Genomic DNA, 144,179 nt, shown 5'->3' with positions numbered 1-144,179 from the left:
GTTCCTGGACACTGTGAATGCACACTTACATGGTAAAGTTTTTTCAGATATGATTAAGTTGAAGATTTGGAGATGAGGGGATCATCTTGGATTATCTAGTGGGCCCTAACTGCCATCACAAGTGTTCTTAAAGAGAGAGGTAGAGGAAGATCAGACATACACAGAGGAGAAGGTCAGGGGAAGATAGAGGCAAAGATTGGAGGGATGCAGCCATATGTCGAGGGAAGCCAAGAACTGCCAGAAGCCACTAGAAGCTAGAAAAGCCAAGCAATGGTTCTTCCCCCAAAGCCAACACCTGGACTTCACTTAGACTTCTTGCATCTAGAACTTCAAGAGAATAAATTTCTGTTGTTTTAAGCCACCATGGCTGTGAGAATTTGTTATAGCAGCCCCAGGAGACTAATACAAGCACATTTTCATTTGTTTATTGGCCATTTGTCTATCTTCTTTATGAAGTACTTACTTATTGCCCATTTTCTATTGGATTGTCTGCCATTTTGCTGATTGATTTTTAGGGGTTAATGTATATATTCTGGACATAAGTTGCCCAGTTCAAGTTCTCTGGGAATCAGAGACTAGTGTAGAGTTAGAAGTATAAATATTGTGGAATACATCTATGAAAGAAAAGGAAAGAAAGAAGGATTGGATAGGGACAATTATCAGACAGCAATACAGACCCACTGGTATCTGACAGCTCAGCAGGAAGTTCTGGAGCAAAGACTCCCCATCAGAGAGCCCTGAATCAGATGGAAATAGCTAAGTTCTTATACTGATGCCTTATTTAGTCATCAGCTAGAGAAGAATGTTCTTTACTCTGCAAAGAACATGCTTAGTTATCACTGCCTTTCTCGATCATTGGCCAAGGATTGCCCCCAAGAAGAGCATGACCTTGCCCTAAAAGCTGATGCAGACCTGAAAGAGCTAGGAGCAGGAGGTTATGAGTTCATCATGCTCCTCACAGCTCAGTAGAGGATGCTTTCTTGAAGAGAGACCTGAATAATGTATTCACATTGTCACATGAATCCTATATTGTAAATATCTTCTCCCGATCTAAGTAGATAAGTTCTTTTTTTTTTTTTTTCTTGAGACAGAGTCTCAAGCTATTGCCCTAGGTAGAGTGCTGTGGTGTCAGAGCCCACAGCAACTTCAAACTCCTGGGCTTGAGCAATTCTCTTGCCTCAGCCTCCAGTGGCATCACAGCTCACAGCAACTTCAAACTCCTGAGCTTGAGCCTCTTGCCTCATCCTCCCAAGTAGCTGGGACTACAGGCACCTGCCACAACACCCGGCTATTTTTTTTCTTCCAGCTGTCATTGTTGTTTTATCTGGCCTGGTCCGGGTTCAAACCCACCAGCCTTTGTGTACGTGACCGGCGTCCTACCCACTGAGCTACAGGTGCCACCAGTAAGTTCGTTTTATATCATGGTAAGAAACATTTCCCTACCCCAACTTTTCCTCTAAGATTTTTTTTTAAATCTTTCACATTTAGACCTGTAGTCTATCTGATATTGATTTTTTTATGAATAATGTGAAGTGGGGGAGGGGGTGTCAATATTTATTTCATCCATTTAATACTCAGTTGCCCTTCAAAAAACAATCTTTCCACCCTTGCCCTACAATAATGCAAAAGTCACCTTTGCCAGATGAACTTATATCTGTTGATTTGCATTTCCCTAATGGTTAATTTATAAGCAGTGGTACATATTTCATGTGCCATTTGTACATTTTCTTTAAAGAAATGTCTATTCGAGTTCTTTGCTTTTGACTGGATATAAAAACTCAGGCCAGGGCGGCGCCTGTGGCTCAGTTGGTAAGGCGCTGGCCCCATATACCAAGGGTGACGGGTTCAAACCTGGCCCCAGCCAAACTGCAACCAAAAAATAGCCGGGTGTTGTGGTGGGCGCCTGTAGTCCCAGCTACTCGGGAGGCTGAGGCAGGAGAATCGCTTGGGCCCAGGAGTTGGAGGTTGCTGTGAGCTGTGTGAGGCCACGGCACTCTACCAAGGGTAATAAAGTGAGATTCTGTCTCTACAAAAAAAAAAAACAAAAAACTCAGGCCAGATATCTGTTGCATACAAGAATCTCATCTTACCCTAAAAGATAAATATAGACTCAGGATGAAAGAATGGTCGTCCATATTTCGGGCAAATGGTAATCAGAAAAAAGCAGGTGTGTGCACCATAGGCTTTAAACCAACAAAAGTAAGGAAGGATAAGAATGGTCACTTCATATTTGTTAAGGGTAATACTCAATATGATGAGATTATTAATATTTATGCACCCAACCAGAATGCACTTCAATTTATAAGAGAAACTCTAACAGACATGAGCAACTTGATTTCCTCCAGCTCGATAATAGTCAGAGATTTCAACACTCCTCTGGCAGTGTTAGATAAATCCTCCAATAAGAAGCTGAGCAAAGAAATTTTAGATTTAAATCTAACCATCCAACATTTGGATTTAGCAGACATCTGCAGAACATTTCAGTCCAACAAAACTGAATACACATACTTCTCATCAGCCCATGGAACATACTCCAAAATAGATCACATCTTAGGTCACAAGTCTAACCTCAGTAAATTTAAAAGGAATAGAAATTATTCTTTGCATCTTCTTGGACCACCATGGAATAAAAGTTGAACTCAGTAACAACAGGAATCTGCATACTCTTACAAAAACATGTAAGTTAAATAACCTTACGCTGAATGATAGCTGGGTCAGAGATGAGATTTTGAGGGTATCCTTTGAAGCACAAACTTTTTTTTAATTTTGTTTAAGTCTAATTTGTTTATGTTGTCACTTTGCTTTTAGTGTCATAAAAATTCAAGTTCATGAAGATTTATGTTTATGTTTTCTTCTAAGAGCTTTGCAATATCAGCTCTGATATTTAGGTTTTTGATCTATTATGAGTTAATTTTTGTATGTGGCACAAGATAGAAATTCAACTTTATTCTTTTTCGTTGTTGTTGTTGCAGTTTTTGGCCCGGGGCCAGGTTTGAACCCACCACCTCTGGTATATGGGGCCGGCACCCTACTCCTTGAGCCACAGGCGATGCCCATAAGTTTATTCTTTTGTAAGTGGATATCCACTTGTCCCTCTACCATTTGCTGAAAAATCTATTTTTTCCCTCATTTAATTATTTTGGCACTTCTGTCAATAATCAATTGACTATAAATGTGAAGATTTGTTTTTAGACTCTAAGTTCTGTTCCATTATCCATATGTCTGTCCTTATGCCAGATGACTGTAGCTTTGTAGTAAGTTTTGAAATCTGGAAGTCTCATTCCTCCTTTTTTTCCCCAAGAGTGTTTTGGCTACATTAAATCAGAGATGAACAAAATGTCTTATTACATAACAGATTTCCTTCTTTATAAGACAGTTGTGGTTGACCAAAGAATTTGTTCATTTGAAAAAGGCATGGATTAATTGGGTAAAGTTATTCTCTGTCTCATCTATGTCATACATTTTATCCTCATTGTGTATACACAATAGGAAAGGGTACAAATCCAGCTACGCGTTGGCTCATATATGCAAAGCTATCCACATCCACTTCCCCATTAACTTCTGCTACTTCCCCATCTTTCCCAGTTAGCTCTTCTGATTGGCTCAGTAGATGAGCTGATTCTCCATTCAGTTGCCTTCTTTAAATTTCTTCAGTCCTTTGCAGTGTGTGCCTAGCTCCTCCATTACTGCCTTTTTTTTTTTTTTGGAGATAGAGTCTCACTATGTTGCCCTGGGTAGAGAGCTGTGGCGTCACAGCTCACAGCAACCTCAAACTCTTGGGCTTAAGTGATTCTCTTGCCTCAGCCTCCCAAGTAGCTGGGACTACAGGCACCCACCACAATGCCTGGCTATTTTATTTATTTATTTATTGAGACAGTGCCTCAAGCTGTCGCCCTGGGTAGAATGCTGTGGCATCACAGCTCACAGCAACCTCCAACTCCTGGGCTCAAGCAATTCTCCTGCCTCCGCCTCCCAAGTAGCTGGGACTACTGGCACCCACCACAACGCCCGGCTATTTTTTGGTTGCAGCCATCATTGTTGTTTGGCGGGCCCAGGCTGAATTCAAACCCGCCAGCTCAGTTGTATGTGGCTGGTGCCTTAGCCACTTGACCCACAAGCGGCAACCTCGCCTGGCTATTTTTTTGTTGCAGTTGTTTAGCTGGCCAGAGTCAGCTTTGAACCCACCACTCTTGGTGTATGTGGCTGGTGCTGTGACCACTGTGCTTCCAGCACTGAGCTTCCACTGTTGCCTTTTGGACATTACCCTGACATTAAGTCCCCAGTGCTGCACTTGGGACCAAGGGAAAATGACACAGTCAGTGTCCCCCACTCCTGCCTCAGGGCAAAACAAATACTAGTGCTTGGAATTGTCTTTATGAGTTGGAGAGGTCTATGTTGTATATATGCATTATCAGAATTTCAGGCAAAATATCTGAATAGGAGATGACTTGATAATTGAGTTAGGAGAGGACACTTTGATTGGTACAAACCCAACCCGACCTTGCTCTGCCTTGACACAGTCCTTGGAAGGCTACCAGATAAAATACAGGATGCCTAGGCTCGGTGCCCATAGCACAAGTGGTTACGGCACCGGCCACATGCACCAAGGGTGGCAGGTTTGAACCCGGCCCTGGGCCAGCTAAACAACAATGGCAACTGCAACAAAAAATAGCCAGGCATTGTGGTGGACGCCTGTAGTCTCAGCTACTTGGGAGACTGAGGCAAGAGAATCACTTAAACCCAAAGTTTGAGGTTGCTGTGAGCTGTGATATCACAGCTCTCTACCGAGAGCAACATAGACTCTGACTCAAAAAAAAAAAAAAGGAAAGAAAGAAAAGAAAAAGAAAATACAGGATGCCTAGGTAAATTTTAATTTTGAATAAACAAAGAATAACTTTTTGTTACTATAAGAATTTCTCATTTAGTAAAAGTATAATCTGTATTTTTATTTGCTAAATTTATCAAGCTAGGGCAGACGACATTGGAAGGCCAAGTAGACCTATGACCCCACCCTTGAAGTGGGCGGGGCTAGCAAGAATCAGCCCCTACCTCCCTCTGCCTGGGTACCAGCCCCAACCCGGCCCGACTGCACATGCGCTGTGGGCAGTGCAGTCGTCACACGCTGTGGCTCCATGGTTGAGGGTGCAGGGAGAGCAAGCCCTGCCTCCCAGGCCACTGCTCTAGGTGGGCCCTGCCTCTTCCAAGGTCCTTGTGGTGGCATTTCCCCCAACTGGGTTTGAGGCTCTGCCAGGCAGCCAAAAATAATGACCAGCAAACTCAAACCTGAGCATCGCCCCAAAGGCGGAGCAGCCAGGCCCTAAGGAGGACCTCCCATGGGCTCGGAGAGACCTTGGGGTAGGAAGGAGGGAGAGGAAAGATTCTACCCCCCTACCCCCTACCCCTTGCGGCCCACTGGCCACTCAGGAGAAGCCCTGAGATGGGCTCAGGACAGGGCCAGATGGATTCTCTTTGTTCTGCAAGCCTCCTGTGACCAAGCCCCAGCCAGTCCCTACTCCCAGGGACAGTTTGTCACCCTGCCCACCCCGCACACCTCCTGACAGTGCCTCACCCTATCCACCTCATTCTGCCACACTGGGCCTTGCTGTCTGCTTACATGGCTGCTGATTTTACTTCACTTTTGAAGATAAAGGTGGCTTTGTAACTCTCTTTGTAATGTGTACACCTACCTGCTGCATAGATCTTGGTTTCTAATACCATTTTCCAATAACAGAAACCAGGGCTCCTTGGAGGTGTCGACAAGAGATTAAAAACAAGCTTTTAAAGAATTAAAATTTCGTTTTATTCAGAGTCTTCTTGAGGATTGCAACCCCAGAGGAATCTCTCAGACACTTTCTCTTGATATTAGAGTACATCAAAGTACAGTATTTCAGCCCTCAACTTAACCAGATGCATTTGCTCTGAAGTTACATCAAATGTGCTCAGAAGTTACTTTAGAGCAAAATCTCATCCAAGTTTAGCTGTGAGAGTACATCTGGTTATAGATTACAGATGCATAATCATTAATCCTGTCAGGAATTCATGTCCCTCACTAGGGGGAAAGAACTTTGTTATTGCTGGCAAGCCAGATGCCTCACAGCATGAGGCTGACACCATTCTGAATAATGAGTACCTCCAGTCATTGGGCAACTATTCTTTTGGCCTTAGCTATTGATAAAGAATTTTCAAATTTTGGAGAATTTAGGTAAAGAAAAAAGTAAATGTTTTAATTTTATTCACAGAAGTATATCCTACCCAATTGTTGTAAGATATAAATAGCTCAGAAGAAAATAAACTTTTGTAACTTGGGAAAACAAAATATAAATAGAATCAACAATGTTTCAAACAAAAGTCATAAAAATCACTTTAGTCCTTCATCAGTTCAGCGTTATGTAATTCTTGTTCTGCTCAGTGTTTACCCATCTTCACGGACGCTCTCATTAGAGTTCTGAAAGCTTTTATTTAGTCCATTGATCTTAAAGTTATCAGAAAGCTGTGTTCAGAGGTACTTATTACAGGCTTTCTTACCGAAGCAATTTTGGATCTTAGCTAATCAAAATTGTTCAGAGAAGAATTCAAAATAGTAGTTGTAGATGACAAAAAATTTAGAATAGCCATGATTGAAATCTGATGAAAGCTCTCAATTGACAAGAAAATGTAGTTACTTCTGTAATATGCAGCATTTTGAGTCAAAACCCAGAATCATGACTTATAGTGTCACATCAGGGCCATCAGACGTCTATAAAATTTTTATAGTCTTTAGAATACTCAATAATACCTATACAAATATGACTTTAGGAAATATTTAGCAATCAAAATTGTGACTGATAACATTAGATTTTTATGAATTTATATGATTTTTAGAACATTTATATGAATAATATACCCACAAATGTAAATTTTCAAAGATCTAGTATCATTTATCATTTGACAATCTTTTCCACATGTTTACCAAGTAAGTCTTATTTAATATCTATACAAGATGAGAGGTATATTTTTTGAGACTTTCCAGAGGCCCAAATGGAAAGTCTCAAAGTTAATTTTAAACCAAAAAGACTTAATTTAGGACTTTGATTCTGGAGAAACCTGCTAAAGATGTCAAAAAGGTTTAAAACAAGGCTGGACATGTAATCCTGGCACTCTGGGAGGCCAAGGCGGGTGGACTGCTTAAGCTCAGGAGTTTGAGAACAACCTGAGCAAGAGCAAGAGCAAGAGCCATGTCTCTAAAAATAGCTGGGCGTTGTGGCAGGCGCCTATAATCCCAACTACTTGGGAGGCTGAGACAAGAGAATCGCTTGAGGCCAAGAGTTTGAGATTGCTGTAAGCTCTGATGCCATAGCACTCTACTGGGGCAAGAAAGCAAGACTCTGTCTCAAAAAAAGAAAAATGGTTCAAAACCTTTGATTAAAACAGACTTATAGGCCAGGCATGGTAGTTCACACCTATAATTCCCAGTTGCTGGGAGGCCAAGGTAAAAGGATCACTTGAGCAGTATACCAAAACCCTCTCTCTATGGGGAAAAAAAAAATTAGACAAGTCTGAAGATGTGCTTATAGTCCCAGCTACTAGGGAGGCTGAGGCAGAAGGATCACTGGAGCCCAGGCATTCAAGGTTGCAGTGAGCTATTATGCAGCCACTGCACTCCAGCCTGGGTGACAGAGTGAGACCCTGTCTCAAAAATAGAATTTTTTTTTTTTTTTGAGACAGAGTCTCACTTTGTCGCCCCCAGTAGAGTGCCCTGGCTCATAGCTCATAGCTCATGGCTCAAACTCCCCCAAGTAGCTGGGACTACAGGCGCCTGCCACAACGCCTGGCTATTTTTTTTTTTTTTAGAGACAGGATCTCGCTTTTGCTCAGGCTGATCTCGAACCTGTGAGCTCAGGGCAATCCACCCGCCTTGGCCTCCCAGAGTGCTAGGATTACAAGTGTGAGCCACCACGGCTGGCCTCAAAAATAGAATTGACAGTGTCACATCAGGACCATCAAAACAGAATTACAGGTCATCGTTAAATAACAGTCATCCAGAAGTTATAATAAAGTAGAGCAAAATCTTGTCAAAGTTTGGGTGAGAGAGTACATCTGGTTATAGATTACAAAGGAATAATCTTTAATGCTGTTAGATATTAAATTATGTAAAGGAAAAGGCAAGGACTAAGATCATTGAACTTACCTTTTCTAAAAATGCAGCTATTCAGGTCAGAGACATAGGAACCTGTCTTCTTTCCTGCTTCTTATCATCTTCAAAGCATTCTTCTGGAGGGTTGCACTCAGGCACTGAGTCATGGGTTTGTGAAGTTTTATTGACAAGTACAATGAACAAAGAGGGTTTATTTATGGCAAGGGCCATCTGTGTGGCTGGCCACAGGCAGACATTTGCTACTTTATCTCTCACAAAGGAAAGACTGATTCTAGGACAGGACAGGAAATGCATGTCACAAAGTGCCAGAAAGTAAGGAAGTAAGTAAGGAAATATTACACACGCACAAAAAAGCCAAATTCACATCAATAAACACATGTCAAAGAGGCACAGGAGCCAACTGAAAGTGTTTCCAATGGTCAAAGCTGGAACAATTTGAGCAAGAAAATAATTAAAGTAATATGAGATTGTAACCCAAAATATGCAATAAATATCCATGAGACATATTGATAAAAATAAATGATTAAATTTAAAAATGGGGAAGAAGAGACAGATCTCCTGTGTAGAACTCTAAATAATTTAGATAGCTAGTTCAAGGTGATGGAGCATAACTTCCCGCCCCTTAAGTGTGGGCCCTGTATAGTAACACTAACTTCCTTCCAAAGAGTACAGTATATGAAAGGAAAACAAGAATAACTGTACAGTGGAGAAACTTGACAAACACAGGCGATCAAGGTAAAATCAAGTGATAAGTTTTGTAGTAGTATGTGCCTTTGATATGATGTGATGAGAATGGTACTTTACATCTGTGCTCTTCCAGTGACCCATAGTCCCAATTTAATCATAAGAAAAACATCAGATAAATCCAGAAGGAGGGATAGTCTATAAAATGTCTGACTAGTACTCCTCAAAACTGTTAAGATTATAGAAAATAAGAAAAAGACAAGGTAAGCCTAAAAAATCATGCCAACTAAATGTAATGTAGTATCGTGGATAAAAATCTTACAACAGAAAAAGGCCATTAGCTAACAACTGAAGAAAATCTGAATAAAGCATGTACCTTCATTAATAAAAATGCATTAATATTGGTTCATTAATTATGATGAATGTATCCATGTGAATGTAAGATGTTAACAAGGGGGGAACTGGGCACGGAATGTATGGGAACACTATGCTATCTTTGCAAGTTTTCTGTAAATCTAAAACTATTCTAAAATGAAAAGTTTAGGAAAAAGAGAAAAACTAGTTTTATTGAGTTTTATTATTATGAAAATAAATAATGTAGATTTAAGCAATACAGAAAATATAAGGATAAATGTAAAAGGAAAGAAAGGCATTTTATAAATAAGACACCTCCACTGCAATGTTTGTAGCAGCACGATTCACAATTGTAAAGATGTGGAAACAACCAAGTGCCCATCAATACATGAGGGGATTAATAAAATGTGGTGTATGTATATCATGGAGTACCGCTCAGCCATAAAAAAAAAAAAATGGTGACCAATACTTCTGTATGAACCTGGATGGAACTGGAGACTATTCTTAGAAGTGAAGTATCATAAGAATGAAGAAACAAGCACTGCAGGTACTCACTATTATATTGGAAGCAATCGATTGACATTTATGAGCACATATGGAAATAACACTCATCAGAAATCAGCAGGTGGGGCCGGGGGGTGGGTTGGCTAAATTCATACCTAACAGGCACACTATCTGGGTGACAAGCCCACTCATAACTTTGACTCCAACTGTACAAAAGCAATAATTTATGTAACCAAAATGTTTGTACCCCCATAATATCCTGTAATTAAAAAAAATAAATAAAAAATAAAGACAGATGTAGCATTCACTTGAAATCTCAGTCTTTCTTTAACATTTTGGCAACTTTTCCAGACTGCCTAGTGTCCACAGAGTTGAATGTGAAAAATTTTATATAAATCAGATCCTGTGTGAGTGGCTGTTTTATTGCCTGCTTCCCCCCCACACACACACATAACAATACATCCAGGATATCATATACTATGCCAATATAGAGCTAAATCATTATTTTAATGGTTTATGGTGTTCTATTTTATTATAATCTGCCCAAACAAGCTTGTATGCCTTTTAAGTGTTTTACTTTTCTTTTCTTTCTTCTTCTTCTTCTTCTTTTTTTTTTTTTGAGACAGCGTCTCACTATGTTGCTCTTGATAGAGTGCTATGGCGTCATAGCTCACAACGATGTCCAACTCCTGGGCTCAAATGATCCTCTTCTCTCAGTCTCCTGAGTAGCTGGGACTACAGGTGCCTACAACACCTGGCTAGTTTTTAGAGATGGGGTCTTGCTCTTGCTCAGGCTGATCTCGAACTCCTAATCTCCAGCAATCTACCCATTTTGGCCTCCTTGAGTGCTTGGATTATAGGTGTGAGCCGCCATGCCCACCCCATTTAAGTGTTTTTTTCTCCTCTGAACGACAGTGCATTCACATGCATATACAAATATCCTTGAACCCTTATCCAAATTGCATAGATGCAATTTTTATGAATGGTTTTGATCTGTGCTTGTTTAAATCTACAGATGCAGGACCCACAGCTTTAAGAGGGCCAACTGTACTTATGTAAGTTGCTGGATCTAGATTTGGCTTGTTGCGGGGATGAAGACTTACTCCACTGGTGGATGTTGCCAGGTTGGCCTACAGCAGCATTGCTTCATTTTTCACTCCTATTATCAGTGCATGGCAGAGCCTACTTCCCCACATCCTGCCAATGGCAGGTGATATAATTTTTCTTAATATTTGCCAATCTGATTATTGAATATAGGTGCTGATTCACTGTGGTTGCCCCATTTTTCAGGTACCTAGAATTACTGTACCCACTCACGTTTTAACTTTTTATTGGTCCTTGAGTTCAATAGTTGAGGCCCTCCACTAGAAAAAGATCTGGGAAATCAAGATCCTTATCCAGTATATCAAAATCCCTTCCACTTTCCAGGCCCAAAGTATTCCGGGAAGGTAAAGGGCAGCCAAAAACAAAACAAAGAAACAAAAAACTTGTTGAAATGAATGGCCCTAGGCCAATGTCTGTGTGGAGAATGAGTGGATCCTTGGGGCCTGCCTAGCTGGGGACTGAGTTTGTACAGCAGCTTTGGCCCTTTGTACCACCGGGCCTTTACTTGGGAAGAGCTCCTCATCCTCCCAGGAGAAGGGGCAGCCCTAGTGGCCATAGTCAAGACTGATTGAACCAAATGAGGGAATTAATCCAAGTAGATTCTCGGAGATTCAAAGCAAGAGACACAGAATTCAATCAAGTATCGTGGGCCATGTGAGTAGTAAGATCATAGAGAGTTGAGCTCTTTGGGGAAGCATGGTAACCCAAAACAATGAGCTATGGCAGAGAAGAATATATTAAAAGCCTACAGAAAAAGCAAAGAGAAGCAAAGATAAAGGAACACAGGGAGGGAATCAGAAAGAAAAGCTGCCTGACTTCACCAGGTCCTGTGGGCCCTGGCTGTACTTCCTACAGGTTTGTTCTCTGAGGTTACTTCGTATGCTTACAATAAGTTCTCCTTTTACTAACCCGTCCTTAACCAAGACTGTAAGATAACTGCTGAAGTCCAACTTTATGGCTTATTTTTTACAGTTTCCTAACAACCTTCAGATGACTGACAAATTCCCTTGCTGCCACAATGCAGGGATACACAGCTGTAAATATTTACCCATTATGCATGTACGCTTAGATGGTAGTTATTGATTAGCCATTATGTGCCTGGCACTGTGTTGGGAGTCACAGACACACCAGAAAAGTAGAAGACAAAATTCCCCACCCTAAGGAGCATAAGATGGGACATAAAAGTAACAGATGAAAGAATTATAGAACAGTTAAGCAACACCACGTGGGACTTATTAAATGCAAAAGCCTTGGGAAAGATCAGGATCAATGTGCAGCAAAAGAAGTCAGAAACTTGGGCGGCGCCTGTGGCTCAGTCGGTAAGGCGCCGGCCCCATATGCCGAGGGTGGCGGGTTCAAACCCAGCCCCGGCCAAACTGCAACAAAAAAAATAAAAATAGCCGGGCGTTGTGGTGGGCGCCTGTAGTCCCAGCTACTCGGGAGGCTGAGGCAAGAGAATCGCTTAAGCCCAGGAGTTGGAGGTTGCTGTGAGCTGTGTGAGGCCACGGCACTCTACCTAGGGCCATAAAGTGAGACTCTGTCTCTACAAAAAAAAAAAAAGCAGAAACTTGAACTGAGATTTGAAGGAAGGGTGGGCAAATGTTAAATAAAAAGAAGGAAAAAATGAGGCCCTTCCCAGAGAAGTAGAAGAAACAAATAGTCCCCTAACGTTTTTTCATTTACAATTCAATTCTTTTATTTGCATCATTTCACTCTTTAAACAATGCTGAGGGTGTTACTGTTGCTATTATCTCTAATTAGCCTGGTGTATAGCTGAGGAGATGAAAGCTCAGAGGAGTGGCTGCAACTTGGACAAGGACGCACAGTCCTTACACGGCAGAGTAGGAATCTGAACGGAGGAGGGGGAACAGCAGCTCTGCCCCAAACCTGCCGGCACAGGCCTAGCCATTTCTTAGTCTTTTCCACCCCACTCCTTTACACTCTGGTTTCCAAGTCAGCTGCAGGGCTGCACACAGGGTCTCCGGTCCAGGGGCTTCTCACAGGCTTTCTAGGTTGACCTGTGGGAAGGCCTGGCTGGGCCAGCAGCCCACAGTGGCGTACAGCCTGCCTCGCCCTCCCGTTGCATCCTGCCAGCAGCCTGCCCGACTGTGTCTCTGTGGTCTCTGACACGGTGGGCACCAGCATGTCCCTCCTCACACTGCTAGACCCACAAATCCTGTTATGGGTGAGAGGAACAGGGCTGCTGGAAAGGGAGCTCCACATTGCCGAGAGCTGCCTGCCATCTAAGATAAGCCTGTGGGTGTGGGCCTCAAAACCTGATTCCTACCCTTGCCCAGAGTGATATGAAGATTCTGTGGAAAGACAGGTGCCTCCCTATTTATGGGGGTGGGAGTGGGGTGGGGAGCTGCTGCCCCACTGGCTTCGCAGGTTGGGGGTTGGGGCCTGCAGGAAAGAAAGGCCAGAGGACCCGGTCTATTCCAGGCACCAGAATTTCCAGGCAATAAGCTTCAATTTCATTTTCTGTAAAAAGGAGGACACTGCTTCCTTCTCAAGACAAGTTTTAAGACTTCAATAAGCAAATGGATGGAAGCCACCTTTCCAAATGCTATTTGAAAGAGCTGTGTTTCTCCCGGTAATGAAAATGCTGGCCTTAGTTTTTATTTGATATAGGGTATTTCCTTTAAGGATAACAGCTGGTTGACGAGCAGTCCCCACCCCACCCTGAACTTTGGGTTACTTTGGGACCACGCCTGACTTGCTGGAGGGATGTAGGGCCTCAGTAACAGCTGAAATGAGTTGAGAGTTATCACACACCAGGAGTTCCAGGGGCATGACAGTTACCTGTCTCCATTCTCCTTAGGAGGCAGACACTAGAATTATTCCACTGAGGTAGGGAAGGCTGAGGGACTTTCCTGAGGGCCACGTGGCCACCCTGGGTGGCCTTATCCCAGAGTCTTTGCTCTGGACTCGCCTGTTCTGCTGTTCTTGGAAACCTGCCTGCCCATATACATCCTGCCCCTAATGAGCCAGCCTCACGCCAGGCACTCCCTCTCTGGTTCTAAGCATCCAGATGTGCTCAACTCCTTTCTGCTCTTTGAATGAATCCATTTCTCCCTGGGTCTGTGCACATGCCCTTCCTTCCTCCAGGATGTCTTCTTCCTCAGGCTTCTTCACCCGAATGATTTGACTTCCTGTTTAGGTCTCAGCTTGGATCACAAGCCCTCTGGGAAGCATTTTCCAAGTCTTCCAGGTCTGAGTTGGTGCCCCCACTCAGGGCTGCCACAGCACATGGAGAATCTGTCTCTCTGTGCTCTAACTGCCTTCTCACTCCTCTGTCCACCCAGCTGTTGGTGTGAGGGCCATGTCAGTGTTGCTGCTGCTGTGTCCAGAGAGGTGGGCATGGTGTCTGTCATGTGAATGCCGCACATGCACTTGTTGGAGGATAAACTCACAGATGACTCCTTGGCGCTGCCCCTTTCACGGGTCGTCCACCTTGCCCAGTGTCCACCTGTACCATGTACATTAACCCTCTGGTTACTGGATCCTGGGGAAGCTGAGGAGAGAGGCCAATGCATCAAAAGGTGTGGCCTTCAGGGGGCTGGGGACAGCAGGAGTTTGCCGGCTGGCACAGTTATCTTAGTATTTTAACAACCAGTAACACCACCATGGGTGGGTGTTCTGGGTGCATTGTTTATTCAACAAGTGACTTCCCTGACATGACCAATGACCATGGTTACTGGCAGAATTACCCAGAACTGGAGTGGGCTGAATAATTAGAAAGACAGATTGTCTGCTGGTTACCTAAAATTGCGTCACTGGTGGATACGGGTGGATTATTTGCAATTGAGATGGGGAGATAGACAATCGGCTCCTGTGACAGTTCCCTGGGACCTGGGGTTTGAGAAACACTTCAGGCTGCAGGAGGACAGACGCTGGTATTGACTCAGCTCCTGCCCAAAACAACAGCTGAGGGAGAATGGGGGGCAGAGAGAGGTGTCTGGGTATGCATGGCAGGCACACGTATGGATGTGATGTGTGTGCATGTGTAGTGGGAAGTGTGGTATATGTGTAGGGCGTGTCTGTGTCTGTGCTGTGTGCCATGGATATGTATGTAGGTGCAGTTGTATGTATGTGCCTCTGTGTGCACAGTCGTGCATGTGTGTGTGCCTGTGTTTTATATGGGTGTTGAGGCAAGCATTCTGGATGAGACTGAGGAGATAGTGACTGAGAGAAAACAATGGAGGGGAACCTCCCTTAGCCAAGTCCTTCAAGTGCATTATATGTGATCATTCAAGTGGGCACAGTGAACGGGAGACCTGGCTGGGACCATCAGCCCCTGGTGGAGAGACAAACATAGAAGAGGAAGGTAGAGGCCCAGCAGTGGTCCCCCCCGATTGGGAGGCTTCCTGCCTCTTTGAGGTGGGAAGGAAGCACATTTCCACAGACAGAAAATTTGGCTCAGAAACCCCAAAGGGCTTGCTTTGTAGCTTGTGCCCTGTTTTTGTTTTGCTGTGTTTTCTGTGTAGGAGAAAGACCTTGTGCCAAAGGACTTTCAAAGACCTCTGTGCCAAAAGACCTTGCCCAGGGCGGCGCCTGTGGCTCAGTGAGTAGGGCGCCGGCCCCATATGCCGAGGGTGGCGGGTTCAAACCCAGTCCCGGCCAAACTGCAACCAAAAAATAGCCGGGCGTTGTGGCGGGCGCCTGTAGTCCCAGCTACTCGGGAGGCTGAGGCAGGAGAATCGCCTAAGCCCAGGAGTTGGAGGTTGCTGTGAGCCGTGTGACGCCACGGCACTCTACCAAGGGCAATAAAGTGAAACTCTGTCTCTACAAAAAAAAAAAAAAAAGACCTTGCCCAATTGAGCAGGTGGGGAAAATCTTGTGGCCTGAGACAGTCCTAGGCCACATCAACCAAAACAAAGCCTTCAATACAAGGAAGATTTTTGCCCTTCCTGGCAGAGACAGCAGAATGAGGATTATAAAGGATTTGGGTCAGGGGGCATCAGAATTAACAACCTGTTCTAGGAGCCCTGAGGCCCTTGTTCATTGTCACATCACTATTTGTCTCTGCTTGCTGCATGTCGGCAGAACCCCAGATTGATCTATCGGGCAATGCAGGTTATTGAAAGCGCAATGTCCCTCCCCAGGCTTCCTAACCACCAGTCCAGAGCTCTCTCCACCCTTCCAGCTCATAAAAGACCCCTGGTCTTCTCCAACTCTGTGGCACCTTCCGAATTTCATGATTCACCTGGTGCTGGAGAGGTGCTCTGTCTAACTTAATATGTCACTGTCTCTCCAGACTCAGGGTCCAAAAGCTTAATGAGCCCTGCTCCTCAGCAAAGGAGCACCATGGGACCTCAACATAAAATCCACTCACATGACATTTGGGCCTTACTGAGCAGAACCGAAGATCCATTTATAAAATTATTTTATAAACCTCATTGGATGGGCCTCATGCTCTATTTTCAGAAAATCCTTTCACAGATGATTAAGGGATGACACAGAATGAAAACGTGGCCAGTTGGCTGCTGACCATGTGTGACAAACCACATCTCCACTTTAAAGGTCACCAGTGCCCCATTAATACTTGGGACGCAGATCTCGAAGGTTTGCTCTTGAAACATTTGTGGAAATAGCCTGACTTTTAAAAAAATACATTTTTTATTGGGGTATAATCTGTATACACTGAAATGCTCAGATTTAACTTATTGAGTTTGGTGAGTGTAACATCATTATACTGTGTAACAATCTATATACTGCATAACCATCTATATACCGCATAAACATCTATATGCCATGTAACCATCTATATGCCGCGTAACCATCTATATACCGCATAACCATCTAAATACCGCGTGAATATCTATATACCGCGTAACCATCTATATGCGGTGTAACCATCTATATGCCGCGTAAACATCTATATACCACATAAACATCTATGTACTGCGTAAACATCTATATACCCCCTAACTATCTATATACCGTGTAACCATCTATATACCTTGTGAATATCTATATACTGTGTAACCAAATATATACTGTGTAACCATCTATATACTGTGTAACTATTGTTACAATCAAGACTTATAGAACCCCATCACCTAAAAAGTGCCTTCTTACCCTTTGCCAGTCAATCACAACTGTCCTTATTTCTGTCCCATAGATTGATTTTCTCTCTGGTCGAATGTTGTATCACTGGCCTCATACAGTATATAGTCTTTTGTGTCTGGCTTCCTTCATTTAGCATCATATCTGTGAGATTTATCTATGTTTTTGTGTATATGGGCAGTTCCTTCCTTTTACTGTGGAATCATTTTCCATTCTATGTATATTTCACATTTGTCTATCCATTCTGTTATTGATGGACATTCCATCTGAGTTTTCCCAGTTTCTGGCTGTTAAAAGTAAAGCTTCTATGAATATTTATTTACAAGTCTTCATGTAGGGTGGACATAAGGTTTCATTTGCCTAAGGTAAAGATACCTAGGAGTATAATTCCTGGGACATAAGATAGATGTATGTTTAACTTTATAAGAAACTTGTGGCTTGTTTTTTTAATGTCATTTTCCTGAACGCTTGTTCAGAAATCAGCTTAAATTTCCAAGCTGTGCAAAGACCACATCAAAATAACCTCCATGGGGAGAGGGTGGCCATAGTTCTTATTCAAACTGACTGTGCTGTTTGCTGAATTAACCAGGAGATTTTACAATTGACACAAACTTTGGGTCATACACAAGTAAGTGCTTATTTACGCTACTAATGGAAGTGGATGAGGCAAAGTCGAACTATTGAGATACACTGAAAGTTATTTATACCTAAAGTTTGACCAAACCTTTCATAAATTAGCCTTAAGCTCAATTTGATTACATTTTAGCAGAGTGATTTATTGAGAATGTAAACTATGTAAAGGTCGCCCTCTGAAAGGCTAATCTGAGGTCTGAATTTTCATTGCTGTAGATTCAGTCTTACTTCAGGAAAGATAAACAGAATTCTTTGTAATTTGAAGGTCTAGCTGTCTGGGTCTTCCCTCTCCTGTAGATATATCATCGAGGCAAGTTGTAACAGAAAGTGCATGATGAAACTTTCGTGTTTGGGGGATTTGAACAAGGAAAAGGGATCTGACTCTGCTGGACCTCGAGGGACTCAGGTAAGGAAAATGGCTGCTAGTCCCACAGGGAGGCATCCTGAACGCCCTGGAGGCTCTGTTTTTCTTGGCAAAACCTCAGAGAAAAGGGCACAGGGTGGCTAGTTAGGTAGGAACTAGGAATTGTGATCTAAAACGCTTTAGGGAAGCTACAGCAGGAGCTAGATTATAGGATGTAGGAGACACCTAAAAAGAAACATCTTGGTAATAAGAATGGGGAAGGGATTGGTCTCATTAAAAAGCACAAGAGCAGGAGAGTACATACATTATTGCTTGGCAGTCTCCATACCTGTGGTACAAATAGCCACGGGATCACGTCTATAAATAGCCTTGGGAGAAGTTAGTCTGGGCCCTCCTGCTAAGACTGACTGCTATACCTCTGAGGTGCCCCGTTGCCTCTGACCTGACGGAGACAGGGTGCTGCTCCCCAGCACCCATGGGGAACTATACCCAGAGCGAGAATTAACAGTGGTCTGAGTCCTGACAGTTTCCTGGGCCAGGGCCAGCGACCTAGCATCCTGGCCCCGACACAAGGAGCAGCACCAGGCTCCTGGGGTGGGGGTGGGGGTGTCCCAAGGGGACCAAGACTGCAGAGGGAGGATTTCCTGGCAATGCCGTTGTTCTCTGTGTGAATGAATCATTGTTCATCATTCTTCAGATGCTTCCTGTATTAGAATTTTATACCCCTACCCTTTGCCATGTGGTTTTGTGGTGTTGCCTGTTAGCATGAGTGGAGGATACTCCCAAGCATTGATGTTAGCTTGGCCATGTAACCTGCTTTGGTCAGTGGCATGTGGGATGGAGTGATTCAAGAGACCTTAAGAGACGTGTGTCCCTGCTTAACTCCCTACGCTCTTGCCATTTACATGAAGATAACATGCCCTGGTAGTACTAGCTCAAGGAAACGATGAAGACAGGACCGAGCCACCATGAAGCCTGAATCCAGGCCTAGCAGCTCTGCAGCCTGCTGTAGGCTACCCAGCCAACCTCTGGACCTGAGAATAAGAAAAATAGAGTTCTAGTGGGGGGTTCGTATGCAGAATTTTGATAACATTTACTGATTGACATATCCACCAATACCTCTTCTTCTTCTTTTTTTTTTTTTTTTTGAGACAGAGTCTCACTTTGTCTCCCTCAGTAGATTGCCCTGGTGTCATAGCTCACAGCAACCTCAAACTCTTGGGCTCAAGTGATTCTCCTGCCTCAGCCTCCCAAGTAGATGGGACTACTGCCACACTATTGCCTGCCACAATACCTGGCTATTTTTAGAGATGGGGGTCTTGCTCTTGCTCTTCCTCAGGCTGGTCTCGAACCCGTGAGCTCAGGCAATCCACTTGCCTCAGCCTCCCAGAGTGCTAGGATTACAGGCATGAGCCACCGCATCTGGCCCCCTGTTCTTCTTTTTTTCATCATAATACAAACCCCATTTTTTTAATTGGCTATTTGGAAGGAGGCTAAATTCCTGAACTTCTCTTGCAGCTACATGTGACCATATAAATGCGTTCTGGTCAATGAGATGTTTGTAGAAGTGTTTGTGACAGTGTCTGACGCCTTTCTTTAGCAGCCAATGGCACGCAACCATCATCCCCTTCCTTCATCCCTCTCTTTGGAACAAGGACACCATGGCTGGGGCTCTGGCTGACATTTTGGATCCTGAGGAAGGTCGTGCCTTAGGGAAGATGGAGCTATGAGCTACCCAGACTATTCTATGAGCAAGAAATAAACTGTGCTCTTTAAGCCTCTTTAGCTCTAATATCCCCCTGCAGAGCTTACTCCTGACAGTTCTCAAGCCAGATTAGACTAAATCTGAAAAATAAGCAGATTATTGTGCATCAGTGATCAACTGTTACCCATACTGATCAAAGTGGATTCAGTACCAAACAGTTTACAAGTCACTCTCTTTGAAGGGAGAATGCAGAGTGATTAATAATGGCTTCGGGCTCGTTTGGCAATAATAAAAATGTGTCAATATATGATCATGTGTGATGGTTTCACAACTCTGTGAATATTCTAAAAACACAGGGTTTTATACTTTAAAGGCATGAATTTTATGCTATGTGAATTGTATCTCAATAAAGCTGTTACCAAAACAACAATGCCCTATTTATTGTTTATGCCATGTGAGAGAGGTATTATTATTTCTCCCACTTTACATTAATGGAAATAAGCCTCAGAAAGCTGAAGAGACCCTCCCAGTTCATACATAAATGTCTCATATATGTCAGAGATGACTAGAACTTGTGTCTGCAGATACCAGCACCACGCAGCTTCTACCCACCCCCCTTCAGGCCCACAAAGCAACTGAATTCATGAACTATTAGGCAACCCTGAGTTGGCTTTTCTCTTCTTTTTATCACCTTGTCCTTTTGTACCCTCTTTCCTTTGCTCACCTCCCTCGTATGACAGTGGCCCTGGTTGCTCAGGGTCCCTGCATACTCTATTTGTTAAGCATTCTGACATTTGTTAAGAAATATACAAAGATTATTTGTTAAGAAATATATAAAGATATTCCATAGATATAAACCAACATTTAACACAATTGCAAATAGTTTTTCCCATGTTGCTATGTACCCTAACTCTGACACGTCCCTTTACCCTGTGACTGGAGGTGTGGGGCATCTCCCATTCGGACCCTATCATCTGGGGACTTTTAAGTGACTGCAGCATACATTTATGGGAGATTTCTTTGAATGAGCAATTTTGGTGGATGCTTTTAGGTGCATTCATACTTAAACATCCTCACAATCCATAAGCATTGCTGAGCCTATTTTATGAGTAAGGACACTGAAGCACAGGAAAGGTTAGGTAACCTACCTAAGTTTTTGCACATTGTGAGTAACAGAGGGTTCTGACACAGGTCTCCTTCCTCCAAGCCCAACACCTTTTCCTTATTGTGTACCTGTATTTGTTTGTCAGTATCTCTTGCGAGGTCTGCAGCAAGGGAGGAGATCAAGAAGGGGATGAAAGACAAATAAATGAAAGCCAGCCTTTGCCAGCTTGCCCAAGGAAGGTTTGGGATTCTCAGCCCAAGCACATGCATACGTGGCAATAAGACTCATTCTGGAGTTTTCACTTCCAAAAGCAGCAGAGTGCCAACTGCCCTGCATTGGCATAGTTTGGGTATAAAATGGGCAGAAAGAAGAAGGGCGGAAGAGAAGCAGGAGAGGTTTTGCTTCATTTTCTCAGAGGTAACAAGAGCTGCTAAGGAAGTGGAAGCCAAGTCTCCTGAGTGAGGAATCACTTGGGAGAGTTTTGAGGAGGCTGAGTCTCAAGGAAACCCATAAACTATAGAAGGAAAAGGAATATTGGAAAATCCACAGGCTGGCAAGATGTAGAAACTCTTGCAAAACCAACATCATATAATGTCATTAACAAGATCTTACTTCCTTTTGAAATGGATTATAAGTAGCAGGACACTGGGCTCTCTGCTGGCATGTGGTCAGTGCTTGGCCCCAGACACTATTCTCCTGGCCCCAGGGCCACCAGTGCTATAGGACACTGGATGCCTTTGCATAAGCCCCACCAAAAGGAAATCCAATTATGTTGTTCAGTCTAGACTGAAAAGACCTAAGTGAGCATCCAGTTGGCTATACCTTGTTCCTATATCTGTGCTCCTGCTACCAAAGGTCAAGGGGAGCTTTCCCCTCCTCAGCAACCAGGGTGAGGCCCTCACACAAGGGTAGATTCCCCACCATCAGGAATCAGTGTCAGATGTTGGCAATAATAACAAAAAATATGACTACAATAATTGAGATAATAATGCCTACTTCTTAGGATGCCTAGGAGTGTTGGAAGCCAGCCTCCTGGAGGGCAAGGCTGCCCAGTTTGAGGAAATGTACTCAAGTCAAGGACTGAGTGCAAACTTGGCCTCAGCGGTTTTCCTGTTATGGCTAGTTTCTGAACCAGATTAAATTAGAGCCATGCCCCTTTGGTCACAACAGACTGCTGAAGATGCTATTTTGCCCCTAGGCTGTTTGCATAATCAAGTTATGCAATTATGACAAGATCATGCCTTCAAGCTACTGTATATAAAACTGTGCAATAAAGTTTGCACATAATAAATAAACCAGATTGCTGGTTCCTATTGAAGACAGCCCTCTTGATCCTGCTGTTTTCCATCTCTCCTTTTCTATCTCAAGCAATCTACTCCCAGGATCTCTAATAACCTTTGCCAAGCAGGTTCCCAGCATAGGAGCATTGAATAAGGTCATTCATTTACTCTACCACTGTTTACTGAGTTATCGCCAATACTTTCAGCTCTGTGCTGGGTGCTGGGTAGTGTCTTTAAGTCCTGGCACATAATAAGAACTAAATAAATAACGATCTTAAAAGAAGCTATGGCTTGGCACCCATAGCACAGTGGTTATGACGCCTGCCACATTCACCGAGGGTGATGGGTTCAAACCTGGCCTGGGCAAGCTAAACAACTGCAACAAAAAAATATATGGGCATTGTGGTGGGCACCTGTGGCCCCAGTTACTTGGGAGGCAAGAGAATTGCATGAGCCCAAGAGTTTGAGGTTGCTGTGAGCTGTGACGCCATAGCACTCTACCAAAGGTGACATAGTGAGACTCTGTCTCAAAAAAAAAAAAAAAAAAGAAGCTATGTACGGGAGAGGAGAGGAAGTGAATGATACTTAGGAAATTTCTTAGTTGAGAACTCAATTGAGTTCTGATGTCTGAGCTTCCTGGAAGCCAACAGGAATGGTAACCCTAATGACGATAATCATAAATGCTGATTTATTAGGTACTTTCTATGTGCCAGGCGCAGTGCTAAATATTGGGCTGGGAGTGGAGGCTCTCACCTCTAATCTCAGAATTTGGAAGACTGAGGCAAGAGGATCACTTGAGATCAGGAGCTTGAAATCATCCTGAGCAACACAGGGAAACCTACAAAAACTACAAAAATTAGCCAAGTGTGGTGGCACCCACCTGTAGTCTCAGCTGCTCAGGAGGCTGAGGCGGGGGAATCCCTGATCTGCCTGATCCCACTATTCCTCAGCCTGTGTGACAGAGTGAGACGCTGTCTCTAAAAAAAAAGAAAATTAATGTGTTAACTCACTCCCAATCATCATGATAACTCTATGAAATAGTAATACTATTATTATTTTATAGATTATGAAAGTTCAGCATATACAACTAACTTGTTCAAGATCACCCAGTTAGTAAATGGTGGCACTGGGATTTGAATCTACATCTATCTGACCCCATAGCTCAGACTCTCAACCATTGCTCTAAAATTCTCTCCAGTACCAAACATCTGGGATGGACTACTGAGGACTGCCAGCTTCCACTGTGTGGGCCGGGCCTTTGCAAAACTCTCAGAAGGTCGGTTTTTAAAAGCTGCAAAGGTACAAAGAATTACTCCTTGCCATTTCTTCCAAATTCTTATTTGCCAGGCTGCTTTGTATTTTATACAATTGATTAAAAATTTCCCTTTGGTATTCCTGCCTACGAAGAGTGGCAGAAAAAAATGAGAAGGTGGTGAGGACGGATGTGGTACAAAAGCCTTTACCGGGTCATGGTAGATTTGCCATGGCAGAGAGCCTGGCAGGAGGTGCATCATTAATCTTCAGTTTTCCATTAATTCTTGGAACCAGGGCCTCCTGGCATAAGAGTAAGGAAAATAAGGTTGATTTTATGCTCAAAAAATGTACGGGCTGGAAGGGACCTTAGAATCTTCTAGTCTAGTTGTTTTCAAGCATTTTTAAAGCAGTGAAATTCATTCTTTAAAGGGAATCTTCCCTTTAAAGGGAAGCCCAAATTCTAAAGAGACTAACCAAAATCTACTCTGGCTGAAGTGAGGTTGGGGGCCTGGAGCAGCTTAGAATAACTGAGACCAACCCCTGTGACACAGGTGAGGAAACGGAGTCCTAAAAATGAGTGACTGATCCGTGGTCTCACAGCCACTTTGTGGCAGAGTAGGCACCCAGACCCAGCACTATGCCCCGGGGAAACAGCCTCTGTGCTGGAGCACAGCTCCTTGGCTCCTTCCAACTCAGCAGCTCCTCTTCTCAGGACTCCTCCTCAAGCCTCACGCAGGTGAAATTGGAAGGAGCTGTTTCACTAAAAATCCTAGGAGAATTTGGAGCACAAGCAGTCTAGCCTCTGAGACCCCTCTGAGAAAGTGAAGCCAAGCAGGAACAGATGTCCCTCTCTTATTGCCACGGGCAGCTATGTATCGCTGGCCTTTAGAATGCCAAGGGGTAGGCAGCGCCCATAGCTCAGTGGGTAAGGCACTGGCCACATACACTGAGGATGGCAGATTCGAACCCAGGCCAAGGCAGCTAAAACAACAATGACAACTGCAACAAAAACAACAACAACAAAAATAGCCAGATGTTGTGGCAGGCACCTGTAGTCCCAGCTACTTGGGAGGCTGAGGCGAGAGAATCACTTAAGCCCAAGAGTTTGAGGTTGCTGTGAGCTGTGATGCCATAGCACTCTACTGAGGACGACATAGTGAGACTTTGTCTCAAAAAAAGAAGAATGCCAGGGTTTATTGGTGAAGCCCCAGGGAGATGTGGTAGCCTGATGACAGGTATCCAGCAAAAGCAGCAATGGTATCTTTGTGGTCAAGGTCCCCACAGGAAGCAAACAGCATCTAAGATGGAGGATCTGAGGAGTGTGTCATGAAGGACTGTTTACAAAGATGTGCTCAGGGTTAAGGGAAATCTGCAAGGGGTGGCAAAGCCTCATGGGGCTAGCAAAGCAGGAAGTCTTTATCCTTCCCAGAACTGAGGGGTCAAGAAGGGAGTGGTTAGAATATGGGCCACCTGATAAGAGCTACAGCCTTTGTTAGGGGAACAAGGCCACTTAACTTCAGGGAGGGGACAGGACACAAGTACCCTGACCTCACTCCCCTCCAGCCCTTGCCCCCATGTCTTCCTTTGGCTGAGCCCAGCCAGAAGCCAAGGCAATGGGTGATGCAAAGATACAGGTCAGGACACCAGCACAGCAGAGGAGGGTGGAGAGAAGGTCTTGAGGGGTGCTATGGTTTGAATGTGTTCCCCAAAGTTCAACTGTTGGAAATTTAGTCCCTAGTGAAACAATGTTGAGAGGTGGGACCTTTAAGAAGCAATTGGGGCTGAGCACAGTGACTCACACCTGTAATTTTAGCACTATGGGAGGCCAAGGTGGGTGGATTGTCTGAGCTCAGGAGTTGGAGACCAGCCTGAGGAACAGCGAGACCTTGTCTCTACTAAAAATAGAGAATCTATCCGGGCATTGTGGTGGGTGCTTGTAGTCTCAGCTACTTGGGAAGGCTGAGGCAGGAGGCTCTTTTGAGCACTAGAGTTTGAGGTTGCTATGAGCTATGATGATGCCACAGCACTCTGCCCAGGGCAGCAGAGTGAGACTCTGTCTCAAAAAAGGAAAGGGGGGGAGGGCAGAGACAAGATGGCTGACTGAAGCCAGCTTTCCACAGAGGCTCCCGTCCATAAGGAGAGTTAAAGGATAGAAATTTAGCAAGTAACCTGGTGGATTAGAGCTGCACCAAGAGAGAAGGTCGAGGAACAAACATCAACCCCACTGAGGTGAGCTGCAACCCCAAGGATACAAACAAAAGGTACAAAATCCATCACCAAGCGGATGGGAATTGCCTCCCCTATGAGAATGGCTTGGAGTGCCCCACAAACAAACGAGCAGAGTTCAAAGTTCCTCCCACTACACTCCATGGGAGAGATCCTCTAAAAACTGAATCTACCTCCCCTACTAGGGTTCCATGGCATTCTCCTGCCAGGCATAAAACTGTATAGAACTGTATATATTCTCTACCTGCAATTCTGAGCTCCCAGCACTCCCCTCCACTCTTACTCTGAGGTCTGGAGGCCTGTCCCCCAGGAGTCCAGATTCTTGGGTGATTTCTTGAGGGGTGTGGACAGGACCTAGACTGTAGCTGGTCAGTGCTGATTCTGTGGCATGGGAGTGAGGAGAAGACAGTTGGATGAGAGGGAACCACACCTGAGCGGCGGTGCCCCGAGATGCAGAGCAGCAGCCGTTTTGGGCAACAATAGGGCTCACTCCAGGATATTCCGAAGCCACACCCCCTGTCTCCCTGGACAACCAGAGGAGGCCAGGCATCTTCTCAGGTGGCAACCACCGTGGAACAGATCTGGGATGGAAACACAGGCCCCGTGAGTAAAGAGTTTGCCTGAGGCAGTACCGGCCTGGGTAGAGCATGGGGACTAGAAACACAGGTACAGAGCCAGAAAGTTCCCAGGGTGGGGCTGACCCAGAGGACTGCTTTATTGAGCCCTGGATATACCCAGCTCTCAGGGGATCATCAGCCTATAGACAAAGGAAGGCAGGAGGCTAGAAATAACACCTAATGGAATACAAACCTGCAGGGGCAAAGACAGGGCCTGAGGCACAGGCTCTGGGAACTCAAAACAGCTTCCCATCTGCAGGGGAATTTAGCAGGGACAGAAACAAATTCCTGCAAAGTTGTTCTGTTCTGTTCTGTTCTGTTCTGTTCTGTCAGTAACATCAATCAGGGGTGGGGCTGGAACTGGGTGAACATCCCCCAGCCTCCATCAAGTGCCCAAGGTTGTCAGACCTCACCTCCCCCTGCTGGATAGAGGCAAAGTGCAGTGGCCTGACTGAGCAGAAATAGATTTGTGATTCAGGCAGGTGCAAACCCCTAGAGTATCTGTTCACTAGAGGCAACTGGGTCACAGCCCTGCAGGGCTATCAGTGACTGGGTGTGGCAGAGGTGCAAGATGGGGAAGGAGGCATCAACCTTCCCAGACTAATCTATTTGCTGGGTGGGTCCTCCTGACTCCACAGAGCAGCAGAGCAAGCCATATCTGAGTTGTCACCAGACCCCTGTGATCCAGTTGCCAGAGACCTTTTAAACTCTCCCACCTGAGACAGGTGCTGACTGAGACAATTGATTTGGACCTTTTGAACTGAGCCAATCGCTCGAGGACTATTCAAGTGGTGCCCTGGGTGTGCAGTTGTAGAAAGGTTTGATTTTCCTTTTCCAATTGTTGCCAGTGGGGGGCGGGGTGACTTAATTGCTGGTAATTCTTCACAGCTGAGACTTCAACCCAGAGTAACTGTTTCACTAGGGTCGAACAGAGACCAGAGGAAAACAAGACAGACCACTTAGCCCCACGACACCAAACAGGTCCCCAGTTTCTCAGGCCATAGCACTGTACGGGTCCTCAACAAAGCTCCAGGGGAAAAATCAAACGGTGTAAAACAATCATGGGGCAGAATCAGTGGAAAAACTCTGGTAACATGAATAACCAGAATAGATCAAACCTCTCCCCCAAAGGAAAGATATGGCAGATGTAACTGAAGATCCCACTCATAAACAGCTGGATGAGATGTCAGAAGTCGAATTCAGAGTTTGGATTGCAAACAAGATTAATAGAATGGAGGAAAATTTGGAATTAGAAATTCGAGGAGCAATTCAAAAGTTGTCTCAAGAATTTAACGAATTTAAAGACAAAACCACCAAAGATTTTGACGCACTGAAGCAAGAATTTGCAGCCCTCAAAGATCTGAAAAATACAGTAGAATCCCTCAGTAACAGAGTGGAGAAAGCAGAAGAAAGGATTTCTGACATCAAAGACAAAGCCTTTGGTTTTTGGCCAGGGCTAGGTTTGAACCCGCCACCTCTGGCATATGGGACCAGTGCCCTACTCCTTGAGACAAAGCCTTTGAATGCTCCCAAACTTTCAAAGAGGAAGAGAAATGGAGAGCAAAAACAGGTCATTCTCTCAGAGAGCTCTGGGATAATTTGAAGAAGGCTAATATCCACTTCATTGGAATCCCTGAAAGTGATGAAGTGGTCTTGCAAGGCACAGAGGCTCTTCTCCATGAAATTATAAAGAGAATTTCCCAGACATGCCTAGAGATTCTGAAATTCAGATAACAAACAGTTTCAGAACCCCAGCCAACTCAATCCGAATAAGACATCCCCCAGGCATATCATAATTAACTTCACTAAAGTGAATACGAAGGAGAAAATTCTGAAAGCAGCCAAACATAAGAAATCCATTACCTACAAAGGGAAGAATATAAGAATGACTGCAGATCTCTCTAGTGAAACTTTTCAAGCCAGAAGAGGGTGGTCATCGACTTTTAATCTCCTAAAGCAAAATAACTTTCAACCCTGGATCCTGTATCCAGCTAAACTGAGTTTCATTTATGATGGAGAAATTAAATACTTTAATAACATTCATATGTTGAAGAAATTTGCCATAACGAAACCAGCTCTTCAGGATATTCTCAGACCTACCCTCCATAATGAACAGCCCAATCCTCTACCACAAAAGTAAACTCACTCAGAAACTTTTGATCAAACTCCAACTTCCACGGTGGAGAAAGGATTAAAAATGTCCACTGGACTTTCGAAAAACTCGATACTCCAAATTTTACCAGACTTATCAATATTCTCCATTAATGTGAACGGCCTCTAAAGAGGCACAGGTTAGCTGACTGGATACAAAAACTCAGGCCAGATATTTGCTGCATACAAGAGTCACATCTTACCTTAAAAGATAAATATAGACTCAAAGTGAAAGGATGGTCGTCCATATTTCAGGCAAATTGTAATCAGAAAAAAGCAGGTGTTGCAATTCTAATTGCAGACACAATAGGCTTTAAACCAATAAAAGTAAGAAAGGATAAGAACGGTCACTTCATATTTGTTAAGGGTAATACTCAATATGATGAGATTTCAATTATTAATATTTATGCACCCAACCAGAATGCACCTCAATTTATAAGAGAAACTAACAAATATGAGCAACTTGATTTCCTCCAGCTCGATAATAGTCAGAGATTTCAACACTCCTTTGGCAGTGTTGGATAGATCCTCCAATAAGAATCTGAGCAAAGAAATTTTAGATTTAAATCTAACCATCCAACATTTGGATTTAGCAGACATCAAAACAACATTTCAGCCCAACAAAACTGAATAGACATACTTCTCATCAGCCCATGGAACATACTCCAAAATAGATCACATCTTAGGTCACAAGTCTAACCTCAGTAAATTTAAAGGAATAGAAATTATTCCTTGCATCTTCTCGGACCACCATGGAATAAAAGTTAAACTCAGTAACAACAGGAATCTGCATACTCATACAAAAACATGGAAGTTAAATAACCTTTTGCTCAATGATAGCTGGGTCATAGATGAGATTAAGAAGGAAATTACCAAATTTTTGGAACAAAACGACAATGAACACAAATTATCAGAACCTCTGGGATACTGCAAAGTCAGTCCTAAAAAGGAAATTTATAGCACTGCAAGCCTTCTTCAAGAGAACGGAAAGAGAGAAAGTTAACAACTTAATGGGACATCTCAAGCAACTGGGAAAGGAAGAACATTGCAACCCCAAACCCAGTAGAAGAAAAGAAATAACCAAAATTAGAACAGAATTAAATGAAATTGAAAACAAAAGAATTATACTACAAATCAATAAATCAAAAAGTTGGTTTTTTGTAAAGGTCAATAAAATAGATAAATCTTTGGCTAACCTAACCAGGAAAAAAAGAGTAAAATCTCTAATCTCATCAATCAGAAACGACAAAGACAAAATAACAAGACTCCTCAGAAATTCAAAAAATCCTTAATGAATATTACAAGAAACTTTTTTCTCAGAAATATGAAAATCTGAAGGAAATTGACCAATACTTGGAAGCATGTCACCTTCCAAGACATAGCCAGAATCAAGTGGAAATGTTGAACAGGCCCATATCAAGTCAGAAATAGCATCAACCATACAAAATCTCCCTAAAAAGAAAAGCCCAGGACCAGATGGCTTCACGTCAGAATTCTACCAAACCTTTAAAGAGGAACTAGTACCTGTATTACTCAACCTGTTCCAAAATGTAGAAAAACGAGGAAGACTATCCAACACATTCTATGAAGCAAACATCACCCTGATGCCCAAACCAGGGAAGGACCCAACAAGAAAAGAAAATTATAGACCAATATCAATAATGAGTATAGATGCAAAAATATTCAACAAGATCCTAACAAACAGAACCTAGCAACACATCAAACAAATTATACATCATGACAAAGTTGGTTTTATCCCCGGGTCTCAAGGCTGGTTCAATATATGTAAATCTATAAGTATAATTCAGCACATAAACAAATTAAAAGACAAAGACCATATGATTCTCTCAATTGATGTAGAAAAAGCTTTTGATAATATCCACCATCCCTTCATGATCAGAACACTTAAGAAAATTGGTATAGAAGAGACATTTCTTAAACTGATAGAGGCCATCTACAGCAAACCCATAGCCTATATTGTGTTGAATGGAGTTAAATTGAAATAATACTTCGTTTTATATAGAATCAGAAAAAACCTCGAATAGCCAAGACATTACCCAGAAATAAAAACAAAGCAGGAGGAATCACGCTATCAGACCTCAGACTATACTATAAATCGATAGTGATCAAAACAGCATGGTACTGGCACAAAAACAGAGAGGTAGATGTATGGAACAGAATAGAGAACCAAGAGATGAACCCAGCTACTTATCATTATTTAATCTTTGACAAGCCAATTAAAAACATTCAGTGGGGAAAAGATTCCCTATTTAACAAATGGTGCTAGGTGAACTGGCTGGCAACCTGTAGAAGAGAGAAACTGGACCCACACCTTTCACCATTAACTAAGATAGACTCTCACTGGATTAAAGATTTAAACTTAAGACACTCTCCTCTAGTAAAAAGTGCAGGGAAAACCCTTGAAGAAATCATTCTGGGCGAGTATTTTATGAGGAGGACCCCCCGGGCAAGCAGCTTCAAAAATACATTACTGGGACCTGATCAAACTAAAAAGCTTCTGCACAGCCAAGAACACGGTAAGTAAAGCAAGCAAACAGCCCTCAGAATGGGAGAAGATATTTGCAGGTTATGTCTCTGACAAAGGTTTAATAACTAGAATCTACAGAGAACTCAAACGTATTAGCAAGAAAAGAACAAGTGATCCCATCTCAGGCTGGGCAAGGTACTTGAAGACAAACATCTCTGAAGAAGACAGGTTGCATGGCCTACAGATATATAAAAAAATGCTCATCATCTTTAATCATCAGAGAAATGCAAATCAAAACTACTTTGAGATATCATCTAACTCCAGTAAGATTAGCCCATATCACAAAATCCCAAGACCAGGGATGTTGGCGTGGATATGGAGAAAAGGGAACACTTCTACACCACTGGTGGGAATGCAAATTAATACATTTCTTTGGAAAGATGTTTGGAGAACACTTAGAGATCTAAAAATAGATCTGCCATTCAATTCTATAATTCCTCTACTAGGTATATACCCAGAAGACCAAAAATCACATCATAACAAAGATATTTGTACCAGAGTGTTCATTGCAGCCCAATTCATAATTGCTAAGTCATGGAAAAAGCCCAAGTGCCCATAGATCTACGAATGGATTAATAAATTGTGGTATATGTACACCATGGAATATTATGCAGCCTTAAAGAAAGATGGAGACTTTACCTCTTTCATGTTTGTTTTTTTTTTTTTTTTTGTAGAGACAGAGTCTCACTTTATCGCCCTCGGTAGAGTGCCATGGCATCACACAGCTCACAGCAACCTCCAACTCCTGGGCTTAAGTGATTCTCTTGCCTCAGCCTCCCAAGTAGCTGGGACTACAGGTGCCCGCCACAACACCTGGCTATTTTTTTGTTGCAGTTTGGCCGGGGCTGGGTTTGAACCCGCCACCCTCGGTATTTGGGGCTGGCGCCTTACCGACTGAGCCACAGGTGCCGCCCCCTCTTTCATGTTTACATGGATGGAGCTGGAACATATTCTTCTTAGTAAAATATCTCAGGAATGGAAGAAAATGTATCCAATATACTCAGCCCTACTATGAAACTAATTTATGGCTTTCACATGAAAGCTATAACCCAGTTATAACCTAAGAATAGGGGGAAGGGGGAGAAGGAGGGCTGGGAGGGGGGAGATGGGCAGAGGAAGGGTGATTGGTGGGATTACACCTGCGGTGCATCTTACAAGGGTACATGTGAAACTTAGTAAATGTAGCATATAAATGTCTTAATACAATAACTAAGAAAATGCCAGGAAGGCTATGTTAACCAGTGTGATGAAAATGTGTCAAACTGTCTATAAAACCAGTGTATGGTGCCCCACGATCACATTTATGTACACAGCTATGATTTAATAATAAAATAAAATAAAATAATAATAATAAGAAGAAGCAATTAGATCTTTATGAGTGGATTAACACCATTATCTCAGGATTGAGTTCACTTATCACAGGAGTGGGTTCCTGATAAAAGAACAATTTCGGAGGCCCCTTCTGCTCTTGTGCCCTGTTGCACATGGTCGCCTGCCCCTCTGCTTTCCATAAGGGACAACACAACAAGAAGGATAGCACTTGATGCCACAACCTTGATCTTGGACTTCCCATCTCCAGAACCATGAGAAATAGATTTCTGTTCCTTATGAATTACCCAGTCTGTGGTATTCTGTGTTAACAGCACAAAATGGACTAAGCCCAGGGGTGAGCATCGTGTAACCAGCACAGTGTTGTCCTGGGGGAGCAGCAGCATCCAGTAGGCCTCAGGAAGAGCTGGTTGTTCCTGAGCACATATGAGCCTCTCCAGAAATTCTCACAGGGCACAGGAATTTGTCAGGACTGATGGAGGGAAGAACTTGAGAAATAAAGTCATGAATATGAGCTCATTTCTTCCTACAGAGGACTTCAGGGTACTCACCAGGCAGACATTTGCCTGAGTGGCCCTGTGGCCCGCAGGCTGAATATAGATTATTTGAGGCCTGTTTTGCTCCTCTGTGGTATCAGATAAGCAAAACAAGGATTTGCTTTGCCCTTGAAGAACTCTTCCTCTTCAGCATTCTTGCTACCTTGGCAGCTTCAGAAGAGTGTGGTTTCCTCCATGCCTTTTTTTTTTTTTTTTTTTGAGACAGAGCCTTAAGCTGGTGCCCTGGGTAGAGTGCTGTGGCAACACAGCTCACAACAACCTCCAACTCCTGGACTTAAGCCATTCTCTTGCTTCAATCTCCCAACTAGCTGGGACCACAGGTGCCCACTAGAATACCTGGCCATTTTTTGGTTGTAGTTGTCATTGTTGTTTGGCAGGCCCAGGCTGGATTCAAACCCGCCAGCTTTGGTGTATATGGCTGGCGCCTTAGCCACTTGAGCTATAGGCACCGAGCCCCTCCACGCCTTTTATATCTGCAATACTACAACACAGTTCTGACACTAACTGCTTAGAGTGGAGCAGCCTCCACAGGTTAAGGACACAGTCCCCTACAAGACAGCCCTTCCTTCAGACGCCAGTTGTGAGTTTAGGGCCCCTTGTGTTAGGTGCCTAAACCTTTCTCCCACTTCCCTCCTAGAACAAAAGGCCTACCTGGCCCACCCCAAGAGTTCCATTGGAAAGACCCTAATCTTCCAGCAACCTATGGAATCTCCATCCCCCTAAACCTAGTATAAAAACAACCCTCTAACCACTCACAGTGCAGTTGCCATCTTTACGCAGGTGGGTCTCGGTCCTCTTTTATTTATTTTATTTTATTTTATTTATTTATTTATTTATTTTTGAGACAGAGTCTACCCTTAGTAGAGTGCTATAGTGACACAGCTCACAGCAGCTCAAACTATTGGGCTTAAGTGATTCTCTTGCCTCAGCCTCCTAAGTAGCTGGGACTACAGGCATCTGCCACAATGCCCAGCTATTTTTTGGTTGTAGTTGTCATTGTTGTTTAGCAGGCCTGGGCCGGGCTCGAACCTGCCAGCCTTGGTGTATGTGGCTGGTGCCCTACTCACTGAGCTATGGGCACCGAGCCATCAGTCCCCTTTTATTATTTTTTTTTATGTTTTGCAGTTTTGGCAGGGCCAGGCTTGAACCCCACACTCCCAGTATATGGGACCAGCGCCCTACTCCTTTAGCCACAGGCACCACCCACAGTCCCCTTTTATTAAACTTGGCCTGAACCTCTCTGGGTCTCATCTCTGGGTACACCACTGAACCCCTTTCATCCAGGCCACATGCACTTCTAATAAATTGGCTATAAATTCAAGGGTTCCTACTACCCTCTCATGTTTGATAATTTACTAGAATGACTCACAGAACTCAGGAAAGCATGATACTTAAGATTTTAGTTTCATTATAAAGTGTACAAATCAGAACTGGTCAAATAAAGAGACTCATAGAGGAAGGTCTGGGAGGGTCCTAGACATGGAGCTTTTGTGTTCTCTCCACATAGAACCACAGGATATCACCCTTCCAGCATATCAACATATTCACCAGGTAGGACATTTCCCTGCGTCTGGGTATCTAGCAGGGGTGTCCAACCTGCAGCCCACAGGCTACATATGGGTCATTTGAGGCCTGTTTTGCTTATCTGTAGTGTCAGAAATTGTGAAAATTATGCATGAAACTTTTTGCTTATCAGCTTTTTTTAGCGTTTGTGTGTTTAATGTGTGGTCCAAGACAACTCTTCTTCTTCCAATGTGTGGCAGGAAAAAGAAAAGCTTGAACAGCCTGGCTAGAGTCTTTATTGGGGTCTCTTTCACAGGCATGATTGAGTGAATCATTGGTCACATGATTTAACTCTATTTCTATCTCTCTGCCCCTGTGGGCAGATATCCATGTGCCTCAAAGCTCCAACCTTCTAATCATATGGTTGTTCTTTACAGCCTGGCCAGCCCTCATCCTAAAAATACTTAGGGGCCTACCATGAGTTGTCTTCTTGGTATAAATTCAAGAGTGGTCCCCGGGGCTCACCATGACTAACAAAGACCTACCATTCAGGAAATTCCAAGTATTTAGAAGCTCTGTACAGGGAATAAGAAAAAAGAGCAATTTTTTTTATTATATGACAATGTTCCATAGCATGGATGTCACAATGCTTCAGCTAGACCTGACAAAAGGCTAGTGTTGCAATGCCTGGGGTTTTCCTTGGTCCTAGCCTGTGGTGTTCTTAGTGACTGCCTGACATGCTGTGTGGAGCCATCTGAGGTTACTCCAGGATCAAGTGGAAAGAGTGATATGATTAACTAGTTGTGACAGCCTTGGCACAGAAGGGGATAACAGGACAGTGAGAGCATGTATATTGGGTACTTGCTAACTCTGGGCTAAGGGCTTTTTAAATTATTATTTCAAGTGAATAACCACAGGGTAATAAAAATTGTAATCTTTTGAAATGAGGGGTTGCTCAGAAGAATGTGTAAGGTTCACCCCGTTTCAACTCCAGTCATAATGACATGTGACAGCTATCCTTCTTAACCCCCAACCACCTCAAAATCTAGATTCAGAAAGGTGACTCAGAGAGCCTTGCCTGCCTGGTAAGGGCCTGCCCCCAAATTCTGTTTTCCAAGCTAACGAATCACTTCTACCCCAGATGATTGATTGTCTTAGTAAATGTGGGCCCCTTCAGGTGTTATCATGTTAACCCACCGATGAGGAGGGCCGATGCTCACCTTACTAATTGGTAAAAGGTTAAAATACTTTTTCTATTGGATGGTAAATCATTGTTGCTCCCATCTCCCAGAGGACCCTTTTAGCATTCTTTCTGGCATTCTCAGCTCCTCCCCTGAGGCCATAATGGCCACATAAAGGAATTTGCACTATCCAGTACAAAATGAAAATGCATACCCTCTTGTTCAAAGATGTTTGGGCTGAGCACATATCTGCCAGTCCCAGCTATTCAGGAGGCAGAGGCAAGAGGAGCACTTGAGCCCAGGGGTTTGAGGCAGTAGTGTGCCATGATCAAGCCTGTGACTAGCCACTGTACTCCACTCTGGACAACATAGTGAGACCCCATCTCTAAAACAAAACAATTTAAATGATTAATACCTGTGAAGCCAGCCTTACCAGGAACCCCTCCTGACTTCTTCACAATCTAATTAAAGGGTACATCCTGGCACTGCAAAGGCTTCCAGAGCCCTGTCAAGCTGCATGACCATTGTTCTTCTGATGAATACTAGTTGGCAGAACACTCCTGCTGTTTACCCCCTCAGCCCATGCAGATGAAGGAGGAGCAGGCAGTGTGACAAAGAAATCAACATTTTAAGACACTTCCTATTGGGGGTTGTTATCACAGTATAACCTGGTGCATCCTAATACCCACCAATGTGCTGCAAGGTACTAAATATTTCAATTATCACTCTGCCCACATGGTTGTGTTCTTGCATCCTGAACAGGATAACAACTAAAATATTTTTTTCCATTCTTTTAAACTTTTAAATTTTTTTGTTTTTTTTTTGAGACGGAGGCTTGCTCTCTCACCTTGGCTAGAGTGCAGTGGCATCATCACAACTCACTGCAACCTCAAACTCCCGAGCTCAAGGGATCTTCCTGCCTCAGCCTCCCAGAGTGCTAGGATTACAGGCATGAGCCACTACTCACAGCCATCCAGAGATGTTTTTTGCAAGCAACACAGCTTGATTGTGTTATTGGAAACTCTCAAAATTACACAGAACAGGATTCCCAGACCCTATTTTTAACTGATGTCCTTTGCCAGTATAATGAAACAGATGCTGTCTACCAACATTCAGATAAAATAGTAAAATGTTTTGATACAGCTCCAGAAAATAAAAGGACTTTTCACTGGATTTTGTTTGTTTGCTTGTTTGTTTTGAGACAGAATATCACTCTGCCACCCTGGGTAGAGTGCTGTGGCATCATAGTTCACAGCAACCTCAAACTCCTGGGTTCAAGCAATCCTTTTGCCTCAGCCTCCCAAGTAGCTGGGACTACAGGCACCTGCCACAACAACCACCTAATTATTCTATTTTTAGTAGTAACAGGGTCTTACTGTTGCTCAGGCTGGGCTCGAACTCCTGAGCTCAAGTGATCCTGCCGCCTCTGCTTCCCAGAGTGCTAGGATTACAGGTGTGAGCCTCTGCCCCTGGCCTTCGCTGGATGTTTTTCTTAAATGAATGAGGGCTCCTCTCATTCCTCCTGATCTGATGGAGGAGGAAGGGGTGGAAGGCAGCAGGTTAGACTTCCTTGGTTTGTATAGCTGGCCTCCCTCCTAGAAGGCATTGAGTGAGCAGAGAAAAGAACAGGCTGCGCTGGCCTGAAGGGAACTCCCAGGCCTCTCTTCCCCTCCTTCTCCCCGCTCCTACTTCCTCACCATAGAGGAAGAACACGAAGGTGGGGTCCTCAGTATTGGGGGGAGCAGGGAATTCAGGGTTAGAGAATTAATGTAGTGAGGAGTTCAGGACAGGAGAGGGAGGGAGGGATGACCAGGTAGAGCAAGGGCTTTTTAGGGCAGTGAAACTACTCTTCATGGTGAATACATGTTGTCTTACATTTGCCAAAATCTAAGACATCACCAACAGTGAACCCCAAAGTAAACCACTTTAATTAAACTTAATTAAACTTTAATTAAAATTAATGCATCAATTTGGGACCATTGATTGTAACTAATGTATCATACTAGCATAAGATGTTAATAAGGGGAAACTTGGTGGGGCTGCAGGTATATACGGGAACTCTATTTTCTGCCCAATTTTTCTGTAAACCTAAAATTGCCCTCCAAACAAAGTATATTAACTTAAGCATAATAATAATAGGGCGGTGCCCGTGGCTCAAAGAGTAAGGTGCCAGCCCCATATACCTGAGGTGACAGGTTCAAACCTGACCTCAGCCAAAAACTACAACAAAAAAAAATAAAAATAAAAAAAAATAATAATAATAAACATGTACTTGAGGAAATATTCTTGCTTCTCAGACTGTTGTGGCTGCCTGTTCTCTTTCTCAGCTAGGCCTTCCCTAACCAACTTGATGGAAAGATGAAGATAGGAGACATTGGCTGTGAGCTCAGAAGGCCAAAAGAGACCGTTAGGGCTGTGTGGCTTTGGACCCAAGGCCATCTTGTACAACTGTCTGGATGGTGCACTGCACCAGGGCACCACAGCAAAGAGGACATAGTCTCCTTATAGACATTACACTAGAACTTTGTATATTTATTATGCAAATTCCAAGAAGGGCATTTTCCTAATTTGCTCAAAGGCTATCAATGGCCCTGTCTAGGCCCTAAACCTTCCTAAGTCTGAGAGGCCTGATTGGGCCCAACCTGGTCTACCTGGAGGCAGTTTGAGGATTTAGAGTAACGCCCTGAGCATTTACCATGCTTTCAAACCTCGAGGTGTGGTTGATCATGGCAAGGCCTGTGTATGGTAAGCCTAGAAAGGAACATAAATGGAAAACTATGAAGCCATGTCACCAAGCGTAGAGAAGGAGAGAGGGCCTAGGGCTGGCTCAGCCACAATTTCGGGGCCAGAGCTCACACATGAGTTGAATGGTAGAGCTTCTAGATGGCAGGATGAATGCCCTGAGTAGGAGTAGGAGTGGTCGTGACCCCCATGGCTGAGTAACTACAGCTCTCTGCGCCCCCACCCATATTGCCAAGACTGCTGAGATACAGGAGTAAGGTGCGCCTGCCTGCTCACCCCATCTTTGACTCCATTTGTATGTTGCCTTGAGAATAAGACTGAAAGTATGCACTATACTCACACAGGCCTATCCTCCCACCTGGACGTTGCTCTGGGGGTGGCGTGGGGAGTTCTCTGCAGCAGGACAGAGGGGTAAGCAGCTCTCTCTATGACCCTCCATTGGCCCCCTGACATGGTTGACTTTGATGTCTCTGTGTGAAAGAATTTCATGGGGAGACAAAAGCAAAGACACATTGTAAACAGGAAAGTGAACAAACGTGACTGGACAGACTCAAACAAAAGCCAGGTCTCAAGCTTGACTTGGAGAAAGCCAGACTCAGTGTTTTTATCCCACAGCCTCCCTGAACATTGCAAGTGGGAGCTCCACGAGCACCAGAACCTGTCAGAATTTGATGAGTAGCTAAAACGGAGAGGACTAAGAGCAGAGTTACTTGAGAGGTGGTTCCAATGAATATATGTAAATGACTTTGAACATAGACTAGCAATATGTGCGCTAGTCTATGTGGTGAACGATCTATGAGGGTCTTTCTAGGGCCCTGAGACCCTTCTTGACTCCTTTCAGCTGGGCATTCTCTTCCCTATCCTCCTCTTACCTCAGCAGAAATCTGGAGCTTTACTCTCTAGAGAAGGCTGTTACAAGAAGACGAGTGCCTGGTAGAGAGAAAGAATCACCTGAACACTAAGATACAGAGGAGGAAGGGCTTTTTATTCCAGCCAGCAAACCCTCGGTAGACATGTATCCAGAATGGCTGAGCTCCCCAATCAGTTCTGTCCCTACCCTTTAATAGGACTCACAAGTAGACAGACCAAGGAATTACCATATTGCTCCCCCTTGGAGATTTTATGACACACGCAGGAAAGTGTGGGTGCAAGAAGGCAGGCGCGGGATTTACAGAAGTGGAAGCAAGCGTTTGTTTCAAGGTCCAAGAAAGCTAAGTTTCTACAAATTCTTTATTTTTATTTATTTATTTTTATCAAATCATAAACACATAGATCGTGTATACATTAATGCATGTATGGGGTACAATGTGCTGATTTCATATAGAATTAGGAACGTTTACATCACACTGGTTAATATTAAACCTCATCTCGTTTACTTAATTATTGTGTTAAGATATTTATACTCTATACTTAATAAATCCGACAAGTACCCTTGCATTATGCACCATAGGTGTGATCCCACCATTCACCCTCCCTCAATCTGACCTCCCCCTCCCCTCCCCTGCCTCCCTCCTCCCTCCTTCATCCTGGGCCACAGTTGTGATCTATTCTTCATATGAAAGTGTGAGTGATTGTAAATTGGATTCATAGTAGTACTGAGTACATTGGATATTTTTAAGAGCTGAGTCACCACAAGGAGGACTTTGAAGGAGTGCTCTTGGGCTTCTGTGCGAAGCCTTTTCTTCTTTGAGATGTTACTTTTTCCAGGTATCTTTTCTCAAGGTGACAGGCTGGGTCTCAGCACTGGGAGACCCAGGGTCAGTTGAGTGTGGGGCATGCACAGGAAAACAGAGAGACTGATGGCACTGATTTCCAAATTCAAGGGTTCCCAGGCTTTCTTGCTAGGGGGGGGCTAGAATGTGCTGGCAGCCTGACCCCACCTTCCAGGCAGAAGACTGGGTGACTGATCTCTGAGAAGTCTGAACAGCCCAAAAGGAAAATCTTAGACACTGCTGGCTGGGTCCCTTTGGACCCTGCAGGCAGTTCAGATCTCCAACAATATGGCCAGGCGCCATCCACACATGTTTAATTGATGAGGATGTGTCATCTGAGGTGGCCCATAGGGGACTTTACAGGGACTTAACAAAACTTGAGGTGGAAGGAATCATATAACAAACCTGCAAGGCCTGGCGTAGTGGCTCACGTCTGTAATCCTAGCCCCCTGGGGGGCCAAGGCAGGTGGATCACCTGAGCTCAGGTGTTCTAAGACAAGCCTTAGTGTGAGAGGGTCTCTAAAAATAGCCAGGCATTGTGGTGGGCGCCTATAGTCCTGGCAACTCAGGAGGCTCAGGCAAGAGGATTACTTGAGCCCAAGAGTTTCGGGTTGCTGTGAGCTATGATGCCTCAGCACTCTTACCAAGGGGAACAGAGTGAGACTCTCTCTCTCTCAAATGAAAAAAAAATTGTGCAGTGTCAGGATAGTGTGAAGCCTTTAAGAGAAATAGTGAGTAGGGCAGCCTTGGGTCAGAGACCAGGCAGGGGAGAAGGAAAAGTAGCAGATAAGGTTGAAAAGTGCACTGGGGAAAAAAAAAAGAAAGAAAAGTGCACTGGGACAGGTGAGAGGTGGAGCAAGATGGTGGCTGAGTAACAGCTTCCCTGCAACTGGGCCCAGTGAGTCTGGGGAGATAAGACTCCAGGCATCTCTGGCTGATGGGTCTGCCTATAATCATCCCTTTGAGGATACAGGGAGTCAGCAAGGGACTTCTGGACCCCAAGAGGAGGACAAAAACAGTGGAAAACTGGCAAGTGGTTGTGTGTATTCGATTGACCTAATCCTGCTGGCAGCTGTAAGTACAAGCAGCAGTGAGGCTGCAAACCGGAAAGGCCTTACCTGTGAACTGTTTCGGTGTTTTTGGACTTGGCACTCAGTTAAACTGCCTTAGGAGAGCTTGATCAGGAGTGCAGAGAACTTTGGGCATTGTCTAGGGCCCCAGACTGAGCCGCTGAGCAGGACGGAGCTAATAGTGTTCGGCTGCGGGCTGCAGGGAGCCATTGTGAGAGAACTGCCCTGGCAAGCTCCGCCCTCAGGGTCCCAGAGCAAGGATCGGGCAGGAGCTAGTAACCTAGTGACTGAGCAGCCTAAAGGCAGGGACTGAGCTGCCTTACAGCCTTAACCCTCAGGGGCAGAGTGAGACCAATTTTGGCACACTGGAGCCTTGGGCTGTTGCCCTGGGTAGAGCGCTGTGGCATCACAGCTCATAGCAACCTCAAACTCCTGGGCTTGGCGTCGCCTGGACCTCCATAAGAGCTGTGCCATGACCCCCGACCCATGACCTGCACCAGCTGGGCCACTGCATGCCCTGATCAGGAACTGCAGGAGCCCCGCGACCCTGCATCCTCCCTCCTGTACCCTCCATGCCTCCACACCAGCCCACTCATCTGGCCAGGGACTCTGGTAGCCGCATGCCCTCCGGAGTTCTCCCTACCACTGCGCAGAGCCCTTCTCCTGGCCAGATACTGCTGGAGCCTTGGGCTTTCTGTGCCAAAGTCACTGGGCACCAGGCACTCCCAGAACCGTGTGCACCACCTCCCGCCCTGTTGCTGAATCCAGGTGTGTCACACTCCGGAGCTGCTTCCACAACCAGAACTCCCTGGCTGGGGCAGCCCCAGAAGAACTACACAGGTCACTCCCTACAAAGATCCAGCAACAATAGAGTGATCCCGCTGGGGTCTAATCTTGGAGAGACACCTCCCCAACTCTGAGGATGGCCAGAGGCAACAGTGAAAAACAATCATGAGGCGAAATCAACAGAAAAACTCTGGCAATATGAATAATCAGTGTAGATCAACTCCCCCAAGGATCAATGGGGCAGACACAGCACAAGATCCCATGCACAAACAAATAGCTGAGATGTCAGAAATGGAATTCAGAATCTGGATAGCAAATAAGATAGAACTAGAATTTCAAGCAGTAACCCAAAATATATCTCAAGAATTCAATGAATTCAAAGACCAGATGACCAAAGATTTTAACACATTGAGACAAGAAGTTGCAGCCCTCAAAAGTCTGAGAAACACAGTAGAATCCCTCAGTAACAGAATGGAGCAAGCAGAAGAAAGGATTTCTGACATTGAAGACAAAGCTTTCAAACGCTCCTAAACCCTCAAAGAGGAAGAGAAATGGAGGGCAAAAACAAATCACTCAGAGAGCTCTGGGATAATTCGAACATTTATCTTATAATATTCAATTATAATATTCGATATAATATAATAATATTATAGTTCTAATATATTATAATATTGATTATAATAAATTATAATATAATATTTGATTATGAAAAAGATAATTATAATATAATTGATAAGACGAATATTGATAATTTGGGATATTGATAATTTCGGGATCCCCGAAAGCGACAAAGTGGCTTCACAAGGCACAGAGTCTCTTCTCCATGAGATTATGAAGGAGAACTTTCCAGACATGCCGAGAGATTCTGAAATTCAGATAGCAGACAGTTTCAGAACTCCAGCACGACTCAACCCGAATAAGACATCCCCACAGACATATCATAATCAATTTCACTAAAGTTAATATGAAGGAGAAAATTCTGAAAGCAGCCAGACGAAAGAAAACCATTACCTACAAGGGGAAGAATATTAGAATAACTGCAGATCTCTCTGCTGAAACCTTTCAAGCTAGAAGAGGATGGTCATTGACTTTTAATCTCCTAAAACAAAATAACTTTCAACCCAGGATCCTGTACCCAGCTAAACTGACTTTCATTTATGATGGAGAAATTAAATACTTCAATGACATTCACATGTTGAAGAAATTTGCCATAACTAAACCAGCTCTCCAGGATATTCTCAGACCTATCCTCCATAAAGACCAGTGTAATCTTTGACCACAAAAGTAAACCCACCCAGAAAATTTTGATCAAATTCCAACTTTCACAGTTGTAAAAGGATTAAAAATGTCCACCGGACTCTCGAAAGGCTTATCAATATTCTCAATTAATGTGAATGGTTTAAATTGTCCTAAAAGAGGCACAGGTTGGCTGACTGGATGCAAAAACTCAAGCCAGATATCTGTTGCATATAAGAATTGCATCTTACATTAAAAGACAAATATAGACTCAAGGTGAAGGGATGGTCATCTATACTCCAGGCAAATGGAAAGCAGAAAAAAGCAGGCATTGTAATCCTATTCGCAGACGCAATAGGCTTTAAACCAACTGAAATAAGGAAGGATAAGGATGGACACTTCATATTTGTTAAAGGTAATACTCAATATGATGAGATTTCAATTATTAATATTTATGCACCCAACCAGAACGCACCTTGATATAGAAAAGAAACTCTAACAGACATGAGAACTTGATTTCCTCCAGTTCCATAGTAGTTGGAGATTTTAACACCTCTTTAGCTTCCTCCAAAAAGAAGCTAAGCAAAGAAATTTTAGATTTAAACTTAACCATTCAACATCTAGACTTAACAGACATCTATAGAACATTTCATCCCAAAAAAACTGAATACACATTCTTCTCATCAGCCCACAGAACATACTCCAAATCAACCACATCTAGGCCACAAATCTAACCTCAGCAAATTAAAAAAAATAGAAAGTATTCCTTGCATCTTCTGAGATCATCATGGAATAAAAGTTAAACTCAATAACAACAGGAACCTGCATACCCATACAAAAACATGGAAGCTAAACAACCTTATGCTGAAGGATAGATGGGTTATAGATGAGATTAAGAAGGAAACCACTAAATGTTTGGAAAAAAACAACAATCAAGACACAAATTACCAGAACCTCTGGGATACTGCAAAAGCAGTCCTAACAGGGAATTTTTTTTTTTTTTTGTAGAGACAGAGTCTCACTTTACCACCCTTGGTAGAGTGCCATGATGTCACAGGACTCACAGCAACCTCCAGCTCTTGGGCTTTTGCGATTGTCCTGCCTCAGGACAGGAGCAGCTGGGACTACAGGCGCCCGCCACAACACCCTGCTATTTTTTGGTTGCCAGTTCAGCCGGGGCTGGGTTTGAACCCAGCACCCTACTCACTGAGCCACAGGTGCCGCCCTAAGAGGGAAATTTATAGCACTGCAAGCCTTCCTCAAGAAAACGGAAAGAAAGGGAGTTAATAACTTAATGGGACATCTCAAGCAACTGGAGAAGGAAGAATACTCCAACCCCAAACCCAGCAGAAGAAAATAAATAATCAAAATCAGAGCAGAATTTAATGAAATTGAAAACAAAAGAATTATACAACAGATCAATAAATCCAAAAAGTTGTTTTTTTGAAAAGATCAATAAAATAGATAAACCTTTGGCCAACCTAACCAGGAAAAAAAGAGTAAAATCTCTAATTTCATCAATCAGAAATGGTAATGATGAAATAGCAACAGACCCCTCAGATATTAAAAAAAATCCTTAATGAATACTACAAGAAACTCTACTCTCAGAAATATGAAAATCTGAAAGAAATTGACCAATACCTGGAAGCACGCCACCTACCAAGACTTAGCCAGAATGAAGTGGAAATGTTTAACAGGCCTATGTCAAGTTCTGAAATAGCATCAACTATACAAAATCTCCCTAAAAGGAAAAGCCCAGGACCAGATGGCTTTATGTCAGAATTCTACCAAACCTTTAAAGAAGAACTAGTACCTATTTTACTAAACCTCTTCCAAAATATAGAAAAAGAAGAATACTACCCAACACATTCTACAAAGCAGACATCACCTTGATCCCCAAACCAGGGAAAGACCCAACAAGAAAAGAATATTATAGACTAATATCACTAATGAATATTGATGCTAAAATACTCAATAAGATCCTAACAAACAGAATCCAACAACACATCAAGAAAATTATACACCACGACCAAGTGGGATTTATCCCAGGGTCTCAAGGCTGGTTCAACATACATAAATCTGTAAATGTAATTCAGCACATAAACAAACTAAAAAATAAGGACCATATGATTCTTTCAATTGATGCAGAAAAAGCTTTTGATAATATCCAGCATCCCTTCATGATCAGAACACTTAAGAAAATTGGTATAGAAGGGACATTTCTTTTTTTTTTTTTTGGCCAAGGCTGGGTTTGAACCCACCACCTCCGGCATATGGGACCAGAGTCCTACTCCTTGAGACACAGGCGCCGCCCAGAAGGGACATTTCTTAAACTAATAGAGGCCATCTACAGCAAACCCACAGCCAATATTATATTGAATGGAGTTAAATTGAAATCATTTCCACTTAGATCAGGAACCAGGCAAGGTTGTCCATTGTCTCCCTTGCTCTTTAACATTGTAATGGAAGTTTTAGCCATTGCAATTAGGGAAGAAAAGGCAATCAAGGGTATCCACATAGGGTCAGAAGAGATCAAACTTTCACTCTTTGCAGATGATATGATCATATATTTGGAAAACACTAAGGACTCTACTACAAAACTTTTAGAAGTGATCAAGGAATACAGCAATGTCTCAGGCTACAAAATCAATACCCATAAATCTGTCACCTTTATATATACCAACAACAACCAAGCTGAAGAAACAGTCAAGGACTTTATTCCTTTCACAGTAGTGCCAAAGAAGATGAAATATTTGGGAGTATATCTAACGAAGGATGTGAAAGACCTCTACAAAGAGAACTATGAAACTTTAAGAAAAGAAATACCTGAAAAAAGGGTGGCACCTGTGGCTCAGTGAGTAGGGTGCTGGCCCCATATGCTGAGGGTGGCGGGTTCGGACCCAGCCCCAGCCAAACTGCAACAGAAAAATAGCCGGGCGTTGTGGCGCGCGCCTGTAGTCCCAGTTGCTCGGGAAGCTGAGGCAAGAGAATCGCGTAAGCCCAAGAGTTAGAGGTTGCTGTGAGCCGTGTGACACCACGGCACTCTACCCAAGGGCGGTACAGTGAGACTGTCTCTACAAAAAAAAAAAAAAAAGAAATACCTGAAAATGTTAACAAATGGAAAAACATACCATGCTCATGGCTGGGAAGAATCAACATTGTTTAAATGTCTATATTACCCAAAGCAATATATAATTTTAATGCAATTCCTATTAAAGCTCCACTGTCATATTTTAAAGATCTTGAAAAAATAATACTTTGTTTTATATGGAATCAGAAAAAAACTCAAATAGCCAAAACATTACTCAGCAATAAAAACATAGCAGGAGGAATCACACTACCAGATCTGAGACTGTACTATAAATCAATAGTGATCAAAGAGCATGGTATTGGCACAAAAACAGAGAAGTAGATGTCTGGAACAGAATAGAGAACCAAGAGGTGAATCCAGCTACTTACCATTATTTGATCTTTGACAAGCCAATTAAAAACATACAGTGGGGAAAAGATTCCCTATTTAACAAATGGTACTGTGTAAACTGGCTGGCAACCTGTAGAAGACTGAAACTGGACCCACACCTTTCACCATTAACTAAGATAGACTCTCACTGGATAAAAGATTTAAACTTAAGACATGAAACTATAAAAATACTTGAAGAAAGTTCAGGGAAAACTCTTGAAGGAATGGGCCTGGTTGAATATTTTATTAGGAAGACTTCCCAGGCAATTGAAGCAGTATCAAAAATACACTACTGGGACCTGATCAAACTAAAAAGCTTCTGCACAGCCAAGAACATAGTAAGTAAAGAAAGCACACAGCCCTCAGAATGGGAGAAAATATTTGCAGGTTATACCTCCGATAACGTTCTAATAACCAGAATCCACAGAGAACTCAAACGTATTAGCAAGAAAAGAACACATGATCCCATCTCAGGGTGGGCAAAGGACTTGAAGAGAAAATTCTCTAAAGAAGACAGACACACAATCTACAAACACATGAAAAAAGCTCATCATCCTTAATCATCAGAGAAATGCAAATTGAAACTACTTTGAGATATCACCTACCCCAGTAACAGTAGCCCACATAACAAAATCCCCAAACCAGAGATGTTGGCGTGGATGTGGAGAAAAGGGCACACTTCTACACTGCTGGTGGGAATGCCCACTAATACGTTCCTTCTGGAAGGATGTTTGGAGAATACTTAGAGACCTAAAAATAGACCTGCCATTCGATCCCATAATTCCTTTACTAGGTTTATACCCAGAAGACCAAAAATCACAATATAACAAAGACATCTGTACCCAAATGTTATTGCAGCCCAATTCATAATTGCTAAGTCATGGAAGATGCCCAAGTGTCCATCGACCCACAAATGGACTGGCAAATTGTGGGTGCATGTATACCATGGAATATTATGCAGCCTTAAAGAAAGATGGAGACTTTACCTCTTTCATGTTTACATGGATGGAGCTGGAACATATTCTTCTTAGCAAAGTATCTCAGGAATGGAAGAAAAAGTGTCCAATGTACTCAGCCCTATTATGAAGCTAAATTATAGCTTTTACATGAAGGCTGTAACCCAACTATGGCACAAGACTATGAGGAAGGGCCAAGGAAGGGGAAGGGAGGGGGGAGGTTTTGATGGAGGGAGGTGAATGGGTGGGGCCACACCTACAGTGCATCCTAGAATGGGTACAGGCGAAACTTACTAAAGGCAGAATACAAATGCCTACATACAATAACTAAGAAAATACCATGAAGGCTACGTTGAACAGTTTGATGAGAATATTTCAGATTGTATATGAAACCAGCACATTGTACCCCTTGATTGCACTAATGTACACAGCTATGATTTTTACAATAAAAAAAAAAAGAAAAGTGCACTGGGACAAACAGGCCTGGTAAAGGTACCCTGGCAAGTAAGTACAAGGGGGCTAAGACCCAGGTGCAATGCCCCCTTCCAAGGAGGTGCACCCTGCCATGAAGTTGCATCAATCAATGGAAATGGTATTTCTGGCCCTGTATCCGCGCTGCCTGCTACCCTACAGACCGGATGGAGGAAGGCCTCTAGGTCTTAGTAGATAGAAGTTAATTCAGAAGATAATGGGGAGTCTACTGAGAGCTCAGGAACAGAGGAGTGATATGTGGAATTGAGTTGAGTTGAATTCAATTGAGTTGATATGTGGAATTAATTGACACATTAATTTTTGAACCAGACACTGTAAGAGGTGATGCTGGCTTACACCCACGTTAACTGGGAAACTCGGATATACTGGTGTCTGTATTTATAGGATGAGGAGGAGATGGGAGACTAGAAAACAGGAATTTCTCAAAAAGGAATTGAGCCCTTTGGATGGAAATCAAGAACCTTGATGGAATGCAGGAGTAAGGATTGAGCAAGCGAGGAGGACAGCTGCCAACCTCCCCAGACGGAGACAAACTCCCTAAACACCCCAGACTTCAAATGTCACTAAACTTTTTGGCAGATTTCTTTCCCTTAGCCACTCTCACCCTGGTGTGCAAGCAAAGGATTATTTTCCTTTCCCGCTGCTATCATGTTTCAGCTGAAAACAACCCCGCTGAAGCACCAGCTGTGTACCAAAGGGCTGACAAAGGAAATAATTTGTGAAACTGGGTTTCCAGGCAAGTGTTTTGTTCTTGGAAATTCTCTTCCTCTCAGGCTTCTGCACAAGGACCTCCCTGACCTAGCAACAAGGTCCATCCCTTTGGGAAGAGAGATAGTAACACCAGCAAGAGCCCAGCTCCACCTGCTTGGAAGTTATCTTCCTTAGCCTGCCTGTGAACATGGATCTATTCCCTATTCTTATTATGAATAAAAGCATTGAAAATTTTGATTACAAACACAAATAACTGGAAAGGGAAGCAAAAAGTTCATTACAAATCACTTCCACTCTAGTTTATTAGCAGGTCCCAAAGGAAGGAAGAGAATCCAGGATAAATAATAACTAATATTAATCCCGCTTCAAAGTCAATGGAAGACTTTCACACTCATCATCTTGATCCTTATAGCAACCTTGAGAGTCTTATAAGATGATTGTCTCCCTCCCACAGCTGAGGGAATCGGGACCCAAAGAAGTTCGGTGACTTGCCCAAGAACACACTTTATCTGTGGGCACACCTGGGACTTGACCCAAGGTTCCTGACTTTCTGTCTGATGCCCTTTACTAGGTGTAGATAGTGGCAGAGCAGCTGCGAAAGGCTGAGGTGTGGGTACTATCCTGTAGTTGTGTGGGAAAGGGTGTCCGGAGGACTCAAGGAAACAAGAGCCCACATCCCCACCTGCTAGGGTGAAGCCACAGTAAGGTGCCCCCAGATCTTACTCATTGTCAAGGCCTTTTCCCTCAGCTTTGGGTGAGATGGAATGAAGAGAAGAAAAAGCAGGCGGTAAGTCTAAGGCCACCTATCCACCTCAAAATCTACTCTCTATCCTAGTTCCTGGTTCCTCTGGAGGGGCTGACCTGGAACTCACCATGAGCTCGAGATTTCTCTATCAGAGGCAAGATTGCAGCATACAGGCTTGTCTCCTCCTGAGCAGCCCTGTCAGTCCTACATGTGACCACTCTAGCTTGAAGTCCAGCTCAGAGTTCAGAACTACCTGTGGGTGAGCCCATAGCAAATGTGGAAACATAGAATCTGCTCCTGGGGTAGGAGCTATACTCTCTCCACAAAGGACTCTGCCTCCCCAGCACATCCCCCCGACAGATGTTCATAGGAACTACATCTGAAAGAGACAAAGAAATGGCCACAACTCCAGATACAAACACCTAGCCCCCAGATAAGCTGTCTTTTGAGGCCAAAGCCACCCTTGTGCAAGGTCCCTGGGTGGGGGGACCCATGCATAGAGGATAAGACCGGGGAAAGGACAATCTATAACTTGTGGGAGTTTGGGCCCCAACCTCCTTTATCAGCAAGGCCTCCTTTATCTTCAGGAGGAAGGCTAAAGTGCTCTTTGAAACTGAGCCCCCTTGGGAATTCAAGGAGACCTTTGAGCTTTCTGCCTGGCGCATCCCTGACAGTACACACCCAGTCAACAGTTTGCACCCCATTACTGGAGATTTCCAAGCCCAACGTTACCCATCTAAGGACCTCAGTTGGAGGACTCTCAGCCCAGAATGTGGCTGCACAACCACTCCTCACCCCCGTTCTTCAGGTCCTGCTGCAGAAGAACAGGAGACTGGGGCAAGTGCTACCCTCAACTTAGATACGTCTCCAGCACATAATTTTAAAATAAATAATTGTTAAAAGTCACCAGGATGAAAAACAAAAACAAATCACCAGAATAAGCATTCCTCTGTGACTCATTACAGCAGTTCTCAACCTGTGGGTTGCGACTCCTTTGTAACAATGAAAACACATCCTGTATATCAGATATTTACATTACAATTGATAACAGTAGCAAAGTTACAGTTATGAAGTAGCAATGAAAATAATTTTATGGTTGAGGATCACCACAACCATGAGGAACTGTATTAAAGGGTTGTGGCATTAGGAAGGCTGAGAACCACTGCATTAGAACATCGTATATGCTTTAATGTTCTTAATTGGGCTAACGAATGCAATTTGTTCAATATAATGCTCTGAAGTGCCTACCTGAAGACTTGGCACTGGTGAGATGAAGAGGGTGCCAGAGTGATCACAGAAGCAGCCACAGCGTGGCTGAGAAAACACATACTCAACTAGTTACTATTCAAGAGAGTGCTAAGTTAGAGTTATGGGAGAACAGAAGGGGCCATGATAGAAGGGAAAAAGTAGGCAGCAGACTGGAAGAAGAGATGTTTGGACCTTTGCCAGGAAGGACACCTGATCAAAGGAGAGATGTCAAATGCAAATAGGTTGTAGAAAAGTTGAGGCTCTGGGCTTGGCGCCTGCAGCTCAATGGTCACATTGCCAGCCACATACACCAGGGCTGGCGGGTTCGAACCCAGACCGGGCCTGCCAAACAACAATGACGAGTGCAAAAACAACAACAACAAAAAAAAAAATAGCTGGGCACTGTGGCGGGCACCTGTAGTCCCAGCTACTTGGGAGGCTGAGGTGAGAGAATCGCTTAAGCCCAAGAGTTTGAGGTTGCTGTGAGCTGTGATGCCACAGCACTCTACCGAGGGCAACATAGTGAGACTCTGTCTCAAAAAAAGAAAGAAAGAAAAGAAAAGAAAAGTTGAGGCCGTGTAGGGCTGAGGCATACCACATGGGACTCCTTGGGGGGTGAGGAGAGAGGTAGCTGGTCATGATTCCAGTTACATGTGGGGCTCAGAAAAATGTGGGTTGGCGTGGGGAAGGGTAGAGAGATTAGTAAGAGGACTTTTCAACATGGAACACTTGGGCACTGTTACCGGAACAGACTGGTTTCTCCCTTGAAGAGCAGCATCTACAGTGAGAAATGCATTGGACCAGGGAAACCACTCATAGAGGGGTTGGGGTGGGGAGATGGGGGGAGGAATCTTGGATAAAGTGAGTTCTCGCCTGCGTCTCAGCCAGCACTTGTATAGGTGCAAGGAATGTATGCCTACCATTGGTGTGTTTGATGAGGCATTCCCCCAGCAGGAAACAAATTGCTCCCTGAGCGTGTCCGGGGGAAGCTGAGGTAGGCTTAATGAAGACACTATTCCTAAACAGTGCCAACAAGAGATGGAGAAATGCTAGGGGCTTGCAACAGGTGAAAGAATCACTTCTGGACCTAAAAAGGCAAGAGGGTAAAACCATTAGCTGCAAGAGAGGGGCTGCCTGACCAGTCCCACAGCTTTTGCTAGAGAATGCAGCCACTGCCAATCTGGTTAGGGTGATAAATGTCCCAATCTCTTACTACCCTCCAGTGTCTCTCGGCTGGACACACCCAAAAGCCAGAGGACAAGGGGGCTGGTTGAGTCAGTCTGTAGAGGTCAGTGTCCCAGACAGAGCAGGGCAGGAAATGGACCAGAGGAGGCAACAGATTATATCTCACACAGGTTGGCAAATTTATTTGAATAGTTATATATTGTTATAACATAAACTATGTTTACTTTTATTTTAATGTGTAATAAAAAGACTACAGCTAGCATGTTAAAGCTATGAGTTCATAGCTGTTATTGCTTAAGATAATGTGAAAGCAAATACTTCAATGATAAAAAGTTAGACAATTTAAAGAAAAATACTACATAAGCAACAGTAAGGGTGGTATGAGGACATGGCAAAAGTCACAAAGATGACATGTAGTAAAGCTGAAGTCTGGGAGATTCTGGGCTAGACAATATATAAGATTTTTTCCACCTCTGTGGAAAAAATGCACCTCCTCCGTGCATTTTTAAGAGTCTGCATGTAGCTGTGCTGAGTACAGGGAGATACCAGTAGCCATTACAATGTACTCCAGATCATCTTACTTTAGCACAGTGTTATGATTACAAGTAATATGATGAGATGACCACAGGGCTCCTAGTCATCCCGCTATTCTGAGAATGTTTTCCTTCTTTTTAAAGCTTAAAAAAAAGTACCCCAGGCCATCAAAAGGACTTGAGCAAGAACATTCACGACAGCATGATTTGTTATTGCTTCTAACTCGAAACAACTCAAATATCCATCAAGAGGATAAAAAAAAATTGTTATCTATGCATCCCATGTAGCAATGAAAATGAACACATTTAGATTACATGTGGCAACATAGATGGACCTCACAAACCCAAGGCTGAATGAAAGGAACCAGACACAAAGAATCCATACTGCAGAGTATCTTTTATACGAAGTTGAAAAACAGGCTAATCTTTTTTTTTTTTTTTTTGTAGAGACAGAGTCTCACTGTACCGCCCTCAGGTAGAGTGCCGTGGCGTCACACGGCTCACAGCAACCTCTAACTCTTGGGCTTCCGTGATTCTCTTGCCTCAGCCTCCCGAGCAGCTGGGACTACAGGTGCCCGCCACAACGCCTGGCTATTTTTTTGTTGCAGTTTAGCCGGGGCTGGGCTTGAACCCGCCACCCTCGGCATATGGGGCCGGCGCCCTACTCACTGAACCACAGGCACCGCCGAAAAGCAGGCTAATCTTATCTTTGGGGCAGAAATCAGAGGAGTGACTACCATAGCAGAAAAGTGGTAACCAGTGCACCATGAAGCTGGCTCCAGGAAGGCAGGCAACGTTCTGATTCTTGATCTGGGTAATTACATGGTGTGTTCACTTAGAGATACTTCATTTATGATTAGAGCTGTACATTTATGAATTTTGAACTTTTTGATATGTCTCTTATATTTCCATAAAAACTATATTGTTTTAAGTGTATGCAAAAAGAAAAGCTGAGATTCTTTCTTTCTTTTTTTTTTTTTTCTTTGTTGACCCTAGTAAAATGGCCACAAAAGGTGAAGTAGCCCTCTGGAACAAGCAGAGACGACATGTCTCTGATGATCGAAGGGTTGGTCTTCCCATTTCCAGCAGCTTTCTTCTCCCATCTCCTTCAGTCTCCATTCTCGGTGAAGTTCCTGCCAGCCACAAATATTTCACAGGTGCCCAAGTGATTGGCATTAGCAGTGCTCTTATTTTCTAAATCTGGTTCTACCTGGTTGGCCAGATAACTGGTTTTAGCCTCTATATCTTATATACTAAGAAAGTAGGTCAGGGGCCTGCTTCTTAGTCCATGGTTGGTGTCCTTGTTACTATTTATCTTTATGTCTGGCAATGGCTATCTGTTGGTCCAGGGCCCACAGAGATGCCATCACCACAGCCCAGGTCTTGACCACAGGACCACCAACTTCACCAACTTCCTGCACAGCTGTGACATTTAGTGATGAGTACCTAGGTATCCACAGACATTCCTATGATGCATTTCAGGGGACCTGGGCACAAGCCCTGGCCTCTCTAGGGGCCCCACACCTCCAATACTGACTACAGTATAGGAGATCCCTAGGAGAGGCATGGAGGGAAGAAATAACATCTCTAATTCTTTGAAAATAGGATTGAGAGGAAGAGGAGAAAAATGGCTTGTTTCTATCAGGTTGTTTTCACTACCCACTAAAAGCCAGGCAATATGCTCTGCTCCATGGAATGCTCCGAGAAAGGGAAGTGCCTATCTGTAAGGACCTGACAGTCCAGTTGGGGATATGAGAGCATCCCTGAGTTTAAAAACAAAGACAAAAACAAAAACAGGCCAGACAAGTTAGTGTTTGAAGAGGCAGCAGAGATCTCGGCCTGCCCTGTCCAATTGATCTTGTACACCCCACCATATTAGTGTTTCCACATGGTCACCTTTATCAGTCCAGAAGTTATAGACCTTCAGGCCCTCCACGTGGACATTTTGTTTCACCCATACAGTGCTTGTCTGCCCTGTGATTTAAAATATTGTTTTGAGGTTCGGCTCCTGTCGCTCAAGTGGCTACGGGCTAGCCACATACACCAGAGCTGGTGGGTTCGAATCCAGCCCGGGACTGCCAAACAACAATGACAACTACAACCAAAAAATAGCTGGGCGCTGTGGCAGGCACCTGTGGTCCCAGCTACTTGGGAGACTGAGGCAAAAGAAACTCCTAAGTCCAGGAGTTGGAGGTTGCTGGGGCGAGAGCTTGAGGCTCTGTCTCAAAAATAAATAAATAAATAAAATAAAATATTGTTTTGAATTTGTTGTTAACATTTAAAAACAACTTTGTGCAATGGTGGTATCATAGTCAATGAGGTTTATCCAAGGCACAAGTATTACTAAAAAAAAATTTTTTTTAACTGAGAGAATTCACATTTAAAAATTCCAGATTTCTTGGCTTTCTTTAAAAATCTAAAAATCTAGCCACACAGATTGCTCAACTGCCATATGACAGTAATTGGCAGCTGAGCCTTTTCCATGGAGCTCTCCAGCTGTCATAGTCCACCATCTATTGTCGCCACGTTCTATTGTATCCAGACCCCTTTATTTGCCCTTGATCTTTAGAGATTGTTTCCTTGTTTATACAATTTTAAACTTACAGTTATTTTTTCCTTCCAGAACTTTACAAATACTACTTCTGCCAACCTTCAGCATAATTGCTATTTCTCTATAAATAATTTGTCTTTTCTCTCAGGAAGCTTTTAAGATCTCCTTTTGTCTCTGGTGATCTGCAGTTTTACTACAATGTGTCCAGTATTTCTGTTAATTTTCCTAGTTATGATTTGTTGGGGCCCTTAAATCTAAAGATTATATTTTTTGTCAGTTTTGGAAACTTTTCATTATATCTTCAGTTATTGCTTCTATACCATGTTCTCTATGTTTTTCTTTCTAGAAATCCTGCATGTGCGAGAGTAGACTTCTGACTTACTTATTCTAATCCTCTACAGCTCTTTTTTTTTTTTTGAGATGGAGTCTCAGTATGTCTCCCTGGGTGGAGTGCTGTGGTGTCACAGCTCACAGCAACGTCAAACTCTTGGGCTTAAACGATGCTCTTGCCTCAGCCTCCCAGGTAGCTGGGACTACAAGCACCTGCCACAATGCCCAGCTTTTTTTTTTTTTTGCAGTCGTCATTGTTGTTTAGCAGGCCCAGGCTGGGTTTGAACCCACCAGCCTTGGTGTATGTGGCTGGCGCTCTACCCACTGAGCTATGGGCACTGCCTCCTCCACAGCTCTTAATGCCATTTGTATTATTTATAACCTTTTTTCTCTTGGTACTGCATTTTGGGTAATTTATCCATCTTTTAATTCGCTATATCTCTACCCTTCTCTTCTGATATTTAACTTTCCTTTTTTTTTAAAGACAAGAAAGACAAACTGTAATAAATAGGGCCACAGTTGTAAACTGTCATTTTCCCCTCCGAAGATGCCAAAATTGCACTCAACTAGAATGTTGGGAAGCAGCAGAGTTTACAAGAAGAGTGAGTGGTGTTATTTAACCTTTCTTTGGAGTTATTATTGTTGGTCATTTCTTGCTTCTGCTATTTCTTAGTCACGCTTTCAATATTTTATTTCTAGAAATGTATTGAACAAACTCTTTTTATCTTTTCAATCTCCTCATTCCATTCTCTGAGTTTTCATTTTATTATTTCTGCTGACTCTCTATTGTGGCTATATATATATGTGTGTGTGTGTGTGTGTGTGTTGTGACATTTTAGATTGCAAACACAAATTCCTTGGAATTTTGGAGAAATTTTCTTTGGCTTGTGTCCAGAAAGCATGCCCCTAGTGGTGATCTATGTTTTACAGATGCCTACGGAAACTACCAACCTGGGATCACCTTAAAATAATGTCTGACTTGAAAGGTTTATAGGGGGGGTGCCTATGGCTCAGTGAGTAGGGCACCAGCCCCATATACTGAGGGTTGTGGGTTCAAACCTTGCCCCAGCCAAACTGCAAAAAAAAAAAAAAAAAAAAAAAAAGGTTTTTAGTCACAAAGGTGGTATCAGACAGAATTCTCTGCTTTCAAAAACCTCACGTGATTAGGGCAGTCCCATCCAGATACTCTCCTTACTTTAAGGTCAACTGCTGTGGGATCTTAATTATATCTGCAAAAGCCCTCACAACAACCCTGAGTGTTTGAGTGACTTACAGAAGGTGTGTATACTCCGAGGGTGAGGAATCTGGGGGAGCCATTGTAGAATTCTGCCTACCACAGTTGGATTTAACAAATAGAGAAGAAGAGGAAGGCCCCCAAACTGAACGAGTGTGGGCTTTTGGTTAGGAAGTCTGAGAGGAAACTTTTATCTTTGTTTTGGTTCCACACCCAGTTAAAATCAAGCATCTTAAGTCGAGTTTACTATCTATAGCAAGTATTTCTTTTCTTTTGGGGAGCAAAGTTGAATTGCCTCATGAAATTCCTACCCTTTGAGGGGTTCTAGGCGAGCATAAGGGTCTTCAGACCGATTTCACATTCTGCTCCAGGGAAGTTTTGTCTCCTATCTCCAGCCTGCTTGGCCGGGATTAGCAGGTGGCACCCGGGCTAATGCTGGCTCCTGCTCACCTCTCAGGATTAACACTTTCTCATCGCTTCTGCCTCAGAGCGGTTTCCTCCCACTCCATCCAGGACAGCCTGACTAAAAAACCTGTTCTTAATAGTTTCTCCAGCATCTCGGGGATTTTGAGTTGGCAGATTTCTCCAGAATCTGGTTGGCCAGGTACAGCAGTCATTATCTATCTTCATCTTCCAATAGACCCCCAGAAACCTTTGCTCATCCTATTTCCCCTTCCCTGCTCACTCTTCCTCATCTTCTCTATTTGTTAAATCCAACTCCGTAGGCAGAATTCTAAAATGGCTCCCCAGATTCCTCGCCCTCAGGGTATGCACACTTTCTGCCAGTCACTCAAACACTAAGTGTTGCTGTGAGGGCTTTTGCAGATATAATTAAGCTCCCACAGCAGTTGACCTTAAAATAAGGAGAATATCTGGGTGGGACTGCCCTAATCATGTGAGGGTTTTTTGTTTTTGCAGTTTTTACAGTTTTTGGCTGGGGGTGGGTTTGAACCCACCACCTCTGGCATATGGGGCCGGCACCCTACTCCTTTGAGCCACAGGCGCTGCCCTCATGTGAGGTTTTTAAAAGAGAATTCTGTCTGATTGGTAGCAGAAGAGAAAGTAACAGAGTTGCACTCTGGCTGCCCTAGAAGAAAGTAAACGTTCCTGCTGTGACCTTCCTATGGGGTCACAGGGCAAGAAACTTTCTATGGGAGTCCCCCCCTGCAATCTGAGGGTGGTCCATGGCCAACAGCTCGCAAAAACATGAGAACCTCAATTCCACAGCAAAGAAATAAATTCTGCCAAAAAGCAGTGAACTTGGATGAGGACCCTAGCCCAGATGAGAACTGCAAGTCCTAGTTACCACTTTGATTTCAGTCATGTGACATCTTGAATGGAGAATCCAGTTAAACTTTATTTTACTTCAACTGTAAGATAATAAAGTTGTGTTGTTTTAATCTAAATGTGTGGTAATTTGTTATATAATAAAGGAAAATTAATACAGTCCAAACAAATCCACCTGCCAATATAGCGGCCTTATTCTTCCAAGCCACATTTGCGTCTCACCCTTGAGCTCTGAGGCAGATTCAGCTGTTGTCTTTCAATGCTCCTATGGCTCTTTGCTGATTAACAGTCCTCTTGTATCCCCTATTACTGTTAGTTTATTTTAAAGTTTCTTTCTCTTCATTCAGACCCTTTAGTCCTTCAAAGAGAGAACCATGTCTTAGGAGGGACCTGGAATTTGATGGCCTGGGTTCCAATGCTGACTTTGCTAATTCTTAGCCATATGACCTTGGGACGTTAATTCATCTCCTGAAATTTCTCTAAGCCTCAGCTTCCTTAGGTAAGATATGGGGGTGAGAAGATTTTACCTCCAAGGGGTGTTGTAAAGGTAAAATGAAGTCATTTTGGTATACACTTGGCAGGATGCCTGGCCCACGACAGTCACTCAGCAAATGTTTGTGGGATGAATATATATGGGTGAAGGATGGACTCAGCAAGGGCCCAGGGACATGTCTACGTCTATCCATATGCTTCCTGCCACTTCCAGAAGAATTCATTCCGTGTGAGGCTGTTTCCTCAATTCGAGCCTCCTCTGCCAACGGACAGCCTTCTCAGGATGTTTTTGTAACTGTCTTTTTCCCTTTGTTTGTTTTACTCCCCACTTCTCCTGTGATTGCTCACAGGAAACATTCCTAGAAAAGCCTCAAGGGACAAGACTTCCTTTGTGCTTCAGGGCAGCAGACAGAGCCTTTGTTCTGTTGGCTGCAGCTGCTCCCCAGCCCCTGGGGGCCTATGGAAGGGACAGTGCCTCAGGAGGACTAGGCTGCAGTCTAAGGGATGGAAGAAAAAGACTAAGAGGATGCTTCAGGAAGTAAGCCTGGGCCTGAGAACCACACAAGTGTTACAGGGTGAAGGACTCCTCACACCTCCTGCCTCACAATCACCCTCAGGCTGGGCTGTCACCCACACCCTCCTTTCTTTCTGGCCACCTACAAAACAGTCACATCAGCAGCATCAAAGACACCAGGCCCTTGGGGAAGGCACAGCTTCTGTCTTGGTGTGGGATGAGAGCCAGGGCAGACAAAAAGAAACAGCCCATCTGGAGAGGCCTCTGAGACCTCAGTAATTTGAACCATTGACTCCCCTCATTTTTACTTATTGCAAAAAATAACATTATAACAACATTAAAGAAAAAATTTTAAAAAGGAAGAAAGATTACTCATGATCCTGCCATCCTAACACAACTGTTTTCTTTTGCCAAGTTCTCTCCCAGTTTTCGGCCACATGATAGAAGTTGGCATACAATCTGTCCTCTTTTTTTTTTTTTTTTTTTTTTTGTAGAGACAGAGTGTCACTTTATGGCCCTCGGGTAGAGTGCCGTGGCATCACACAGCTCACAGCAACCTCCAACTCCTGGGCTTAAGCGATTCTCTTGCCTCAGCCTCCAGAGTAGCTGGGACTACAGGCGCCCGCCACAACGCCCAGCTATTTTTTGGTTGCAGTTCAGCCGGGGCCGGGTTTGAACCTGCCACCCTCGGTATATGGGGCCAGGCGCCGCCCCCAATCTGTCCTCTTTTTTATTTTTTTCACATAATGTTATATCTTAAGACTTTTCTAGCATTGACATATAATCTGCACATTGGCCTCTTTTTCCCTCTTGCAAATATTCCAGCCAATTTAATTGAAGCATAATTCATTCCTTAAGCCTTAGGGATTCTTGTCCCTTGAATCTTTGAAGTTGAGTCTTAGCAACGCTGTAAATGAAGGGAAGTTTATGTTTGGGGCCTGTGTGCATCCCTTACAGATCATCTTTTTTCCCTACTAGCAATTTTAGCCCCTGAGTTCTCTTGCCATATCCCAGTCCCCAACCTGGTCTCTAATGTTATATCCTTATTCAGTGGGCTATTAAAAATAATTACAGGTTCTATTTTTTTCTCAATATAATAGCAATATGTGTTCATGTTGTCCAATTTGAGAACTATAGAAATGCAAAAGATAAAAATCTGTTGTAATCTAGATACTCAGATAGAGCTGTTTTGACCTCGTTTGTGGGTAGTAGGTTCCTTTACTTCCAAGACCCTGCTCTACCATCCAGCTTCATTTCGAAGTTAATTTCAATTGCAATGATGATGGCTGAATGAGTAAACCCTAGAAAGTATATGATCTTAAGGTCTTAGTACCTGTTTTGTAAAAATATGTACAAACAGGTACATGGAAAATCAGCTGGGGCACCTGAGGTTGGCTAGTTTAAACCACAGAGGAACTCATTATCTTATATAACTAGAATGTAGGGAGGCAGGATGGGCTTCAGAGTTGGTCTGATCTAGTGACTCAACAATGTCATAAAGGAAATGATTTCTTTCTAACCTCCTTCCTCTGTTTCCCACAGCATTATTTTTTCCTGAAGTACTACAAGTACTCTTCTTGTAGCCCAAAATGTCTGTCTTATCAGTAGCTTCTGAGGCTCCTTACAGCCTGGCTCCCATCTAGCAGGAAATGAAAGCATCTCTTCCCCCAAATCCAAAAAATTCCTGAGATTTCCTCTGACTGGATCATTCTGGTTCCTACAGCCACCTATGAACTCACCCTACTGACAAGGAGGAGACTATTCCGGGGAAGTTCAGATCAACAGGTCTCAAACTCTTGTCTTAGGACCACTTTACCTCTTAGGAATTACTGAGGATCCCAAAGAATCTTTTAAACATAGGTTTTACTTCTTGTATTTGTCAAATTAGAAATTAAAACTGAGGGATTTTAAGAATATTTACTAATTCATTAAAAATAACAAATCCATGTTTACATAACATATTGATAAAAATGAACTTTTCCAAAACAAAAAGATTGATGAGAAAAATTGCTTTTTTCTTTTTAAAATTTTTTTGCAAGTCTTTTAAGTCTGGCTTAATAGATGATAGCTGCATTTTCATAGCTTCTTCTGCATTCAATCTGTTGTAAGTTATTTCACCTGAAGTTTATGAAGAAAACCTGGCCTTATATTGATATGCAATTGGACAAGTATTTTAATAATCTTTTAAGATTATTCCTTTATCTTTCATATTATACTAAAACTCTACAGGGGTCATTTCTTAATATTTGTTGCACTATGAAATCTGAAATCTTATCTGCAAACCTCTCATATTTTAAAGTATATATAAATAAGAGTATATTAAAAGCATATATGTATATACACTCATTTTTTGCCTTGTACTTTAAACAGACCTTTACTCATGTATGATTTTGTAACATTATGCATTAAAATGCATGAACCATTTGTAAAGCAAAGATTTACTGAGTAAATGTAGGTCTTTCAGCTGTTAATATGCTATACATTATCCAATATCCAAAAATCACATTCATTAATAAAACCATTGATCTCATTAGAAAAGTTCTTAAACATCCAGAAATTGTCAAACTCATGGTGATGCATGTTTCCCAAAATTCTAAATTTCTCTTGAAAGAAGGATCTTTTTCATCATTGGCAACAAATAGTCAATTTTTTCCTTGAAGACACAGGCTCACTTAGTTCATTTTCAAGATACCTACAAATACTCAAGTGAGAATAGTCATAGTTTATCACACGTTTTCTCAAGTTAAAATTGTGTTGCCTTAAGAAAAACAGCTAGTTCAGGCTCGACGCCTGTGGCTCAAGTGGCTAAGGCGCCAGCCACATACACCTGAGCTGGGGGTTTGAATCCAGCCTGGGCCGCCAAGCAACAATGATGGCTGTATCCAAAAAATAGCCAGGCGTTGTGGCAGGCGCCTGCAGTCCCAGCTACTCGGGAGGCAGAGGCAGGAGAATCGCTTGAGCCCAAGAGTTGGAGGTTGCTGTGAGCTGTGATGTCACAGCACTCTACTCAGAGCGACAGCTTGAGGCTCTGTCTCAAAAACAAACAAACAAAAAGAATAGAAGATAACAGGCGGTGCCTGTGGCTCAGTGAGTAGGGCGCCCGCCCCATATAACGAGGGTGGCGGGCTTGAACCCCGCCCCGGCCAAACTGCAACAAGAACAAAAAATAGCCAGGCCTTGTGGCGGGTGCCTGTAGCCCCAGGTACTCGGGAGGCGGAGGCAAGAGAATCGCCTAAGCCGAAGAGGTGGAGGTTGCTGTGCACTATGACGCCATGGCACTCTGAGGGTAACAAAATGAGACTGTCTCAAAAAAAAAAAAAAAAAAAAGTAGTCTGGGTGACTCTTTTCTAGTCAATGTCCAGAAGCTTCTCTGAGACCAGCCACTGACTTGCAGAGATACATGTAAGGCTTTGAGAGCTAGTAGCTGATCTCAGTCTACAGTTTGGTGGAGATCTCTGCCTTAAACCAGAATGTAGCTAAGGATGGCTCCGTGGCTGGTGAAAAGGCAGCTGGACTAGGTAGGACTCATCTTTGCTGCACAAGCGGGTCAACCGCTTCCTCCCCAAATGAGTGGGATAAATGAGACAGTGAATACTTAACAGATGTCCTGTGAGGCTGCCACAGGAGGAAGCTTCAAGTTCCCTTTCTTGCTCACTCCCACCTCACATCTGCCCTTATAAGCCTGGGTACTGCTGACTCTCTTACAGCAGCCATAATACATCAGGGCCTGGCTTTATTAACAAGGGTTATCTGAGAGAGAAGGGGAAGAACTGGGGAGGCAAAGAGTGATGGATCCACCAGGCAGACCTTGGGCTAGTCTCCAAGAGTAAGAGGGCGTCGTGGTCAGCAGTCTCCTTGCAGCTGTAACTGACACAGGCAGCTGCTCTGCCTGGAGAGCCTTGGCGACCCACTAGATTTAGATCGCCCAGTGACAGCTTTTCCTTCAATATTTAAGAATACTCAAAAAAAAAAAAAAAAGAATACTCCTAGTGTCCTCCACTTACAATAATCCAGAGATATTTTATGGTAAAAATCCCTTTGGGCAGTGTGAAAGCAGAGGCCTTCCATCCTCTCTATTCTAAAGCTTTCCATCCTGACATGATTACCCAGGTAGCACGTTTTTTACGGTACCCCAGTAAGAACAGAGACTTCTCCAAACCAGCTGTCCTGTGCAAGCCGTTGCAAAAAAGAGCGATAAGGCTATGGGTTTATGCAAATACATTTGGCTCCGTGTGGAGGGATTTTCCTTTCCAAACCAAGAAGGGTACTACAGTCACATGGTCGCGATGCTCTGCGTCTATCCGAAAGGAAGTTCTAAAAGCGGACCAACTCCACTGGCTACACTAGTCAACAAGTCCCAAATCACAGGAAAGTTGCAAGCGCACAAAATATGCTCAGCTGTGTTAAAGAAATAACACAGCAGTGTTTTAACTATTTTTAATTTCTGAATTTTGAGATTCACTAATATTTACGCTTTAAAAAATTATACGATATTCCCCTTCTTCCTAATTAAGGGGGCCTTGCTCTAGCCCTGCCTCCGCCTGAGAGGCGTACGGGCTGGGGGCGCCCTGCTCCCCCCACAGCACAGTGGGGAAAAGGGGCTGCGCGCTCTGGGGGCGGGGGGGAGGGTGCTTCGGGAGCCCTTGCGCGCTCCGATTGGCCGCCTGCGTCCTCGTGACTCCCGGCCCCGCCTCCACGCCCCTTCTCTGCCTTCGCGCGGAGGAGCAGACAGGCCGGGGCTGAATGGGCGTGAGCGCGGCGCCGCGGGCGTGCGGGGGAGCGGGGCCCAGGGTTGGCGGCTGGCCCGCGCCCCCTCCCTAGCATGAGGACTGAGTCGACAGGCTGCGTGGAGCGGCGTCCCCTGCAGCGGCGACCAGAGGAGGCGGCGGCACCTGCTGGCCGAGGTACGTGGCGCAGCCCCCTCCTCTACATAGCGGGGGCCGGTGGGCTGGGGGCTGCCGCGGCAACCAGTCCCTGTCCCGCCTAGCAGGACCCGGCGTCTCCGTTCCAGGCCCCGCTGGGCATCACCCAGGGCGCTGTGCCCCCGGACGCGCCTGGCGGGGACGCCGGCCGAGGGTCGTGGCCCGGGGCTGCCTACAGTGGGCGGAGTGCGCAGCTGCCAGAGCAGGTGTGGATGCGGTTGGGTGTCCGGGGCGTACGCCGGGGTGTCTGGTCCCGCTGCAGTGGCCCTTTTCCCCTACGCTTTCCCCAGCGGCTCGGGGTTTAATTCATTGCTGGAAGCTTCTAAGCCAGCAGAGCCGGGACGGGCTTCGGGGACCCTCTGCAGGGTTACTAGCAGCTCCGGAAACCGCTCCCTGCATTAGTCCAAAGGCGTGATGTGGTATCTATCAGTAAAAATTAGCCAGTGACCTTCGCAGCCCCTCCTCTACGACTGGTCCTGCGGAGGAGACGTTTTGGCGACCTTTTGGTGTTTTTGGAATTGTGAGCAGTGCCTATCTGATAAGGGCGTGCATTCAATGAGCCTTTCGTGCGTAAGTAACGCAGCTTTTTCAGAGAGCATCTCTGATGAGTTGGGCGAATGAAGAGAGGCAGGTTCCTGCCCTTACCCAACACCAGCTGGGTGACCTTGGCAGACACGGAGCCCGTTGTGGGCTGGTTCTCTTGGTCTGTGCTGGGAGGCTTAAACCGCTGATAGCCAAGGTCTCTTTCAGGCCCTAGGCTTTTTGATCATAAAAAATACATTCAGAATGGAGTGGGTCCTGCAGAATCTCCAGTCGACTAGGGAGATGAATTTTATATCCTAGTATTCATGTATCCTTGATTCATGTATGTGGTATTTGCTTTATTAAGTATCATTAGAAGGGAAAATGGTTTCATGTGCTACGCTTCGTCTGGCATTCCTAGGTCGCCTTCTCCTCCTTGGGCCCAGGGGTGTACTGGGTCACAAAGGGGAAGAAGGTTCATCTCCTGCCCTCTGGGTGTTTAGCGGAGCCCTGCCTCTGCCTTATGACTGCCCATCCTCTTCTACAGAAGGATACACTGTCCTGAAACTGTGGAAGAGGAATCCATTTCTGCTAAATAAAGGGGCACAGACTCAGATGTGGTCAGGACAGGTTGTGGTTTCACTTGTGTAATCCCGAAAGCTTTACAGCTCAGAGGAGTGTCTAACGTTGCTAGTCACAGAGCCAGCAATCCCTTTGGCTTGGACACAGAGAGAGAGGCTAATATGAACTGCAATAACACTGTAGCCAGAATGTCCTGAGTCTTTTGACATGTATGTCCATTGTATTTGTGTTGCTGTTTCTGTAAGATGAAATGACCCTTGGATATTCTTGGTTATGATGAGTGTTTCTTCTTTCAGGCAAGAAATGGATGAGATGGGAAGACCTAAAAAGCCTTATGTAAAGGAGAGGGAGAGAGGGCTGGTCAGCAGAAGTCCTGAGAGCTTACATTTATGATTCTTTTTAAAATTATAGTTTTGTTACAGCTACACATTGTTCCCTGTTATCAAAATAGATTGGCGGTGGCAGGGTGCATTGGTTCACGCCTATAATCCTAGTACTCTGGAAAGCTAAGGCCGGTGGATTGCTTGAGCTTAGGTTAGTGAAACCCTGTCTCTAATCAAAAATAGGAAAAACTAGGCAGGCATCTTTGTGGGTGCCTGTAGTTCCACCTACTGGGAAGGCTGAGGCAAGAGGATCTCTTGAACCCAGGAGTTTGATGTTGCTGTGAGCTATGATGATGCTGCTGCACTCTAGCTAGGACAACAGAGCAAGACAATGTTTTAAACAAAAAAATAGATTGGTGGTGAATTGTAAGGGTCTATGGAAGGTAGACTAGAAACCAACTCTTTGTTCTTTGTTTTGCTTCCCCCAATTCTTTCCTGCTTCCCTTGCACGGCTATTTGTAGCAGTAAAGCTAGTTTACCTAGCAGGTTAGCTTTGGGAGGTGGATAGGCAACGAAAAGAGGTTCGGGGGTCCTCAATGGGAGTCCATCCCAGGTGCAGGACAGAGATGCATGTCTTAGAGCCAGCAGTTCTTGGGAGAAGGGGAAGGCTTACTCTTCATACCCTTCCAGCTCCTGAGGAGGGATTTTATCTACACTGCCTGTGAACACCATGGAGGATTGCGATTGCTCCCAGAGGGCATGCTCTGTGTTTTTAGTCTAGCTGGGAAGCTTTGGCAGAAATGAAACAACTCGGAATATGCCACGTTAATGATGCTACACACTCCTAAACTGCTGAGGAAGGAGAGGCAAAGGCAGGATCAGTGTGGGTGGCATAAGTTAGCAAAGGCATCCAAAGGTGGGGGGAGGGTGGGCAGTGAACCACAGGCTTGGTGTGGAAGGAAACCATAAATATGATGGTGACACACAGAGAGAGACGCAGCTTAAGCACACGTGCAGAAAAGAAGCAGATGAAATGTGTAAGGGAGCAGGAGAAAAATGAGCTTAGAGGGGTTTAAGGACACTACAAGGCTTGTCTTACCTGAGTACCAGACAAAGTTATTAATATTTTTCAAGCGTACACACAGTGAATTTTCCAAACAGAACATGCCCATGCACTTAGTACTCAGATCAAGCAGCAACTTGCCAAGACTCCAGGAGCTCCCCATGTGCTCCCTGCAGTCACTGCCTCCCTAGGCCCCCCCTGCCCTGACTTCCCACACCCTGTACCTTACTAGACAGAATCCTACAATGTCTCTTTTTCTTCAAACATAAGGTTTCTGAGAGTCACTCCTGACGCTGCCTGTGGCTGTAATGTTTACTATCATTGCTGATAATGGCCATTGTGTGAATTTACCCCATCTTTGTCCTTGTGTTGTCAGTGGACATTTGGGCAGTTTCTAGCTAGCACCTGGCTGTTACAAATAGTGGTATTTGGTACATGTATGTACGCATTTCTGATAGCTCTCTACCTGGGAGAGACCTTTTTGGGTCATGGATGTACGTGTTGCTCAGATTGGAAAGCCAGGGGCAAAGCTGTTTTATTCTAGTTGTGGAATAATGACATTGGTAGTTCCTTGCTACTAGCTGATGAGGGCAACAGTTCTGAGGAGACAGAGATGGGAGTTACTCCAGCAGTCAGGATCAGTTTCTACCTGGCAGAGCCTCATGACCTTGGTAAGTATGGTCACCTGCAGGTCCCAGTCTGGAGGTGGATCAGGCAGCTTGGCAGACTGAGCTGTGGGGAAGCTTTAAGCTCCAAGAGGCTTCACCTTAAGGAATAATTTCTCTGGCCAAATTACTTGACTTGATCTCAGCTCCCACTGTTCTTGATTTGCACAAACCTCTCTTCTGTTGAACTCTGGTAACATTGTACTTACTGTGCAATATTCTTTCTGTGTCTGCTTCTCTGACCTGCTTTCCCTGTGCTTCTGCATTTCTGCTTAAGAGGTCCCCAGGACTTGGAGAGGAAGCTCATTTCTTGTTTGGGCTTTGAGGTCATGTAAGACATTTTAATTCTTCTGTTACAGCATTAAGTTATTAGGTGGTTAACTAACTCTGTACCCATGAGCTCTTTCCTTTTTTCCTTTAGTTTTTAACATCTGGAATTATAATAGTTAAGTATCATGTGAAAGGATTGGATAGGCTTGATAAAAATAACAACTTAGGTTAAGAAAAGGTCTACTTTGCTGAAATAGTACTTTTGTCTTTTGGATGTTAAGGCTGTTTTTAAGACCATGTGTTTTTTTCATAATTAAAGGCTTTTGTATTCAGTGTTGAGCAGGGGAAGTTTTTCTTTTCTTTTCTTTTCTTTCTTTTTTTTTTTTTTTTTTGAGACAGAGTTTTGAAACTCTGAGTTTCTCAGAGTTACACTGTCGCTCTGGGTAGGTGCCGTGGTGTCACAGACCACAGCAATCCCAAGCTCTTGAGCTCCAAATCCATCCTCTTGCCTCAGCCTCCCAAGTAGCTGGGACTATAGGAGCCCACCACAACACCCAGCTATTTTGTTTAGAGATGGGGTCTCACTCTTGCTCAGGCTGGTCTTGAATGCCTGAGCTCAGGCCGTCTATCTACCTCAGCCTCCCAGAGTGCTAGGATTATAGGCGTGAGCCACCACGCCCGGCCCCAGGGGAAGCTTTTCTCTTAGGCATGTAGTTTCTTCTCCCTGGCCTGTGCGTTTTCATCCTCTTCTGTATTGTTCTTCACCTTTCTCTGCTTTTCACAAACCTTTTGTTCTCAGGTCCTATATAGACTCAAACAAGAAACTTAGGCTAAGGGCAAGTGTGGCCTCTGCTACTCTCCCATCTTTGCTTTTAGTTTTCTGCAGTCAGGTCTTAGGACTTGGCGACCAGTGTGGGCTTCTTGTTTATCCTTCCTCTGAACAGCACTGTCCAGTGGAAATATAACCTGACTCACACATATAATTTTAAATTACCTAATAGCTACATTTAAAAAATTAAAAAGAGAAAGGTGGATGGAAGTTTCAGTTTCCCAGGAAGTTTTCAGTTCTAAACTCCAATGCACCTCATAACAGCTTCAAACTATATAAATTGTTAATGAGCTGCTTTATATTCTTTTGTTTATACTAAATCTGCTTCCTACCCTTGCAATGAACCCACTTGCTACAAAAGATAGATAAGATAGAGTCGAGTGCTTCACTAATTGACTTTATTCTCACCTATTGTAGACATGTTACATGTATTAGCTCATTTAGTTTTCACTGTAGCCCTATGAGTTTGGTACCATTATTATTCCCATTTTACAAAAAGGGCTGATGAGGTACAGAGAGGTTAAGAAACTCTAGTGGGCAGAACTGAGTTCTGACTCAGGTAGTTTGGCCTGGAGGTGATAAATGAGGCAATCGTATCCACGTCTTTGCAGCGTATCGTGTGTTCCTACCCTACCCCTGAGGATGGCTTCTGTCACAATTGTGAGTCTTCCTTGAGGTGGCTGAGATGGGTCTGTTCCCTGTGCAGGTGTGAGCATTCCTGGGCATCACCATCATCACTCGGCTTGGTCTCCATGGCAGCCTCCTGACCGGTCATGCCTCCTGAGAGAACTTGCCCATCTCCACTTCAGCTTTGAGAGAGGTGTCTGAGGTGTCTCCAAAAGCCAGTTCTACTTTAAACCACCCCTTCAGTTGCTCCTTCTTATTCTTAGGGTAAAATTCCAGCCGCCTGCAGCATGGACTGCTTCTCCTTTCCAGCACTCGCAGTATGTTATCCCCTCTAGGGCTGGATCCTTCAGCCACAGTGAACTTGGAGTTCCCCTGTTAGTGTCTGCTGTCCCTGCTCTGGGGGCACCTACCTCCTCCATCCCACTCTCATTCCTACTCGGACCTCAGCAAAAACATTTCTTCCTCAGGGAAGTCTTTTCTTTTTTTTCTTTTTTTTTTTGTAGAGACAGTCTCATTTTACTGCTGTCGGGTAGAGTGCCATAGCGTCACACGGCTCACAGCAACCTCCACCTCTTGGGCTTTTGCGATTCTCTTGCCTCAGCCTCCCGAGTAGCTGGGACTACAGGCGCCCACCACAACGCCCGGCTATTTTTTTGTTGCAGTTTGGCCGAGGCTGGGTTTGAACCCGCCACCCTCGGCACATGGGGCCGGCGCCCTACTCACTGAGCCACAGGCACCGTCAGGGAAGTCTTTTCTAAGATACCTCCCCTCCAAAATCTTCTAAGACATCTCGTAACACTCTGCCTTTGTGTCCTATTTAGAATAAAAGAAAAACTATGAAAATAGTTATATGGATGATAGATTATGTCCCTGTTTTTTTGCCTTTTTCTTTTTGTGACAGAGTCTTAGTTGCCCTGGGTAGAATGCTGTGGTATAGCTCACATCAACTTCAAACTCTTGGGCTCAAGCAATCCTTTCCTCAGCCTACTGAGTAGCTGGGACTAGAGGCATGTGCCACACACCCAGCTAATCTTTCTATTTTTAGTAGAGACAGGGACTTGCTCTTCTCAGGCTGGTCTCGAACTCCTGAGCTCAAGCAACCTACCTGCCTTGGCCTCCCAGAGTGCCAGGATTACAGGCATGAGCCACCACGGCTTCTCTGTTTTTTAAAAGTGAGATTATGAGAGTTTTTTTGGATGCAGGGACAGTGCCCGTGGTGCTTGTTGCTGTATCCCTAGGCATATACCCCATGTTTGATTAAAAACTGGTTGTATAATTAAAAACTGATATGTCTGTTTGGGAGCCTGCCCAAATGCTGGTTTCCCAGATTTTTGGAGCCAAGAGTAAAAAAGATGTGTGAGTGGGGCGTAAAAGGAAATCTTGTGTTTTAGTCACGCCTCTTACAGACCTAAATATATGTCTTTGGTTTTAGAAATTTAAACATGTTTAACTTGTTCTGAGTTTAAAGTGACCCAAACAGAGTCTTCCTTTGCCTCTGGTGCAATTCCTTCCTCTCCTGCCATCCGCGAATTGTCAGGTTCTGTCAAACTCCAGGTTCTTCCCAGTCACTGTCTGTCCAGTTCCTTTTCTAGGTCCATCACTCCACTTTCCAAGATGGGGCTTTACGTGACTAATCTGCTTCTTCTGTTCCTACAGGACACATAGGATTATTGGATACCACAAGTTATTGTATGACTAGCAGATTCCCTGCCTTCCCTTCCCCATCCACCTTTGATGGTATCACTTTCATATCCCAAACCCTTTACATTTGCCTTTCTTTTGGGGGTGATGGGATATTTCAGAATTTGCCTACAGCCTTTCTTATTATCTCATACCCCATATTTCAGATTACACTCAAGTTAGGGAAAGGTCCTCTCACTGGAGCCTGTTTACCTTGGGTCCCAGAATTGCTTTTATTAACTGTCAATTCTACTGGCTTTCACTTTTTCCTATCAAGTATTATTACTTATTTGGCCCAAGTACTTGCTTGTATTTCCTTTTGCATGATCCCAATCGTAGCAATATATACACATGCAAAGAGTAGAGGCTGACAGAGCATAGATCTGAATGTTAACACTGAGTACCACTGGGTTGTGGGATGACAGTGATTTTTAAATGTTCTTTCTGCTTTCAGATAGTTTTCTGAAGTTTCTGAAACTTTTCTGAAGTTTCTAACTTTGTGATGACAGAGTTTTAACAAAGTTACTTGGGTAAGGCAAATCAGTTTCTAAACCTGATCAAGCTAGAGTATGAGGTAGTTGAGAGTTGAGTTTTTTTGGGTTTTTTTGTTTGTTTTTTTTTTAGAGACAGAGTTTGACTTTGTCACCCTTAGTAGAGTACTGTGCATCACAGCTCACAGCAACCTCCAGCTCTTAGGCTTAGGCGATTCTCTTGCCTCAGCCTCCCGAGTAGCTGGACTACAGGCACCCACTACAAGGCCCGGCTGTTTTTTGTTCTTTTTTTTTGTTATAGTTTGGCCAGGGCCGGGTTTGAACCTGCCACCCTTGGTATGTGGGGCCGGCGGCCTACTCACCGAGCCACAGGCACGGCCCTGAGTTTTTGTTCTTGAACGTAGCTCCATACACTGTATCATGGTGTAGAAATCACCAAGGTGACTCTCAGCATTACCCCTGAAAAATTAGGCATTGGTGTGAAGATGACTAAGCTGTCAGCTCTCAGGACCTGGGTGTCTTTTCTTGCTTCCTCTAGTCACCTTGTGAGTTGAAGGGCTGAGTTTCTAGAAAACACAGCCCTGGTAGAGAATGTAGCATACTCCCAACTCATATATGCCGTACTCTTAAAAGCAGATCTAGAGGTTTTTTTTCTTCATAGCTCAAAGTGAACATAAACTGGGGTTAATTGAATAAACTCTGATTGGAGTCTCACATGTTAACCCCTGCTCATTGATACTGCTTTATCCAGCCCTAGGTCTATTCTTAGGTTTGAACTTGTTTGACCTCATACAGAATTTTGTCCTTCTTCCTCCAGAATCTAGCAGGAGGTACCGAAACAAATAGATTTGATAAGAAACAGGATACTTAACTTAGTCTCTAAGTATCCCAGGAAATTACTTATTAATTACGAAGGGAAAATAGTAACTTGACAGTAGAGAAACCTGGCTTACACTACCTTCACCAGTTGAGATCAAATTAAACCATCACCTGTACTGGGACAAATCAATGTTTTGATTTGAGAAAATGCTTTGAGAAGGGCACAGCATCACTTCTGTGATATTCCGCCCAACAGCACGTGACTTGAATCTAATCATGGAGAAACATTCGACAAACCCCAGTTGAGGGACAGTCTACAAAAAACTTGGCCTGTACTTTTCAAAAAATGCTGAAGTCATCAAAGATAAAGGAGCTGTCTCAGATTAAAGGAGGAAAAAAGGACATGACAGGGAATGAAGCCACATGATTCTTGACTGGACTCTGGAATAGGAAAAAAAATTTATTGTTGTTTTTGTTCTAAGGCCATCATTGGGGCTAGTAGAAGTTTGTATAAGATTGTTAGATTAGATGACACTATCGAATCAGTGTTAACTTTTTGATTTTTATCATACTGTGGGTTTTTTATTTTTGTTTGTTTGTTAGTTTGTTTTATTTTTTATTTATTTATTTATTTTTTTGGCCAGGGCTGGGTTTGAACTCACCACCTCCGGCATATGGGACCGGCGCCCTACTCCTTGGGCCACAGGTGCCACCCAGTTTGTTTTATTTTTTGAGACAGAGTGTCACTTAGTTGCTTGCCCTAAAGAAAATAGCCCGGCATTGTGTCAGGCGTCTGATTCAAAGGAGAATCTCAAAGCTACTCGGGAGGCTGAGCCAAGAGAAGCAATCGCTTCCCTCCACCGTCCCCAGATGCAGCTCAAGAGGAGAGCGCCTCGGCTGCTGGGGTGTACCTGCCTACTCAATCCCCCACCTCACAGAGAATCTCACTGCGACACAGTTTTCACACCAGACACCCTGAAGAATGAGGGCCCTGGAGAGCCCACCTTGTCATTTACCATCAGTAAAGTTCCCTATACTTGGCTAAAAAAAAAATTTTGCCTGTTTTGGAATCGTAAGCAAACAGAATGCAGGGACCACTAGTAGTGTGGCTTCACCGGACCAGAAGGTTTCTTTTTCTGGCTTCCCGTTGTTGCTGCTATTCTAGGAGACTTTGCTCCTTGAAGTTGTCTTCAGGCATCTGGTCAACTAGCTCTGACCCACACAGTTACCTGGTTTAGGCTAGATTTACAAGCTGCCCTGTTTAAAGAAGCCTCCTAGGCAGAATATAATTTTAAAAATATATTTAAATGCAGTTGAGGGCATTTATACACATAGATCAGGGAACTTTACAAGGATGCTTTGGGGGAGCCCCAGACAGACGAGTTGTTTTGTAGAATGTCCCTCAATTGGGGGACCCTTGGCGGGTGCATTTTACCCAGACCCTCAGCACTTGCCAGTTAAAGGTGGGTCTCTCTTTCATCAGGTTGGATGTTTTGGCAGAAATCCCACATTTACTATGTTCTGCATGAGGTCCTTTTCCAGCCTCTACTATCCAGTTCAGGACAGCCTTTTAGGCTTCTGACTGGACGCTTCTGTGGGGAGGAGAGGCAAGGATTTTTGGATTCAAAGGAGAATCTCAAAGTTAGTTTGTGGGTGGGTCAGAATTTTCGAAGAGGAGCTTCTCTAAAACTCCCCAGCCCCAGGAAGCAGAAAGTGGTAAGAACTGTGGTACAGCTTTTATTCTTCCTTCCTGTCTTTTCCTTCTATTCTCCCATCCATTCCTGTCCCCCAAGCCCCACCTTCCCTTTTTATCCACTCCTGTGCTCCCCCCCTCCACTTTTATCTTCAGAAATCCTTCTTCTCCTACTTACTCAGCTTTCTCATCTCCCCTAAATGGCTATAACATATTTGCATTTATTGAATATAATCTTGTTGCTTGTTCTTACTATACTTTGAAAAGTAGATGAGTGAAGATGATAATATTTTAAGGGAGAAAGATGTGATAGAAATGTTCTCACCAGCCCTGCTTTTTACAGAATAGCGGACATCCTCTAAGAGGTTAAGTGATTTGTCCATTATCAAATAGCATAACAGTTGAGTAGTTTCATCTCTTTACTCTTTTCTTTTCTTTTTTTTTTTGCAGTTCTTGGCCAGGGCTGGGTTTGAACCCACCACCTCCGGCATATGGGGCTGGCGCCCTACTCCATTGAGCCACAGGCACTGCCCACTTGACTCTTTTCTTAAAAAAAAAACAACAGATCTGGTTGCTATTTTTTCCCCTCCCCTGTGGTGCATTTGACAGTCATTTGATTTTGTTACTCTCCCTTTCCCTCAACATAGGCATACAGTGAGTCTTATACAGCTCAGCGGCTAGGGTGCCAGCCACATACACTGGAGTTGGAGGGTTCAAACCCAGCCTGGGCCTGCCAAACACCCATGACAGCTACAACAAAAAAATAGCCAGGCATTGTGGTGGGCGCCTATAGTCCCAGCTACTTGGGAGGCTGAAACAAGAGAATCGCTTAAGGCCAAGAATTTGAGGTTGCTGTGAGCTGTGATGCCACAGCACTCTACTGAGGGTAACATAGTTAAGAATCTGTCTCAAAAAAAAAAAAAAACAGAAAGAAAAGAAAAGAACCCCAATTCTTGTTTCTCAATTGCCTGGTATTGTCTGGACACTCAATAAATGCCCAGTGATTGTGATATTTGGACACATGGAAAGTCTGGTCTTCACATCAAACTCTTAGGACATAGTAAATTTGGGTTAGCTTTTTTATAGGGATCTAGTTGTAGATCACTTATCAGTGCATTCCTTCATTCATTCATTCATCTGTTCATTCTACAGGTGCTTGTTAAATGCCTTTTACATGCTAGGCACTTTTTAGGTTCCTGAGCTAAAGCAGTGAACAAAATGGACAGAGTCTCTGCTCTAGGAATCTTACATTTTAGTGGAGAGAGAAGAAAATAGGCAAATGTGTCTGTAGTGATGACTGTCATGAAGTAAAGTAGGAAAGTGAATACCAGGGTTGAGGGGTGGAAATGCTGTTTAACTTTGTACAGAGTGTGTTCAAGGAAGGCAACTTTTTATTTTTTTGAGACAGAGTCTTGCTTTTTTGCCCCGGCCGCAGGACAGTGGTGTCATCATAGCTCACTTCAACCTCAGACTCCTGGGCTCAAGCAGTCCACCTGCCTCGGTCTCCCAAGTAGCTGGGACTATAGGTACCCGTCACGATGCCTGGCTAATTTTCCTATTTTGTGTAGACACAGGGTCTTGGTCTTGACCAGGCTTGTCTCAAACTGCCATCCTTAAGTGATCCTCCCTCCTTGACCTTCCAGAATGCTAGGATCACAGGTGCAAGCCACTGTGTCTGGCTAGAAGGCAACTTTTGAGTGGAAGCCAAAGTAAAGATGCTGAGGAGAGCAGCAGGTAGAGGAAGGGCAGAGGGAAAGGCAGGCTGAGCAAGAGGCCCCCCTGGACCGAAGGGGAGTAAAGAGGAGAGAGTAAGAGAGTTGGAAAGGGGGCAAAGGTTCTGAATGGACTCTGAGAGAATCTGCTTTCTCGTTATCTGTGCCACTTCAGTAAAGTCTTAAAGAAATACCATCTGTAGTTGCCAGGCACGTTCTCATTTTGGAGAATGATCTGTATTTCAGAGGCTCAGAATGAATTGCCTTAACATTTTTACACTTGTAGAAAAGAAGGCAGTTGAATGATGGTAACGAGGAATATCAGTTGATTTGAAGTAGATTAAAAAGCATACCTCAGAATCACCGAAGAGCTTTCAGCTCCGTCAGGTGAGAATTAGTATAGTGTAGATTGTATATTCGCTGAGCAACATCGTTTTTCTTTTTTTTTAGACACAGGGTCTCTGTTACCTAGACTCACTGCAGCCTTGAACTCCTGGACTCAAGTGATCCACCTGCCTCAGTCTGTCAAGTAGCTAGGACTTATAGGCGCAAGCTACCATACCCAGCCAATTTTTTTTTTTTTTTGTAAAGATGGAGTCTCACTATGTTGGCCTGGCTGGTCTTGAACTTCTGGCTTCAAGGGATCCTCCAATCTCAGCCTCCCAAAATGCTGGGATTATAGATGCAAGCCATTGTTCCAGCTGTAGAGCAACATTTTTATATTTCACTGCAGAAGATAGGTCTTTATAACTTTGCTTGATTTGTGGGAGGATCTGAAAATCTTTAGGCTAAAATCTTTGTTAATGTTTTTTTCTCTATCTGTGAGAAACTTGCGGGTGAGCAGAATTTCTCAAAGTTCTAAACCTACATAACTTGGAGGAACTTGCTTAATATGCACGTTCAGCATTCTCGCTTGGAAGGGAGATTCTGGGAATGAGATGTGGGAATCTGCATAGTTTACAGCACTCCAGTAGTTTTACATATGGTCAGATTGGAGAATCCCTAGTGGGAACATTAATAGTTTAAATTGAACAGCTATTAGAAGCTATTGTGAGATGGTTGGGTGTGGTCTCAGCACCAGTATTCTTACCAGCACATTTCCTGTGGTTTTGATGTCACGATGAAAATTCCACGCTCCCAAAAGACCAATGAGATACTGTCCATCCAGTTGAAATTGGAAAGTATGGTACAATGGGAGTAAAGTCAGGTGGTTAAAAGGCCTCTGCTTGAGTTGTGTTGATCCAGGAATGGGAGTTTTCCCTCCATGCCCATGCACAGCTGTGTACTCTGCATCAGCCAGCTGTCAATATCTGCTGGTACTGTGCCCTGGCTTGGAGTGTGACTTCAGGCCTGTGCGTGAATTCTTGGCTCACATTCCATGGTACAGGTGAGGACACGACCATCAATCTTGATGAATCAAGATTTTTTGAGATTTGCTCACTCAAATCTTAGTGGGCTAGTGGGTGAACAAGAACCTTACCAGCCTTTACGCACCCTGGCTCTCACCTTGAGGAAAATCTCCTGTCTAGAGACCACCTATATGCCACACAGGTGAGCTGAGATAGTCTGGGGTGGGTGATGGAAAGGAGGAAACGTTGGTGGCAGAAAATCCCCAGCTACAACCTTGGTCTGGGTTTTGCTGAGTCTTCCTGTGGCAGTCCTAAATCAGCCTCAGTTGTTAGCCACTCCTCTGCTTCCAGTTTTACCCTCTCTGTATCTTACATAACGTATTTCTTAGTTTACCTGGTGTCATTCTTGGAACCCACAGTGTGGATAAGCAGATAGTGTCCCAGTCAGTGTAGCCTCTGTTTCCACAGACCTCACTGGAGTCCTCACACTCGGGGCTTCCCCTCAGTCTGGTTGGTACTTCTGGTGTCCCTTACCTGAATGTTTTAGTCTGTTAACATGAAATTGAAGTGAAGTGATTGGTAGCTCCTTCCAGAGAACTTTGCAGCTTTTTAGCTCTTGGCACATCCCTGGTTCTGCTCCTTTTTTTTTTTTAAGAAGCAAAGAGAAGTTTATTACTTTGCTGGCAAAGGAGGACATGGCAGACAATGGTCTCAAATCCAAATTCCTCCCTTGTTCTGCTTTTTATCATTGTTTACATACTATGTACGCTTTGTGCCCATAATAGGGTCTCATAATTCTGTATTAGATTGAGTAATGGAATTCATTCTCGTTTCCTTATTCCTTAATTTATAATCATAGCATTTTTTTTTCTGATGTAACCCAGAGAGCCTAATGAGAGTACTTGCCTTTCATAGGTAGCTTCCAGAGAGATAAAAATGTTGTATCCACTGTGAACTCTCTGAGTTACCTAGTCTCCTTTGTTAATCAATGGTGAACATACTGCCGGTTAAAGCTTTAGAGCAGCTGTTCTCAACCTGTGGGTCACGACCCCTTTGTAACAGTGAAAATACATTGGCATTAGGAAGGTTGAGAACCACTCACTGCTTTAGAGGATGGAGGGATGGCTAGAAATGTTTTATGTAGCTGTGATTTTTCCAAGTGTTTAACTGAGGATGAGGCTGTTGGTCTGCTCTTGTGATTGTTTTATAGATTAAGGTAGTTAAAACAATGAGGGCTGACAGTTGCAATGATGCACCTGGAATCTGAGTGTTAGAACTGTTATCTGTTGTAATAACTGTGTTTGGAGTGTGAACTTGGCTTGGCTCCCTGGGGTGGGATGGCTGGGTTGTCGGGGTGAAGAGGAGTAGGGGTACTAGATAAGTGCCATAGCTCTTTCTGAGCCCTCTCACCAGTACTGGTCACTGCATTGCAGTGCTGAAGCATCTGAGTGGTGCTTTAAACAAATGCTGAAGGAACATTTGAATGCTTATCTTAGATTCTTGGGTGGAAGTACTATTGTCCTGGATGTTAGTAGCCTTTTGGGTGACGGGAACGCCACAGACATGGACTCCCAGATGTGTGGGGAACACAGCGCTGATTCTCACTGGCAGTACAAGGAAGGGAAAGAGGATAGTGAGTCTTCCTCAGACTTTGAACTGCAGGGTTAGCTACACCTAAAAACCCATTGTCTTCCTGAATCAGTATATGTTCCGATTGGTAATATTGGACTAGGAATCAAGAAACCTGAATTCCTTTCCCAGTCCTTTTTCTAACTTACTCTCAGCTCAAGCCAGGCTCCCTAAACACTTTATAAAAGGAGTACATTAGACTAGTACTGCTGGGGATACAAAGGTAAGGAAGTCACAGCCTTAATCTCAAGTTTGAATTAAGCATTTTTGCTTATTTCTTTTGCTTAAGTACACAGCTTTTATTATTTGTTATTTTTGTTTTCTGTTTGTTTTGTTTATCTTTAAGACAGAGTTTCACTTTGCTGCCCTTGGTAGAGTGCCATGGCATCACAGCTCACAGCAACCTCAAACTCTTGGGTATAAGCAATTCTCTTGCCTCAGCCTCCCAAGTTGCTGGGACTACAAGTGCCTGCCACAACGCCCGACTATTTTTAGAGATGGGGTCTTGCTCCAGCTCAGGCTGGTCTCACATCTGTGATCTCAGGCAATCCACCAGCCGTGGCCTCAGTACACAGCTTTTAGATGTATTCATAAAATCCATTAACTCCATCCCCAACCCCCCTCGACGTTGGACTAGGAAGCAGCAGTTTTACCAATTCCTTTCAAATTATCAGCAGTTTTCAGCAGAAATGACAACTTGTATATACAGTTACACCTGTATGAATCTATACTGGTGAGTGCTTTTTAAAATTAGTAGTTTAAAATGACAGCTAAGCTATCTTATAGGTGTGGTGATAGGGATATGAATTAAAATATAGGCTCCAGGGGACCAATAACCACCTTCTATTCATCCTCTTTCTAGTCACTGAAAGCAGACTTTTAGTGCCATTTGTTGGTTAACTGAAAAAGTAAGGTAGCTAACCAGTTTGATGAAAACAGTTCAAATTGTATATAAAACCAACACATTGTACCCCATGATTGCATTAATGTACACAGCTATGATTTAATAATAAAAAAAAAGGTAGGTACATGCGTTTCTTAAGCATTTCATTTTAACTGAAAATGTAAGCATTCTTTTGCCATTCTTTTAACATAATGCCTTAGTCTTTTCTTGGAGTATGGGATCAGCCCACAACACTTAAAATGTTTACTGTTTGGCCCTTTACAGAGTTTGCCAACCTCAGTGGCACCCTTGATAAAAACACAGCCTCACTGAGGGGGAGACCAGAAGTATCTCTGCTGTCATGTTGGAGAATAGGAGTAGCTTAGCTGGTGTGATGTCAGTTAAGTTAAGTAGAGCTTTGTGAAATAGTTGCTAAGAATATAAGGCTACAGCACACCTGGGAAAGTAATCCATTAAAGTTGAAAAGGAGGCTCGGTGCCCGTAGCACAGTGGTTACAGTACCAGCCACATGCACTGAGGGTGGCGTGTTCGAGCCCGGCCCAGGCCAGCTAAACAGCAATGACAACAGCAACAAGACAATAGTTGGGTGTTGTGGCAGGCACCTGTGGTCCCAGCTAGTTGGGAAGTTGAGACAAGAGAATTGCTTAAGCCCAAGACTTTGAGGTTGCTGTGAGTTGTGACGCCATAGCCCTCTACAGAGGGTGACATAGTGAGATTGTCTCAAAAAAATAAATAAATAAAGTTGAAAAGGAATCCAGGGCCATATTTGTCAAGGTGACACGTTTGTTTTTAGCTCACAAAGAAATGGAATTTTTGTTCTAAATGACATGATTGATATAAAAACAGTTCAAATGGTTTAGGAGCATATGAAGTAAAATGTTAAAGCTTCCCCAGCTCCATTCCATGTCAGGAGCCACTTCATTTTTCTCACAGTCCCTAGAACATAGAATTGTTGTGAGAACTGGGTGAGGAAGGCATGGTGAGCAGTACTTGGGGCACTGGTACTAATCTGTTCAGCATTCCAATTCCGTTTGCCTTTGGAGCATAATGCCAACTTTGAATTGAGAAAAATAAAGTTTCTGGACTAAATGTGAATTTAGTGAAATGACTGCTCTGAAGAGTAAGTTTATACCGTACTCATAAGAGTCTCTGATTTTTAAATGTTTCTCTTCTAACTTGGCTCTACTGTCTATTGCTCTTTGTGTCTTCCCCACCAGAAATGCCATAAGAGATGATATATAATCACTAGAAAAGCAGGGTACTCACAGTGACAAGATGATGTCCATAAGTCAGTGACTAAGTGCTGCCTTTTAAAGTTGTCAGGGCAGATGTTGAGGGAGAAGGGGAGGGAGTGGAGTTGCTGGGTTGCTGTGCCTGTACTCCCACATGTAGCACTTAAATAATAAAGCCAGTTTACTTTACTTTTTTTTTTTTTTTTTAAACAGAGTCTTGCTCTGTCACCTGGGCTCGAGTACAGTGGCATCATCATGGCTCAGTGCAAACTCAAACTACTGGGCTCAAGCAATCGTCCTGCCTCGGCCTCCCAAGTAGCTGGGACTATAGGCACCTCCACCACGCCCAGTTAATTTTTTCTATGTGTTGTTTTTTGATAGAAACAGAGTCTTGCTCTTGTTCAGGCTAGTCTGGAACTCCTGAGCTCAAGTGATCCTTCCTCCTCAGCCTCCCAGAAGGCTAGTATTACAACTGGGAGCACTGTGCCTGACCACAGAACCCTTGAAAACTGAAAAATTTTCTGTAGTTTTATGACTTACGTATGACCAGTCATTGGAGACTTAATACATTACAATGAATGAGCAATTTATAAGAGAAATCTTATAGAAGGGTTGGGAAGGAAATGCTTTTCAACTGGCATTGCTTTGAATATTATAATTTCATGTTTTTGGTAACATTCCCAAGCAGAGGAGGGTCCCATTCTTGGGAATGCAAAGCCCCAGATAGAAAGGAAGGGTTGGAAAGGATCCACCCTTCCTCTCTTCCTTTGTACAACAGCACTAGCAGGCACAACCCATTTTTGTAGGCTGCTGATGTTACACGGTACAGCATAACTGTAACTGAAAGTTCAGCACTTGTCCCAGAAGCTGCATCAAAAAAAAAAAAGATGGACAAGCAATTTAAGGAAAAGGAAAAACAAGTTTATTACTTTGCAGGCAAAGGAGTAATGGCTAGTGCAGTGCTCTCTCTACTCTAAGCTAGTGTCTATAAAACAATCTGAGGTCTTGGCATAAATAATAATGTAGCACTCACAGTTAGTGGACTGGGCTTCTTGGTCTATGTCAAGCCTTCTGTCAAGGCTACAAAAGAATCCAGCAAGAGGAGAACAAAAGGGTGTGGTCTTGCGATCATGTCATTGCAGAATGTGGCTTAACCAGCAAAAAGGGCATTGGAAACATGTAATAGGAGTTGGGAAATCTATTCCCCATTGGACTTAGGCCCTTCTATCATTGCCTAACTAGAAGACCTTTTCAGTTTATTTGATATATCAAATTTGAGTTGCCTATTTGGACCAGGCAAATAAAAGCTTTTGTAAAGGCCTTTGTGAAGAATGTAGTACCCTGTTCCCCCCAAAATAAGACAGTGTCTTATATTAAGGTGTGCTCCCAAAGATGCGCTAGGTCTTATTTTCAGGGGACGTCTTATCTTTCCTGTGAATAGGTCTTATTTTCGGAGGATGTCTTATTTTTGGGGAAACAGGGTAGTACACTTGATATTTTTTATACAAAAAGGTGGGAGTAGGCAAGACAAATAGGAGCTTCTATGTCACTTGCCATCAGAACAGGATATGTGCAGCTCAGAAACCCCTCTTGCTTAGCTGTTCCCCAGCGAGCAGTCTGGAGAAGTGGGAAGGTTGAAGAAAGTGGTTAGTCACAAAGCCTATGTCAAAAGCAGATGTTAGGGGCCCAGGTGACTGAAGAGTATGTCAGCGTTATGCCATAACATGGACCTCAATCTCCCCATCTGAAAAGAAAGGACTTGGTGATAATTTAATTTTTTAAAATAAGTAATCTATGTACATGGTTCATAATTCAAAAGGTACACAAGGAACACCATGATGCAGGTGCCTTTAGTGAAGTCTACGATTCAACAAAAATGTTGATAGACTTCACTATCTTTTTGCTCCTGTTCATATCTGACCATTTCCCCCTAGGGACCACAGTACGAACCACCTTCTTTTGTCCCCATCTCCCAGAGGTGGTATAGATATGTACATGTATGTGCTTTTTCCCTTTTTATATTTGTCGCCAATTATAGCATGCAGTGTACTCTGTTTTCTTCCATTTCATAATATATCTTAGAGAACATTCTGATCAGTATAAAAAGCTTATTCCTTGTATATGGCTATAAAATATTCCATTATATGGAAACATGATAGCTTACTCAATCAGAGCTTTATCAGTGAACAGGTTTCCTTTCCTTTCCTTTTCTTTTTTTTTGAGACAGAGTCTGACTTTGTCACCCTGGGTAGAGTACAGTAGAGTCATAACTAACAGCAACCTCAAACTCTTGGGCTAAAGCAATTCTTTTGCCTCAGCCTCCCAAGTGGCTGGGACTACAGGCACCCACCACAACCCCTGGCTATTTTTAGAGGTCTCGCTCTTGCTCTGGCTGGTCTCCAACCAGTAAGCTCAGGCAATCCACCTGCCTCGGCCTTCCAGAGTGCTAGGATTACAGGCATGAGCCACCATGCCCGGCCAACAAGTTTTATTTTCAGTATTTTGCTATTGTAGACAATCCAATGACAAATAACTTTGTGCATATAACAGATTACCTATGTGCCAGTATTTAGGAGTAGAATTGCCGGATTGCAGGGTAGAGACATAAGACTGATAAATAAGGACTATGCTAGTTTTGATCTTCTGAGATTTTTATGGTTTATGTCTTTGTTTTGTTTTTTAGACACAGGGTCTTATTTTGTCGCCCTCGGTAGAGTGCTGTGGCGTCACAGCTTGCAGCAACCTCTGGTTCTTGGGCTTAGGCAATTCTCTCATCTCAGCCTCCTGAGTAGTTGGGACTGTAGGCGCCCGCCACAACGCCTGGCTATTTTTTTGTTGCGATTTGGCTGGGGCCGGGTTTGAACTCACCAACCTTGGTATGTGGGGCCAGCGCCCTACTCATGAGCACAGGTGCCGCCCTGATCTTCTGAGGTTTTAATTATGAGTGAGTAATGAAAGAAATAAAAAGGTATTATTTTCTTGGAAATGTCTTAATTTTTCTCTCATTATTTAGAGTCTAATTCTTAAGTAAGGATCAAGTATAGATAACCTCACAAAAATGTTGAATTGTAGACTTCACTAAAGTTACCTGCATCATGGTGTTCATAGGTTTTTCCAGTGCTTTTGTGTATGATATTACTCAAGTCCTAATTTGAAAGGTGAATATTATAACTCAGCACAAAAGAAGGCAATCCCACAACTACATTTACTAGTATTTACCAAATAGAGAATTTGGGAAATTTGTTAAGACATTCCACATAGGGAATGAATGGAAAGATGGAAAAAGCTTAGCTAATATCTGTCTATCTGTGTTTTTTACTATCTTTCCAGGTTTATTTATATATTTTTTTCATGGTCTTGCCCTGTCGCCCAATGGCCTAATCATAGCTCACTGCAACCTCCAATTCCTGGGCTTGACTGGGAGCCTGTAGCTCAAGCAGCTAAGGTGCCAGCCACATACACCAGAGCTGGCAGGGTTCAAATCCAGCTCGGGCCTGCCAAACAACAATGACAACTACAACCAAAAAATAGCCAGGCATTGTGGTGGGCACCTGGAGTCCCAGCTACTTGGGACGTAGAGGCAGGAGAATCACTTAAGCCCAGGAGTTGGAGGTTGCTGTGAGCTGTGATGCCATGGCACTCTACCCAGGGTGACAGCTTGAGGCTCTGTCTAAAAAAAAAAAATTCCTAGGCTCAGGTAATCCTCCTGCCTCAGCCTCTGGGTAGCTGAGAAGAGCTGGGACTGTAAGTATATACTGTGAAGCCTGGCTAAGTTTTTTTTTTTTTTTTTGCAGTTTTTGGCCGGAAGCTGGGTTTGAACCTGCCACCTCTGGTATATGGGGCTGGCACCCTTACTCCTTTCAGCCACAGGTGCCACCCACTAAGTTATTTTTTACTTTTTTTTGTGTGTGTGGAGAATATAGGATCTTGCTATGTTACCCAAGCTGGTATTAAACAATCCTCTTGCCTGGACCTCACAAAATGCTGGGATTGCTGGTGTGAGCCACCACACCCAGTGTGTCTTCCCAGTTTTTCTTTTTTTTTCCCCAAGACACAGTTTCACTTTGTTGCCCTCCCCCAATGTAGAGTACATGGCATCATAGATCACAGCAACTTCAAACCTTGGGCTCAAGTGATCTTCTTGCCTCAGCCTCCCAAGTAGCTGGGACTAAAGGCACTTGCCACAACGCCCAGCTGTTTTTAGAGGCAGGTCTCACTCTTGCTCATTTTGGTCTGGAACTCCCAAGCTCAGGCAGTCCACCCATCTCAGCCTCCCAGAGTGCTGGGATTATAGGCATGAGCCACCGCGCCCAGCCTCTTCTCAGAATTTCTGATGATGTCATGATTATGGGTCACCAAGTTAGATATGGTAACTTTGTGAAGCGTGTGATACTGTAATAATCATTAGTCTTGTTTCCTTTCTGACTCATAATAATTGTCCATATTTACAAGGAACGGTATATTGTTTCAATACATATATATACTGTGTAGTGACCAAATCAGGGTATTTAGCACATCCATCACCTCAAACACTTAGCATTTCGTATTGGTGAGAACATTAAGAATCATCTCTTCTAGAGATTTTGAACTATACACTATAATTTCATTTACTGTCGTCAATAGTCTTTTTTGAAAAGCTAGGCACCATAAAGCACATCATGATTCACTCTGCTGCTCATATCTTCTTTTTTTTTTTTTTTTTGGCCGGGGCTGGGTTTGAACCCACCACCTCCAGCATATGGGACCAGTGTCCTACCCCTTTGAGCCACAGGTGCCGCCCTGCTCATATCTTCTTAACTGTACCTACTAACCTTCCTTCACTTTTATCTCACCGTCCTCATTATTTTTCTTAGGTACAATGAGCCATTTGTGGAATTTGCTCTGCACAGTGGCAGTTTTAAACTGTAACAACTGTTCTTTTCATCTCTGTATTCTCCGTAGCCCCTGGGTCAGAGGACTTAATAAATACTTGAGTTGAGCGAGGGTAGGTACCAAAGTGAGAGCCTCAACATTGCTTCCTCTCAGGTGCTGTCTCCTTCCTTCTCTCTGCACAGCCTTGACACACCTATCAGACCATGCCTTTGCACACTTCATATGGTTCAAGAAAGGACAAAAGAACATGTAAATATCCTGAGGAGGAATCTGTGTCTGGATATTTGAGTAAATGCACACATGCATATCTTTCTGGCTCCTACTACATTCTGCAGTTATAAATTTGCAAAATTATTTAGTTGTACACTAATAGTAGCTTGGAGCAAGGCCTACTTAGCAGGAACAACATAGAGATATACAATTCAAAATACACATGTACTTTTTTTTTATTAACACATGTATTTTTTTATTCCCACACATCTCATTTATGTGTGTGAAGTCATTGGGATCAAAGTGAATATTCGATGAATATGAACTCCAGCTTATAAATGAATGAAGTTGTGTGTTTAGAAAACACAATTTGATTGGTGTTGCTTTTTCTGATTTTAGAATTAAAAAAAAACTTGTTTATGGGCCACACTCATAGTCTCTTTGTGGAGGTATGCTAAACCTTGGGATAGGAGATAAGCAGGCTTACTTGTAGTCTGTAAGTTACAGGTGACAGAATTATAAGGCCTAACATGCAACTTACTTAGGCAGTCCTACCTTTCTAAATATGAATTTTCTTCAATGCCAGATTCTCAGGAGAAATTGGTGCTGGGTAGTTGAAACTAGGTGTTTCCTTGGGCTTCTTTCTATTACTTGGACAACTTGTAAAAGGCTTGCAAACTTTCTAGAAACTAGCTGTGTAAAGATTTCCTTCATTATAATTTCAGCAATATTGCCAGGCACGTGGTGCTATGTTACAGCTTAGAATTATTACTACTTTTAGGAAACTAGAATGTAGAAAAGATAAGATGGACAGAAACCTAGTATAACGTACTGTGTTTCCATTTCAAGATGGCATTTTTGAACTCATTATCTCTTTTCCTCCCCAGACTCCTAGGGAAATTACCATACAACTATAATAATAAGAAAAAGCATCTTTTTTTTTTTTTTTGAGACAGAGTCTTACTCTTTCACCCTGGGGGTTGTGTGCCGTGGTGTCATCATAGCTCACAGCAACCTCAGACTCCAGGGCTCAAGCATTCCTCTTGCCTCAGCTTTGTGAGTAGCTGGACTGACATCCTCCACAATGCCCGACTAGTTTTCTATTTTAGTAGAGATGAGGTCTTACTCTTGTTAAGGCTAGTCTCAAACTCCTGAGCTCAAGTGATCCACCCACCTCAGCTTCCCAGAGTGCTAGGATCACAGCGCCCAGCCCCCCAGAAAAGGCATCTTTTATAGTCAGGAAACAAGAAAGGCAGAAGCCGGGAACTTTGAAGCATTTCAAAGAAAATATGATGCAGATATGGGAATCAAATTGAAGAAAATGACTCACCACCTGATTTGGCATAGTGAAGGACACCTCTGTTGGTGAAATTAAATGGTTCTCCCCCTGAGAACCCTTAAAATGAGAACAGCAGAGATTAGGAAAAAGGGCTATCTGTGGAGTAGTTGGTGGAGGACAAATTGAGGATTTGGGTAATTGTACTTATGCCACATTTCGAGAGAACAGTAGATGAACAAGTAATAATAATGAATATTTATCAAGAACTTGCTGTATTTAGGCACTGTGCTAAGTAAGTGTTTAAATGTATGTTGCTGACTCAGTTACAAGGGGGACTTTAACAAAAGCAAAAAATAAAAAAATTTAAAAAAAATATATGTTGCTATTAACATTTCCTGTGTTACAGGAAACGAACTTGGCTTCTTAACCACTATGCTGTTACCTCAGTGAATTCTTAATAATTCTTAAAACAATCATTTGAGGCAGGTTACTTTTACCATTCCAATTTTAGAACAGGCACAGAGATGTGAAATAGTTTTCCCAAGGGCTCACAACCAGTAGGTACATTTTACTGATTAGAGGATGACTATAGATTCCCTTGCATATTTGAACAGTTGCCATAACATAAGAAGGAGCTGTGGGCTTTTTGCCCACAGCTCCTTCCTCCTGTGTTTTTATTTGTTTCTGGAAGGCTATTCAGGATCTCAGGTAGAATCTCAGTCTCAGAAAAGTAGTAAATGGCTAGAGACATAACTGAGAGTGACCAGCCGAGAATAAATTTAAAAGTTCCAGCAAATCAGTGTACTTTCTGTTTGAGGTCTGTCATTCTGGTAGTTCAATCCCTGTACTTCACAACTAATCCAGAAAAAACAGACATAATTTTCCCTTCATGTGGGATGTAGAGATTTTATTTACCTCTCTCAAGTCCTGAAGAAGAGTAACTTGATATTAAATTCAGTGTTAGCCTAGAACAGTGGTTCTCAACCTTCCTAATGCTGCGACCCTTTAATACAGTTCCTATGTATGACGACACACAGGTTGAGAACTGCTGGCCTAGAAAGTTCTTTGATCATCAGGTGGTGGTCTATGTAAATTTTAAATGCAGTTAGGCTAACTCTGTGACATTTCAAGGTGAATTTTGCCCAAGATAGGTCTGCATGGGATAGAGGAGCAAGATGGTGGCTGAGTAACAGCTTTCTTGCAACTGGGCATGGTGAGACTAGGGAGAGAAGACTCCAAGCATCTCTGGCTGGTGGGATCTGCCCAGAAACATTCCTTTGGGGACACATGGAGTCAGCGAGAGACTTCTGAACCCCACGAGGAGGACAAAAGCAGTGGAGAACTGGCAAGTGGTTGTGTGTGTTCATTTGGTCTAATCCCACCAGCAGCTGACTCATCGAAACCCTAGGCCAGAGGCATGGTAACTTAAAGAGCAAGAGGAAGTGGAAGGAAAATTGGGGCAAGGAAACTGGTAAAAGAAAACACTCATGAGGAAGAATCATAGAAAAATTCTGGCAACATGAAAAACCAGTCCAGAGCAACCCCCCCCAAGGGACCATGACATAACTACTGCAGAGGATTCCACCTATGAAGAAATGTTAGAAATGACAGAAAGGGAATTTAGAATGTAGATGTGAAAACAATGAAGGAAATGATGGAAACAATGAAGGAAACTGCTGATAAAGTGGAAAATAATCAAAAGGAAATCCAAAAACAGAATCAAATAAGAGATGAATGATATGAAGAATATAGAACAACTGTGCTTGATAGATGCATATAGAACACTCCATCCCTGGGCGGCGCCTGTGGCTCAGTTGGTAAGGCGCCGGCCCCATATACCAAGAGTGGCGGGTTCAAACCCAACCCTGGCTGAACTGCAACCAAAAAATATCTGGGCATTGTGGCGGGCGCCTGTAGTCCCAGCTACTTGGGAGGCTGAGGCAAGAGAATTGCTTAAGCCCAGGAGTTGGAGGCTACTGTGAGCTGTGTGATGCCACGGCACTCTACCGAGGACCATAAAGTGAGACTCTGTCTCTACAAAAAAAAAAAAGGAAAGAAAGAAAGAACACTCCATGCCAAAAATAAAGAATATACATTCTTCTCATCACCCCATGGAACATTCTCCAAAATTGATCATATCCTGGGACACAAAACAAATATCAACAGAATAAAAAGAATTGAAAATTTACCTTGTATCTTCTCAGACCATAAGGCACTAAATGTGGAAATCAACCCCTCACAAAGGCATGGAAATTAAACAACCTGCTGTTGAATGACAGTTGGGTGCAGGAAGAAATAAAAGAGGAAATCATTAACTTCCTTGAACACAACAACAATGAAGACACTAGCTACAAAATCTGTGGGATACTGCAAAAGCAGTTCTGAGAGGAAAATTTATCACTTTAGATGTCTACATTCGAAAAACAGAAAGAGAGCACATCAACAAACTCACAAGACATCTTATGGAATTGGAAAAAGAAGAACAATCTAAGCCTAAACCCAGCAGAAGAAAAGAAATATCCAAAATTAAATCAGAGATCAATGAAATTGAAACAAGAATCATTCAGAAAATTAATGAAATACAGAGTTGGGCTTGGTGCCTGTAGCTCAAGTGGCTAAGGTGCCAGCCACATACACCACAGCTGGTGGGTTTGAATCCAGCCCAGGCCTGCCAAACAAAAATGACAACTACAACCAAAAACTAGCCAAGTGTTGTGGCGGGTGCCTGGAGTCCCAGCTACTTGGGAGGCTGAGGCAGGAGAATCACTTGAGCCCAGGAGTTGGAGGTTGCTGTGAGCTGTGATGCCACAGTACTCTACCCAGGGCAATAGCTTGAGTCTCTGTCTCAAATAAATAAATAAAAGAAAAAAATAAAAGAAACAAGGAGTTGGGGGTTTTTTTGTTTGTTTGTTTTTTGAGATAGAGCCTTAAGCTGTCATCCTGGGTAGAGTGCCATGGCATCACAGCTCATAGTAACCTCTAACTCCTGGGCTCAAGCAGTTCTTCCTCTGCCTCCCAAGTAGCTGGGACTACAGACACCCGCCACAACGCCCGGTTATTTTTTTGGTTGCAGCCATCGTTGTTTGGTGGGCCCAGGCTGGATTCGAACCCGCCAGCTCAGGTGTATGTGGCTGGCGCCTTAGCCACTTGAGCCACAGGCACCAAGCCAAGGAGTTGGGTTTTTGAAAAAATAGATAAACCTTTGGCCAGACTAACTAGAAATAGAAAAGTAAAGTCTTAGTAACCTCAATCAGAAATGATAAAGGGAAAATAACAACTAATGCCACAGAGGTACAAGAGATCATCTCTGAATACTCTATGCCCAGAAATTGGACAATGTGAAGGAAATGGATCAATATTTAGAATCACACCCTCTCCCTAGACTTAGCCAGGAAGAAATAGAGCTCCTGAACAGACCAATTTTAAGCACTGAGATTAAAAAATAATAATAATAATCAAAATAAAAAATCTTTCAGCAAAAAAATGCCCTGGTCCAGATGGCTTCACACCAGAATTCTATCAAACCTTCAAAGAAGAGCTTATTCCCATACTGCAGAAATTATTCCAAAAAATTGAGGAGGAAGGAATCTCTCCCAACATGTTCTACGAAGCAAACATCACCCTGATACCAAAACCAGGAAAAGACCCAACTAAAAAGAGAATTTCAGACCAATTTCACTCATGAATATAGATGCAAAAATTCTCAACAAAATCCTAGCCAATAGATTACAGCTTACCATTAAAAAAGTCATACATCATGATCAAGTAGGTTTCATCCCAGGGATGCAAGGCAGTTTAACATATGCCAGTCCATAAACACTATTCACCATATTAACAGAAGCAAAAACAAAGACCATATGATCCTCTCAATAGATGCAGAAAAAGCATTCAGTAAAATCCAGCATCCTTTTCTAATTATAACACTGAAGAGTATAGGCATAGACGGCACATTTTTGAAACTGATCGAAGCTATCTATAACAAACCCACAGCCAATATTTTATTGAATGGAGTTAAACTGAAAGCTTGTCCTCTTAGAACTGGAACCAGACAAGGTTGTCCTCTGTCACCATTACTATTCAACATAGTGCTGGAAGTTCTAGCCAATACAATTAGGCAAGACAAGGATATAAAGGGCAGCTAAATGGGAGCAGGGGAACTCTTAGCTGACAATATGACCTTATACTTAGAGAACCCCAAAGACTCAACCACAAGACTTCTGGAAGTCATCAACAAATACAATAATGTCTCAGGATATAAAATCAATGTTCACAAGTCAGTAGCTTTTGTATATGGCAATAACAGTCAAGATGAGAGGCTAATTAAGGACCCAACTCCCTTCACCATAGCTTCAAAGAAAATGAAATACCTAGGAATATACCTAACAAAAGAGGTGAAGGACCTCTATAAAGAAAACTATGAAACCCTGAGAAAGGAAATAGTAGAGGAGATTAACAAATGGAAGAATATACAATGCTCATGGCTGGGAAGAATCAACATTGTAAAAATGTCTATACTTCCCACAACAATCTACCAATTCAATGCCATCCCTATTAAAATACCAACATCGTACTTTCAAGACTTGGAAAAAATGATTCTGCGCTTTGTTTGGAATCAGAAAAAAACCCGTATAGCTAAGGCAGTTCTTAATAATAAAAACAAAGCCGGGGGCATCAGCGTACCACATTTTAGGCTGTACTACAAAGCCATATGGTCGAGACAGCATGGTACTGGCACAAAAATAGAGACATAGACATTTGAAATCTAATAGAAAACCAGGAAATGCAACTAACATCTTACAACCACCTAATCTTCGATAAACCAAACAAGGACATACCTTAGGGGAAAGACTCCCTATTCAATAAATGGTGCTGGGAGAACTGGATATCCACATGTAAAAGACTGAAACTGGAGCTGCACCTTTCTCCACTCACAAAAATTATTTCAAGATAGATAAAGGACTTAAATTTAAGGCATGAAACAATAAAAATCCTCAAAGCATAGGAAAAACACTGGAAGATATTGGCCTGGGGAAAGACTTCATGAAGAAGATTGCCCATGGCAATTGCAACAACAAAAACAAACAAAGGGACTTAATTAAACTGAAAAGCTTGTACAGCTAAGTCTCAACAACCAAAGCAAATAGACAACCTACACAATGGGAAAGGATATTTGCATATTTTGAATCAGACAAAAGCTTGATAACTAGGATCTATAGAGAACTCAAATTAATCCACATGAAAAAAGCCGACAATCCCATATATCAGTGGACAAGAGACATGAATAGAACCTTCTCTAAAGATGACAGACGAATGGCTAGCAAACACCTGAAAAAATGCTTATCATCTCTAATTAGAGAAATGCAAATCAAAACCACCCTGAGATATCATCTGACACCAGGGAGAATGGCCCATATCACAAAATCTCAAAGCTGGAGATGCTGGCTTAGATGTGGAGAGAAGAGAACACTTTTATACTGCTGGTGGGACTGCAAACTAATACAACCTTTTTGGAAGGAAGTATGGAGAAACCTCAAAGAATTCAAGCTTGACCTCCCATTTGATCCTGCAATCCCATTACTGGGCATCTTCCCAGAAGGAAAAAAATCCTTTTATCATAAGGACACTTGCACTAGACTGTTTATTGCAGCTCAATTTACAATTGCCCAAATGTGGAAACAGTTTAAATGCCCACCAACCCAGGAATGGATTAACAAGCTGTGGTATATGTATACCATGGAATGCTATTTAGCCATTAAAAAAAATGGAGACTTCACAGCTTTTGTATTAACCTGGATGGAAGTGGAACACATTCTTAGTAAAGCATCACAAGAATGGAGAAGCATGAATCCTATGTACTCAATTTTGATATGAGGACAATTAATGACAATGACACAGTGGGGGTGGGGGAAGGGGAGAGCAGAGAGAGAAAGAAGGAAGGGAGTGGGGTCTTAGTGTGTGACACCTTTTGCGGGCAAGACACAATTGTAAGAGGGACTTTACCTAACAAATGCAACAATGCAATCAGTGTAACCCGGTTTCTTGTACCCTCAATGAATCCCCAACAATGAAAAAAAAAAAAAAGATAGGTCTGCCTTTTTTCTTCCACTTGTGTGTGGCTGTTTGTTGGGGAGGGTCTCGCCGCTGTAGAGTAGTCTAAACTACATTCTGTATCTAAATAGCCCCAGATCCTTACCTCTGGTTGTGGCAGACCCTACTATATTGCCTTTTAAGGATTCCGTCGCTCCCCTTCCTTGCTGACAGAAGCCTAATTTTGTTTGGGGAAGCAGCCTGCCCAGCTTATAAAGGTTCCCAGCTGTGTGATGGAGTGTTAGCCAAAGAGATCCAGGCCTGTCAGGGGTCTCTCAAGGAGTTTTCCTTCTGCTGATACAGATGCCGCCCTTTCCTTTCTGTCTTTCCCTTTTCCTTTCTGCCTGGAAGATGGAGTGGAGGTTGTCCTTATGCTGAGGCCAGGAGAGCAGAAGATGCCAAGAGCTGGGTCACGCTAATGCTGGTCTGCTTATCCCCAGACTTCCTGTGTGAGAAATAAATCATTGCTTGGTTAAAGGTCTTGACAGGTTTCTGTTACCTGCAGGCAGTGCAACCTTGACTGAACTCCAGCGTGCGTCCCTCCTAAACGTGGTATGCCTGGGCTTTCAGCTGTCGTGGAATTCAGCAACCTGGGGACCCATAGGCATTTGAGGCTGCAAGATCATGCTGACATTGTCACCACAGTTTCTCCTGCTCCCTGTGGCCTCTCCACAGAGAGCTCTACTGTCTTCCTTGTGGCTTGAGTTTTCTACCCCTACCCTCTCCCCTCATCTGACCCATCTCAGGCCCTGTCGGTGCTGCTGCTGGAAGCCCTGTCCTCCCTGCCCTGCACCATCCCACAGGACCCTGGGATCCCAGGCTGAGCCTGTGGAGGCCCCTACCTCCCCTGTCTCTGCTGCTGTCCTGTCATCTTACCACAAGTTTCATGTCTGCTCCTGAGTCATATCCTCAGGGGCTCCTCCTCATCATCCATGACCTTTTGCACTCTTCTGTACCTTGGCCTTGCCAACCCAGCTGCCTGTCCTAGAAGCAGAGCCTGAAATTGGGACTCAAGGACTCCTCATTTGTTGATGGAGCCCCCAGCATGGAGGGAGTAGGACAGGGGAAGGGGCTAAGCCAAGCTGTGGTCCCCGTTGATCCCTCAGGGAGCTCAGGATTGCTCTCACAAGGAGTCCCACCTGGAGGTGAGGGGGTCTTTTGTACCTTTCAGTCAATCATTGGCTGGGGTTGGAGGACAGAGGACAGATGTGTGCCATTAGCAGCCACCACTCATGCAGCCCACTGAAGGACCTCCCTACCCACCCTTCTGCCTGTACCCACCACCTCTGTGTGCCTCCTTGGCCAGACCCAGGCTCTAGCCAGGCCTCTGTGCTTGGTTCCTCTGGTCCATCTGTCCACCGCACACATCTTTCGTCCTCTCCTCTGTCGCCCCCTTGGCTCCCACTGTACTTGCAGGGGTTACTTGTTCTCTATAGGCAAGACTGGTCTGTGTGTGTACCCCAATAGTCTTCTCCCTGAGGTGAGGCTTTCTGTCATGTCTTCTCCTTTATGAAGTGGAATTCTTCACCTCAAACACCAAACTCCAAGAGTGATGTGAGTGGCTACTTGCCCTCTTCCCCATGGATGGGGGAGACTGGTACTGGTCTGGATGCAGAGAGAGAGAGAGAGATTCATCTGTGCCAGGTGGTAGATGCCTTAGGGCTCAGTGAGAAAGGCTGGCTGGTGGATGGACGTTCTGTTGAGTCCTATTCCACCTTCCCAACTCCTCCTGGCCATTTTCATCTGGTTTTTATTATCTCACATTCATCATCACTAAACTACAAAAATTGACTTCCATTCCTATTTCTTTCTATCATCAGGATCCAGATTTGTCTGTCATGCTTCTGTTCATTGCTGGCCTTCCTTTCATTGTGTCTTGGTGATCTCTGCCCTCATCCCCTCTGTGTCCTCCTCACCAGGGAGGGCCCTAGGCTGCCCTCCACCGGGACACCATGGCAGGGAGGGCCCAGGATCCTGCCTCACAGTCCTGGGCAGCCCAGCATGCAGCCAGCCTGTATTCCTTCTCTCCTGCCTGCCCACAGGAATCTCTGGCCCTACAGGATGTACTGTTGGCTGCAGTATGAATGTCTAAGCCAGTGGTTCTCAACCTGTGGGTCGTGACCCACAGGAACTGTATTAAAAGGCTGCAGCATTAGGAAGGTTGAGAACCACTGGTCTAAGCTACCCTGTTCACCTTCCCAGACAGTGCACTGCAGCCAGGTTGCTTTACTCACTGCTTTCTCAATTTCAGAGTTTTGTTTATAACGGTCTGTGCCCTGGCATGACTTCATGATTTAAGAAACCAAACAACCTCCCCACACACATATATACATTCTCACCTGTTATTCCAAGTCCTACCCTTTCTAAGCACCTCCAGGCGGGAGGCCACAGAGGTGGGGTTGAATCCTCAGCTCCTTTGGTTACCCGTGTGTGTCCTTTGGCAGGTTAAATCCAGATAGCAGTCCAGTGAAGAAGGTGTTTTAGGATTCAGTGAGATCATGTATGGGCTTATCCCTTCCAATAAATATTAGGGCTCTACTTTTACACCAGGAATTATGTGTGCAGTTGATTTGGCGTTCATCCTGTATTGCTCTGTGGCATCTATTCTACCCTTGTCTGGAATGGCTAATTTCTTTTTCTTGTGGAGTCAGCATCTTGCTATGTTCCCCAGGCTGATTTTGAACTCCCTGGCCTCAAGGGATCCTCCACTGTAGTCTCCCAAAGTGCTGGGATTATAGGCATGAGGTTAATTCTTAATTTTGAAAAAGTTAAATAAATGTTATACAAATGGGCTTAAAGCCCAAGCATGCTTTTACATTTCTTCACTAGGGCTTACTACGCAGTATTAAAAATACAGGATTGTGTTCTAGTGTTCAATAGCACAGTAGGATGACCACAGATAATAATTTATTGTATACCTCAAAACAGCTAGAAGAGAAGAAGGCTTGGGATGTTCCCAACACAAAGAAATGATAAATGGTTGAGAGAGAGATATCCCAATTACCCTGATTTGATTATTATGCATTGTAAGGCTGTATCAAAATATCACAAGTACCCCACAAATATATGTGCAATTATTATGTATCAGTTTATAAAAGAGCTCCCCTCCCCAAAGAATTATTCTTCATTATGCTTATGGGATGTTAAGAAAAACCTGTTACATTTTTTTGAGAGTAGAAAAATATAACCTTGGAAGACATGCCTTTTCTGCATAAAGGTGGTTAGTGAAGACATGATACGGTGACCGTTACCTCAGCAGCCTGAATGGGAAGAGGATCAAATCTTAATCCCTGAGGATCCTAGCTCTTAGGAAATGGAAAAGGAGGGAGCCACAGACAGAAGACCGGCTACCCCCCGTGACAGCCTGCCAACAAAAGCCTTGGAGGTGTGCCTGTAACCACCATCACCTCTGAAACCCTCCTAAGAAACGGAATATTTATTCAGTAAATAGATACGGGATGCCCATGTGGTGTGTGAATATTGTGGTGTGGGAAGCAGAGTCCCCTGCTTCCACAGAATCTATATTCTTGTGGAGGAGACAAGAGATAAATGTGTAATTAAAAAGTAAAAAATCTGAATAATGTGTCTTGTGATGATAAGTGTTAAAAAAGACAAAATAAAGCAATTGAATATAGGACTATCTGTATAAGCAGTTTTGTCTGTAGCTTTATTCTAGCCTAAGCATTCTTCACATTACGTAAATGAATGGAATTGATGAGAGGGTCTAGTTTGCTAACTTGAATGGAGGCTGCATGTGCACTTGTACACCAGTGGCTGGGCGTGGCTTTAGTGTGGGGAGAGAGGGAGGGGCCTCTGTCATCCTTTGTCCTTCTGTTCATTCATTCATCAGCTCTTTGGAAAACCCTGTGAAACTTCCACAAAAGGAGAGTGACCCCGTCTCTGCCCCTGAGGCAACCTGGACTTGTCAACATCTTTTATTTTGCTTCTCCATAAATATATTTCTTTCTAGATCAGTAGACACATGATCCTTTCTTAATGAAGTTCTTTCTGAAAATCTGGTAACTTAGTTTCTGCTTTATCACTGTTTTTTGAGACAGGATCTTGCTCTCTTGCCTTGGCTAGAGTGCAGTGGTGTCATCACAGCTCATTGTAACCTTAAACTTCTGGCCTCAAGTGATCCTCCTGCCTCAGCTTCCTGAGTAGCTAAGACTGTAGGCACCCGTCACAATAACTGGCTGTCTTTTAAGAGATAGGGTCTCGCTCTTGCTTAGGCTGATCTCAAAATTCGGGAGCTCAAGCAATCCACCCACGTTGGCCTCCCAGAGTGCTAGGATTACAGGTGTGAGCCGCCATGCTGGGTGCACACAGTTATTTCAAGAGTTAACAAAGCATGCCCTAATTCAATGTTTATATAATTGAATATTTAGTTTCAACCTTTTCTTCACCAAACAGAACATTAAAGACAAATGAATGAAAACAGTGCAGATGGTGCAGAGGTGATCATGACTTTCAGCTGTTAAACCCCAGGCTTTCCGAGGAAACATCTTAAGGCTGCCAAGTTGGCCCTCCTATTGTGACATTGAAAGGCATGGATTCCAAATGCTCCCTTGTAAATCACAAGAAATAAATACTGTTGAGTCCAGGTAGGGTGATTTGATGAAACACCTAGGAAGTTAAATTCTCGTAAATAGATATTATATGTCCCAGAGCATGATTACATGCTTATATACATACATTTTTACAAAACTGCTTTTTTCTTCTATCTTTCTGTGTCAATAAACGTACCCAATACTTTAAGCTGGTGCTTCTCAAATTTTTAATTTTTGTATGAATCCCCTGAGGATCTCATTGAAAGTGCAGACTCTGGCTCTGTGCCCATAGCACAGTGGTTATGGTGCCAGGCACATACACCGAGGCTGGCAGGTTTGAACCTGGCCCAGGCCAGCTAAACAACAATGACAACTGCAACAAAAAATAGCCAGGCGTTGTGGTGGGTGCCTGTAATCCCAGCTACTTGGGAGGCTGAGGCACGAGAATCGCTTAAGCCCAAGAGTTTGAGGTTTCTGTGAGCTGTGACGCCACAGCACACTACCAAGGGCGACATAGTGAGACTCTGTCTCAAAAAAAAAAAAAAAAATGCAGATTCTAAGTCTGTGGTGCCAGGGCAGGGCCTTAGGCTCTACATTTCTAACCTGCTCTTGGGTGACGCTGATGCTGGGTGTCAGAGACCCCACTGTGTAGCAAGATATTGGTGGCTGCAGAGTATTCCTGTGGTTTATGCTGTAATTTACACAAATTCCCCCTTGTTGGACATTTTAGATGTTCCAATGGATCATATGCTTTGTTCTTGCCATGGTAATCTCTGCTAACATTCAGTTTCGGCTTTCATCTTCACAAATATTGAGCAAATGCTTTTTGGGGGTGGAGGATGTTTTTCTTGTTTGATGGTAAGACACAGACATGTGATGCACATTCCATTCCATTGGAGATGTTTCTTAAGCCTGCTGTGTGCCAGTCTCTGTCCTAGGCGCTAGAGATACAAAGGTGAACAAAGTCCTGGCCCTGTAGCTCAACCCTCCAAGAATTTGCCCAAAAAAAAAAAAAAAAAAATTCAGTTCATGTGGTAAATGGATAGGGAAGTACCCTGGGTACTTAGGTATATGTTGGAAAACGAGTCTGGAAGAAGGAAGGAGATGCTTGAGCTGGGTTGAAGGATGAAAAGTAGGCAGACTGTGAAAGTGGGATTACATATGGAAGGGCACATCACACAAAGAAAGACACTGAGGCAGCAGTCTGGCTCATCAGGTTTCTAACAGGACTTAATTGTGAAGTGTGACAGACAGATTTGTCACACAGAGTGACAGATCCGAGATGAGCTGGGAGCCATTAAGCAGATATATATTTTAGAAAGATGATTTTGAGGAGATGAAATTGAGACAGGGAAGTCCAGGTAAGTGCTTCTAAAAGAGCGTTATGGGCACAGGAAGTTCAGAAGTAGCTTTGGCAGGTTCAGGGGTTTGATTGGGGTTGAAAGTCTGGAGTTAAATTGCATGTTTTGGGCTTGGATGCCTGAGCTGATGGTGCAACTACCTGATAGCATAGGGATGGAGGACACTGTTCTTCTTAAGAATGTTGCTTGAGATGAAGATGGCAAATGAGTCCTCAGATGCACAGGTCTGAGCGTGGGTGGGAGGGGTTCTAACGTTCAGAACTACCAATAACAGGAAGATTTTTTTTTTATATATAATGAAATGTTTTCCCATCATAGTGGACTCTTAAGCACGTTCTCCACGTATGCGGTGCTAGCTGGATGTCTTTTGGCATAATTGTTACACGTTTGGCATGGATAGCACACAGGTTGGTGTCTTCAAAAAGGCCAACCAGATAGGCCTCACTTGCCTCCTGCAAAGCACCAATAGCTGCGCTCTGGAAGCACAGATCTGTCTTAAAGTCCTGAGCAATTTCTCACACCAGACGCTGGAAAGGAAGTTTGCGAATCAGAAGTTCAGTGGACTTCTAATAACACGTAGTGCCACAGTACCAGGCCTGTAGCGATGAGGTTTCTTCACCCCTCCAGTGGAGGGCGCACTCTTGCGAGCAGCTTTTGCAGCCAATTGCTTCCGGGGGGCTTTACCACCGGTGGATTTGCGGGCAGTCTGCTTTGTACGAGCCATGGTATAAGACCTCCTTACTTACCCCCCTTCTCATTCGGCTGGAGCTCGGCGAGCTAGAGGCGGCACTGGCGTTAGACAGCGACGGCGGCCGGGCGGCGGCTGCGAACACAATTGAAAGACGGACTTGGGAAGCTGCTGTCACGGCTGAAGCTTTACTTGTCACAAAGTTGCTGAAGTGCTGCAGCTGCTGGTGGAGTCACATGTAGGCACCTTCCATTACTGCTATTGCTACTCCTATCAGAAACCTCACCAGGTCAGGGAAGTAGAAAGCTTCTTTCCCCCTGTCTTCGGGTCTTTTACCAGCACATTCTCGGATCCCAATAGGAAACCACCAGGCAAGACAAAGACTGGGAAATGTCGTTTACAGGCTTATAGCTGGAGGGGCAGAATAGAGCTGAGAGCCAAGGCCGTAGCCTGCATGCAACAGAGTGCACCAAGGTGGAAGCCTGGTTCCTTTCTCATGCTCTCACCATGGTCAGCTCTGTTCTCTGGAGGTCCACTTTGGTGTGAACTATATCAATCTGGACATCTCAGAAACATCAGTTTTATATTTACCTTGGCCATAGGTAGTCTGCTGGTTCCTACCACTTGGCCAACCATACATTAGGTAACCATGGGGTTGTGTTTGAAAACCTTCCGGGGTCTCAGGTGGCCTAACTTCTTATTTAAGAATTCAGTGAATTCTTTCAACAAAGGTTTATTAATAAGGCCCTTGGCACTAGTTTTTGAAACTGTTCAAATAGAATGATATATAGCGATAAAAATTCTTTAACTCAAGAATTGGTAAAATTTTTGCTACACAGTTAGTATTGGTGTTGAGGAAGAGATTGTTTACGGTAGCAGAAAAGGAAATACTTAAATATCTGTTTAGTTTGACATAAGATTTAAAAAAAAAAAAGGCAAAACCCTAATGGGAAAAATAAATAAATTACATAATGAGGTATTACTTCTTCCTTCTGACTGAAAGACTAAATATAGTGAAGACATTATTTCTTAAATTAATATATAACTTTATTATAAAAGTAATTGGCACATGTGTTAGTTGAAATAAAACTTTACTTTTAATTAACAATTGCTTAAACTAGACAGAATTTTATTCCTTTAAAGCAGAAGAGTTCAGAGGTGGAATGGCAGCTCTGTCCTGGGTCATACCAGGGACCCAGTCATCTTCTCTTTTGTTGTTTCACTGTCCTTGGGTAATATTGTCCCTGTGTAGTGTAGATGCTCAATATGTTTCTGTAATTCAACCAGGAGGAAGGGAAAGGAGGAGAGGCTGGGAGTATGCCAAGGGATGCGCCCTGGAAATTGCCCAGAATGCTTCTGTTCATATCCCATTGGCTGAAACTTAGTCATGAGGCCATGCCTTGTTCCAGGGGAGGCTGGGAAATGTAGTTGTGAAAATCTCGTGTTCAACTAAGTTGAAAGGAAGAGGAAAACTGATATGGGATAAGACATAGCAATTTCTACTACAGCACCCTTGGAATATTATTTAGAACTTGAAAAACTGAGAATAAAATTAATTGAATAAGTAGGCAGGCATACCCAGGAACATATTTTTTTGTTAAAGGAAAGTTTTACTTAAAATTGCCATACCGTGTTCTTTTTCTCCTTTTTTTTTTTTTGAGACAGAGCCTCCAGCTGTCACCCTAGGCAGAGTGCTGTGGCATCATGGCTCACAGCAACCTTCAACACCTGGGGTCAAGTGATTCTTCTGCCTCCCCCTCCCAAGTAGCTGGGACTACAGGCGCCCATCACAATGCCCAGCTATTTTTTGGTTGCGGCTGTCATTGTTGTTTGGCGGACCCAAGCTGGATTTGAACCCGCCAGCTCAGGTGTATGTGGCTGGTGCTTTAGCCGCTTGAGCCACAGGCGCCAAGCCTTTCTCCTCTTTTCTTAATGTGACACATTTGTACTGCTTTTAATTTAATGCTTTCTTCTATTTATTTTTTTTTGGAGACAGAGTCTCACTTTGTCACGCTCAGAGCAGCTCTGAGGTGTCACAGCTCACAGCAATCTCAAACCCTTGGGCTCAAGTGATTATCTTGCCTAAGCCTCCCAAGTAGCTGGGACTACAGGTGCCCGCCACCACGTCCAGCTATTTTTAGAGACAAGGTCTCACTCTGGCTCAGGTGGTCTTAAACTCGGGAGCTCAGGCAATCCACCCACCTCGGCCTCCTAGAGTTCTAGGACTACAGGTGTGAGCCACTGTGCCAGCCCAATATAATGCTTTCTTTATAAACAATTTCTTTATAGAACATTTTAAATATACACAAAAGTGGAGGAAATGGCATAATAAACTCCATGTACCCATCTCTCAGCTTTGGCAATTAGCAGCTTCTTTAAGACTAGCTTTCCAGTCTGCTTTTCTTCTTCTTATTTTTTTTTAATATAGGGGTCTCACCCCACTGCCCAGACTGGAGTGCAGTGGCAGGATAATAGCTCACTGTAGCCTCAAATTCCTCCTGCCTCAGCCTCCTGAGTAGCTGGCACTACAGGCATGTACCACCACACCCAGCCAATTTTTATTTATTTATTTTTTTCAAGGAGAGGGTCTCACTGTGTTGTCCAGGCTGGTCTTGAACTCCTAGCCTCAAGTGATCCTCCTTCCTCAGCCTTCCAAAGTAATAGAATTACAGGCATGAACCACTATGCCTGGCATAAAGCTAGTCTTGTTTCATCTGTTCTCTCCTACCTCCTGCTACTCCTACATATCCCCTTCTTGATGTTTTTGAAGCAGAACTTATTTCTATGGTTACATCTATAAGTATTACTATATTTATCTCTAAAATATAAAGGATCTTTTCAAATTATTTTTTATTTATTTTGGGAGAGACTGTTGGTGCTGACTAGAGTGTCCTGGGCTCAAGTGATCCTCCTGCCTCAGCCTTTTGAGTAGCTAGGACTATAGGTGTGCACCACCATGCTCAGCTAATTTTTCTTTCTCACTCCCTTCCCTTCTTCCCCTTCCCTCCCTTTCCTCCCTTCCCTCCCTTTCCTATTTTTCCTCTCTCTCCTTCTTCCCCTCAATCACCCTATCTTCTTTCTTTTTTCTTTCACAAAGGCAGGGTCTTGTTCTTACTTAGACTGTTCTCAAACTCCTGATCTCAAGCCATCCTCCTGCCTCAGCCTCCTAAGTAGCTGGGACCATAGGTATATTCTACCACACTCAACCAACCTTTCTTCCTTCCTTCTTCCCTTCCTCCCTCCCTCTTGTTCTTGCTCAGACTGGTCTCGAACTCCTGACTTCAAGTGATCTTCCCACCCTGGCTTCCTATAGTGCCAGGATTATAGGTGAGAGCCACCATGCCTGGCACAAGGGTCTGTTTTGAAAAACAATTTTAACTTATTCAGGGGTAACTATAGATTCACATGTAGTTGTAAGAAGTAATCCAGAGATACTTCATGTTTCCTTTTCTATTTTCCCCCATAAAGGTGGCAGCTTGCAAAACTATAGTGCCAAATCACAATTGGTGATGCAGAACATTTCCATCGCCATACGGGTTCCTTGAGTTGCCCTTTTATAGCCACCTCTACCTTCCACTCAGTAACCCCTGACACCCACTAAGCTAGTAGCCATTTCTATAATTTTGTTACTTCAGTGATGTTGGGAATCATCATACAATATGTAACCTTCTGGTATTGACTCAGAATAACTCTCTGTAGATTCATCCAAGGTATTGTGTGTATAAATAGGTCATTCCTTTTCACTGCTAAGTGGTATTCCATGGTATGGATGCATCATATAAGGTTTTTTTTTTTTTTTTTTTTTTTTTGAGACAGAGTCTCGGTAGAGTTCCATGGTGTCACAGCTCACAGCAACCTCAAACTCATGGGCTTAAGCGATTCTCTTGCCTCAGCCTCCCAAGTAGCTGGGACTATTGGCACCCACCACAACGCCCAGCTGTTTTGTTGTTGTTGTTGTCATTGTTGTTTTACCAGGCCTGGGCCGGGTTCAAATCCACCAGAACCCACAAGCCCCAGTGTATGTGGCCAGTGTCCTAACCACTGAGCTATGGGTGTCGGGCCATCATATAAAGTTATTTGAAAAACATAACTCACCTGACTCCTTCCTCTTTTTTCCCCACTGTCCTCTTTTTGTGTCTTCACAGCAATGCCAAGTGAGAATAACTGTGTAAAACTAAGGAGTGATTGCTCCAGGCCTCCCCTGAAATGGTACATGCCAGCTCAAAACAAGATGAAAAGACCCAGCTTTTTGTTAAAAAAGTTCTTCAAGTAAGTACTACCACGCAGACTGTAGAACCCTTGATTTGGGTTAACTGTGTAGAACTGGGAGAAAAGTTCAATTATTGCTCTAAATATGGCTGATGTTGAAGAGGCATACTTGGCCAAAGGGTCATTCAAAGGCACGGCGGAGTCAGGATTCACTGCGCAAGTGGAGCGGGTTTCTGTGTCCAGCGGTATTTGGAAAGAGTGCACCACCCAGTACCCTGAACCTCAGCCCGGGTGGCTGAGTGAACACCTCCTACAGTGCTCTCCTTGCCATTATTTAACAAAAGACAGCTTTTCCCCTTAGCTATTTTAAGTTAATCTAAGATATGGTTAATTAAATTTCCCTGAAGGTGCTTACATATTATTAAATATTGAATAATAAAGAAGGATGACAGGGTGTTTCAGTCTGGTCACTTTCACATCCTGGTAAGTGATAAGAATTAATAAAGTAAAAACTTGTCAGGTTTTCTTTTAATACCAAACTAATTTGGAAATTACCTTTTTGCATGTCTAAAGAAATCTAATCTTGAAATCTAGTCTCTCATTTCACTTTGCTAACTTAGGAGGTGTAGAGGGGAAAAGGTGAGAAAAGGAAATTTATAGGCGTAAACACTCGTATCATGTGTAGTCTCCTGGTAGTCACCAGCATGTATTTATTGAGGCCTCCAGTGGGTCCGACATTGTGTTGGTGTCAGCTGTGAAGCCACCAACAAGGTAGACCAGGACCCCAGCAGCTCCTGCCTCACACCAGGAATCACACAGTACAGTGCGCCAAGTGCTGTCAATCCCAGGCTTACCTTTAATACTCTTTCCTTTCTTTCTTTGTTTTTTTAATCAAAGTAAGAGAAGTATTACATGCACTGAATGTGACATCTTTGCTGGAGACTGGAGAGAGGAGTAGGTAATACTAAGTTCACAGGATATTCAAAAGTTATAAAGATATTGGGTGAAACATACTCTCACCCCTGCCGGCCCCATTTCCCCTCCACACTTAAAGAAAACGAGTGTGACCAGTTTTTTTTATGTAAATGAGAAATATTTTGTATGTGTGTTTTTCCCTGCTTCACGAACCTGCTTTTTTATACCAATGGTAGCATCTTGTTCATTTAACGTACTCAGTCCCAGGGAAAAATGAAGGGGCTTGGAGAGGCTTTCCTGGGAAGCCTGTTGAAGGGAGATCTGAGAAGTCTTAAAAACACCACCGCATCATCATCCTTAAGTCTCAAGACATATTTAACATCTATTATATACAGTATGGTGTGCTAGATGCTATTCTTTAAACTGTCCTTTTCTTTAGAAAATGGATTGTTGGGCGGCCCCTGTGGCTCAGTCGGTAAGGCGCCTGCCCCATATACCGAGGGTGGCGGGTTCAAACCCGGCCCCCGCCAAACTGCAGCCAAAAAATGGCCGGGCGTTGTGGCGGGCGCCTGTAGTCCCAGCTACTCGGGAGGCTGAGGCAAGAGAATCGCTTAAGCCCAGGAGTTGGAGGTTGCTGTGAGCCGTGTGAGGCCATGGCACTCTACCGAGGGCCATAAAGTGAGACTCTGTCTCTACAAAAAAAAAAAAAAGAAAGAAAATGGATTGTTTTCCCCTAAAGATTATTCCTGACCTTTGTTTTTTCAAGAAAATGCATTATTTTCTTGTGGTTCTTACATTTTGATTTAAAACTGAGTTTCTTGAGTTTTGTTTTTTTTTTAACTTTTGTCATTGTCACTGGGAAGCTTATTAAAAATGAGATATCTAGGGGCAGTGCCTTGTGGCTCAAAGGAGTAGGGTGCCGGCCCCATATGCCAGAGGTGGCGGGTTCAAACCCAGCCCCGGCCAAAAACTGCAAAAAAAAAAAAAAGAGAGAGAGAGATATCTAGAACTAAGACTAGATTCAGCTGTTTTCTCCAAATCCTTTGTGTGCGTCAAACTGTATAATAGCACGGATTATCTTTAAAAATATTTTGGTTAGATGTTCTTAAGGATAGCTGATGATACTGTCAGTCTGAATTCTGGGTAGAATTCTTTAGAAGTATTATGAATAGATTGTTTTGTTTTTCTTTATTTCAAAGGACTGATAGTATTTTCAAGTCACGAAACATTAACTCTGAGATCCTATATCAAATCTTACTTGACAATTAATTGATCACAGCCACTTACAGATTCCTTTGTTCCTTCTCCACTCCCACTGCTTCACTTATTTGACTAGCCTAAAAATAAATAATCTTACTTGATTTTTTAAAAGTCCAATAATTGGCATTGTGATTCAGATTTTATTATGGTGCTTTGCAAAAAAAATGTTTTTTTTATATTTGCTTGTAACAAAGGCAGTCAGAAATGATCGTTTATCTTGTTGGGAAATTAGGAAATGGTACCTTCCTTTCATGCTGAGGTCAAGTTAATGCTGGTACTTTTATGCTTTATGGCAGGCAAACTAGGATTTGGGTTCGATTTTCATTTATTTCACATTGTGTCTTATGATTATCACGTGACTTCATTGTGCCTAATTGATTGTTTTCCAGATGTTTATTGCCTATGTTTGTATTGTGGATCATTTATACTCTCACGTTAAATCATCCTACTGAAGAATGTGACATGAAAAAAGCACATTACGTGGACCCTGACCGCGTAAAGGTTAGATACCCCATTGCTGTGGTTTAAATGAAAACATTTCCAAGCATTCACTTAAACTGTCATACATAGTATCATCTCTACTGTGTTACAAATAAATACTAATGAAAGTTTGAAAACGTAAGGGAAAACACTTAATCTTAGCACTCCAAAACAAAAGACTACCTCCCTCTAAAAAAGCAACCACTGACCCATCTACCCTTCAGTATTCTTCTCCGACTCGCTGTGGCATGGCATGGAGTGAGGAGGGCTCCACTTGACACACTGTAGCAGGGGTGTCCAACCTGTGGCCCCCAGGCCCCAGGTGGATTATTGGAGGCCTGTTCTCCTTATGTGTGATGTCAGATACTGTGGAAATTATGCATAGATCTTGTTTTGGTCAGCAGCTTTCCTTAGCGTTTGTGTGTTTAATGTGTGGCCCAAGACAACTCCTCTTCTTCTAAGGTGTGGCAGAAAAAAAAAAGATTGGGTACTCCTGTGGGGCATCTGTCATGGAGTTAATTTACCCTGATGCTGCCCATGTACATATTGTTAAAACGGAAAAGAAATGCTTTTAATATCACTTGTCCTTCTTGAGTTTTGTTTTTAGTTTTAATGATTTCAAATTGCATTTGAAGGGTTTTTTTCCTTTTCTTTATGTTTCTAAATCAATTGACATGTAAAGTGCTAATGATTAGAGTAGCTAAATTATCCAGTAATGTTCATCACAGGCTGGAAGAAGAGATGATTGTAAATAAGGTACCGTGGTGGGACTGGTGACTAGCATGTGTGAACGTTCCTTCATACATGTTATCTCATTGACTCGTCATGACTGCAAGACATTCCAGTATCATGGCCACCTTGCAGATGATGGCCTGGATGGTAAGCTACTCACACAAGTCCACATCTAGTTTCGTTAACTAGTTAATTTAGTGTAATGCTTTCTGTGTGCCAGAACTGTTGTCTGTGTTAGCAGTATTAACTCATTTAACCCTCATGACAGTCCTGGGGATGGAGGTGGTAGGATCATCTCCACCTCACAACTGGGGAAATTGAGGTGCAGGGAGAATAAATAACCTGCTCAGGTCACTTTTCCAGTAGCTCCTGACCAGTCCTCCCTCTGCCTGGGTGGGGAGTGTCCACAGAGAAGCCAAGAGTTACAGGCAGCACAATCCAGAGAGGAGAAAGGTTGCATTTTTAAAATCTAGATTCAAATCTAATTGCCACTTAATAACAGTAAAATCTTAGGCAAGTTACTTAATTGTCTTGAGCCCCAGTTTTCTCAGCTGTGAAATGTAGGTAGCATCTGTGTAATAGGATAGTAATAAAAGTTGAATAAGATACACAAAACTACTTCCCCGGTCCTGATTTTTATTCACACATTTCTGCTTTAATCTGTTTATCCCTTCATAGTGCTTCAGATTTTTTTTGTGGTACAGAGAGGTATGAACAAGTAAATGAAGAGTTAAATGCACAGCTCGGCCTCTGCGGAACTCCTGAGTTTTGGCGTCTTGCTGATCACAGAGCCTTCCTTCCTAGGCATCTGCCCTCGGAGGTCCGCTGGCTCATTGCACTTCACCCCTGCTTCAGTGGAGCAGGATGTGGAGGTCCCGGGCACTCTGCTTGGGTTTCCTGTCCTGACCCACCTGGCCTTGCAGACATCTCTCCAGTCCCTTTCAATTCCAAGGCCCTTCACAGCACTTGTGGATGAGGGTTTCAGACATCATGTCTCTGGTTTTTGTTTCCCGAGAAAGGCCTAGAATAGTAGCACTTGGCATGACGTACTGATATGCTGGGAACTCTTCCCTTTCTTTGCTGCCCTTCTCCACTTGCTCCGTGCATCCCCCTTCTCCTGTTCACTACCGTCTGAACAGGGGTGAAATAATTTCTCTAGACTGGGTTAATTGAGCAGAGAGGTGTGTTCTCTTGTGGAATGACTGAGCACACTATTTCATAAGCACAGGGTGGAAAACAAGTCTTTTAATAATACCTTGAGAGAAATCAACTTAATATTTTTATTGCCCAGTGACGTCTACATTAACGTGCTCTGGCAGCCTGTGATCATTTTTAACTTAAGCTACACTAATAGACCAGGGATGGTCTATTGTTGCTGCAGTGGTCAGACCAAATGCTCTGGTCATTATGGCAGTTCCTCTTTAAGGTTCACCCAAGGAATGCTAGTGACTTCTGAGAGTGACCAGAGACTTGGCACCTCTCTGAGGCACTATTGAAAGGGTGGCAACAGTATAGCCTTCGGAAGAAGACCCGGTGCAGGGCACATGGTGGCCAGTGTTGACAAACCAGAGGCCTGACCTCTGGAAGGATGGGGCTGCCCAGGTGGCCTTAATGGCAGAGATGTGTATCGGGGATGGCAGCCAAGCTCAAGGAGAAAGCTTTGGTGGTTTAGGGCATCCAAAGATAGATAAATGGTCTACCTTTGTGACAAATCTGTGGTGGCCTTTAAGAAAGCCAGGGTTCCTGGAATTCGGGCATCACAGGCATCAGATAGGAGGTGGTTCCAGGACCTTTCTGATCCTTTCCAGCCTGAGATTTGGAGGTTCTCTGCAATTTGGAGAATATCAGCTGGTTCTGTAGCCTGGGACCTTCCAGGTAGAGTTGTCTTGGCTGAAAAGCTCTTGACATGCCCCTGCCCATGGCACCACTGGTTCCTGACTCAGTGACTTTTTGTCTGAAACTCAGGGTTGCATCGAAGCTCCTCAGAAATTTGCCAGACTCCATCGGGTATTGTAATCATTTATGGGAGCGTCTTAACCTTCCATCTAAAGCATAAGTTATTAGAGAGTGGTGACTTGTGTTTATAAACATATGCGGTTCCTGGGATTGCAGGAAAAGGAACAGTGAGCCAGGGTTGCCCTGTAGAATGCTCTGCTTTTGCCCATTGCCCTAGTTTTACTCTTCCTCACCCACCTTCTGCATCCAGGCATGCCCCACTGTAGTCACAGTGGTATTCTAAAACTTGAATGTGATATGTTGCTTTCCCCTCTCCTAGAAACTCTGGTGTCTGTCCCTTACCTTCTAGAGAGCATCCAGGCTCCTGAGTGTAGCCCATATGACTCTGCATGACTCTTCTTCAGCCTCCTTTGACACTCCGCACTGTGTCAGCACTGCCCATTCCAGATACCCTAAACCCCTCACAGGTCCTTGCTTGAGGCTCTCTCTTTCATTCTTTCTTCTAAAACATCTTCATTGAGATACAATTCACATACCATAAAGTTCCATTTAATGCAAATGATGCAACGGTTTTAATGTATTTACAGAGCTGAACAACCATCGCCATAATCTAACGCTAGAACATTTTTATTCCCAAAAGAAACTCCATATCTATTAGCCGTCACTCCCTGGTGTCCCCTTCCCGCTATGTCCTGAGCAACTCCTAATCTTGCTGTCTCTACAGATCTTCCTGTTCCGGACACGTCATGTAAATGGCGCCATACTCTGTGTGGTCTTTTGTGCCAGGCTTCTTTTACTCAGCATAATGCTTTCCGGGTGCCCCCCATGTCAGAGCACCCACCAGTACTTCATTCTTCTTTTCTGTCCTTGATGCTGCCCCCCCCCCCGACTTTCCTGGAATGTCTTAGAGGTAAGAAGACTGAGCCTCAACCTAGGAACAGATGCTTTAACCACAATCACACAGTACTAGTTAAATAGATCTAGAATGGAGTCCAGCCTCCAGATCTCCTGATTGTTCTTTCTTTAACAGTTGATGGTGATAAAATCTGCACCCATAAGATTTACTTCTTTGATGCATACTGTTTAAGTGTTGATAAGTTTATATAGCGTATCACAGTCACCACAAGTAAGTTCTAGAACATTCCCATGGCCCAAGATTTTTCCCTCAAGTCCCTTTATAGTCAGTCCTACCCTCAACTCATAGCCCCATTTTTAATATGGTGTTTTTTCTAGAATTTGTTTTTTTTGTTTTTTGTTTGTTTTTTTTTTGTTTGTTTGTTTTTTGAGACAGAGTCTTATTCTGTCACCTTTGGTAGAGTGCCATGGTGTCATAGCTCACAGCAATCTCAAACTCTTGGGCTCAAGCCATTCTCTTGCCTCAGCCTCTTAAGTAGTTGGGACTATAGGCGCCCACCACAACGCTGGCTATTCTTTTGTTGTAGTTGTCATTGTTGTTTAGCAGGCCCAGGCTGGGTTTGTGCCCACCAGCCCCAGAGTATGTAGCTGGCACCCTAACCACTGAGCTACAGGTGCCAAGCCCCAGGATTTGTTATTTAATCTTTTTCTGCTTTTAACTGAGTAATAGCTATAGACAGCTCAAACGTGAGTTAAATGTGTCAGTAACTTTACCCTTGGTTACTGTCCTTGTATGATATCATAAGTGTCTATGTGTACCAACTGCTTCAGGCATCATAGGAACCCAACCCTGGGAGGAACAGACCAGCACCAGGTTGACCCACATGGGAACTGAAAGTTCCATGAGGTCACTGCTGTGCCCCGGATCACATAGCCCATTAACCACACTTGGTTAACTCTAGACCTGAAGGTTTTCTTTAATCCAAATGCTCTGCCCTGTCTTAAAATTAAAAAAATAAATAAATAAATGCAATAGGACATTGCCTTTTACTAAGAATTATGCCACTTACCTATATTCCTGAAAAGGATTACCTTTAAATTAGAGAAATTAGAGATTTTGCTGAGGAAAACTACTTTGATTTTTTTTTTTAACGCCTGTCAGTGAATTTTCCCATTGTGGTTTTATATGGCACATCGAAAATATTAGATGTCAATTTATTCTTGATTGTGGGCACCCTGGAAGACTTTTAAAACTGAAACCTTTAATTTCATCCTGCATTTGAGACAAGTGGGAGTTCTCATATGTTGCAAGAGTCACCAGTTCCCAGCTGCGCCTGAGTCTCTCCTAGCTGACCTCCATCCAGACCCCCAGCAGACGCCTCCCATCCCTTCCTGGCTTGGCTGCCTTGGCTTCCAGCTCTGGAGCCACCCGCAGCAGAGAAGGGCTGAGTCACACTGCTCCCTCTCTTCATCACGGCTCCGTAAAGTGAGCACTGCCTCCCTAGGCATGTTTCTCCTGAGCCTTGACACACGGACAAGGGTGGAGCAGGAAGAGAGAGACTGAGACAGATTCCAGCTAGAAGAAATGGTCCCTGGGACTTTCTCAGAGCTTGTTCCCCATCTTTAAACGAATTGAAACAAAAGATGGACAGGAGCTGCTATGGCTTTAGACATGTCCAGTGGAATTTAGGGTTTGTTTCCTGCACCTGCTGGGAATTAGGCACAGGAGGGTCACAGTCCGGACAGGATGACTGAGCCTTGTACTCTGCTCACAGTCTAGAGAATTTAGTTTGAAGCCTGAAATTAAACTCTTTGGCAGAATGGAAACGGAATGAAATTTCACTCCCTTCTCAAAAAACTTTGTAAAGAGAAGATTTGGCAGCCCCTGAGAGTGACGTACACGTTTCCAGCTTGCTCACTTACTGTTTCCAGGCCTGAGTTGATCGCCAAGCTGCTTTAGGTCTCTTTGGGCACTTCTCAGATGTGCCTTTCTGTCCTAGGAGATTTGTAAAACCAGGTGAGATGCTTGAGATGTCATTCCATAGTGAAGAGTGAGGCCTTTGGGTCTCTACAAAACTGCCATTCCTGACCTTAGGGTTCTAGTATGTGTGGTCCCCGTATCTATCCTGCCTCCACCAACTTGGCATTAAGTGGCCAGTAAGATTTGGAGCATCACCTGCTCCAAGGGGCTCCAGGGGGCTCAGAGAGTGACAAGTTCCTTGCCTGGCTTTCCCACTGATTCCTCATGAAGATGCCAATCCAGATTTAAACACTTGCCCTCAGTGCTGGTGTCTGTGTGCCATTCCCTGTAGGTAGAGGCTGCTGTTTAGGAGCTGAGGAAGTATTCATCCCAGCGTGACATGCCAGCTCAGACCTCTTAGAAAGTGAAGATACTAATGACAATCTTGCAAGGTTTGCAAGTGTCAGGAGGGTGAACAGAGGCAGTGAATATTCTAGTGCCTATGGCAGCATCTCCTCAAACAGTGTGCTTGACACAGGTACTAATAACTTTTTGAAACTATAATATGTTGGGCGGCGCCTGTGGCTCAGTTGGTAAGGCGCCGGCCCCATATGCTGAGGGTTGCAGGTTCAAGCCCAGCCCCGGCCAAACTGCAACAAAAAAATAGCCGGGCGTTGTGGCGGGCGCCTGTAGTCCCAGCTGCTCGGGAGGCTGAGGCAAGAGAATCGCGTAAGCCCAAGAGTTAGAGGTTGCTGTGAGCCGTGTGACGCCACGGCACTCTACCCGAGGGCGGTACAGTGAGACTCTGTCTCTACAAAAAAAAAAAAAAAAAAATACATCATACCCCACATATGCATAAATGTATTCATGATCTATGTGTATATAACTTAATTTAAAAAAAAAAAGAGTTATCCAAGCTGGAGTGCAGTACAGTAGTGTCATCACAGTTCACTGCAACCTCAAATTCCTGGGCTCAAATGATCCTCCCCCTCAGCCTCCCAAGTAGCTGGGACTAGAGGCTCCTGCTACAACGCCTGGCTAATTTTTCTATTTTTTGTAGGGACAGGATCTCACTCTTCCTCGGGTTGGTCTCAAACTCTTGACCTCAAGCAATTCTCCTGCCTCAGCCCCCAAAGTGCTAGGGTTATAGGTATGAGCCATTGCACCCAGCCCTCAAAATATTTCCTTAAAAATCAGACAATAAAAATAATACGGCTTTGAGAAAAAAACATAATTGGGGCAAACATTTAGTCTGCCACTAATAATCCCCGTAATAACAAGGCTGACAGAGGTCAAAAAGACATGTTAAATTCTTAAAAATACATATCCCAGTAAATATAGGACTTACACACACACTCCTGCCTGCCCTCATACACACCTTCAAGAAGATAGCTGGGTAGAAGGGGGTGTGAGTCCTGGAGACAGAGACACAAAGCGCAAAGATTAGGGAGAACTACCTGACAAGCAGCTCTGAGGCAGCATGTGGCTGACTGAACCAAGAAGGATGTGGGGCAAACAGGCCTTTGTGCCACTCGGGTGGGGAACCTGTGGCGGTGGGGCCCCATTTTAGCCTTCTGGATCCTTGAGTGCAGCCTTCTGACTGAACCCAGATTTTGCAGAACAAACCATGCTGGGATAGTGTACTTGGCATTGAGCAGCAGTTCCTTGCTGATGCAAACCATTAGCATGCTGGGAGACTGCATTTGAAACCAACACAATTTCTATGTTAACAGGATGTTGTTCTCCGGTTACACTTAAGATGATTTGCATTCCGGTCTCTATGAAGCTCAGTACCCCAACTTATAAATAAGCCTACTTCTTTTTTTTTTTTTTTAGAGACATTTTTGTCACCCTCAGAGTACCAGGGCATCACATCTCACAGCAACCTCCAGCTCTAGGGCTTAGCGATTCTCTTGCTCAGTCTCCTGAGTAGCTGGGACCACAAGTGCCCGCCACAAAGCCTGGCTATTTTTTTTTTTTTTTTTTTTTTTTTATTGTTGGGGATTCATTGAGGGTACAATAAGCCAGTTACACTGATTGCAATTGTTAGGTAAAGTCCCTCTTGCAATCATGTCTTGCCCCCATAAAGTGTGACACACACTAAGGCCCCACCCCACTCCCTCCCTCTCTCTTTCTGCTTCCCCCCCCCCATAACCTTCATTGTCATTAATTGTCCTCATATCAAGATTGAGTACATAGGATTCATGCTTCTCCATTCTTGTGATGCTTTACTAAGAATAATGTCTTCCACTTCCATCCAGGTTAATACGAAGGATGTAAAGTCTCCATTTTTTTTAATGGCTGAATAGTATTCCATGGTATACATATACCACAGCTTGTTAATCCATTCCTGGGTTGGTGGGCATTTAGGCTGTTTCCACATTTTGGCGATTGTAAATTGAGCTGCAATAAACAGTCTAGTACAAGTGTCCTTATGATAAAAGGATTTTTTTCCTTCTGGGTAGATGCCCAGTAATGGGATTGCAGGATCGAATGGGAGGTCTAGGTTGAGTGCTTTGAGGTTTCTCCATACTTCCTTCCAGAAAGGTTGTACTAGTTTGCAGTCCCACCAGCAGTGTAAAAGTGTTCCCTTCTCTCCACATCCACGCCAGCATCTGCAGTTTTGAGATTTTGTGATGTGGGCCATTCTCTCTGGGGTTAGATGGTATCTCAGGGATGTTTTGATTTGCATTTCTCTAATATATAGAGATGATGAACATTTTTTCATGTGTTTGTTAGCCATTCGTCTGTCGTCTTTAGAGAAAGTTCTATTCATGTCTCTTGCCCATTGATATAAGGGATTGTTGGCTTTTTTCATGTGGATTAATTTGAGTTCTCTATAGATCCTGGTTATCAAGCTTTTGTCTGATTGAAAATATGCAAATATCCTTTCCCATTGTGTAGGTTGTCTCTTTGCTTTGGTTATCGTCACCTTAGCTGTACAGAAGCTTTTCAGTTTAATGAAGTCCCATTTGTTTATTTTTGTTGTTGTTGCAATTGCCATGGCAGTCTTCTTCATGAAGTCTTCCCCCAGGCCAATATCTTCCAGTGTTTTTCCTATGCTTTCTTTGAGGATTTTTATTGTTTCGTGCCTTAAATTTAAGTCCTTTATCCATCTTGAATCAATTTTTGTGAGTGGGGAAAGGTGTGGGTCCAGTTTCAGTCTTTTACACGCAGACATCCAGTTCTCCCAACACCATTTATTGAATAGGGAGTCTTTCCCCCAAGGTAAGTTCTTGTTTGGTTTATCGAAGATTAGGTGGTTGTAAGATGTTAGTTTCATTTCTTGGTGTTCAATTCGATTCCAAGTGTCTATGTCTCTGTTTTTGTGCCAGTACCATGCTGTCTTGAGCACTATGGCTTTGTAGTACAGACTAAAATCTGGTATGCTGATGCCCCCAGCTTTATTTTTGTTACTAAGAACTGCCTTAGCTATACGGGGTTTTTTCCGGTTCCATACAAAACGCAGAATCATTTTTTCCAAATCTTGAAAGTACGATGTAGGTACTTTGATAGGAATGGCATTGAATAGGTAGATTGCTTTGGGAAGTATAGACATTTTAACAATGTTGATTCTTCCAAGCCATGAGCATGGTATGTTCTTCCATTTGTTAATATCCTCTGCTATTTCCTTTCTGAGGAGTTCATAGTTTTCTTTATAGAGGTCCTTCACCTCCTTCGTTAGGTATATTCCTAGGTATTTCATTTTCTTTGAAACTATGGTGAAGGGAGTTGTGTCCTTAATTAGCTTCTCCTCTTGACTGTTATTGGTGTATACAAAGGCTACTGACTTGTGGACATTGATTTTATATCCTGAAACATTACTGTATTTTTTGATGACTTCTAGGAGTCTTGTGGTTGAGTCTTTGGGGTTCTCTAAGTATAAGATCATGTCGTCAGCAAAGAGGGAGAGTTTGACCTCCTCTGCTCCCATTTGGATTCCCTTTATTTCCTTGTCTTGCCTAATTGTATTGGCTAGAACTTCCAGCACTATGTTGAATAGTAAAGGTGACAGAGGACAACCTTGTCTGGTTCCAGTTCTAAGAGGAAAAGCTTTCAGTTTTACTCCATTCAGTAAAATATTGGCTGTGGGTTTGTCATAGATAGCTTCAATCAGTTTTAGAAATGTGCCACCTATGCCTATACTCTTCAGTGTTCTAATTAGAAAAGGATGCTGGATTTTATCAAATGCTTTTTCTGCATCTATTGAGAGGATCATGTGATCTTTATTTTTGCCTCTGTTAATATGGTGGATAACGTTTATGGACTTGCGTATGTTGAACCAGCCTTGCATCCCTGGGATGAAGCCTGCTTGATCATGATGAATGACTTTTTTGATGATAAGCTGTAATCTATTGGCTAGGATTTTGTTGAGAATTTTTCCATCTATATTCATGAGTGAGATTGGTCTGAAATTCTCCTTTTTGTTTGGGTCTTTTCCTGGTTTTGGTATCAGGGTGATGTTTGCTTCATAGAATGTGTTGGGGAAGATTCCTTCTTCCTCAATTTTTTGGAATAATTTCTGCAGTACAGGAATAAGCTCTTCCTTGAAGGTTTGATAGAATTCTGGAGTGAAGCCATCTGGACCAGGGCATTTTTTAGTTGGAAGCTTTTTTATTGTTTCTTTGATCTCAGTGCTTGAAATTGGTCTGTTCAGGAGGTCTATTTCTTCCTGGCCAAGTCTAGGGAGAGGGTGTGATTCCAAATATTGATCCATTTCCTTCACATTGTCAAATTTCTGGGCATACAGTTTCTGGTAGTATTCAGAGATGATCTCTTGTATCTCTGTGGGATCAGTTGTTATTTCCCCTTTATCGTTTCTGATTGAGGTTACTAGAGATTTTACTTTTCTATTTCTAGTTAGTCTGGCCAATGGTTTATCTATTTTATTTATTTTTTCAAAAAACCAACTCCTTGTTTCATTAATTTTCTGAATGATTCTTTTGTTTTCAATTTCATTGATCTCTGATTTGATTTTGGAGATTTCTTTTCTTCTACTGAGTTTAGGCTTAGATTGTTCTTCTTTTTCCAATTCCATAAGGTCTCTTGTGAGATTGTTGATGTGCTCTCTGTCTGTTTTTCGAATGTAGGCATCTAAAGCAATGAATTTTCCTCTCAAAACTGCTTTTGCAGTATCCCACAGGTTTTGGTAGCTTGTGTCTTCATTGTTGTTATGCTTAAGGAAGTTAGTGATTTCCTGTTTGATTTCTTCCTGCACCCATCTGTTATTCAACAGAAGATTGTTTAATTTCCATGCCTTTGGATAGGGTCGAGCATTTTTGTTAGAGTTGAGTTCCACCTTTAGTGCCTTATGGTCTGAAAAGATACAAGGTAAAATTTCAATTCTTTTGATTCTGTTGATATTTGTTTTGTGTCCCAGGATATGATCAATTTTGGAGAATGTTCCATGGGGTGATGAGAAGAATGTATATTCTTTATCTTTGGGGTGGAGTGTTCTATATGCGTCTATCAAGCATAATTGTTCTAGGGTCTCATTTAAATCTCTTATATCTTTGTTTAATTTCTGTTTAGAGGATCTGTCCAGTTCTGTAAGAGGAGTGTTAAAGTCCCCTGTTATGATGGTATTATCAGATATCATATTGCTCAGACTGAGTAAGGTCTGTTTCAAGAATCTGGGAGCATTTAAATTTGGTGCATAGATATTTAGAATTGAAATGTCTTCTTGTTGTAGTTTTCCCTTGACCAATATAAAGTGACCATCTTTGTCTTTTTTGACTTTAGTTGCTTTAAATCCACATGTATCTGAAAATAAGATTGCAACTCCTCTTTTCTTCTGAATTCCATTTGCCTGAAAAATTGTCTTCCAACCCTTGACTCGGAGCTTTAATTTGTCTTTTGAAGCCAGGTGTGTTTCTTGCAGACAGCAAATGGATGGCTTGTGTTTTTTAATCCAGTCAGCCAATCTATGTCTCTTCAGTGGGGAATTCAAGCCATTAACATTTATGGAGATAATTGATAAGTGTGGTAGTATTCTATTCGTCTTATTTGGTGAGAGTCCATTGCTTAGTTTTGTCTTTTGCATCAGTGTGGAGGTTAGGTTCTGTCCTTTGATTTCTGAGTTCTTACTTTGCTGCTGATCCATTGTGGTGGTCAGTGTGCAGAACAGGTTGAAGTATTCCCTGTAGAGCTGGTCTTGTTGTGGTGAATTTCCTCAATGTTTGTATATCCGTAAATGATTTGATTTCTCCATCAATTTTGAAGCTTAGCTTAGCAGGGTACAGAATTCTGGGCTGGAAATTGTTCTGTTTAAGTAGATTAAAGGTAGATGACCATTGTCTTCTTGCTTGGAAAGTTTCATTAGAGAAGTCTGAGGTCACTCTGATGGATTTGCCCCTGTAGGTCAACTGGCGCTTACTCCTGGCAGCTTGCAGAATCTTTTCTTTTGTCTTGACTTTGGACAGGTTCATCACAATGTGTCTTGGAGAAGCTCGGTTAGAGTTGAGGCGACCTGGGGTCCGATATCCCTCTGAAAGCAGTGTGTCAGAATCTTTGGTGATGTTTGGGAAATTTTCTTTTATAATATTCTCTAGTATGGCTTCCATTCCTCTGGGGCATTCTTCTTCCCCTTCTGGAATTCCTATAACTCATATGTTGGAACGTTTCATAAAGTCCCATAATTCTGACAGTGAACGTTCTGCTTTCTCTCTCTTCTTTTCTGCCTCTTTTACTATCTGAGTTATCTCAAAAACTTTGTCTTCTACCTCTGAAATTCTTTCTTCTGCATGGTCTAACCTGTTGCTGATACTTTCCATTGCATCTTTAAGTTCCCTGATTGACTGTTTCATTTCCTTCAGCTCTGCTATATCCTTTTTATATTCTTCATATCGTTCATCTCTGATTTGATTCTGTTTTTGGATTTCCTTTTGGTTATTTTCCACTTTATTAGCAGTTTCCTTCATTGTTTCCATCATTTCTTTCATTGTTTTCAACATGTGTATTCTAAATTCCCTTTCTGTCATTCCTAACATTTCTGTATAGGTGGAATCCTCTGCAGTAGCTACCTCATGGTCCCTTGGCGGGGTTGTTCTGGACTGGTTCTTCATGTTGCCTGGAGTTTTCTGCTGATTCTTCCTCATGAGTGATTTCTTTTATCTGTTTCCTTGCCCTAATTTTCCTTTCACTTCCTCTTGCTCTTTAAGTTCTCGTGCCTGTGGAAGTTGTGGGCGGGTTTAGACGGGTTGAACACACGCGACCACTTGCCGGTTTTCCACTGTTTTAGTCCTCCTCTTGGGGTCCAGAAGTCTCTCGCTGACACCCTGTATCCTCATAGGAGTGATGATAGGCAGTTCCCACCAGCCAGAGATGCCTGGAGTCCTATCTCCCCAGACTTACGGTGCCCAGATGCAAGGAAGCTGTTACTCGGCTGCCATCTTGCTCCGCCAGGCAGCCTGGCTATTTTTTTTTGCAGTTTGGCCAGGGCTGGGTTTGAACCCACCACCCTTGGTATAGCCATAGGTATAGCCCTACTAGCTGAGCCATAGGTGCCGCCCAAGCCTACTTCTTATTTTGCAGGATGGAATCCCAAAATACGAAACCTTCTTTTTATTAAAAAAAAAAAAAACCCTGTGGCGGCGCCTGTGGCTCAGTGAGTAGGGCGCCAGTCCCATATGCCGACGGTGGCAGGTTCAAACCCAGCCCCGGCCAAACTGCAACAAAAAAATAGCCGGGCGTTGTGGCGGGTGCCTGTAGTCCCAGCTACTCAGGAGGCTGAGGCAAGAGAATCACGTAAGCCCAAGAGTTAGAGGTTGCTGTGAGCCGTGTGACGCCACAACACTCTACTGAGGGTGGTACAGTGAGACTCTGTCTCTACAAAAAAAAAAACAAAAAACCTAAAATTTACCATCATAATTATTTTTAAATGTACAGTCTGCAGTGTTAAGTATATTTACATTGATGTGGAACAAATTTCTAGAACTATTCCATCTTGCAAGACCAAAATTCTGTTTCCAATAAAAACCAACTCCCCCAATAGGGCTGTAATATGGCTCCATGGATGAGGTTAGCCTAGAGAATTTGGGAATGGAATTGAGCTATGATATCCTGACATAGTCACATTCTGCCAATTACCTTAATACCACCACAAACATTAATGTGGTATTTTCAAGAGGCTTTAAACCAGAGCTGTTTTCAACTTCTTAGCATCTTCTAGTATTTCCTCAAATATTACTCATTCTCCTAAGTAGATTGGAACTAGACTGTCCTCCAATAATAGGATCTCAGTTTGAAGACATCTGGTGTAACAGAGAAAAGAGGCAGACATCCCTATCATACAGTTTGAGGGTCATAAATCCAAGAGACATCCTTGGCTGCTCTCAGCTTCATAGTTAGAAAGCTGTGAAGATGACCATAGGTTCTATTCTAGGTCTTGCTCCAATAGTGTGGGTGAGGAACATTTCATCAAAACTTTGGAGGCTGACCTCCATAGATTCCACTTTCCCAGGCTGCCTTGGTTTTCTCAAATCTTGACAAACTAAAAACAAGATGGGACAAAGAAATGTCCCAAGGGTTTTCTGCAAGCTCTCTCCATACTGTTTCAAGTCAAGTTGGCTAAAGGAAGTCTGGTATTATATAAATAAGAATGCATGGACTTTTATAATGGTTATGGTGAAGATGATAGCTGATCCCCTGTCTTTTCTCAGCTGGTAATATGCTATTTTTTTCTTCAATTACCTGGTGAAAATTGAGGACTCTAATATTTTACTTGACATTCAATGTAAATGAGTCCTGGATTTGCAGAGTTTCATTAATTTTCCAGTTCATATGTATTAGAAAGTTCATGTCCAGGGAAGATACAAAGAATTTATATAGATTGTGTCAACTCATATCACAACATTTCTGTGAAGTAGGTGTTATTAACCACATCATACAAATGGAGAAGATATTGCACAGAGAAGGGAAATAACTTGACTAAAGTCACACAAGTAGAAAGTGGTAGATCCTGGATTTGAATCAAGGTCTGTCCAGACTCTAAGCTCATGTTCTAAGTTGTTAGGTCAGATTGTTTTTCTTGTAAGATTACTAGACATAAAACAATTACTTAAATTTTATTGCATTAAAAGTTTCCTTTATATAAAAAAATTAATTTTGTCAAAAGTTCTGTCAGAAAATAGAGAGTATAAGAAGGTGAAGTCATGCATTAAATTATCCTAAGGGAGTGGTGAGTTTGTGAAAAATTAAAAATTATGCTCTGTAGTCTCAGGCCTCCTAGTATGTGAAAAGAGTTGAAATAGTTTTGCTGTATGGTAAAAGAGAAAAAAATAGATGAATAATAAATTCCTGAGGTGAAATACTGTTAGTCTCTGTTGGTTGTAGACAAGCAATTCAAATATGGATAAAATGTTTATTTGTCCAAATCATCAGGGGGATTTTAAATGGGATGGGGCATATGAAGTGACTGATAGTGCCAGGTACGTGGTAGGCCCTCAACAAATGCTAAATATCATTGTTAGTTAAGAACAACACTGAAAGGGTAAAAAAGTACAAAAGAGTAGGTTAATGAAAGTTGAGGAATTGGGGATGATCTCAACCTATTTATGTCTCACATTCCATTATTGTAATGCTAGTGATGTTGTAGTTATTTATATTCTGTTCAAGGTCATCCCTGAGATCTGATTTTTCACATGTCTGCCTCCTGGGGGTACATTTTATCACATGATTGATAGAGTTAGTCACTGCTGCAGATACTGGCATCCTGAGAGCTTGTCGAAATGTCATGCAAAAAAAATTCAAAAAGGTTAACGATGAGTAAAAATGGGTTAATGTTATGATTCATTGTTACTTTAAGCATACTTTAGTAAAGAGCAAACACAAAAATGAAAATGAATTAATTCTCAATAAGGAATGATTTCTAATGATGATGATGGAATCTCTCTTGTGTTAGGGCCATGTGCCAGGGGGATTGGTCCTGTACCATTTTATTGTTTTTCATTTTTAAGTGGGGACCAGTAAGATGGCAGAGGTTGACAGGGTATGGGTCCTTAAATTGGTTGATAATTTAAATTTCTATTAAAATTCTCTAAAAAACTTTTTTTAAAGATATGATCAATAGCCTTAAGAGATGTTCTGTGTTAGATTTACACCCCACTGTTAAAGTGTTTGAAGCACATTTGAACAAGTACATATGTGAAACAGTAAAGAAATTACAATTATTTCATGAAACGTAAAAAAAAAAAAAAAAAAAAAAACCAACTCCCTCTTTCCCTTTGCCTTAGCTGCTGGTGACTACCATTCTACTTCCTGTTTTTTTTTTTTAATTCGACCCCTTTAGATACCTTTTATAAATAAAGTCATACAGTATTTGTCTTTTTTGTGACTGGTTAATGTCACTTAGCATGGTGTCTTCAGAGTTCTTCCATGCTGTAGCATGTGTCAGAATTTGATGAATCATGAAATCATAAATACTTCAGAGTACATTTTTTTACCCCAGATTTATTTGAACAATGTTGGGCCAGGGGCAGGAGGTGGGAGTCCCCCTGCTTTACTTGTGCAATGAAATAACTACCCTCCTTGAGTTTATCTCTCTGTCGTGTGATCTTCCTAGTTTGTTTCTTCAAGTTTCTGAGCCTAAATTAACCCTAACGAGCAAATGTTCTGTGTTAAAAATAGTACTCAATGAGGCAGCTATGTCAGACATTGTAAGACAAAATGTCATCTTTAAGAGTATATTTTTAATGCTGGAGAGTTTTTAAAACTCAGGTTGATGTGATTTCATTCCAGAGAGCTCAGAAATATGCTCAACAAGTTTTGCAAAAGGACTGTCGGCCCAAGTTTGCGAAAACATCAATGGCACGGTTGTTTGAGCACAGGTATAGCCCGGACTTACAGCCTTTTGTGCAGAAGGCCCACAAGGCAAGTGAAGCCAAGGACAAGTATAATCCTCCTTTTGGATTCCGGAAGTTCTCCAGTGAAGTTCAGTCCCTTTTGGAACTGTTGCCCGAACGTGACTTTCCAGAACACTTGAAAGCCAAGAGCTGTCAGCGTTGTGTGGTTATTGGCAGTGGTGGGATACTACACGGACTAGAACTGGGCTATGCCCTGAACCGGTTCGATGTTGTGATAAGGTACATTGCTTTTAAAACCATCCTTTCTCCTCTAGAGCTAAGTTCACTACCCTTGGTCAGTGCAGCTCCCTGACCTGAGGGAAGAAGACAGGATGCCCTTCAAGGTTCCTTCCCTCCCTCAAGGAACTTACTGTTAGAGAAGTTGAAACAAAAACACAAAATGATTGGATGTCCCCAGATGTGCCACACTGACCTTAACTTTGAGGAGCATGCTGTGGACAGCGCTAAGTGGCAGAACCTTTTAAGAGGAGGTGAGATTTGGAAAGATGGGTAGAGGACACAGTAGGAGACCTGAGTCGGAGGGAGCCCTGGCTTCTGGGGCAGGGGCTGGGAGTGATGGGCTGTGGGAGGCCAGGCCCCTGGGACACAGAAACACACAGAAGAGGCTGAATTCACCATGATGGGCAGTAAACAAGCATTCTAGATTCTTTTTGGTTTAGCCATTTAAAAATGTGTTTTTCTGATTGTAAAAAGTAAAATATGTTCGGTATTGAAAATTGGAAAAATGTAAGGAAGAACATGACCACTCATTTTCAGTACAGATAACCACTATGAATTTGCTGTGTCATCTGCGTTTGCTCTATACACATACTTACAAATGCATTTACATTTTTATAAGGTATTTTGCTTTTTTAACTTAATATCATGAATACACTCTGAGATCATTAAATATTCTTAAAAAACCAACTTAGTAAACGCTTAATATTCCTTGGTATGGAAAGCATTTGTAAGTTATTTAGTCATTCTCTTGTAGACATTTAGAATGTTTCCGGGCAGCGCCTGTGTCTCAGTGGGTAGGGCGCTGGCTCCATATACTGAGGGTGGTGGGTTGAAACTCGGCTCCAGCCAAACTGCATCAAAAAATAGCCGGGCGTTGTGGCGGGCGCCTGTAGTCCCAGCTACTTGGGAGGCTGAGGCAAGAGAATCACCTAAGCCCAGGAGTTGAAGGTTGCTGTGAGCTGTGTGACGCCACGGCACTCTACCGAGGGCAACATGAGACTTTGTCTCAAAAAAAAGAATGTTTCCATTTTTATTTGTTGTTGTGAAAATGGTTTGCATATTTTTATACATATGTCCTTTTGTACATCTTTTATCATTTCCTTGGAGAAGTTCCTTTAAGTATAATTTGTGGCATCAAAATGTTTGGATATTTTTCAGGCCCTTGACATATTATGTCAAACCAATTATCTTAATTGGTCTTTAATTAATCTTAAGGATGTGTAGAGCTGGGAGCATTATGAGAGCAGGCTCTTAATGAAATTTGTTCAAGAGTGGTAGTGGGTTTGATTGGAGGCAGGAGAGAATAGGAGTGGGGGCCTGGGTTAGAGGTTATCAGGACATGAAGCATGTGGGCCTGGTGTGGACACAGGAAGTGAAATAGTGACTAGAAATTGAATCTGAGAGGCGTATTGGAAGAGCAATTGACACGACTTAACTGACAGTTTCTTAACTTACGTCAGGAGACACCAAGATTTCTAATCTGGGTGTCTTTATAGATTTCTAATCTATAAAGTATTGACCACTGTCAGAAATGGAGGAGTGCAGAGGCTGGGCACAGTGGCTCACAGCTGTAATCCTAGCACTTTTGGCAGCCAAGGTGGGAGGATCACTTAAGCCCAGGAGTTCAAGACCAGGGCAACACAGCAAGACCCTATTGCTATTTAGGGAAAAAATAAAGGAGTGGAGAAAAACCTCTGGTTCGTAAAGAAGGATGACAAGATTCATTTTGGACATTTTGAGGCCTAAAGTGATGGTGTGTTCACATAATACCTTTGTGCCCAGGAGCTGTGATTTGGACAAGTTTCCTAACTGTACCTTGGTTTCTCCATCTGTAAAATGGAGGCAGTAATAGTGCATCCCCATGGGGCAAAATGAGTTAACATGTAAAATACTTAGAACAGTGTCAAGATTGTAGTCGAGGCTCAATACGTGTTTGCACCTATTTCTGGAGAGTGTGTAGGAAGGTGGGGGCTCAGGAGGAGAGCAAAGGTGGTACAAGGTATTTTTAGGTAAGAGCCAGGCTTTTCAAAGGGACAAACAGTAGAAGAAAGAGATAAGAACTGAGTGTGAAGGCAAAAGGGGTACCACAGGCCACAAGACAGCAGGAATGGTCTGTCTTGTGGCCTGTGAGAGGATCGTGAAGGTTGGGATGGGGGTAAAACAGCCACTGTCACTGGGTGCTTTTGTGTGCCCGGGCTGTGTCACATGCTTAGATGTTCTCATTTCTCAAGGTAACCCAGGGGGCGCGGCTTTCCCAGTCAGGCAGGATTACAGATGAAGGCACCAGGGCACCACCAGATGCTGCAGGCTCCAGGCCAGGTCCTAGCACTCCAAATCAGGGGCTGGAGGCTTCCAGAAACTCATCTCTGGCCCCTTGCAAGCAAATAAATGATCTCCTGTGTGCAGGCAGCACTGAGCGTGGCAGAGCCAGTGCCCAGACCCATTAGAGGGTGCGTGACTGGGACAGGGGAGAGGAGAGATGAGACGGAGCACCAGCCACCAGACATGGGCGGAAGAGGAGCGCGTCTCTGAGCTGGCACTGCAGAGGGGAGGCAAGTGGGAAACCGGGGTGAGGAGCCCCACTGAGCAGGAGGACGAGGGCCCTGTGAGAGCCGGAAGGGCTGACAAGGTGGCTATAAGTCCAGAGATGGTGGGTGCCTAACTGGGAGTGTGAGCCTCGTGCACAGGTGCTGGGAAGCCACTGTCACAGGGACAGGGAAGGTGGCGTGGATCCTGGTTAGGGAAGGAAAGATTAGTTAAAAAGCTTTTTTATTTTTCCGTAACTTTTAAGTTTAAAACAATTCCAAACTTAACAGAAAAGTTGTAAGAATAGTACAAATAACTCCCCTCTACCCTCCTCCCAGGTTTCCTGATTGATAACACTTTATCTCATTTGCTTTATAATTTTCTCCTTATGTTTATTACTGTATTATTCTTTTCTGAACCTTTTAGGAGTTAGTTGTGGGCCAGGCTTGGTTGTTCACACCTATAATCCTAACATACTGGGAGGCCCAGAGGTGGATTGCCTGAGCTCGGGAGTTTGAGACCAGCCTGAGCAAGAGGGAGACCCTGTCTCTATTAAAAACAGAAAAAAATAGTCAGGCATTATGGCAGGCACCTGTAGTCCCAGCTATTCAGGAGACTGAAGCAAGAGGATCTCTTGAGCCCAAGAGTTTGAGTTTGCTGTGAGCTATGATGCCACGACATTCTACCCAGGGCAACAGAGTGAGACTCTGTCTCAAAAAAAAAAAAAAAAGAGTTAATTGTAGATATCAGGCCACTTTACCCCTAAATACTTCAGTGTGTATTTCCTAAGAACAAATACATTCTATTATATAACCCTCCCCCAGTAGTATTTAGAACTGGGAAATTAACACAATACAGTTAATAAATTGTATTAAAAAGTATAATATAATACAGACCTTATCTACAGACCTTATTCAAATTTACCCAGTGGTCCCAATAATGTCCTTCATCTTAAAAAAGAGAACATGGAAAGAAGAAGAAAAACTTTGGTCTAGAATCATGCCTTAACGTTTACTTGTCATGTCTGGTAATATCTTTTAATAATCCAGGGACTAGATGTTTAAGATCTAGAAGAAGCATTGGAGGTAGAATAGAAAAGAAAGGTTAGGTTAGATGAGGTGTGATAATACAGGTGAAGATCTGAACAGACGTTTTTGAGCTGTATAACTGAGTGAATTGCTTCTGGAAGAATTACTAGAATCCCCCAAGACAAGCACCCTGGCAAAGCCTTCATTGACCTAATAGTTGTGAGTACCCGAGTCCTTGCTTTCAGATAAGGTAGCACACCTGGGGCCCAGTGCCCTCCGTGGTCCCCCACTCCATAGAACTGTGGTTTTTATCTGTCTCACTCTGGGTCCTAGGTTTTTCTTTCTGATGACATTCTGAAATTCTGACAAGTAAGCACAATGGGAAATTTTCAAGGAGACTTTACTGGCACCCAGAGAAAACCCAAAATGTAATCTGTTTGGACTGGCTAAAAATATCAGGACAGATGAAATTGCTTGACATTCAGGGATTAGATAGGCATGTTCAGTCATGAACCGAAGACTGCATTCCTCAAACAGCTGGAAAAAACAACTGTGAAGGGGATGAGGCTGCTGGGAGGGACAGTCTACCCCCAATCGTATCTTTTTTCTTTGTCCTAAGAAAATGTGGAAGACTTGACACTGAATGTCAGTGATATAAATTGATGGCTTGCCTAATGTAGATTTGTCCATTTTGTTTAAATAGGTTAAATCATGCACCTGTTGAGGGATATTCAGAGGATGTTGGAAATAAAACTACTATAAGGATGACCTACCCAGAGGGTGCACCACTGTCTGACCTTGAATATTATTCCAATGACTTGTTTGTTGCTGTATTATTTAAGAGTGCTGATTTCGACTGGCTTCAAGCAATGTTAAAAAATGAAACCCTGGTAAGTACCAGAAATTCTTCTATCAAATGTACCTTCTAAAAAGTGAAGAATTCTCTAGTTGTAATTACAGACTTTTATTTTAAACACACAAGGTGGAGTGCATACCTTTGAGCTGACTTTCAGATAATAATCACTGTCTTTGTAGAACCCCTCAGAACTCCTTGCTGCAAACTGCTGTCAGAACCTGATTCGGAGTCAGACATGAAAATGGTGATCGTTACTTAATGGAATAATCAAGATTGCAGCAGTATTGCTATTACTGAGGTTGACCACCCACCTTACTCTCCAGATGTGAACTTGCATGGCTTTTGGTTAGTTCTAGAAATTAATTTATTTGGATGACACAAACCATTACTGAGGATATTCAAAAGAATATATATAAAATTGCTAAGGAATATTTTCAAAGACATTCTTCGAAAGTGCTTTGGTCAGTCAGGGGTTCCCTTGTTGGAATGAACTCATAGCATTCTAGCAAGGTCAATGTGGAGGAGGTGGCCCTCCATCAGTCATATTCCTTTTATTTGTCTTTGCCATAATCACATTACTTTATAGTCCCACCTGTTACACAAATTTCAGAGGTCAACTATCGAGGACTGTGTGCACAAACTAGTAGGACATATAGGACTTTTCGTATAAGTTCCATGGTGGAGAATTTGGGGGGTTTGGGGAGGGTTGTTTTGTTTTGTTTTGTTTTTTTGAGACAGAGCCTCAAGCTGTCGCCCTGGGTAGTGTGCTGTGGTATCACAGCTCACAGCAATCTCCAACTCTTAGGCTTAAGCAATTCTCTTGCCTCGGCCTCCCAAGTAGCTGGGACTCCCGGCACCTGCCACAACGCCTGGCTATATATTTTTTTTTTTTTTTATTAAATCATAGCTGTGTACATTAATGCTATCATGGGGCACCATACACTGGTTTTATAGACCGTTTGACACATTTTCATCACACTGGTTAACATAGCCTTCCTGGCATTTTCTTAGTTATTGTGTTAAGACATTTACATTCTACATTTACTAAGTTTCACATATACCTTATAAGATGCACCACAGGTGTAATCCCACCAATCACCCTTCCTCTACCTACCTCCTCCCTCCGTCCCCTCTCTTTCTCCCTTCCCCCTAATCTTGGGTTATAACTGGGTTATAGCTTTCATGTGAAAGCCATAAATTAGTAGGGCTCATAGTAGGGCTGAGTACATTGGATACTTTTTCTTCCATTCTTGAGGTACTTTACTAAGAAGAATATGTTCCAGCTCCATCCATGTAAACAGGAAAGAGGTAAAGTCTCCTTCTTTCTTTAAGGCTGCATAATATTCCATGGTGTACATATACAGCAATTTATTAATCCATTTGTGGATTGATGGGCACTTGGGCTTTTTCCATGACTTAGCAATCATGAATAGGGCTGAAATAAACATTCTGGTACAAATTTCTTTGTTATGACATGATTTTTGGTCTTCTGGGTATATGCCTAGTAGAGGAATTATAGGATTGAATGGCAGATCTATTTTTAGATCTCTAAATGTTCTCCAAACATCTTTTCAAAAAGAAAGGATTAATTTGCATTCCCACCAGTGGTGTAGAAGTGTTCCCTTTTCTCCACATCCACGCCAACATCTCTGGTCTTGGGATTTTGTGATATAGGCTAATCTTACTGGAGTTAGATGATATCTCAAAGTAGTTTTGATTTGCATTTCTCTGATGATTAAAGATGATGAGCATTTTTTCATATATCTGTAGGCCGTGCGCCTGTCTTCTTCAGAGAAGTTTCTCTTTGAGTCCCTTGCCCAGCCTGCGATGGGATCACTTGTTCTTTTCTTGCTTATACATTTGAGTTCTCTGTGGATTCTGGTTATTAAACCTTTGTCCGAGACATAACCTACAAATATCTTCTCCCATTCTGAGGGCTGTTTGCTTGCTTTACTTACTCTGTTCTTGGCTGTGCAGAAGTTTTTAGTTTGATCAGGTCCCAGTAGTGTATTTTTGAAGCTGCTTCAATTGCCTGGGGGAGTCCTCCTCATCTGGCTGTTTTTTGATTGTAGTTGTCATTGTTGTTTGGCAGGCCTGGGCTGGATTCGAACCCTCAAGCTCTGGTGTATGTGGCTGGTGCCTTAGCCACTTGAGCTACAGGCATTGAGCCCATGGTGGAGGATTTATATCTCCAAAGCTTGATTCTATAAATAGGTCATCATGGACTTTGGGATTTTCCGTTGGGTAGAAGTTCTAGTTGGAAGATGAAGCACATATAAAGTGACTCACAGTCAGTTGCCAAGAGACTTCACGAGACTAGGATATAAATGGAGAGAGGATGAGGGTGAGGGCGCCTTCGGATAGGGTGTTTACGGTGCTTACTACCCTTAAGTTGGACCTGTTTGCTTGGTCTTCCCTGGGCAAAATGATGGCTTAAGGTAATAAAAAGCTTACCATTGAGGAATTTCTACCTCAAACAAATAAGAGCTGGCTCTACAGTTCTTCTCTTTGTCCTTCATAAGTTGGATCTTTTAGAGTTACTTTTTGAGTTGAGGTACTGAATTTGCATAAATTCTGGTGACTGTGCTGCAGAATGCTGTACAGAAGGAGCTGCATCTCATCGCACTCATGGCCTTGGCCTGATTAGCTGGGAATGCCTTCTCTGATGATAAGAATGACTTTATTCAATACCCCAAATGATTGCGTGCTTTCTTTCCTTAGCCATTTTGGATGAGATTCTTCTTTTGGAAGCAGGTGGCAGAAAAGATCCCTCTACAGCCCAAGCATTTCAGGATTTTGAATCCAGTTATTATCAAAGAGACCGCCTTTGACATCCTTCAGTACTCAGAGCCTCAGCCAAGGTTCTGGGGTCAAGATCAGGTATTTTTGTTGCTACTCAAAGATAATTGAGCTCCTCTATGTTTGAGAGATGTGTACAGATTTCACTTGGTTATATCTCCAGTGGAGAAACCCAGCCATTGATTAGACACCCCGTGTGAGTTGGCCACTTGCAGCTTGAGTGCAGTTTCCTCATGGTTTAATTGGCTTTCTCCTCTGACTCAGTGTAGTCAACACATTAACACCTGTGTCCCTGAGATACCATTAAATATTTAATGGTATCTTACTCCAGGACTCCATATAACTGCAGGACCCCGAAGGGCACTTTGGTAGTCTGAAAAGTTCTTACATTTTAATTCTGTGAGCTGCTCAGGTGAGAATTGATTTTTATCACTTTATGGGTAAATAAAGTCAACCCTCTAGAATAGTGCTTTGTAGTTAATGCCTAGGTCCCACCTCAGGGTGCATATTATAGAGATAATATGCTGTGGGGGAGTTTTTAATCATTTTTGAGTCCTCTCCATAAATGACCCTTATAAACAGTTGATGCCACACACTCATTCCAGGGACATGGCTCGAGTGTCCCTGGTGCTGGGCGTCAGGCTGGTCAGCGGGATGCCTGGTGGAGAGGACAGGACAAACAGTACCTTAGAGCCCTGTGGCTGTGCAGGAGGAATGCTTCCTCTGCATTCCTTTCTCTTGATTTCTATTTCTAAACATGCAGTATGGCTGTTGAGTTCCTTTCTCACAAGCGAGGTTGGCTTTGAGAGGTAGGTGCCACACACCAAGGAGCAGGAAGCAGGTTTTATTGAATGATGGGGCTCTGTGGATGTTCCCTAATCCCACCTAAATCTGTGAACTCTGTAGAGTCCATTGTTACCCCATTTTACAGAAAAGGAGAGTTATTTATGAAAGCTACAGATTTAAGGGGAATGAAAAGGAGGTGCATTTGCACATGAAAACTGTACAAAAGAATATTCTGTTTTGTTTTGTTTTTGTAGAGACAGAGTCTCACTTTATCACCCTCGGTAGGGTACCCTAGCGTCACAGCTCACAGTAACCTCCAACTCCTGGGCTTAGGCAATCCTCTTGCCTCAGCCTCCCGAGTAGCTGGGATGACAGGCGCCCACCACACGCCCGGCTATTTTTTTGTTGTTGTTGCAGTTTGGCCGGGGCTGGGTTTGAACCTATGGGACCAGCGCCCTACCGACTAAGCCACAGGCACTGCCCTACAAAAGAATATTAACTAATAGATCAGGGCAGCCTTCAGCAAAGGCCTACTAAATTATGGGCTTTCTCGGTTCCTCCGTATCCCATATCTGGGATGGATATCCAGAAGCACGATGCCAGACTTGTGCATTCCAGGAGTGCCAGACATGAGGAGGGAGTGCTGATATAGTCAAAATCTAGGATGCATGGGGCATTCTAGGTCAACATCAGTAGGATACACGTCAGAGATCTTAACTCAAATCCAAAAACATCCCTGTCTAAACAGGGTGAGAAGAAACTGGTTTAGTAGCTGTACACATGAAAATGACCTGGAAGTATTACTTGCCAAAAGCAAGTGGTGCCTTTAAGTGGGACGCTGCTGCAGATAGGGTGAATGTGGTCTTCATCGGTGAGACTGGAGACCTTCCACTTTCAGGAAGGGACGGGCTACAGAAATCATGCCCTGGGGAGGAAGGTCCTGTGGCTGCTTGTAGACTTTTGTCATACCAGAGACGAAATGGGCTTGTTTTGTGATTCTTGACATCTTATGTAGGACCAGCGGGTAGAAATTTTATTTTATTTTATTTTCGAGACAGAGTCTCACTTTGTTGCCCTCAGTAAAGTGCTATGTCGTGACAGCTCACAACAACCTCAAACTCTTGGGTTTAAGCGATTCTCTTGCCTCAGCCTCCCGAGTAGCTGGGACTACAGGCACCTGCCACAATACCTGGCTATTTTTAGAGATGAGTTCTTGCTCTGGCTCAGATTGGTCTCGAACCTGTGAGCTCAGGCAGTCTACCTGCTTCGGCCTCCCAGAGTGCTAGGATTACAGGCGTAAGCCACCTCACCCGGCTAGTGGGTAGAAATTTTAGAAAGAACATCATTTAACTTGGTATGTTAAGGATATGTTAAAAGTATTCACATCACAGACCTTGTTTTAGAATCTAGATTCCTGCATGAAGAGTTAGACTTTTCAAATGGTTATATACAATTATGAGATGCATGAGATTGCAGCCTCCAGTGCATCCTCCATGACTCTGCATAGCATGTACAGTATCTGCAAAGCGGTGAGTTGTGCTAAGACTTGTTTTTTTCATTTTGGTCTTTTCTCTTTTTCAGAACGTCCCCACTATCGGTGCCATTGCTGTGGTCTTAGCCACACATCTGTGTGATGAAGTCAGCCTGGTGGGTTTTGGATATAATCTCAGTCAACACAGAACTCCTTTGCATTACTTTGACAATCAGTGCATGGGCGCCATGAACTCGCAGACCATGCATAATGTGACAACTGAGACCAAGTTCCTCCTAAAGCTGGTCAGAAAGGGAGTGGTGACAGATCTCAGCGGAGGCATCTATTGGGAATTTTGAACACAGAAAACCTCACTTGGAAATGCAACTCTGACCCCGAGGGCTGTTGTTGATGCATTTCATCCTGCAAATACTTTGAAGTGCAGCTGGTGTTTTAACTTTTAATTTAAAAACAAAAATGGTTTTGTTCTTCCTACTTTTTTTCCTATTTATTTGAGGTCAGTGTTTGTTTTTTGCACAATGTTTTGTAAGTTAATTTTAAGAATTGAATTGGAAAGACTTCTCAAAGAGAATTGTATGTAATGATGTTTTATTGAATTTTCAGAAAGTAATTTAATTTGTAAAAACTCTATCCATGTATACTGCACATCAAATTCCAGGTAATTAATTGGAAGGAGAGGAGAGGTCACTCCTTTGAGGATGGCCCTAAATGCCTGATTCTGGTTCCCTGCTGCTCTGTTGGGTGGACCGAGGGAGGAGGCACTTCTAGGATAACATGCTTGGTAGCTACACTGCTGACACTGGGTCGGCAACACCAGCCCCTGAGGCCTGGGCAGGTCGGAGGAGTGCATAGTCCTTCCTTGTTGGTCTGCTCTCTGCAAGGAGACTTGTAAGAATCCACCAGGGGAGCTGTCTTGGATCTGTGGGACACAGAAGATACGCTGTGTCCTCTGATTACTGTGAAGCCACCCTGAGCTGCAGAAGCCACAGTCTTCCCAGCAATTATGACAACTCCTGAATTTCAGGAGATTTTTTTACTGTTCTTCCAAAGCACTTAAGTTTTACCTAACATGTTCCAATGTCTTTGTCTAAAGTGGCTTATAAAAATTAAGACAAAACCTCTATGATCCAGAGTCAAGGGGAAATCCACCCTTTCCAAGAATTATCATGTTTTCTGAAACACTGAAGTAAAATCCTCCCAGTGTTATAAAATCACCTATTTAAAAAAAAAAAAAAAAAGGTTTTTGAATGCATACCTGGCAATGTGCACCAATGTGACGGTTGAAAAGGAAACAAAAAATAAAAGCTTTTAAAGAGCTCTCATAATCTAGTTAGAGTGCTCGTTTGTTTGTTTTATGAAAATCTGTGTAAATGCCCAAAACACCCTTCTTGGATGCTGCTGCTGAGGAGACCTCACCATGGTACCAGTGGTAAGGCACAGAGAAAATTACGGTGCCAGCTGCCTGTTCCCAGACAGCTGGGAGCTCTTCTGCAAAGATGCTAGGTGCCAGTGCCTTCCTCCCCAGGACAGAACTGCTCTTGAATCTGTCTCTTAGTGGCTCTAGTCCTTGATGTCAGAAGATCAGCCACTGCTCCACCCCCACCCTGCCCCAGACTCCGCTGCCGTCATCACTGTTCTCTAGCTCTGGCCACTGCCACTGCTGCCATCACCTCCCTGGATTCTCCTTTCCTGTAATGGCTTGTGCAGCCTTGACCCTTGGCCCATTCTGACGTCTTCCCCATCCACCGCCTCCTCAGTTTATCCAGGGCCATGAGCCAGGTCACAGCATTCAAAATAGAGTCCCTTCCATCTCCAGAGCTCTGGGGTCCAGCACAGAATGGCCAGCAGAGCAAAAATAGCTTTTCTCTGGCTGTGTGTCTTAAAATTTTGTGTGGGTTTTGCTTTCTATCCTACGATACTCTTAATAAAGGGAAAGTGTTTTAAAACTCTCATCTGTTAAATGGCTTAGTTCTGAAAATTGAGACTCCAGAAAATGGTCCACGAACAGCTGCCCTGTGGCTCAGGTAAGACCTAGCTTACACCACACAGCCCCATCCCCTTGTCCCTAGAAGCCTGACTACCTCAAATAACTTTCTTAATGCTATGAGCACCTCCTCCCTGGTCCCTGTGGACTCTTGTCCCACCTGCTTTGCAAGGCTGCTAGAAGTGTGGAGCTCAGCACCCACACTCAGCTTACAGTGCTCTCAGGCCTGCTCCCCTCCCCAACCTTCTTACCTGGGTGTCCTTTCTTGCATCCTTGGGTAGCTTTCCCTGGGCCACTCACCTGTTACCCATTCACCTGTGTTAAGTAGGTACCTTAAATGGGTAAAAAAGCATATTTTTAGAAACCTTTTATGGAGTCCACCAACCAGTAGTAATTCACTGGAGATCACTTTCAAGAACTTCTAACGGCTCGGTGCCTATAGCTCAAATGGCTAGGGTGCCAACCACATACACCAGAGCTGACGGGTTCGAATCCAGCCTGGGCCTGCCAAGCAACAACTACAACCAAAAAATAGCCAGACATGGCAGGTGCCTATAATCCCAGCTTCTTGGAGGCTGAGGCAAGAGAATCGCTTAAGCCCATGAGTTTGAGATTGCTGTGAGCTGTGACACCACAGCACTCCATAAGAACTAATGGTGCTTTGGCATTCTTTCGTTTGAAGTTTCATCTTTGCTTCTGAGTTTTTCTCTCTTGCCCCTTCCCACCCCACACCTGCTTTTCTGGGAACAGACTCTCCCTAGGGACCACAGGGGGTTCTGAGATTCATCTCCAATAAATGAGGATTTAGTGTCATTCCAATAGCTTTGTAACAAATTCTAGGCACACACATCCTCTTACGTAGATGGGATTGTTGGTTTTGCGGCATCTTAGGAGGATTTGCACATACTCTACATTTTAACATCCTTCTAAAACTCTGAGCCACAGAAAACTTCCTTGAATTGTAGTTCTTTGTTTTTTCCTATAGGGACCATATTCTCTACTAGAAACCTAGTTTGGTCTTAGAAACATGCGTTGGGGCCTGGAATGAGTATAATGGTGAGGTAGGAATCTTAAGTTTGGTTGCTTGGGAGTTCTTCTTTCGTGTGTGTGTGTCTGAGATTACTGCATGTGAACTCAAGTTTTTGGACAAAGCTGAACTAGGATCTCACAACTTCCTATGTTCTACATATACCTTTGCTTTTTTCATCACTCCAAAAACATCAATAAGGTGTGGGCAATGTCTTGTTTCCACAGATGGTGGGGGTGTCATCATTTGTTGGACCCATTAGTTAAAACAAGTTGTCAAACAAGTTTTTTAACTGGACAGCTTTTGTACAACGCCCTCTTGGTCATTGTGGCAGATAAGGCCTTAGGCCTTGGTTTGTGTGGCAGATAAGGCCTTAGTTACAATGGGGGGGTGGGGGGTGATAATCACGCTGTAGTTTTAAAACACAAGGATCACTGTGTTTTGGTTACTTATATTCTAATTCCAGCACATGGTGACCTCGTTAAATATAGAAGGGATGGTAAAATTTGCCTTTTTTCCTGTCCAGCGTTGTAGGAAGATTAAGGAAGGACAACCTATTCTCCTTGTCAGATTTACAGAATCCAAGTGTGGGTTATTTTTTCCTTCCTCTGGAAAACTTCAGTTAAGTCCCTTGAGAAAGGAAACAAGGAATAGTTCCTATGATTCAGCAGAATTCCCCTTAGAACAGTGGTTCTCAACCTTCCTAACGCTGCGAGCCTTTAATACAGTTCCTAGGGGTCGCGACCCACAGGTTGAGAACCACTGCCTTAGAATGAAGCTTTTAGTACGCGTGTGTGTAGCGAGCCAGCACTGTGGAACGCTGGGCCCTTTCCTGCATATGCTCACTTGCTTGGTGACAAAATGCTTCCCTGAAACAAAGGACCCTTTGTTTCCTGCAATGGGATCAAGCCATTCCCTGGGCACTGACCCTTCCCTTTACAAAGGGGCACCCAGATGGCCATAGGTGCAGTCCGCTCTTAGACTAGGGAAGCAGATTTCAGTGCATCAGAGCACGCCTGGAAACACATCCCACTCCCTGCTCCTTCCCTGGAGGCCAAGTCACCTTGGTCCCGCCTCCTGACTCTTTATTCTTTCCTTTCTCACTTTCCAAGGTCATTTTTCACAGCATAGATTTATATTCATGAAAGAGGGTATTTGTCTGGGTTGAGGTAACCCTTACAACCAGCATTCAGTATGAGATAACTAAATTAGAAGGAGGACTATACATTAAACATACACAGGTTTTACTGACCGAAACGTAATGTTCCCCAAATGAAAAATGCTATCTTAGTAATTTAACTTTTATTATTTGAATGATTAAATTGGACTAATTCCCAATATTAAATTTCAATCCATTTAGCAGATAAGAAACACATTCATATTAAAACGGTGCGACAAAAACAAAATTTATTTCTAGTTGTATTTTTTTTTTTTTTTTGAGACAGAGCCTCAAGCTGTCACCCTGGGTAGAGTGCCATAGCATCACAGCTCACAGCAACCTCAAACTCTTGGGCTCAAGAGAGTCTCCTGCCTCCACCTCCCAAGTAGCTGGGACTACAGGTACCTGCCACAACGCCCGGCTATTTTTTGGTTGCAGCCATTGTTGTTTGGCGGGCCCGGGCTGGATTCGAACCCGCCAGCTCAGGTGTATGTGGCTGGCACCTTAGTGGCTTGAGGCACAGGTGCGAGCCGCTAGTTGTAATTTTTTAAAAAGCAAATTTTTCCAATGCATTGTGTCAATAAAACATGTAGGAAGGAAGCCTGGTTTATAGATTTTCTTTAGAAGAAGTGAGATGTCAAGTTTTATGTTAGTGTCAGACTACCATGCAAGACTTGGCAGAGGCAGCAGTTAGAGCCTTTGTGTTGCTGAAAATGTTACAAAATGAATTTTTATATGTAATATATATATATATTTTTTTAATTGTTGGGGATTCGTTGAGGGTACAAAAAGCCAGATTACACTGATTGCATTTTTAGGCAAAGTCCCTCTTGCAATCATGTCTTGCCCCCAAAAGATGTGGCACACACCAAGGTCCCAACCCTCTCTCCTTCCCTCTCTCTGCTCTTCCTTTCCCCACCCCTCCCTCCTTCTTTCTCTCTCTGCTCTCCTCTTCCCCTACCCCCACCATGACCTTAATTGTCCTTAATTGTCCCCATATCAAAATAGAGTACATAGGATTCATGCTTCACCATTCTTGTGATGCTTTACTAAGAATAGAATAATGTCTTCCACTTCCATCCAAGTTAATAAAAGATGTAAAGTCTCCATTTTTTAATGGCTGAATAGTATTCCATGGTGTACATATACCACAGCTTGTTAATCCATTCCTGGTTTGGTGGGCATTTAGGCTGTTTCCACATTTTAGCGATTGTAAATTGAGCTGTAATAAACAGTCTAGTGCAGGTGTCCTTATGATAAAAGGATTTTTTTCCCTCTGGGTAGATGCCCAGTAATGGGATTGCAGGATCAAATGGGAGGTCTAGCTTGAGTTCTTTGAGGGCTCTCCATACTTCCTTCCAAAAAGGTTGTACTAGTTTGCAGTCCCACCAGCAGTAGAAAAGTGTTCCCTTCTCTTCACATCCACGCCAGCATCTGCAGTTTTGAGATTTTGTGATGTGGGCCATTCTCGCTGGGGTTAGATGGTATCTCAGGGTGGTTTTGATTTGCATTTCTCTAATATATAGGGATGATGAACATTTTTTCATATGTTTGTTAGCCATTTGTCTGTCTTCTTTAGAGAAGTTTCTATTCATGTCCCTTGCCCATTGATATATAGGATTGTTGGCTTTTTTCATGTGGATTGATTTGAATTCTCTATAGATCCTAGTTATCAAGCTTTTGTCTGATAATTTTCAGAAAGCACAAAGGAACAGCTACTCAGTAGGTACCTCATAGTAGCAATACTAAATGCTACATGCTAAAAATTTGGAAGTTCTCAAAGCAATATATTTCCACTCTATCCTCTGTTTCCTGGCTTACCTTTAACTTGCCAAAGAAAATCAGTTCCAATAAAAAATTGCTATTAATGCCAAGTTCATTTAAAGTGTTGGCTCGATCCTTGATATGAAAGCCCACCCTGAATTACCAAACAATGATATGACAGTGACAGATGACTAAAGATGGACATGTGCAGTCGGGACTGTGAAAACCAATGAAGAGGGTGGCTCACCCCTATGGTTCTAGTGCTCTGGGAGGCTGAGGGAGAGTATCCCTTGAGCTTAGGAGTTCGAAACAAGCTTGAGCAAGAGCGAGACCCCGTCACTACTAAAAATATAAAAAAATGGTTAGGTGTCATGGCGGGTGCCTGTAGTCCCAGCTATTTGGGAGGCTGAGGCAGAAGGATTCTCTTGGGCCCAAGAGTGAGGTTACTGTGAGCTAGGCTGATGCCACAAGCACTCTAGCCTGGACAAGGTGAGACTGTCTCAATTTAAAAAAAAAAATTAGCATATTGGGCAGCAATCTGGGGAAAGGGAGAGGTACACTGTGGTTGTCACATACCCCATGGAGTACCAGGCAGCAGTCAGAAGCAACACACCTGGTGTCCATATATACAGGATGGACCTACCTCAAAATCAGAGTGCTTAGCACAACAGGCAAATGAGAGAATGAGATCCGTGTCAATCAGTGTCTAATCAGCAGGCAGGGAACCATGAAAAACCTTTTAAACAGAGAGAGGATTCAATACTAACCATTAGTGATACCCTGTTTCCCCGAAAATAAGACATTCTCCAAAAATAAGACCTACTTACAGGAAAGATAAGACATCCCCTGAAAATAAGACCTAGCAAATCTTTGGGAGCACACCTTAAAAACAGACACTGTCTTATTTTGGGGAAAACAGGGTAGAGGTGTCAGAATTGCTGGACGAAGACAAGTGGAAGGTGAGGCTACCCACAGATTTGAACCCGCAGGAAGCAAAAGGGAAAATGGTGTTGCCAGGAGCCCATTTCACCAGCTGCCGCCACTGTTGCTGCCGCTGCTGCTACCATTGCTGCAGGGAGAGTTCTTGTCTGAGAGGCTTCTCCTGCCAGCCCTAGCAGAAAAGCTCCTCCCATCCTCCACTTCCAGTCTGCCACCCTTGTTGCTCATCAGCAGAACCTCAGGGGTAGAAAGACGAGAGGGCGCTGGAATACAGTTTTCAGACTTGTAACCCCAGTAGGAGAGGATGGCTAGTGAGAGACCACAGACACGACCCTGTGCAGTCCACCGCTTAGGCTCCCCAGCCACTATACAGCCCCTATGTAGACTTCCATATCCCAATGATAACTACAAGCCCATGCTTCTGCCCGGCCGATGCAACCATTACTCATATAAATGAAGACACGCTCACCCTCTCCACAAAAAATTAGACACAAAGCCCCCCTGGCCACTGCCTCCATCTCTGAGCTGTGTTAATTCTCCTTCTAGTTCACTCATCAATCCCACCTGCATCTTATACTATCCAAAAACTACATTGTAAGGCTTCAACTTTTCAAATGTAAGTTACTGGGGGGAGACAGTGAGGAAAATGATGACGGTATACAGAAGAAAATATGCACGGCTGCTACAGTTCATGTCTGTGATTGCTCATGAGGCATTGGCTAACATCAGAATATCTGGGTTTGTAGACACAAACACGTGGCCGTTCTACAAATGGTACCTTGGGGTTCAGATCCAGGTACCCAGGATCTGCCCACAGTCTCTGTTGGGTGCCAAAGTGTCTGAATGGGTGGGAGTCTGACCAGATAGCCTTCACTGGCATGTGTTAGGGAAGTGTTAGCCCTTTTCCGGGGACTTAGAAACTGAGACCCAAAGATCCTCCATTACTGTGATTGAGTACATACAGTCTCTGGAGTCAAAAAGAGCCAAGTTCAAGTTCAATATGTACTACTTCCTAGATGTGTGGCCTGGAGCAAGTTACTAACCTCCCAGTATTCTCCTCTGTAATGGAAAATTAAATGAGTCTATTGGTATATAGCACTATACAAGTGTTAGCTATTAGTGCTAATATCTGTCATTGTTAATTTTTTTTTTAATGTCTGAGGGTAGGCCAGAAAGGACTACTTATATTCACTCGGGTTTTAAATTAATGTCCCTTTCATTAAAATAGAAATAACCTAGTTATCCTTAGGCTGTTATGTTCAGTCTATAAATCTCATTACTCTGTTTATAAATAGGGCAAAATAAAAAACAGTGACCTTCAATTTTCTTTGATTAATGAGTTATTAACTCGAGGACGTTAAGCTCCCTTAAAAATCATTTGCGAATTTAATTAATTAAATCCCCTTAAACACTTTGAACTGCATTATAAATTTGATGTATTACATTTCCTTTGTAAGCACTTCAGTTGCCTAACAAAGCAAACTTATGACCTTAACAGGCAAAATATCTTCAAGTAATAAACTCTTATAAGTCTGAGAAACAAAATTTATTAACATAGTGAAGCACCAGTTTTCTTTAAAATCCCAATCATACAAAAAATGGAGTCAAATTTTCATTCCCTTTTCAACTTAAAATCACAAGTCTAAACTCTATGACATATTTAAAACTGGAAGTATTAGGCTAACCTTTCAGTCTTTAATATGTTAAATTCTCTTGATTATTACAGTCTTTTGAAGAAATATACACAGATTACTCCTAAGCTTGACCCGAAATTTATCTTCATGTTTAAACCTAGACTTCCCAGGTTAGAAAAGAGCGGGAAAAGAAACAGATACACAGGCCGAGAGTGCCACCCTCAGGGTGACAGTGGGCTGGCAGTTTATAGTCACAGCAGGGTGGATGCTTTTTGGTCAGAGATTCAAGACAGAGGATTATAGATCTGGTTGCTGCAGAGTCCAGAGGGTCACAGTTAGACCCACCAGGCCCTTTTAAAAAACATGATGGGTGGCGCCTGTAGCTCAGTGAGTAGGGCACCGGCCCCATATACCAAGGGTGGTGAGTTCGAACCCAGCCCTGGCCAAACTGCAACAAAAAAATAGCCGGGTGTTGTGATGGGCTCCTGTAGTCCCAGGCAAGAGAATCACCTAAGCCCAAGAGCTGGAGGTTTCTATGAGCTGTGATGCCACAGTACTCTACCGAGGGTGATAAAGTGAGACTCTGTCAGAAAGAAAAGAAGGAAAGAAAGAAAGAAAGATTACAAGGGACCCCAAATTCATTCCTTTCAGGTAAGATTGGCTTTGCAACCTACACTGTCTGGACATTTATCCCCTTACCCAATTTTCCATAACTTGTTTTTCTTTACTTTTTAAAGAGATGGAATCTTGCTGTGTTGTCCAGGCTGGTTTCAAACTTCTGGCCTCAAGTGACCCTCCTGCCTCAGCCTCCTAAAGTGCTGGGATTATAGGCATGAGCCACTATGCCTGCCCAATCACCTCTTTTTAACTTCTACTGATTTAGTTGGGGAGGTGGCATGCCACATTCCTTGTGATCAACCCTCTGCCCCAAGTTTCTTGAAATGGATTCAGCCCCGCCAACTCACACTGACCTGTGTCTTTTGGCTTCAGCTGCAGCACGAAGGATACTCAAGGGCACGATGTTTTTCCACAGACACATGTGGCTGCTCAGCACAGAGTTTAGAGGGGCAGGAGATTTTCCTGAGGTATCTGCCTTTTATTCTAGATATATCCCCTCTCCTCCTCCCCACCAATTCAACATACTTTTTTCTGCTTTGATTTTTCAGGATCTTGAGCAATTTAAGGGTATTAGGCTGGGGCTTGGGGAGTAGAGAAAGAGGTCTGAGAGAGGTTTTGGGAGAACTCCATGGCTGGGAGCCATCGGTGCCTGTCAGAAAGGTGGAAGGGCCTCAAGTGACACTGCCAGGCTGTGTGGGGCATTAGGGAGTGAATGGATGTGGTCCCGTCCCCAGGGCTGCCAGTCTTGGTGAGGAAGGGCATAGCCTGCCTGAGGCGTGGACACAAAGCTATCATAGTGGCCCTGACACACAGAAGTTTTAGACACTTCTCTCCTGCTTCCATTTTCCAGAATCACATTAGACTCCCTGTTCTTACTTAGGCCTAAAGAAGAGCACCCACTTCCACTTCCAAAAGAAAGTAAGAAGGAATTTTTCTGCAGCCCTGTCAGAAGTGGAGTCAGATATAACTTGATTTTAATGAAATAAAGAAGGGTGCTATTTTTAGTATCCTGGGTCTTATTATACTTATCATAAAATATCTTACTATTTTAAATTACACATGAACTTTATTTTGCATAAAATGATTCTATTGGGGGTAGCAGAAAGAGCATTGCAGGATGGGCCTGGCCTGTCCATTCCATAGCCATGGGGTCCTTCACTTCTCCAAGCCTATTTTCTCATTTCTAAAACTGGAATGAGTTTTCACCTGCCAGAGTCGCTCCTGAGTCCAGAGCTGCTTCAAGGGTCCTGGAGAGTGGAGATTGTGGAGGTGCTATGCATGCCCTGTGTTCGGGTCACCCTCATCCTGTTCCAAGAAGAGGCCAGTGTCAACCAAGCCTGACCAGCAGAGAGCGCTGCTACACTGTGCAGACTGTTCCTGCTCCCAGGCCTCTCCTCCCAGCTGTAGCAAGCAACATGTGGTGCCTGCTGTTCTGACCACAAGTCATATTCCCCCCAGGTCCTTTGTATCCCCTAGGCTTCCACTTGCAGATCCTCAGCTCCCTCATCACTGTGCCTTTCTGGAAACCCCCTGGGGTGGCTCACATGTGGTCACAAACCAGTGTGCACCCATAGGGCACCACTGCATCTCTGCCAGGTGTCTAGGTGTCTGGTATGGCACTCCAGACTTCACTTACACATGAGGACGTCCTCACTTCACTTACACTCTCCACCAGTGGTCAAAGCTTTGAGGCAGTTGAGGTAGAGAACACCCTCACCCTGGAAAGGGTTGTGGAGACTCACCTATGAGTCCTGCAAAGGTCAGATCAGGGGACACCAGCCTGTCCATCATTGATTCCTCCTGTCTCACTGCTGGGCCAGCTCACTAGATCATCCTGTCACCCCTCAAGTCCAGCTCCCTAGCCTGCTTTGAGAGGCTAGGTCACCCCAACTGTGACTTCCACTTAAACAAATCAAAAGTTCGCCTTGGTGCCCATAGCACAGTGGTTATGAGGCTGGCAGGTTCAAACCCAGCCTGGGCCAGCTAAACAACGACAACTGCAACAAAAAATAGCCGGGCGTTTTGATGGGCGCCTGTAGTCCCTGCTACTTGTGAGGCTGAGGCAGGAGAATAACTTCAGCCCAAGAGTTTGAGGTTGCTGCGAGCTGTGACGCCAAGGCACTCTACTAAGGGTGACATAGTGAGACTCTATCTAAAAACAAAAATCAAAATTTCAACTCCCACAGATGCCAGGGGCTCCCATACTTCTCACATCTCTCAGTCTCGGAGAAATGAGATCCTCTCCAGGGGGAAAACTGAGGCTTGCCCAAGACTTCATGGAACCACAGTGTCAGGACTCACACTTCCACCTCTATATTCCAGAGACCGTGTTATCTCCATGACACTGTGGAGCGTCCTGGGTGTGGGCACTGGAAGTTCTGGCTGCTTAGGGGAAGCAGGATGGTGACTGGAGCAGAGGTTTTGGAGATCCACCATGTGGTGGCGGGCCTGACACAGCCCAAGCTGAGGTTGGTGTCACGCGGACCGTGGTCAGGCTTATAGCCCCTCCAACACCAGAATAGGCTGCTGATTTGGGGCAGCCTGGCCAGGAGCTCAGATATCTGTGAAGTGTCTGCCCTCACCTGAGATTGCGCATTGGATCCTGGGAGGCCTGATGTCAGAACAGGTAAGGGGGAGGGGGAGGCAGGGGTGCCTGGGGGCCTTGGGTTACACTCTCGCTGATTGGCAGCAGATGTTAGGAACACAGCGTGATGTCCATCTCCTTATGCAGGCTGGCTTGAACCCTCTTCTTTTCTCATACAAGTTACCAGAGAGGTTAATGTCACCAGTCACCCCAGATTTGCCATTAATGAAAATTGATTTCTCCAAATGGGAGACCCTGATCTGCACAAGAGGCTGGGCCAGACCCACAGGGTTCTGATGAGGGACCAGAATGAAGGAGATAAACATGTCACAGACCAAGGTGGTGCAAAGTCAAAGGGATGGGAAACTGAGGTGCTGGGTGGAGGGAGGAATATTGGGGTTGCCCAGAAAAGGATTCTCTCCAACAGGGGTGGGAGAACCTAACACATAGGTGGGCAGCGGTGGAACTCTGGGATAAGGGAGGGAGCTGAACCAAGAGGGTAAAGGAGCAGCTTGGGTACCTGGTGGGCAGAAGTGGGAGGTCCTTGAGGGTACTTGGCAGGGATGGAACTGGGACAGTGAGATGGGGCC

At 43.4% G+C, this 144,179-nt stretch overlaps 1 protein-coding gene across 5 annotated transcripts; it reads left to right on the top strand.

Annotated features, from left to right (window-relative positions):
* The first annotated feature begins 63,307 nt into the window (after positions 1-63,307).
* On the top strand, positions 63,308-132,448 carry ST3GAL5 (ST3 beta-galactoside alpha-2,3-sialyltransferase 5). Of its 5 annotated transcripts, none has more exons than XM_053586797.1 (7): positions 63,308-63,490; positions 103,091-103,214; positions 105,719-105,830; positions 122,050-122,393; positions 126,651-126,837; positions 129,525-129,683; positions 131,970-132,448. In XM_053586797.1, the coding sequence occupies exons 1-7, from the start codon at positions 63,409-63,411 to the stop codon at positions 132,216-132,218; spliced, it is 1,257 nt and encodes a 418-aa protein (XP_053442772.1). In that variant the 5' UTR covers positions 63,308-63,408; the 3' UTR covers positions 132,219-132,448. The 5 variants fall into 5 exon arrangements, with proteins under 5 accessions (XP_053442772.1, XP_053442775.1, XP_053442774.1 ...); XM_053586800.1 differs by lacking the exon at positions 63,308-63,490 and adding an exon at positions 64,071-64,078; XM_053586799.1 differs by lacking the exon at positions 63,308-63,490 and adding an exon at positions 98,063-99,183.
* The last annotated feature ends 11,731 nt before the right edge of the window (positions 132,449-144,179 follow it).

The sequence above is a fragment of the Nycticebus coucang genome, chromosome 4 (assembly GCF_027406575.1).
Source record: "Nycticebus coucang isolate mNycCou1 chromosome 4, mNycCou1.pri, whole genome shotgun sequence".
In the NCBI taxonomy this organism is placed as follows: domain Eukaryota; kingdom Metazoa; phylum Chordata; class Mammalia; order Primates; family Lorisidae; genus Nycticebus; species Nycticebus coucang.
The sequence above is the reverse complement of the archived record's forward strand: the minus strand, read 5'-3'. Positions and strand labels throughout refer to the sequence as shown.

Coding starts and splice junctions, on each gene's coding strand:
- ST3GAL5 (XM_053586797.1), top strand. CDS start 63,409: ATGAGGACTGAGTCGACAGGCTGCGTGGAGCGGCGTCCCCTGCAGCGG. Junction 105,831..122,049: donor TGGACCCTGACCGCGTAAAG/GTTAGATACCCC, acceptor ATTTCATTCCAG/AGAGCTCAGAAATATGCTCA. Junction 126,838..129,524: donor TGTTAAAAAATGAAACCCTG/GTAAGTACCAGA, acceptor TTCTTTCCTTAG/CCATTTTGGATGAGATTCTT.